Source organism: Chenopodium quinoa, unplaced genomic scaffold, assembly GCF_001683475.1.
Source record: "Chenopodium quinoa cultivar QQ74 unplaced genomic scaffold, ASM168347v1, whole genome shotgun sequence".
Classification (NCBI taxonomy): domain Eukaryota; kingdom Viridiplantae; phylum Streptophyta; class Magnoliopsida; order Caryophyllales; family Amaranthaceae; genus Chenopodium; species Chenopodium quinoa.
Genome location: NW_018743920.1, coordinates 1337532 through 1459427, shown reverse-complemented (window position 1 = coordinate 1459427; position 121896 = coordinate 1337532). Strand labels below are relative to the sequence as shown.

The window sequence follows — 121896 nt, the reverse complement described above, 5'->3', positions numbered from 1 at the left end:
TGAAAAAACACAAGTAATTAGAGGTATTGTTGTGCTATATCTCTCTCCTCTTTCTTCCTTCCTCTCTCCAAAACCTAGCCTCTATTGTTGAATTTTGAAGGGGCTTCCATCGGTTTTAACCGGTGGAAAGCCCAAATCTTTGTTTCCTTAAAGTTTTTTAGGTTTATAATAATGCTTCCTCCTTTTGGGAGGAATTTTTCTCCCTCGAAAGAAAGGGTTTCCGATCTCCTTCGAAAGACAAGGGTTTCTCGACCTCCTTCGAAAGACAAGGTTTATCTCCTCTTTTTGGGAGAGGAATTTCTTAGTTTTGGATCCATGATATTAGATCTAATGGATTGTCGTGAAATTATTTCGTTGATGAAAAAGTTATCAAGTTTTCGAATACAGACATATGAATCAGAGGGAAAACATCCTCACGGCTACATAGGATCGTTAGATTGTCTCTCCAACAAGGCTGTATTTTCTAGCGATATAAGCGGGAGATGTTCCGCAATGCAAGATCTACTCGACGATCGTAGTTTTTATGAGGGAAAATTTTATTTTAATTCAATATCTTATGTATTTGTTAACGTCGAATCTCTATTGTAGATGTCGTATGACTTTTAATTAATGAAATATTTTTGCTATTCAAAAAAAAAAAAGGTATTGTTGTAGGAAACAAGGTGTTTACAAATAAAATAAGGTAGTTTTGCATGAGAGATGAAGGAATTATTACCCTCGTAATGAGGGTCTCCCTATTACTCCAAACCAAAATAAGGGTATAAGGTTTTTTTTTTTTTTTTTTTTTTTTTTTTTTTTTTTTTTAATTTTATCTCATCCCAGGTTATAACTATATAATTCTTCTTATAATTACACCATCACTGCTCCTTTTCTCATAGATAATTTCATCCTTCTGAAACCCAAAATTGTCAAATTTCACCCTTCCGAAAGTTCGGATTAGCTTCTCAGTTCACTCATTAATCTTCAGGTAAACTTTCTCTCTCTTAATTGTAATTTCCATATTTTGCTTTATTTCGTTTACACTTGACTATAATTTTTAGGATTTTAATTATACTTCAATCAGAAATTACTGATATATTGTTAAATTTACATCCAATTGCATCAAGAATCTTGAATTTAACTTCCAATTTCATCAGTAATGCCTTTAAAGAACCCTAGTTTTTCAAGTTTCATCAGAAATTTTCAGGATGCTTGCTTTTGCTTTCAATTCAACTTCAATTTTTAGAGTTTATATAACTTTGTTGCAACTTATGCAAAAATTGAGATTAATTATGGAGAAAATGCCTAGGATTGACAATTCGACTGATCAATTAGGGTTTTATTCGATTGTTTGTTTAATTAAGAAAGTGATTTTGTTGAGAAATTTATAGACCAACTTGTTCTGTAGTGACATTGTTCCTGCTGTTTAATGTGAGCAGGATGTTTAATCAGAAATGCTGCGGTGCTATTTTTGTTGAGCCCTGCTCTAATATTAGGGGGTTTTCTGGCCCAATATTCGTCGTACCCGAAAGCTGGGATGAGGGTCCTTTGTGTTGGTTATATCTTGATGCTGCTGGTGACTCTTTGGAAATTCATTTTGCTGGTCACTGGTGCTGATTGTGGTCCGAAGTTCAAGAAACGAAGCCTTTATGAGCTCGGTATTTCTGTAGTTTAGGCTTTTGGCTCACTTCTTTCCCTGTTAGGCGTCTTCTCAGTTTCAACCATGGTATATATAGTACTCTTATTCCGGTTTGCCGTAGTGTGTCATTGCATTGCTTAAAATTTTTGTTCGTAAATAGGAAAAAAATTAGATGCTGGTTTACAATATGTAGGTTAAAAATACAATGTTTGTTAGGTTTAAGTTGTGATCTTCGTGCAGGAAACCAGTGCATATGTGTGGATTGGAGTTGTTGGGAGCTTGCTGATGTTCATTGGAGGTTTGGCAAATCTATGCAAGCAGTTATGGATTGAGCAGTTGGGAAGAGAATGGCTCCTTCAAGCCGAGCAGGAGTCACAGTAATTTTTTGGTTGGTTAGTTGGTTTAATCTGCCCTCTAGAGTATTGCACATCTTGATTTTCATGTGCCACTTTTGGTACTCCTCACCTTACCTTGCAAAATCATTTGGTGTAGTTCAATCAACCGTCTTCTAGGATGACTTTGGGATATATTGCAGATAAACAGCGTAGTTTTTTCTCCTTTAGTAGTTAATGATGTTTACTAATCTTCTAGTCAAGGTGTTTAAAAACTGCAATTAGCAACTCAAATTGTTGCGTTTGTTATCGTAATTATATAGGTGCTAGTAACGTTGTTTTTAGGAATGGTTGAAGATGTTATGCATCTACTAACTGAACTTTTTGTTACGGGTACATTGGTTTGTATAAAAATGATGGGTTATGTGCTGTGTCTATATAGCAAATTAGAGATGTTGAGGTCTTGTTGAATTTTTACTGATAAACACTCGTGACTAAAGCAAAAGTAACATGAAAGTATTAAGCGTTGTCAATAATTTTTTTGAGAAAAAGCGTTGTCAATAATTAGTTCTAAGCAAAAATTGAATTAAATGGTCCCAACTATTGTTGTTCCGCTACAAACAGTCCCACCTAATGTTTATCTTAGATTGGGCCAAACTTTGAGATTCTTTGATGATGTTGGACATAATGACTTGTTTACCTACTATAATAAGTAAAAGAAATCACATACGAGTACTTGGCATGAGACTTTTAATCTTTTATTTTATTTTAAGCAAAGGGTCATTATTACCCTTACTAAACCTAACCTATGTTTTCTCTCTCTTTTTTTTTTTTTTTTCCTCTCTCTCATCAAACACCCCAACCACCAACCTTTTTCAACACAACTACCACAAAACAAAGTAGTGGCTACCGGCTGCAGTTGGCGGCGACGGGTGGAACCATGCGGCGACAGCGTAGAACCAGAGAGGCGGTGGTCCGACTCGTTTTTTTTAATAAAATCGATGGTTGGTATCCGGAGGTGAAAACCGGTTGCCCATCACCGGTAGTCGGCGGTCAAAACCGATTGGCCGTCATAGCCAACCGGATTTGGTCGCCGGTTACACCGGTAACTGGTTTTCACCTCCAGTTACCAGCCACCAGTTTTTTTTTTTTTTTTGGTTGTAAATAATAAAAAAAAAATCGTTTTTATTAAAAAAAATAAAACCAGTGGCTGGTAACCGGGGGTGAAAATCGGTTTCTCGTCACCGGTAACCGATGTTCAAAACCGATTGACCGTCATGGACAACTCGATTTGGTCGCCGGTTACCGGTGATGGTCAATCGGTTTTCACCTCCGGTTACCAGCCACCAGTTTTTTTTATTTTTATTTTTTTGAAATCATTAAAAAAAAATCGTTTGTTTTTTTTTATAAAATCGATGGCTGGTAAGTGGAGGTGAAAATCGGTTTCTCGTCACAAGTAACCGACGGTCAGTCCATCACGGCTAACCGGATTTGTCGGTTACCGATGATGGTCAACCGGTTTTAACCTCCGGTTACTAGCCACCAGTTTTTTTTTTTTGGAATAGTTAAAAAAAATTAATTTTTTTTGGAAACCATTAAAAAAATTATTATTATTATTATTATTATTATGCTTTTATTTGAATTAGATAATAATTATAATTATTTGATATTGTTATTACGGAGTATTAGTAATCTTAAGATTGTTGTTTTTTTTTTGTTTTTTCTGAGGAAACATTAAAAAAAAAAAAATTATTATTGTGGTGATCGAAGTGGCGCGTGTCGTAATTGGTGGTGGTTGACTTGATTGTGGTGGATGGACTAATGTTAGAGAAAGAAAATAGAAAAATTGTTTTAGTAAGTCTCTTTGCTTGAAATGATGGTGATTTGATTGTACTTATGACGGTATTTAGCATTTTACTTTAACAAATAGTACATTGAGCAACCAGAGGTAAAATGTCAGTTTAGTTTTTTGCTTCTGCTTCAATTGAAGAAGGGGTAAAATGTCAGTTTAGTTTTTTGCTTCCACACCCCTAAATTTACCTACTTTTATGTGGGTGCATATATAGGTGTCAATTCGGATAACTAGATGGAGTTTGGGTTGATCTATGACGAGTCGGGTCTACTCGGGTCGTATATATTCGGTTCAAAATTACCCTTTTAACCCGCCTCAGGTCGGATCGGGTCACTTTCGGATCGGGTTAAATTCGGGTTTAGGTCGGGTCAACTTCAAATCGGTTTATATTCGGTTTGGATAAATTCGAATCGAGTTCAAAATGAGTTTAATCAGGTTAATTTTGGGTCTGATGATTTTGGATCGAGTTGGTTTTGGTTCGGTTGATTTCGGTGTTGTTAAGTTCGGTTTGATTTATTAAGGTTGATCCCGAAGTCTGAACTATTTGTTACCGAACAAGCTATTTTGGGAAAGCCATTGTAAGAAAAGAGGAAAAGAGAATGCAAACTCCTGACTTCCCCCTTTGTACAAACCGCGAAAACCCAAAACCAAAACCAAAGAAATACTAAAACCCTCTTTACTTTGATCCTTCCCTTCCTTTCTCTACTCTTCTTTGTTAAAGAAGCTTGTACACTTCTACATTCCTTTTCTTCTTCTACTAATTCTCCTTCCTAACATAAAACCCTTCAATTAAATGATTAATTAACTCCTAATTAACCAATTCCTTCATCAACAACTTTCCCAAGCAAAGCATTTTTTCAATCTCATTAAAAACCCTTCATTTCTTTCATCATAAAATCAAACATTTCAATCCAACTAATCATCAACACCCATATACTCTGTTTTCCCACAATAATGTCACCTAAAGAAGAAGCACCCGCCGCGGCGGCAACCGAAGCACCAAAAATGGCACCCCAACAACAACAAGAAGCAGCCCCTGTTAAAACCCACATTCCAACATCCAAGTATTCTAAGAGGGTAGTGTTGAAAACCTTGTTTAGCCGGGAAGATCGCGGTATCGGATTGTCTGGAGAAAGAATTGTGATTGGAGGTTGGGTTAAGTCTTCTAAAGAGGTGAGGAAACAACCACCTTTACCTCAACCTGATACTGCTCAACCTCAACCGGGGGCGAAAGCCGGGCAGAAGGATGTGACTTGTACTGAAATTTTGCAGAACCGGATGCCGATTTTTCGTACATTCTTGAAGCTCTTTGGGGTTGGTACTCATGCCGAGAAAGATTCAGCCGGAGGCTTAACATACAGAGCACAACATCCTGTTATGTCCACTGTGTTTTTGCAAATCAGTGATGGTTCTTGCATTGACAGTCTTCAGGTATGTAATGTTTTACTGCTTTTGGTAATTAATTTTTATTTATATTGATTATATTGTAAAATTCAATTTTAAGATTTCGAGAAATTAGTGATACATGGAATATAAAGGTAACTTTTGAGTATTTAAAAAAATTATTAATCAACAAAAAATTCAGGTTGTGGTGGACTCAACTCTGGCTCCTCCTGGACAAATATTGCTAAGTGGTACTTGTATTCTAGTGGAAGGTGTTATACAGCGGCCTTCGACAGGCGGAAAGCATAGCATCGAGGTTAAAGCCGAAAAGGTGTTACATCTTGGTGTAGTAGAAGATCATGAAAAGTATCCCTTATCCAAGAAAAGGCTCCCTTTGCACACTTTAAGGGATTGGGCTCACTTTCGTCCTAGGACAACTACAGTAAAATTCCTTCCTTAAAGAATTGATTCCAATTTTGCATCATCTTATGCTACTATATGTTCTTACTTAAAGAATTGATTCCAATTTACATCATCTTATGCTACTATATGTTCTTACTTAAAGTATTGATTCCAATTTACATCATCTTATGCTACTATATGTTCTTACTTCTTATCATGTTACTCAATTTCTTTGTTTCTAGGTTGCTTCCATTACAAGAATTCGACATTCCCTTACCCACGCAACACACAACTTCTTTCAGAACAATGGCTTCCTTTACGTGCAAGTGCCGGTAATCACAACCACGGATTCTGAGGGTTTGAGTAACAAATTCAATGTTACAACACTTCTTGGTAAGACAATAACTGAAGAACCATCCAATAAGCCAACAAGTGTAACCAAACAAGTTAGTGGTGTTAGCCTTGAATCCATTAAGGCTTCTCTTAAGGAGAAGAGTAACCAAGTGGAAGAGCTAAAGAGGACAGATAGTAATAGGGAAGCATTACTTGCCGCGATTCAGGATCTTAAGAAAACAAACGAGCTTGCCTCGCAGTTGGAAGCCAAGGAGAAAAAAGAGAAAGAAAAGGCTACTGCTTTGGTTAAGCCTGATAAACTCGACTTCACAGACGATTTCTTTTCCTGCCAAGCCTTCCTAACAGTTTCAGGGCGGCTTCATCTCGAAAGTTATGCTTGTGCCCTTGGTAATGTGTACTCCTTTGGTCCAAGATTTAAGGCTCAAACATCTCATTCCACTAGGCATGTTTCCGAGATGTGGATGGTCGAGGCTGAAATGGCTTTTGCTGAACTAGAGGTATCCCAATTCATTGACAATCTTCTAAATTGTTCCAATTTTCAATATTTCATTGAACAAGGAGTAATAGTTAATGCATTTACATTCTTTGTGCAGGAAGCCATGGGCTGTGCTACTGATCTTTTGAAGCACTTGTGCAAATGGGTGCTAGAAAAGTGTAATGAAGATATGAAGTTTGTCCTAAAACGGGTGGATCAAAGCATTGTTGGCCGTCTACAATCCGTGGTATCGACAAACTTTGAGAAACTTCCTTACTGTAAGGCCATTGATATTCTAAAACAGGCTAAAGAGCAGAAGTTCGACATGAATGTCGAATGGGGTGTTCCTCTTACTGAAGAACATGAAAGGTAATGTACTTATAATTCTAGCTGTCTTTAATTTGTTTCCTGTTATTATAGCAATTGAGCTAGAAATCTGACCATCTTTATCTTTTGATCTGACTCAATGAAGCTATCTGGCCGATGAAATCTTCAAAAAGCCAGTAATCATTTATGATTATCCTAAGGAAGTTAAGCCTTTCTATGTTCGATTAAACGATGATGGAAAGACAGTTGCCGCATTTGATGTTATTGTACCTAAGGTAGGAGCAGTGATTAGAGGGAGTCAGAATGAAGAACGTGTTAAAGGGCTAAGTACAAGGTAATGGTTGTTCAATTTCACTCTACATTATACATACAACTTTGAGCAAACGAAGAATTTCTAAGAGTTGTTTTTTCTTGATGAAATGTAACAGAATCAAGGAACTAGGCCTGTCAAGTGAACAATATGAATGGTACTTGGATCTTCGTCGAAATGGGACAGCCAAACATGCTGGATTTAGTCTCACTTTTGATCTAATTGTCCTTTTGGCGACTGGAATCTCGGATATTCGTGATGTTGTCCCATTTCCAAGGAGCTATGGAAAAATTAGCAACTAAATTCTGCAACTCTATTTTCTGAAGCTTAATGTAATACTTCAACAGGGTCTGAAACAGAACAAAGACCAGGAATATGTGCATGATTAGTTTATAATTATGTAATATTTACTACAATGATTTTAAAAATATAATCACTTATGTATGTAAATATCATTACAAAAGTATAGTGATGTAAATGAAATGATGCTGTATATTTGTGCTGTTATTACTTATGTACTGTAATTATGTTATACAAGTATCTATCGATTTTCACATTTAACTCTAAAGAACAGAACAAGCTTAGTTAAAGTACAACTTTTTGTTCTGTCAAATATTTAATATGAAGTAAACTTGGTCAAAGGTCGAGTTTCTAGCCAGAAAATAAACAACTTCATAAGGGTGTAATATGTACGTTATAGAATATTCAATCATATACAATTTTTTATTTTTTTAAATTTTTTTTGGTGTTTAGAGAGCTACAAGGGCGGGTGATGAGAATCGATCCCAATATCTCTTGAAATCGGGAGGGGAGCCTAACCACTTGAAGTATCCCTCACTTTCTTCAATCATATATAATCATTCTTTTAGAAAAGGTGACGAATTTTTCCATACCAACTCATGATAATAGTGAATACTAGAACCAGGGTTGCTTTCCTCTTGAGACATTACAGCAGCATATTTTGACATAAAAGAAACACTACATAGTACATGCTAGCTTTAGTCCTTAAAGTCAACTTTGGTCCACCATGAAACTTATAATCTTATACAATGGTATCTTTTCATGCTAAGTTAGTTATATCTTCGAAAGGCATATGCATTACTTTTGTAACTGATTATGACTCGAATGTTTCTAATCAAAACAATATGATTATTACAAAAACTAAGTGCAACACTTTATTAAGGTACCAACGTAGCAACCATATAATCCATGCATGTACATCAGTACATATTGCAATATACTGTACTGCGTTTTTTTTTTTCAATACATTTGTATTTTATTGCGAAATACAATTACGACACTTAATAATTACGGAGTAACTTTAGGTTTCATTGTGAGAGCACGGTTTTTAATACTCTACTTTGTAAACAACGCAGATTTTTTATTTTTTTTTTCCACTTTAATTGTACACTAGCATTGTGAGACTATATAATTTTGTTTTTTGGAATTACCTTACAATTTTATTTGCATGGTGGAAGACTGGAAGTCAACTTTGAGTTGTGGGGTTACTCATAATCAGCAGCATTCTTTGAATCTTTGACCTGAAAAGAAATGTGGCCATATATTGCACAGGCCAAATTTTATTTTTATTTTTATTTTAATTATTTTTATGTTTGGAGGGGTATGATATGGTCGTGTAGACAGTGGTGTGTAAGTGTGTTTGTGGAGGGCCTAGGGTTTGAATAGAAAGTTCTTCTAAGTCAACCATGATTTTGTCCACCAATATTATACTCACATAAGTAGCCAAGTGGGATTTTTTTTACTGATGATTTGATTTGAGAGGTCTATTTGAGTTTTAACACTTCCTCGTTAAATAAAGTTTTTGCACTATTCAACCTGCATTCCTTCGTTTTTCTTGAGTTTTACTCACTACTTGTACTTTACAATAGAGAATATCTTTAAATTTGTTGTTAGTAAACAATGCAATTATGTGTACATATCGTTTATATGTTGCTTGCCACACCGTGTGGTAGGGGATACTTGTAAGTGGTTACTCGTTTGGTCAGGGGTTACTCGTTTGGTCAGGAGTAAATTCGTAATTTTAATTAAAAATTATTTTTTAATTATTTTATATATATTTTTTTTAATTTCCAAAATTTCGAATATATTAAAAAATAATTTCTGGAAGATAAAAATATATTTAAAATAATTTTAAAAATAATTTTAAATTAAAATTACTAATTAAAAATAAATCAAAAAACAAATAATCTCAACCATTCATTTTAAAAAATTATGATAGTCAAAAGTCATAAGACTACATTAGAATCATCTCTTATTCAGAGGTTACTTATTCAAGAGTTACTCGGTCGGTCAGAGGTTACTCTCACACAGAAAACATGGTTGAGTAAGTAACCCTTAGCTTACAAGTAACCCCTACAAATAACCCTTGAATAAATAGCCCCTACAAGGATACAATTAACCTCTAAGTAAGTAACCCATATAAATAACCCCTAAATAACAGAATAAGTAACCACTATAAGTAACACATGCCATACGGTGTGACCAGTCACACAGAAAAGTTGTTGTTATGTGTATATTATCTATCAATTTAAAACAATGTATTTAGCCCAATCAAAAGTGAGATTTCTTTTTCTCAATAACTATTTTACTCGATAAGTAAGGCATAAAATTGAATCTTACCATTTGTACTTTTGCATCATTGTTCCAGCTGACAAATGTAAAGTGTACTTGTATCAAACTTTAATTTAATTAGAAAGGAGCAAGCACAATAATAGCACATGCATAATCCATGCACATATTACAACAGTTACAACTTTTGCTATAACATAGCACATCTTATGTATACCCTTAATTAAATACTTTCAAATAACTTGGCAAACTTTTTTATGCCTTATTAGGCTTTTAGGGCACCTTAATGATGTATAATCACAGATTTTTTTAGAGAATGACCCTTGTTATTTGGAAACTGACCTTCTAAAGGAAAGAAAAAGGGGTAAAGTTCATATCTAACATAGCAACTGCTATACAAAACTCTGCATCCCTTACTATTACTGCAGTAACCTTCGAAATTCCGAATGGCTTGAGCCAAACATTGAGCACAAGACATAGGAGACAAGTCCCTTGTGCACTGAACCAAGGCGTATAGGGTCTCGAAATCAGTCACTTTTTTCTGATCTTTCCCAAGCCCTCCACTCGAAGGTTTAACCGCCTTTGAATCGATCCTATCGAACATATTTCCCAACTCTTGGTTGAAAACATCAGGATTTGTGACATTAGCTATGTTTTTATATAATATGCCATATGATAAGTCTACATTACCAAAAAAATTATTTTGGCTATGCCTTAAGAAGCAATAGTCATACCATATTCGGGCATCAGATTGGTTAGGGCAGAGTTTTCGGACTTGTTTGGCTGCATTTTGGATGCACTCCATACAGTCCTTTGAGTCTACGTCACCTCGGCATTGAGCCAGGCCGTAGACTGTGTCCTTGCCATTGCCATACGAGGCCTTGACAAAGGTGGCACCCTGCAGGGATTTGGTGACTATATCAGCTAACAAATGGTCTATGTTTGCTGATACTTGGCTGCTACTGCTTATGATGGTTTTTTTGTTGCAGTATTCTCCTAGTTGAGAATTTTCAGCTGAGGAATATGTGAGGGACAATAATAGTAACACAACTATATGGAAAAGTGAAGCCATATATATGATACAATTTTCTAATTATTTGTATGAAGTAACTAATTTGGTTAATTTCTTGAAACCATTGGTGGGTTTATATAGTAAAAGTTAGTAAGATATTGGTGTTGGATGTGGGGTATATGGTAGCAGACATTCTTGACATACAAGTTATTAGCTACAATTCCTAACACGTATCATGGATGTTTTTACGGCGGTCGTTTGAAATATGAGTACTATATTAATTTAATGATAAACAATACGATCAGTTCCTTTTTTTCATATTATAAAATGGACACAATTAGTCTTCTAAAAGCTACCGTGCAAAGATAATTTTTCAAAAATTTAATCCAACATAAAATAATTATTTTTCGAAAAACTATAAAATAAGAATAAAAATTACATAAATGATACTAAAAATTTGATAAACTAAAAAAATGTTGATAATACTATTTTAACCAAAAATTAAGGAATATAATTAATTACTTGAAAAAAATATGTCAATTATAAACTACATAATCATTAAAACAATGGTACTCATATTTCAAACGACTAATATAAAATTTAATTTTCATATTCGTATATAATATACACATATATATCTTTGTATAAAGTTATACATATTTGTTTCATTATATACAATCGACTTTATCAGTCTAAATCAAGATTAACCCTTCTACTTTTGATTGATCAAGTCATAGTATAAAAAAATTGCGGCCATTTTATTCCTGATTTTCACTAGATCTATCAATTAACCAAACATTGTTCGAATACAAATATTGATAGGAATGTCTAGCAGCTAAGTACTAGAAGATGATGTAATTACTAATTAGAAGAGAAAAGGATAAAAATATAACTGATGCAGTCCACATTGGATGCGATCAATATGGGTAATTGGCCTAATTGCCCACTTATTAACGGCGCCTACATAACAAATAATGCTGGTATAATATAAAAACATGGAGTAGGCCAATTGAAATTTTACCAAATTTAAGATGTTCACGAATGATTTTGCATCATTATATTGTATTATAACATTTAGAAACATAAACCATGAAATTAGCAGCCAACTAATTAAAAGAGCTACGTAATTAGCCACTTCAAATTGTACGCAAATGTTGATTTATTTTAATGTGAATTTTTGTGATTGGAAGAAGATTCACTTTTTGTTGAAAATGGAGGTTATACATTACAATATAGTAACAGGCTAACAATCAATAGTTTGGACTTTGGAATATTATAAAAGTGTTTGTTAAGTCTAGAGGTTGACCACACCGATTAAGATATGACATCTCCCTTTCAATGTCCAAGGGTTATCAATTATTATAATCAATTGGTCTAGAAGGTAGACACCAATAATAAGTGATTGAATGATAATCGAAAACTCGACTCAAATTCAAATTAGCTAGAGTTAAATATGTTTTTAATTATTGTACTCCTAATAAGTGGATGGGTTTAATTGACCTCATGTGCTTCACATGTGGCTACGCACTGCATGTGACCTAGCACCAAATTTTGGCAAGGCCGTGAATATTATGAAAAAATATTTTAAATTTGAATAGACATATTATTCTCTCGAAGATCCACTAATTCAAATAGATTGTCATCCCAAATTTTGAATGAATTGCTAACACACATCCTCCCTCCATCGTATCCTTTCATTTAATGTTTATACTATATGATAAAATTCAACTCTTAGTTTTTTGTAGACTTGTATTGAATTGATAAGTAGTTTTTTCGTTATTTTACTCTTCTAGTATGTGAGGAAGGAAATAAATTACGTAGATCGAGAAATATTACATAAATTAACCAGGTATAAATACAAAGGAAATGAGACAACTTCAATAGAACAAATTAAGTTAAATCAAAAGCGAAATTTTGCATCTACATGCATGGTGCAATGGAGAGGGGAGAGATCGATAGAGCGAGAGGAAAAATTGTTACTTTACATTGGTTGGATAGGTATATATTGCAACGTTTAATCCGTTCTATTGATATTGTATGCTACGTTAATCTTTTAATAAATTAAAGTTTCACTTATATTGCAATAAATAATACATCCATTTAAGAAAACATAAACTATCCGGCCAATATATGCTAATTGATTTTCTTTGAGGATGAATTACATTTGTTTGTGGTCCTTGATCTCCCCATCTAATACCTATTTTCTTAAAATAAGTGTACACTACTCTCCTCGTGTTGTAATATTATGGAATGGATGAAGTATATTACAAAATTGAAAATACACAATAACACAAATATAAGAAGATTCCACGTGATAATGTTTGATGAAAGCAAATCTTCTATCATTATTCAATACACAAAAATTCAACAGTTGGAAGATTTATTATTCAATACATTATACATAACACATCTTGTAGCCTGAAAGGCCCTTAATTACTTTCAATTCAATTAACAACTTAACAAAACTTTTATTTGCCTGCTAATTTCCTTCTGTAATTCCACAGTACTATAACCTTTAGGGGCATCTTAATGATGATTAGGGACTAATTTCCTTGTATAATGACCCTTATTTTTTGAATTTTGACCTTCTAAAGGAAAGAAAAAGGGGTAGAGTTCATATCTAACATAACAACTACTATACAAAACTCTGCAACCAATACTATTACTGCAGAATCCCTCAAAATTCTGAATTGCTTGAGCCAAGCATTGACCACAAGACAGAGGAGATAAGTCCCTTGTGCACTGAACCAAAGCATATAAGGTCTCAAAATTTGTCAATTTCTTCTGATCTTTCCCTAGCCCTCCACTTGAAGGCTTGACCGCCTTTGAATCGATCTTATCGAATATGTTTCCCAACTCTTTGTTGAACATAACAGGATTTGTGACATTTTCTGTGTTTTTATATAATATGCCAGGAAGCAATAGTCATACCAAATTCGGGCATCAGATTGTGTAGGACAGAGTTTTCGGACCTGTTTGGCCGCGTCTTGGATGCAGTCCAGACAGTCCTTTGAGCCTAAGTCACCCCTGCATTGAGCTAGGCCGTAGACCGTGTCCTTGTTGTTGCCATACGAGGCCTCGACAAAGGTGGCACCTTGCAGGAATTTGGTGACTATATCAGCTAACAAGTGGTCTATGTTAGCTGATATTTGGCTACTACTGCTTATGACAGTGTTCTGATTGCAGTATTATGTGGGATTATCAGCTGAAGAATATGTGACTGATAATAAAAGTAACACAACTATATGGAAAAATGAAGCCATGTTTTAAAAATGTTTAGTAATTTGGTTAGTTTGTAATCTGGATAGTTTCTTGCAAAATTGGTGTGTTTATATAGTAGAGGGTAGCTAGCTTATTGGTGATGTATGTGGGGTGATGTATGTGGGGTGTATTGCAGCAGACATTCTTGACATTAAACTAAAAATATCCTTTAGTGTTAGGGAATCCCCCCAACTTTAAGGCAACTGGATTGTGGATTCAATAATCTGTAGCTTACACTAAAGTCGCTAGAAAAATTTAGCAATATTACGACGTTTTAATTTATTTGTGGTTTGACTCTTAATTGGTTATATTCCTTAAAGACAAATCATAATGTAGTATGGTAACATGTAAATACTAACCACTTTGCAGTCTTATGTGACATTGTAAATTTTTATACATCTGTACAAACTCGTATTTTAATTCCTTTAACAAACTTAACCTTATAGATGAAATCTCATATTAACTATTCAAACCTATTATACATGATTGTTATATTTCATATTTCAGCAAAGATGAATGTTGTCTAACGTCAAAACACACACCTTCCTAATACAATAATGTATTAAAAATGTAAGTAATGCAGTCCACATTGGATGCAATTCTGGTAATACATATTGCCCACTTATTAATGGTGCCTACATAATCAAATGCTAGTACTATACTTGTATAAATTATAAAGCAGGTAGCTGACCAATTAAATTTTTTAACCAAATCAATAGGTTGACTAATAATGTTATTGGTAGTTGTTGCTTCAATGTATTATAAAACAATAGCCGTGAAACCAATTTGATTTATTTAATCAGAAAGGCATTACACATAGAGTAAATGACCGAAATGAGGAAGAGTAAATTCGAACTTGTGACCACTAAGTATCAATATACACGATCCTCAGTCTTTATTATTAGTCCATTAGACCTATACTTCATTGCTAAACCAATTTAATCGCAGATAAATTTAGAACCATATACATTTCGAATTTAATACATGCATTAATTGATTGCAGCCTAACTAGATAGTAAGAAGGGTTACGTAATTAGTCACATCAATTCATACGCAAATTTTGATTTATTTTATTGTGATTGAAAGAATATTCCAAATTTGTGGAAAATGGGAGCTAAATTAACATTACAATACTGTTTTTTTTGTTTGTTTTTTTTTTTTAATAAAACATTGTAATACATAACAAGCTAACAATCAACATGTTAGGATATCGTTAAAAAGTGTTGGCTGTTGACCCTATATATAAATTGACTGCACCGACTAAGACATGACAAATATCTTCATTTTGAAATTTTAAGTTCTCAATTATTATTCAATATATAGTCTAGAAGATTAATTAAGGTAGCAAAATCTAGATTGTTTAGAAATGGTCAAAAGGATATGTATAAGGGTTTGGACGTAGATGAAAATCATGTTATACAGATACATCTAAAAATGAAGTCAAAATAATCATTATTTAAAAAAACAAAAAAGTATAAATATTATATCTATATATATTGCAGAAAGTTATACTAAGTTTTTTGGTTTTTTTTTTTTTATCAGAAACTAACCAATAAAAATGTCGTAAGAAATTGCCTAAAAAGGTAAAAAAAATAATAATAAATAAAATTAAAATTAAAATAAAAAAAACCAAAACTTATCTAATAAAATACTACCTAATAAAAGGTAAATGTTGTAAAATGTTGTAATAAACTACCTAGTAAAAGGTAAATGTTGTAAAATACTACGTACCTCTGTTGGATTTCCACTGTTGACCCACCTCAAACATTCTCGAAACCACCGTTTTCATCCCCAAAACCAACAAAGCCTGCTTGAAATTGCATCCACCATGCCGAAACAACCCTCCAACCTGAAAACCACCACCTCTAACCCGAAAACCACCATCCCGAAGCACAAAAATACGCTCACCAACCTCCAACCACCCCGAAAAAAACCTTATGACTTTGAAAACCAACCCCGCGGTGATTTTGGGGGTGTTTTTAGGTGGGTCAACATCGTAAAATTAGATCAACGATATAAATTACGCCAAAGGTACGTAGTATCTTACATTTTACTTATTATTGGGTATTTTCTTATAACATTTTTTTTTTATTATGTAGTTTCTCACAAAAATTATGTTTTATGAGGCAGTTTTTTGGACAAAAATTCCTATTTTTTTTTTGTTTGTTTTTTTTTTTTTTCATTTTTTTATTTTTTATTTTTTTCCTCTCATTAATCAATACAGTAGTACATGGGGTGAAGTTAGAAAGAGTTCGCGTAGGTTCAAAAGATGGATAATATTGTTAAATTGTTAATACAAGTATATGATATTGTTTAATATGAATCTTTGGTCTCAAGTTTTAGGTAAAATAAAAGTGATCTTTGTTAAAAAAAAAAATGAAAATAAATATCTCACTTTTTGTTGGTCTTCCCAAAACAATTCCACCTATCGATTTTCCCAAAACAATCCCACCTTTACCCTCTCTTCATCTAACGATCCATGACCTGTTGGTGACCGGTTTTCTTAGGTTATATGCCATGTGTCGACTTTTAATAGGTTTAATTTATTTTTTTTAAATAATAAAAAAAACAAAAATAATTTTATTAAAAAAAAAACAATGAAACCACTAATGACCGCGACCACCCTACGCCACCCTCGGCTAGAACAACCGCCCTCTTCCCCTCCCCATCCCTGCCCCTGCCTTCTCCGACAACCCCACCCCCGTCCTCGTCTTCCCTTTTCCGATTTTTAATTGAAACAGAGCCGCAGTCAATATTGATGTCTGATGGTGATGAGAGCAGCGGAAAAACGAAAAGGGGAGTGAGGGGGGCTCTGATGGGTTGGGGTTGGTGTTTTTGGGGTGTGAGTGGATGTGTCGGGGCTGGCTAGGGGGTTTTCGTGGTGGGGTGGAGGTGCGAGGAGAGAGATTATAAGAAAGAAAGAAAAACAAAATAAATTAACTTGTATAACAAGTTGCAGGTCATATGGATTGTTAGATGAAGATTGGGGGTAAAGGTGGGATTGTTTTGGGAAAATCGATAGGTGGGATTGTTTTGAAAACACCGGGCAAAGGTGAAATTATTTATTTCCATTTTCCAAAAAAAAAAAAAAAAAAATTAAAAAAAAAAAAAAAAATAATCAACACAATCACTCGAAAACCTCTTGAACAAATATAAATAGAGTGTCATTCCAAATTTAATGTTTTTTTTTTTACTTTCTATCACTGTTTTTGGTTAGAGATTTAAACACAATAAGGGTGTTATTTGTTTTGGCTTTTCCACCATCTACTTGAGAAATAAAAAAAGCTTATACAAACAAACCTACTTCATTATTAAAGAAAATATATGTTGGTTCTAAATATAATTGAAATCATGCCTAGGGGTTTGATATTTATTATTTTTAATATTCTCTATATATTTTTATACTGCAATTAAGATATTAAGTATCATATTTTTATCTTGTTATTTTTTGTTAGATGTTTAAAAGAAAAAATAAATAGCATTTAAAAAAAATGATGTAAGAGATGGGTAGTCTTTTTTGAAAACTAAAATTTTAAAATAATTGAATTTTGTAGTGATATGTATGACAAACTTTGTGTATTTTTCAATATACTTGAATATTTATGGGCCTTGATGTTTTTGTTCAAACTTAATGACAAATCTCACATGTGATAATCAATGAAAGATTGTTGTTTTGTTTTTATTCCCCTCTCTCCCTATAAATATTGGCATATGGAAAACAAACCTCGAAGTAGCACCTATAAAAATAGTATTCCTCCCATTTACATATTACTTCATCTGTCTCTAATTTTTTTTTTTTTGATACATTTGACTTTTTATGGTCTCTATAATACGTATTAAAACGATTATATCACTATTTTTGTATGCGTAAAAATTATAAAAAGTTGATATTAATAAACCATACATTGAGGCGAATCAAATAAAATATCACATGACTATATTACCTATTGTATACTAACAGAAATTTATGGTCAAAATGCTTATATTTTAACGGCAATGGGGTAAAAAAAAATTAAGGACAAAGAATGTCTAAATCCATAATGGCACATGTCCAAAATGGACACAAATGACTTTTTTTGTATATTGATGAATGTGCTTTTGCCTTTTTGGTACCAATAAGTACCATCAAAGAAATTTAGTTGTAAGTTTTACAAATGCCAAAACCCAATTGCATTATTGAATAAATAATTATCAATTTTTTTATATGTGAAAATAGGAGAGTACAATAACCCATGAAGGGGTGAATAGTACAAGAAAACTCTCACTATAGAAGCTCACAAATGAGTAGTACAAAAATAGGAATAGTAGATTCGTAGCTAGAGAGAAGGTGAATTGTATACAAGGAGGGTAGTAAGGTAGAAAGGCTTTGTGTATAGGTATGGTTGTATGGCTTATTGCGTGTGTGTATATATATGTTGATAAAATGCCCATAACATATATTTATAGTTGAAGATGGAGCTTGGAAGAAATGACCAGAAGATTCCTGAACATCCTTCATTACTCTTGTATCTATATTATTTTAGAACATTCACGAACCATGTATTCTAGTTGCTTCCAATGTCAAGAATTCTCTAAATCATTTTAGTGGCTTGCATGATACAAGCTAGTAGAAAAATCTAGAGAATTGAGGAGTAATACCAGCCATGCTACATGTATCTGGAAGCTTCTAAAACATGGACAAATACTCCATAATGGCCTAAAAATTTGGGCCATACCCAACAATTATAGTTTCACATGGCATTGGCATCAATTTTCATAGAGATGTTGGATTTTTAATTAATAAAATTAAAAGCTCAAGTTTTTATTAAATGAAATAAATAACTAGTCTTTTCATAATTATTTTCATTTTCAGAAGAAAAGATTGGCCAAAATTAATTCGCTCTCAATACATCCAAATTAATATCAAACTATTCCTCTTTGCTAATTTTTCTAGGCTATATAATTTTATTTTATTTTATTTTTTTTGTGATTACTTAAACATATATTAATTTATGTGTATATAAATGACATGAATTAATATTGAATTGGCTAAGATGGTAAGAACGTAATCTCAAATCCATGATTTTAAATGTTCAAAACTTGTGGGATGCTTTTTATTTTTTTCTCATTAAAAGTGACACGGAATAGTTGTTGAATGCTAGTGTGATGTGGCATAATGCTAGTTAAATGATGACATGGCGCAATGCTAGTGCAGATCTACATGGCACATAAACATAGGCGGAATATCTAAATCCCTAGATTTAGATACGTTATTTTAATATATAACTAGCTTTTACATCCGCTCTACGCACGGGCTGTGTACAAGTTATTATTTATATACTAAAAACATTCGAATAAATTTTTTTAATTGCATTATAGTTAAATAATACGTAGTACTTTGTATTAAATAATTTGACTTGTCATAATTCTACATATGCACATCAATATATGAAATCACCAACCTTCTCTTCACAAAGATACTTCTCTTGCACACTTAATATTTTGAAAACAATTTTCTATGACATGCAAGCAATTTCGTAAATGAAATTAATTTATAAGTTCTTACATAAAACACTTCATTTTTCTCGTCATTCATGTCTTCCTTATTTGCCGCTTCAATTTCTCTAATTTTCAATCATCATATTCATCGTTGTAGCAATTTTAAAGATATTTATCTATCTATTTGGCTTTTTTTTTTTTTTTTTTAGAGTTTAGGTGATAGGAGAAGAAGAAAAGGGGTGAATGAATAAATGACCAATTCAATTAAATTGTAATCGAAAGATGGAGAGAAAGGAAGAGGAAGAGGAAAGAGGATAACATTATTAAGAGAGTTCAATTTGGTGAGTTGAAGTGAAGGTTATAGAAATTGAAGAGTTAAGAAAAGAATAGGATTGTAAAGAAAGTTAGGAGAGGTGGACACATGTGGCGAATTGATTTGTGTTTTTATATACTTGTACTTAGTATAGATATAGATTCCTTTTCTTTCGCTACTTCTCCGATCCACGTACTAAGATAGTGGTATCCCTTGAGGGCTATGTTGGGTTGTTTGTTCGTGTTGGGTTTGCATGTCTTTGACTTGGCTAAGCTTGTAACATGGTGCATGATTGAGCTCACTGATTACATACGAGCCAAAATCTTCACAAGGGTTGTTCAAGCTCCACATACCATTTGTGAAATGACATGATATATAGTGTCGTGTCATGTCATGCTTGCTTTATCTAAGTCAATTTTAACTTATTTTAGCATGTTTTATCATGCAAAATGTTATGTTGTGCTTACGCCGTGAGTCCGTGACACACCATACTTTTTTCACGATTGTTCATATTGTAGTACACATTGGCCCGACCTAATAACATTTTTAGTTATAATTTAATCAACCATATTAGTCAACCATATAACAAACGGTGCATTCGATTATAACTCAATCATAATAGCCACCCCCACGTCTCGATGTCCTCCTTTGCTCCCTAGTCTAATGCAAGAATTAGGACACAAAGTTGTGGTCATTTGACCATACCTATCCCCTTTGATTATACTCTTAACATTCACTACTTCCACCCGCTAATCGCGCAGTCTTCTCTGCCACCACTTTGCCTCACTCCAAAGCTAAAACCCTCCTCCCTTTTCCCCCAATTTCTTCTCCTTCAATTCTCTCAAATCCCAACACACCCTTTTCTCCAATCTCTCTTTATCAATCAAATGGCGGAAGAAGAAGGAACAGGGGAAGAATACCTATTCAAAATAGTAGTAATTGGGGATTCAGCAGTTGGAAAATCTAATTTACTATCAAGATTTGCAAGAAATGAATTTGATCATAACACAAAAGCAACAATTGGGGTTGAATTTCAGACAGTTTGTGTTGAAATTAATGGGAAAGAAGTGAAAGCTCAGATCTGGGATACTGCTGGTCAAGAAAGATTTAGAGCTGTTACTTCTGCTTATTATAGAGGTGCTGTTGGTGCTCTTGTTGTCTATGATATCAGCCGCAAAACTACTTTTGAGAGTGTTAGTCGTTGGCTTGATGAACTCAATAGTATGCCCCACTTATCTTGTTTCCTTTATTTTTAAAGCTATTTACTTGTTTTGCTTATTTTTGTCAATTGGGTTTTGTTTAATGTTTGTCTTTCAAATTGTTTTGTTTGGATTTATTTAATTGTTCGTATTACCAATTGGTTTAAGGACGGACCTTGTGTGTGGTGCTTGTATGTGGTCCGACTCTCCTACATTGATGGGTGTAGCCTAGAGCCCCAGACCCATTTGATGAATTAGGCATTGAGTCTTAGGTTTGTTGATTTTTTGTTCTTTTCATGCTTTCGTTAATAATTGAATTTTGGAGTGATGGAATTATGCTTTTCCTTTTCTGAATTGGATGTTAAAAGTTGCTAAAAATGGAAATTTGGATCTTTTTGGTTTTCTTTGATTCAATGTTGTTAGTGTAATTTGTGCATGTATAATGCTGTAAGATGCTGTGGTTATTGTACCAGATTTTGTATCCTTGGAAATTAAGAATTGGATTCTTAGTAAAAGCTTATCTGATTCTATGTAGCATAGTGTGCCACATTGGAGTTATTCTGAATTTAGGTGTTTGAGTGTCCTATGTGATTTCTAGCTAAGTTTGTTATAACCTCTATACCAACACTGTTCAAAAATATGAAGTATTAGGTGTCTTAAGATAGCAAAAACGGTGTCTTGGTCGGGAATTGGTATTACTGTCTTTTGGGGAGATCTTGCTTATGAAATTACCGTTATTAGTACGTTCTAGGGAGAATAATTGTAGATTTTTTTTTCTTGACTAATACATTATGCCAAATTGTCAAGTATCAGTACAGGCCTCACTAACCCTTACAACAGTGAAATCATTTTCAACTCTGAGTCTCCAACCCCCTGAATTAGTCTACCATGACGTTGACTTACAATTTCTATTGTACAAATGCCGTGCTACATAGCTATTCTCTTCCCTCTATTTTAGAGACGAGTGGATTGTATTATGACATATTGACGATGAGGTGCTAAGCAACAGAAGAGCAATTGACATTAACAAATCTAACCCCTTTGCTATAAAAAGGATATGTCTCTAGAATTAAATCAAGAAGTTGCAATTTGTACCTCTGAAATTCTACTAGTTGTAGTTAGAATTTTAGAAACTCGGTATCTTGTTTGGAAGTCCTCACATATAGATGTGTATTTCACTCTCTGCGTACCTATACTATATATTTTGAAGGTTGGGATAGTTTTTTTTTTTTTTTTTTTTTTTTTTAAGGCTTTTGAAAGGAATTTAAGCATGCATAGAAAATGGATTTTGTCATGTAATCTACTTCACTTGGCTTGTTGAAACAATAGAACCAAGAAATTTCACTTCCTTTGCCTATTGCTTATGCTAACCCTCTTAAAATTCTTGTGTTTATGCCTTGTTTCTTTGTATGAGATAGTTACCTTGTGACTTAGTTTTCTTTGAGTTGACATATGCTTAGCTTCTTGTAAAACTGATTTGGTGGTGCCCCTTTCCTTTGCGTTGGATTGTGGGATTCACAAGTGTTTTATAGTGCATGCCTTGAGTTTTAGAAGATTTGATTGAGATATAGTATGGAACCAACTATCCAATGATGAGACATCAAGCATTTTCTGTAGTAAGAGGAAATGGATCTTATGCTTTTACGTGATATTTAACTGAATTATTATTGGTTTATTTTTCTTGCAGCTCATTGTGATACTGCAGTGGCAAGATTATTGGTTGGTAACAAGTGTGATTTAGAAAATATTCGAGAGGTGAGTGTGGATGAAGCCAAAAGTGTTGCTGAGTCTGAAGGATTATTTTTTATAGAGACGTCAGCTCTGGATTCAACTAATGTCAGAACGGCATTTGAGATAGCAATCAAAGAGATCTACAACAATATCAGCAGGAAACTATTAAATTCAGATTCATACAAGGCTGAGTTGTCTGTCAATCGAGTAAGCCTAACCAAAGATGGTGCAGATTCAAATCGAAGTCGTCTGGGCTCTTGCTGTTCTAGTTGAGATTCGCCAAATTTTGTTGTGTTCAATAAATTTTTAATTGTCTGGTTGGATTTTCAAGTTGTGTCAAAGGGCAGTCAACAAAGATCCTATTGACTATCTAAGAATTATGAGATTTAATACAATTGCACAGAAACCCTCTGCTTAGAGCTATTTAAATTTATCAAAATCTGTCACCTTTAGGTTATGAACTTTCAGCTGTGCATTAAACATAAATCTATTCACCATTATTGTTTGCTGACATTATTTGGTATAATTATGACGTGCAAAATTCTTTTACCTGCTAGATAAGTACTAGTATTACCATTACTCTTAACATAAAAAAAGAGACCTAATATTTTCAAATTAGACATCTCTGCGCAACTCTGGTGCCAGCAGACTGAATAATAGAACCCTGTGCATCTTTGGGAACTGACCGACTGAGTAGAATCCAAATGAACAAGGGAACAAGATCAAACCAGACCCCCTACTCAACTAGACCATGGAAGAAAAAGATTTAGAATGCAAGGACCAGAATGGTAGTTCCACTAGTTCGCACCTGACAGGTTTTACAATTCAAACTATGTGCATTGGTGTTAAAAAGACCTCAAATGCGAGATACTACATAGACTTGATGGATATGACAGATAGTTCAGACTGCATTTGGCTTGGGTGAGTCAATATTAGGATGAATGGATGATGAATAATTTGATTTGGTTTTGGGCTAGTCAACCTGTTTTGAGTAAGCTCGTTTGGGGCTTTCATTTTATAATAAAACAGAGTTATAATCATGATTTCGAGCTGAGGCCAGGACGTGTTGGTCTCCAAACATTAGACGTGAGAGGCACCAAGCTCTGCTCTTTAGCTTCATGATACTCACACAAATTACGAAGTGGTGCCTACAAAGGAGCTGGTGAGTTTTTGCGGTAGATTATGTAAGACCTATCTGATTTAAGGCATTAAACATTAAAACCAATGAATAAATGGGATGCAATGTACATACCGAACCACACTAATACAGACTTACTAATTTAGCAATAAATCAACTATGTACAATAATGTTACATACGTATATCAATATTTATTAGGCTGGGTATTGCTCAGAAAGATGTCATGGTTTTCTCAAAGCAGATGCAGCGCCCATCACAACAGCCATTACGACCCCAAGACCAGCACCCAGAGATGCACCAACGGTTGCTGCAGACATTGAGTTGGCCTTGTCCTGCATATCTTTCTTCCCAGCAATCCCCTTAGCATGATCTTGTGAGAGCTCTAGTAAGAGTTTATCCTTTGCAAATTCCTTCAACCATAAAGGCATAAATTATAGGATTAGACCTCAATAACATAGTTCATATGACAGATAAGAAAATCTGACATTTACAAGCTGATATTTATAATTTCAGTCACGTCTGCTACGACAAATATAAATTATTGTGCCCCCAACAGAAGGCAGATTTCACAGGAGAAAGATTTCCAAGGGCAGAATGAACTTTTATTTCATTTTGTTTTGTTTGTTAATCAATGTTTGAATCTATACTAAAACAAAACATTATGAAATATATAAGTTCCAACTCTTATATATTTATTGAGTTTTTAGAAGATGGATGATCACAAAATGACTTTTAAATTCATACCTCAAAGGATAATTCCTCTTTTCTTCGGAGCTCACGATGAACAAGCTGACAAAAGGAATCCAAACCCTCCACAGGAAGAATAGTGGCTTTCCGCTGGAAAGGTTTCCGCACAAAATTTAATGGGCCAAGAACAAGACCTTGTGGAACCATCCCTCTATTAGTGTCTTCTCTAGCAACAACACTGGACAAAGAGGCATAAGAACTGCCTGCTGTGTGAATAACATAGGGGCAAGAGTTTAATATCTCTGTATTGCCAGGAGATGCTTGATATGCCTTCAACACAGCATCAATTGCCTCTCTTTGCTGGTGTGCACTCACGGAAAATTTATTAGTTATTGCAAGAACCCAAGGTATACCAAGGGCTTTAGCCTCATCCAGTAAAAAACAGAGGGCAGGTCGTCGTTGCAACACATTGGAATCACTGTATCTAGGTATTTGATGAGCAAGGTTATGAACAAGCACAAGCAAATCAATCTTCCTGCTAAGATCTCGAATACCTGTCCATAATTCATCTCTAAAACGAGAAGCCTCGGTACTCAGCTCCTAAAGAAGGAAAGAAAAAATTGATTATAAAGCAGCTCCTACTGGGAAACATAGGCTAGAATAAAAAAAATTGAGAGAGAGAGGTAAGCAGATAAAAGTGAAGGTAGAAATATTGAAGAGATTGAAAACAGAAAACAGCCAGAATACGAACATATATATATATAAGAACATCTACTGTAGTATATTCAAACAATATACTTCGTATTAATAGTAACCAACAACAAAGTTACAAATTATTAAAAAAAAATTCAAAAACTTCTAAAAAGCAAGCTAATAAGTCCCTAGGTAAACACTTAAAAGTCTCAAACAAACTAATTTCAGAAATTTGCATTACGAGATTGTGAAACCGACTTCCTAGAGAAGCGCACCTGTAAATTTATTCCGGCTGAGTCCATGTAATACAAACCGCCAGCAATTCCTTCTTGAATATCTGCTTCGGGCTGCATACTCTCACCATCAGTTGAAGTTGATTGTCTACCTTTATTCAAAATAGCCTTGAAAAGAGCTGTTTTACCAGCACCCTGACATCACAAATCATGCTACATGTAAGGAAACAACCTAATTTCAAAATATCAAGCTATGTAAATTAAGGAATATTTCACCAAGTACCTCAAGACCAACTAATCGCACTCTGCGAGTCCTAACATCAACCTCTTTGGAAACAGTGGTGAAGTCGGTAGTACAATATATATAAAGATTATTTAACCCAGGAGGATGGGAAAATTTACTTTTAGACAATGCTCCTAACATTTGTTGTGCCTTTAGATTAATGGATTCAGAATCAATGGAAGGGAAAACTGTGAACGCATCAGGAACAATCTGATGCTTTGGAGGACTTTTTAATGGAGCTCCAATAAGCACTCTCATCTTATCCAATTCAGGCTGTGTTTCATCTGAGTAAGTTGGTGAAGGAGGATGAGTATCAACTGTTGTAAAACACCTAGAAAATGAAACAGAAATATAAAAACCAGCACAAACATGATACACAGCAACTGTTGTATTAAGGTACCAGCAGCACCATTTGTACACTTTCCAGCATACATCAAAATTTTTAATATGATAAATCTCAATTCCTGAGATAAAATGTACACCAACTTATGCAGTTGATAAATATTTTCAAGAATTAGCGACAAAAGGATCCATCTTGTGATGATTAAAAAGCCTCCAAATAGCGGTAAATCAAACACTAATCAGAAGGCAAGCAAAGCAAAGAAGAGAATATACCAGTTACCATTTATTTGTGCCTGAACTTTACACAAATGGAGCCCAGAACCTGCGATGTCAACTTTTAAGGGGTCTGAATTTTTATCTCCAGGAGTGCCAGTCCATCCAAGTGGAACAATTGAAGTAGCAGTACAAATTGATGGAGACTCAACAATATGCCCAAGCTCAACTGTTCCAGCAATTGATAGCCCAAGCCATTGGTGTAGATGAGGAAACTGCTGAAGCTGCTCAATTCCCAGAAAAGATGCAGGACCGTCACTCATGCACAAATCATAGATCCTGTAAGGGGAGATACAGATTACTGAGACTCCATGATGAACATGTCATAGTTTAGCAGCTTCCTAGTTCAGAAGCATCATAAATAGTTTGGTAGAGCCAATGGTTTGCAATCATTGACTCATCATCCTGCCACTGCCAGAGACAAGTGGTCCATTCTTATTTCACAGAAATAACACAGAAAATGGAGATATAAAGATTGCAACAGCACTAAAAAGATGTTTGATTCATATTTAGTTCATGTATACGATTTAGAATAACTGATACCAAGAAACCCAATCTCAAAAAATAAAACCCATAAACTCCTCTGTTTTCTATCCCATTCCCCTGTTTTCCTTTTCTCCTAAAATCCTCTCTCTGACCTCATCCACCCTCCCTCCCAGCCTCCCTTATACAAGCCCTGCCACTTTCTGAGCTCCACCTCCCTCCCTCACTCTTCCACTCCCTCATACATTTTGCACGTCAGGAGCGACAACCTTTGGTGGAAGTTTTGACAATAAAATTTAAGATCTAAAATTTTAATGACCAAAATTATGCACTACTGCCAGAGATCAAAGACAGTTGATAATATCAAAGTTTACATATTTGTTTTTTCTTATGCAATAGGAGTGGTTATAGCATAATGTGGAATATAGTTTCAGTTTCACTCATATTAAAGATGATGGGTGAGGTGTAGCAGAGGAGGAAAAAAAGAACACAGAAGAATCGTCAAAAAAAAGAAAAGGCAGTGACAGCCAAAGAGGAATGATGGTGATATGGGCAGTGAGGAAGGGAAGGCAGTAGGGAAAGGAAAATGATGGTGAGGATGAAGGGTGCCCAAACACCTTAAATAAATGCAAGATTTCAGAAAAGAGAATCCAATTTGACTTTAGAACAAGTAGCAATGATGTCAATTAAAAAAAATTGTCATTACATGAAAGCTGAGTGATAAGTAAGCAAAAGCTTAGAAAATACTTCCTCCATTTCTGTTTAGTTGACACGTTTCCTTAGTCACGTTAATGCACAAACAACCATTATTATCTTTAAATACCGATAAGCAATAATTATAAAAAAAAATTGATATTTTGAAAATTTATATCGTAACGAATCTAACAAAACCCCGCATGACTATATTTTTCATTACATATAAATCACGAAACACAGTCAAAGGAAAGTGTGTGAATAGTGTTAAAGTCAAAAAGTATCAACTAAAAAAAAACAGAGGTAGTAGTAATTAAGCATAGAAATAGTAAGAAAACAAGTATAAAAAATATGTAATCAAGCAAAAGCTTAGAAATAGTAATAAATAAATAAATAAAAGGAGTAAGCAAATGCTTCAGCACCTTCTTTAAAATAAAAATTAAAAAAAAAATGCTTCAGCACTTACCTCAACATATTTCCCATTCAAACAATTCACCGAGCACTTTCTTCTAAATTAAGATTTCCAATAGTTCATTAAAAACTATGAAATAGTATTTATTTAAAATACCACCACAAAAGAATTTATCTAGCAATTCGCACAAGGACCAGCAATTTGAAATTTGCCTTGAATAGTACAAGCTTTGAGCCCTTTGCATTTTGCAATCATTAAACTTGACACTTCTATTTCTAACAACAGTCCAATGATGGCAGTGGGCCTAAAATTTCACATGAGACACTTATGTGGCAAGGATCTTTCCTAAAATAATAGCTTTCAAAAACATGTAAACTGTCAACAGATTAGATTAGCAAACTAAATGGATAGATTCCATCACACTCCCAAGAGTCCCTACAACTTCTCCACTTTCCAACATAAATGCCGCCTCAGTCTCCTCAAGCCCTTCCTACTTGATATTCAACCCCTTACCAGATGAATAAGAGTAACTAGGCAAGCTAGGAAAACTGCAAGCCCATATATTGCCAGCCTAAAAAAAAGAGAGAAGTGCATGACAGGAAAAGGTTCAACATAGCTTGAAATGAGAAAACAATGTGATTAAATTTAGAGCTCATAATAAGAGACGATAACTTATCAGATCCCAATTTTGAAGAAGATTTCAAATGAAGAACATGAAATGAATAAGGGAGTTTAACTGTTTAAGAGAAAACAGTACTTGTATTACAGTAGAAGAGTGGTTACATGAGTGGTAAGTTTCCTTTTGGGTTTCCAAACTGATGTAATATACCATGTATTTAATGTCATTAATCATTAGTTTATGAAATAATTTTTCCAAGTAAGCATCTTCAATGAGATCTCAAGTCATTGAAAGGCATCAAGTTTGTATCAAGAATGTAAGAAACTGTCCATCATCACTTTTAAAAACTTTATCAAGTGACAACCATTAATACAAGTCATGGAAAATAAAATGCATATCCATCTGCACTGGTTGAAACAAAGCAGGGAAAGAGAAGTATGAAACAAATGAACCCTTGGCAAAGGGTTACACCTTTGCAAGGCTAAAAGTTAATTGAAAAGTGTATGGAAGAAAGAGATTCCCCCCCCCCCTTTCTCTCTCCCACTTTCACTCAAAATAGAGAGGGGGAAACAAAGAGCACTAGAGAAAGGGAACACAAGGTTAGTACAATAAAATACAGAGCACGGAAGACGGATGAGACCAAAAATGAGCCTATAGCAAAGCTATGATAGCAGTACAAGGCACCAACAAAGAATGCACAACATACCTCTGAAATCTTGATCTATAAGATCTCATTGAATGCGATTGTAAAAGATCCTTCAATTCAGCAATCATAGATTTGACCTGAAAATGTCTTTGCCAGAAAAAAGCAAGAAACTGAGAAGTTCTGAAATACAGACGAAAGTGCCATTATATATAATGATCAACACCTTCCACAAAATAAAAAAAGTTTAATTTTTAAAAAAATCACATTATTGCCCCATGAAACGAAACACATCATCACGCCATTGCCATATCATAGCATATGCCCGTATAGTAATTTTGTGCATAGAAAATGATGACAAAAGATTTACAAATCTAGCCCATAGACCACGTAATTAGCGTATGGAACCAGGTTAGCTTATACTCACACCTTACGGCGAGGGGTGAGCAAACCGGGTATCCGGTCAAAATTTTAGGAACCGGACCCGGAATTGGTTGGGACCAAATCCTAAAATTCGAAACCAGAATTGGAACTAGTTGAACCGGTTCCTAGGATTTAGGAATTGGAACCGCCATGCGCAATTCCGATTCTGGTTCTGAGTACCCAGTTATGTATACAATTGTTGAAATACAATACAAATAAATATTATTCCGGTCTATTTTCAGTTTTAGCAATTAATACTTATACTTTTATATGCATTAGGCTTATTAGAACTTGGTGCAACCGGTTCGTTAATTGATTACCCGGAATTGGAACCACCAGATTCCATTCTGGTTTCGATTCCAATTCTGGGTACCCGGAATTTTCGCTCACCCTACTTACGCATACAATCATACTTAAAGATATACTACGTACTATACAGAGACAATCATCTCGAAGCGCAGAATCGTAGCACAAAGTGGACAATTTAATATAACTTTTAGAACTTTGAAACAAATTTTTCAATAAATTTTACAGATGATATCATATATTTAAAATAATAAAACTAAACCATACCGATGTCAACTTTGAGTACTCAGCATCTGATAGAGATTCCGCTGATGATGCCCCCAACAAGTACAGCTGTTTCCAAAAAAGACATGTTGAACACTTTCTTCTCGGATTCAAATGAAGAATAAACCAGATAAACTTAAGCAGTTACCTCGCCGAAAGGCACATATGACGGTAAAGAAGGCATTCTGCCCCATGCTCTTCCATCTCCTTCATTGTTGCCACTTTTCTCAGGTACCTTTCTGACAACATCTGAAGCTGACACTTTCAAATCATTTTCAGATATTGGCTTAAGAGAAACACTATCACAACCTTCTTCAATCTCTAACGATTGTGGTGCAGCTACATTATCAGATGTAGGATCAGAATTAGCCACAGTGGGTGCTTTATCAGAAGCTTCTGCACCTTTTTTTCCAGTTAAATGTCTTCTAATACCCTCTAAAGGAACAAGACGAGACAATCTCCAAAATGGGGTCTGAACAGGACCAAGACCAAGAACCAACTGCTCTCCTTCATTCTCTTTCTGTTTTTCGCCTTGCTTCTCTCTCAGCTTTCCAAATTCTAATATCACCCCACCATTCCCTTGATCACCAGTTGACGATGAAGCAGCATCACCACCATCAACTGATGGAGTCTGCGCATTATTATAATGATCAAAATACGCTGGGGATAAAAAACGAGGTATCAAGTCTTCTGGAATACAATAAGTCTTAAAATAATGATGCCATCCTTTTCGATCAACAAAACTGGATAATGAACCAAAAAAAGAAAAGCATATTGTCATGTAAAATCGTGTCATAGAAAATCCATTTTAATATGTAAATAATGATGAGTAATCAACTAAATAACAAAACTAACTCTCTGAGAGCTGCATTCCCAACAGGGGGCTGGGAGAATGTAATACATCTGACTTGAAACTTTTCATTGTCTTTCAATGGAGAAGACACAGCGATAGCTCTCAAAATGGCTAGTGTGGCCAGTGCTGCAACCTATGATCAAAGCAAGACAGCATAATTCATAATTGCTATGATTTGCACTCAGCAAGGAAAACAAACAAGATGAAGCAAAATTTCTGAGTACACTCACAGCTCCACCAAGAGAATGCCCACACAAGACAAGTTTGCGCTTCTTCTTCTGAGCGAGCCTGTACAACTCCAAGGCCGGTATCCCTTTAGCCCGAGACATGAAACCCTGTAATTAAATAATTTCAAAAGATAATTGATAATGAAAGCATAAAATACAATTTCACATGCGCTATAACAAGATATAGGCATTCAAGACTATGAACTCTAATCAATTAACAAAGCTATTCACTGTCGTCATACTCTATGAGCGGCAGGTCTCAGCTTGTGTTTCAATTGCTTAGGTTTAGTTTCCGTCTTTGCAAGAGAATCTACATTTCCTTTTCGTCCATTGGACATATCTGACTCAGATATATCAGTTTCCTCCATAACCTCCATGTCATTCTCGTGAAATAAAGCTCCTTGAAATATATTAGCATCGGCCATCACATCTCTATTGTTCAAGGGCATCATGTGAATCAGAAAATTGTGGAAGAAGCATGCAAAATAAATTTAAATAAAGAGTCTACATGACATACTTGTACTCCCTTGTCCCAACGAAAGAAGCAAATAAAGTGTCACCTGCTTCTGCCAACAGGTATCTGTATTTATTATTTTAAAAAAACAAAAAAAAAATTAAAAAAAAAAAAAAACACATGAGAAAACAAATAGCTCACTGGATTACACATATCCTAAAACAAGTCCTATTCTACAGTATTAGGAAAATAACGGTCCCCATTATTTAAGAACATGATGAATAATTTGCGTGTACCAAGGACAGGTGACACACACACACACACACAACACACACACACACACACATATGAAAAAATGCATAATTAAAGATGAAGACAATGTTCCTTTGACTAATCTTAACATGTAAAAGATGAAAACTTTCATGCCCATTGAACATGAAATTAAAACAAAGCCATTATGATGTCACAATAGTAACCGTAACCGCAACCACAACCTCAATTCATTTCTATACAATCAAATACATCGGGACTTGATCAGAATTTTCATGATGAACAGAGTGTAGGTGAGATAGGCCAAAATGCAAATTTTACTTCATTGAAACTATTGAAAATCGCTAGAGATAAAAAGTATCAAAAGACATTAATACTTCGTACTTTACAACATTTTCCAAGTCATAATTTGATTAAAAAAAAAAATTACTATATGCTTTTCCAACATAACAAAACTAAACAGGGAAGATAGCCGCTATGTAGAAATTCAAGTCCAGAACAGTGAATTTGAACTAATAAGGATCCATAATAGACACTTATAAGATAAGACAGTGAATTTGAACTCCTAAATTTAAGATATGATCATTCCCAATTCTAGCCAGCACGCAGATGAGTCCAGCAGATAGGACTTCAAGGACATCCTATCCAGGAAATTTAGAAAATTTAGAGCTGAGCAGATAAGAATAGCTTAACCCAGTTGTGATCAATGTATAAAACAGCTCAAGGCGCTGATGCGATGAAGGTCCTGCTGCGCCTAGGTGCGCTTTGGTGCGCCTCTTTGAAGTGAGGTGCACAATATAAAACCTTGCTTATGTGCTCCTCAAGCGCCTTAGGTGCGCCTCATCGAATGCGCCTTGCCTAGAGCGAAAAAGGCACTCTACCCTAATCGCCTAGTGCCTAGGCATGCCTTATACACTGGATGTGATGACTGATGATCTTAGCTAGCCTAACTTTCTGCCGTATAACTTCACAATGTGATGCCAAGGAAACAAATTTGATATGCTACAATGGTCAATCAAGAAGTGAAATATTATGTACAATGACATACCATACATCTTCGTAGGCAAATTAGAATGATTGCTTCTCCACAAAATCAAATGACAAAAAATAGGTACTAAAAAACCAGACTTACAGATTGCAGAGAAGCCTTGACATAATAATCCCTTCGCCTTTTTAAGTGACACACTTTTCTTAAACTCCATTTCTTTAAGTAGCACACTTTCCCTTTTTGGAAATACTACTATTTTTAATTATTACTCTCTTTTGGTCCCCATATTACATACTTCCTTTGTTTTTTAATACTTACAACACTTCTTTTTTTATCACGCTTACCAATGCTCTATTTCAATCGTTAATATCTTAAATTATCAATGTGTAAAAATTATAAAAATTTAATATTATGAAAGTATAAATCAGGACGAGTCTAACAATATCCTACATGACAATATTTTTTCTAACCTATAAATCACCAAAGCGAGTCAAAGTGAAATATGTGAATAGTGTACAGTCTTGCAAGTAAAAAGCACGGAGCAAGTTTTAATTAATTTTTCTTTCCTCATGGTCCCACTATTACATTATTATTTCACTTATCCCACATTCTAACATTTAATTCTCCAACAAACCACACTACTTGTACACCCTATATATTTCTCCTCAAACTCAGCGCGGAAGCGAATGAGTCGGTCAGAAAAATAGAGGGAGTAATTGTTAACTTTAAAAGAAGCAAATGAATGCAAAACCAATTCAGAGGTCAATGGTGGGATGTCAAGGCATATAAAGCATGACAAGTCATCTACGTTCATCAAGTAGAATCACATTTATTTTTGAAGATCTCTATCGTTAGTCCAGAAACCAGAGGTTAATTAAGACAAAGAGAACTAACTGATACCAAATGGTGACATGGCTACAACGCCTACAAGCTGCTATTGCCTGAAGCTTAAATATTTTAGGAAAAAGTAATGCAAAAATCAAAAGTACAATAAGCAAGTTTTGCATTCATGTAACAATAAAGTCCATATTTGAATAACGAATACACGTTAAAAACTTCAGCCATACAAAAGATACCTATGAGGAACATGGTCAAGAGATGGCTGAACACGCTCCAAACAAATGACTTCCCCTCCAAAGTCAGCTTTGAACTTGTTTACTGCTCGAATTAGCTCGGTTGCAGGCCTCTATGATCAAAAATAGCAACAAGCAATAAAAATCTGAACTAAATGCAAAAATTAAGCACATAATCTACTGATACACACTATTAGATTGTACTAGCTAACTGTACTTAAAAGCCTAAATCTCTCATTTCAACTCAGCACGAATTATAGCGAAACCACACCGAAATCCCCTGGTTCGAAATACATAATATACACGACCACATTCTTAAAACACGACATAAAAGCTCTAATTGCCATCCATACCTCTCCACAATCATCATATTATACATAACTCATCGCATTATTAACAAAATTCAGCTCACAGTATCAACAACCTCATTCACATTACACAGCATTCGATTGTTATAAGAAAATCATCCTTTTTGATAATAATTACACTAATTAGTTCAATTATCAGAAAACAAACAAAATTCCAGCAATTTTCCAAATTCAAACTCAGAACAATCAATCAAACAAAAAACAATCAAAAACTTCAAAATTCAGAAATAACCTTGTAAACACACTCAGAAAGAACCATGCAACAAAGAATATCCTGCAAATCGGAAACAGATTCAGCCTTAACAGCGCGACAAAGATCTTGAAGTTGCTTCTTCCTTCTCTCATACTCTTCTTGAAGCTTCCTACGTTGTTCTCGATCAGTCGACCATGGCGGCCACTTCACTCCTACCCAACCTCGAAACTGCGGCAATGGCGGAAGTTGAAGTTTCGGGAACTTAGAAGTTTGATCTTTGATCCAACCCTCTAATTTGCGTTGTAATCCTTCTACATTCATCGCTGATCATTGAAAATTTTCGATTGTTTGGTAGAAAACCCTAACCCTAATTTTCAATTTGAAATTGAATTGGTAATTTGAAGAAGATATACTAGTAATTTGTTGTGAGAAAATTTTGTGGATTAGATATGAAAAGGGGAGAATGAGAAAAAGTATATACTGAGGAATCGAACTCCCGCGATTTAGGAATGCAGTTGAAACCGATAATTGTAGAATTTTTGGAGTTTTTTTGTTGCGAATTTTGTCTTTTTTAAAATGAAAGATAAGTATTGAAAGAGATGTGTGGCCCATTAATTTGTTTTGGATTGGCCCATTAAGTTGCTAAAATTGGATTGAAAGTTTGAAACTCTATGGTGTCCACAACATAATCTATTCATTTTTAATGATATGGTAGATGATACAAACAATAAAATTATTAATAAAATTTTCATTAAAACCACTAAATCTTTCTAAGTAGGTCATTGAAGTATTGGTAGTAAGCTTCATTTTGAATTTACCAATGCTTATCGCGAGTTTGACCTGCGATTATACATTGTTATTAACCTTATTACAATACATCATATCCTTAAACGACAATGTAGTGTGTCACATAGAAAAAAATTGTGAATGAATTATAAGTTATGTCTCATAAGTTTGACATTACTCGATTGCAAACATTATTATAAAATCGAAGGTTATCCATTATCTCTTACTTAGTATAAGTAGGAGTATATAAATTATCGTATATCATTCTAATTCAATTTACATTTTTGCTTTTAACGCTTAGTGATCCATTTGTTTGACACAAAATTACATAACTACAAAATATTTAAATAATTTGGAAGTAATAAATTGATAAATTTAACTTTCTTTAATAAGAGTTGTAATTTCTAATAACCCTATTTTTTTGTATAAGTAGTGCTTCTCAGGAGAATATGCACCTCATATAACGAAACAAACATATATCTATGGATCTCAAGAAAAGTAACATCAATCGCGAAAATTGAAATTTTTGTAAGATGTGATTTTTAGGTCGACCTACCGAGACTCTGATCCTTCGAACATCAATCAATTGAAAGTCCCAACATGTGTGGATGAAGCTACAATCTATGAAAGCAATGCAAATCTAAAACTCTTAGCTTTAAAGGTTTAGGAATATTGACAATACACCAAATAATTGTTGAGCTAATAAAAAGGAGGTCATTAAAGGAGTTCCACATGATGGAATCCTAAACCCACCATTGTCCTTGATTTCAAAAAGCTTGTTTCACACATTGTGTATGTGCAAGTGCAACTTCCTCTCCCCTTCCTAAATCCTAACACCTAACCCTCAAACCTTTTTAGTCTTTATTTAATTCTTTACACATTCTAAAGTCAAATCTCACTTTATAACTTGTTACACAACATAACGAATACTTCCCTAAATAGCAAACTTACTACAACTTACAACTCCTACAAGTATATGGTAAAGACTAAAGAGTAATTGTAAATTACTCATATCTTCCTTTCTCCAATACACTTGTATAGCATATAGCATTTGCAGAGGGCTTGCTTGGATAAGAAATATTTGGCCAGAGACTCAGAGTAAATACTTTGTAGTACGTGGTAGTTAAGTAGCTAAACAAACTACAAGTACATAGATTAAAGTTGCCTAGTAACGGAATCATGCATTTTTATCATTTTATGCCGCAACTAGTTTAGTCAATATGTAACTTGACTAAGGGTGTCTTTATCGCAAGTTTGAAGCGGAATCTCATGTAAGACTTTGACAATAATGTCATAAAAGACTATCATGAGTCTTGCATGTAGTTTGGCAGATGAAAACTCATCTTAAAACTATGCATGTGGGGGCAATAAGCTGACAAACTTTGCATGGCCAATAATATATTGTCAACTCAACACAAGTTGTTGAATAAATAATGTTAGTATTTAGGAGGGTAAGTGAGTCTGGAGTGAGTCTTGGGATAATGTGTGAAAATGGAAAGAGTCTTGTGTAAGTCTGAATAATAAAAAAGTAATTAAAAGTTAGTGGAAAGCTGATGTGGCAGAGTCTGGAGTCTGAGTCTGGATCTGGGGATAAACTCACCTTAAGATGTTCTTGGAGGTATTCGTTTAGATGATGGAAATTAGTTTATATTATATTCACCTTAATTTCACTCAATTTAGGAAATAAAAAAATTTAACTAAGTTATACTGTGGATCATAAGTTTGATATAAGCTCAAATTTAGTGTTAATAAGGGTTACTTACCCCAATTCAACTTTATAAATAAGCTTTGAAAGAGAATCTTGTTAAATTTGTCAAAATATATATTTAAAAATAAGCTAAAAAGAATAAAGCTCTAGAGGGCATGGTTAGGCCGCTAGCTGTGAAAAATAAAAAAATCATTTTGTTCGTTATATGTTTTGTACCATCAAAGTAAATGAACTCACTCACTCACTCCGACCCTATAATTTTTTCCCATTTGATTTTTAATGGTCTCCAAGATGCATCTCGATTTTCATACGCGTGTAAAAATTATAAAAACTTGATATTAATAAAATATACTTTCTCCGTTTTTTTAGTTGAATTACTTTGTAATTGCGGACTTCTATACAATTTTTGGAAATGAGAGAGGTAGAGAGAATAAAAAAAATAAAAAAAAATGGATCCATGTGATAAAAGAGAGATAGAGAGAGTTTATTAACTGAAAAGGAAAGTGATGCAACTAATTAAAAATTTCCGTTTTAAAAAAGTGATGCAATTAAAAAGAAACAGAGAAAGTAATTCAACAAGGTCTCACACGACTGTATAATCTCTTAATATTCACCAAGAATTTATTATCAAAATTTTCAAAGTTTAACCCAAATATTAGACAATTAGCTTTAGGGCAAAAAATTAGAGACGGAGAACAGCAATTAAAACAAACACACTCCAAACATTTTTAATTTTCACTCATTACACAAAAATTCGCGTGACAAATCCCATACTTCTCCTCTGTCTTTAATTTCAAAATGTCACCCTCTTCACCTCCAGTCCTCTACTAACTAATTTTCTCTCTCCTATTTAAACCCCTTTCCCTTCCTCATTCCTCTCTACTTTCCCAACCTCACTTTCATCTTCATCTTCATCAATGGAGTTTCTTCAAACCTCCATTACTTTCTCTCTCCTCTTCCTTCTAACCTCTCTTCCACTTTCTCTCTCCTCAACCTGCACCTCTCCTAAGCTCACTTCCTCCTACAAATCATGTAACGAACTCCCTTCTCTAAGCTCATCGCTTCACTATTCTTACGACCACTCAAATAAATCACTTTCTGTCGCTTTTACGGCAACCCCGCCTTCGGCTTCTGGCTGGGTTGCCTGGGGAATTAACCCTACTGGTACCGGTATGGCCGGTACTCAAGCTATCGTCGCTTTCAAAAATACCAACGGTTCAATGTCCGTCAAAACCTTCAATCTTTCATCGTATTCCGACATTATTGAAGGGAAGTTGTCGTTTCCGGTTTACGATAAACGGGCGGTTTTTAACGCCGGTGATGGGTCGATTACTATCTTTGCAAGCGTCGGAAATTCTGGTACTGGAAAGATTAACCATGTTTGGCAAGTTGGTCCCGGAGTTTCGAAAGGTTTTCCCGAGAAGCATGAGTTTAAACCGGAGAATCTGCAGTCGAAAGGTACTCTGGATTTGAACGGAGGAACAAGCAGTAGTGGCAGTAAAGCGTCGGAAAGTGCGAGCGATGCTGCAACTAAGAAGAGAAATGTGGGTTTATTGTTACTTCTCTCGAGTTTGGTTCTTGGTTTGTTTTCTGTTTTTGGGTGTTCTTAGATTCTGGGAATTTTGGCCTTTTGGGGTTTTATTATGGATCAATTTTGATTCTTTCCACTTAATTAAATATATAATTGTGTAGTGTTATATCTATAATCGATATAAAAACAATTGTAGTATTAGTGAAATTGGAAGTTGTGGTTAGATCATAGTAGTAGATTGTATGCTCTGTTTGATGATCAGAAAGTGTTTGAATAAATTTCTTTAGAACAGCTTTTAGTATTAATACAGGCCTTTCTGTTACATTATGCTCAAATTATATTTTTTTGGGTGTCGGGATTCGATCTCAGATACTACTACGAGTCTTTAATCAACTAAGCTAGCTGACATCTACTTCGACTACTTGTTAATTGTAAACTTGGTGTTGATCAACAACCAGTCAACCATAGTTCTTACAAAGAGGAACTACTGGTCAAACACACAAGAAATGTTTTTGATTTCATGTTTACTTTCTGGGATCTCAGTGTTATGCTTTTAAGCTACTTCTTGTTGTAGTTGAGATTCTGAAATTGACTTTTTGGGTTAATTTTTATTCATTAATAGAAATTCCTGAAACAATGTTCTTAAATTTTTAGCTGTCATTGTTTTCCTGAATTGAATGTCAGAATTATGATTGCCAACCACCCCATTTTAAAGTTCTGTTAAAATGTTCATGTTAATTTGCTGATATCATATTGACAATTTTGGTACTGTGGTTTGTTGAATTTTCAGACTCATGGAATTCTGAATGCTATTAGTTGGGGATTATTGTTTCCACTTGGAGCTATCATTGCAAGATACATGAGAACATTTGAATCTGCAGATCCTGCATGGTTTTATGTTCATGTTTCTTGTCAAATATCTGGATATGCTATCGGTGTTGCCGGCTGGTCCACCGGACTTCAGCTCGGAAGCGAGTCTGTAGGGATCGTTTATTCGAGTCATCGCTACATTGGCATTGCCCTCTTCGCCCTTGCTACTCTACAGGTAACTCTTTCTTGCTGTTTTTATAAACACTCATTTAAGCCTACTTGTACTTTGAAGATCTGAATGCAGCTTTAAATTGTGAAATTTGAAGGTTTAATAGGGTTCAGAACATCAGATATTTCCCCAAATTAATGCAACTCTTAACAGTTATGATAAGGTGTTCTGATTTTTTGAGTAACTCAACTAAATGTTAGTATGGTACCAAATGGTCCCTTAAGTTTTGGGACTTTTGTGATTGTTGTTTGCCCCATTCACTGAGGGGCTATTCTCATTTTGGATTGCTCTGATCTTGCAGATTTTCGCGCTGTTTCTAAGACCAAAGAAAGAGCACAAGTTGAGATTTTACTGGAACATATATCATCACGGCATTGGATATGCCATCATTATCCTCGGAATCATCAACGTATTCAAAGGCTTAAACATACTCGAACCTGAAAAGAAATGGAAATCAACATACGTAACCATTCTCATCGTGTTGGGTGGCATTACTGCAGTATTAGAAGCTTTTACCTGGATCGTTGTCCTACGAAGAAAATCTAGTAGATCCACCAAACCCTGCGCTTGATCAGCTGATCGAAAGTTCTCAAACATGACGACTCCATTCATTGGACCATCAAAGCTTGTAAGATGATTGATACGCCTTTATACTTAACTTATTCGACAGGGGATATCGATCCCTCTTGTTGTCTGTCTTTAGTGTATATTGGTTTGAGATAGTTGTGGTATAGATAAGCTCTCATTTTCCGATTATTTCAAGGATTGCATGTATCTTAGATAGTTGCATATAGGCCAACATTCAGAAATATGTGAGCCCATCTTCATTTGTTTGTGTAAGGGTGCTAAATTCTTTTACTTGTTAAGTTGTTTTAGCAGAAATTCACATTTCAGATTTTAGCCTAGGACAGGATTTTGTACTGCTTACTCTGCTGACATTGGTGATTTTCTTTTATAATGTGTGCTGCACTTGTAGACCTTTTGTTGCTTAATCAAAACTTACAAGTTTTTTTTTAATAACGAGGCACTCCCAATGGCCTTCTCCGTATACATTTGGTATATATAATCGTAAATTTAAAAAGTAAAACACAGTAGCACTAAGCGGTCAAATAATACTATTAGATATTGTATACTTCCTTCGTTTTTTTTTATCACATCACTTACTACTTTAGTAAGTTTACTTATTATTACATCATTTCCTTTTTAGGATAAAAAATATCTATGTTCACAGTGCAAATACCTAATATACCCTTACTTTTTCACACTTACTTTTTATTTTATCTTACATTACATGGACAATTTTGTATTTTTACGTTTCTCTCTTTTACTTTTTCCAACTACCAAATTTTGCCTCCAAAACCCCTATGATGCAATAAAAAAAAAACGGAGGAAGTATTTGTAGTACTCTGTAATATACTACTCCGTATTATGTACTCGTAATGTTTAATTATAATGATAATGAATGATGATACTCCAGATTATTAAATTGATATTGATGATTTGTGATCCCGACCAGCTTTTTCTTTCTTCCCATATGAATAAATGAGACATTCAAACTTCTTTGCTGAATACAGTAGCTAAGAGTAATGGTACCAAATAGTTGGTCACTGACTCACCGATTCTTACTGACATGAATTAGGATTGTCTGCATTCAAGAAGGCCGCCAAACCTATACTCTGTACAATCTTGTCAAACGAGATTGAAGTACAATTACTATTGCAAAAGAATACTGCTTTTTTATTTGACCTGTTTCTTTTATCATGTTTGTCAATGTAAAACTTTAACGATCAATAACTTTAATTTTCCATAAGAAAAATTATAAAAGTTATATATTATAATATTACTTATTGAGACGAATTTAAAAAGATCCCACATGAATATGTTTTTTCTTACATATTATTCCAAAAAGACGGTCAAAGGAGGATGGTTGAATAGTGTAAAAGTCAAAGCGGGTCAAGTAAAAAAAGAACGGAGGAAGTATTAATTAACAATATGGTATGCTAATTTTTTTATTTATTATTATTTTTTTTCAATCTAAATTTTACTAACTTTGCTTGCTACTCCGTATTCCATACTATGAGTAAATGCCCATAAAATCATATATCCGTATTATTTCCTCTAATTTAAAGTACTCCGTAGTTGCATTGTATACGAACTAGTACGAGTACTACACTTTTTCTTATGAACTAGTTTGACCATTTGTTTTTTAAATGAGTTAGACCATAATTTTTGGTTGTGCACCGGTAAATTATACGGAGTATAACATGTTTTTAATTCAAAAAGTTATGTTAAGACATTGCTAGTAAGATTTCACTTTATTACATATATTTTCTTTCCTTTGTATGGTTTAGAGAAAAACTAAGTTAGTTTCCATATCATGCATGGTAATTTTTAATAATTATTATTAAACTATCATTATAATTAGTTTTTTATAAATAAATTTTTTTATAAATATAGTTGACAAATTTTGATTAAGATTACGAAAGATATGTTAGATATAAAATGATGTAGAAAATGATCAAAAATATGTTAAGAATTTTTTTTAAAGCTATATAAATATTTGTGTTAAAAATATGCCAAATCTTTTTTATTTTAATAAGTAATTATATTGTACGAAGTATAAGATTAGGAAATTATTTTTGTATAATATTTATTTCTTTAATTGAATTTTATCCAGCAAAAAAAAAAAAAAACAACAACAATTAAGGACACACCAGAAGATGACACGTGTCATTGCTAGTGTGTCTTTTAGTATATTGTTATTGTTATGGATTAAATGTCATAGTTTCTAATGTTTTATTGTTAAAAAAAGATCAGAAGTTGTGCAATTATTATTATAAAACATTAAAGAACAAAAACGTTGACCAGATTATTCACCAATGTATTAGATAATAAACTTATGTGTTCATTTCTTAATTTCCTGTTTATTTTTAGTGTATCAAAACTTAAATAATTTTTATCATACATAATCAACGATATTATTGTTCTTAAAAGGAAATGCCTAAATCAAACAAAAATAGAGTAATCATAATTTTTTATATTTTTCATGTATTTTTTCATGAAAAGTTTATACAGAGTAATTATTCTGTATGTATAATGTAATGATTAAGATCAAGCTATAATTGAATAAAGAATTCATAAAGGATAGACAAAGTTCAATAAATTATATATATAACTTTCTTTTGGAAGGTGTAATAATTGTGCCCTATTTTTACAAGATTATATAATTTATATTATTTATATCCTGTAAGCATGCAAGAATGCATTATTAAATAAACCCTTTTAGAGAAATATACACTACTCCGTATTATAATTTAATTTGTAGTTGTATTAATATCTCATGAAACATCCTTCAAAAAAAAAAAAAAAAATCTCATGAAACAAGAACAACCGAGAATTTGACCTGTACAAAATAAGACCGATCTATGTATCTGTGAGAAGTGATGATACAGTAGCTCAATAGGTTCTTTTACTGGCCATATATCTGAGGATTCAAAGTTATAAAAGTAACAGGGTTCAAAGGTTTAACTACCCCTTTAATTATATCATCTGATCTCCTAAATTTAAGCAACTTTTTAATCAATGTCATGTCGATTATCAAGTATCAACCAAGGTCAAACCCACTGTACGTATTTTAAGAAGCAAATGGAGATCAGATGATACAACTATACAAGTATGCATGGATATCATAGAGAGCTTTTAGGCAAAGGGGACCAGCGGGACCTTCCACTGGGTCATTTGGGGCCAGCCCCCATAAATTATTATGATTAATTAGTTAATGAACTTAAATAACCTATATTTACTTATAAAATATTGGGGCATAGTAAATAATTTTGAGCGAGAGGTAAAAAATTTAAATCCCGACCAATTCCTCTAATATTATCGGTCAAGATCTATCACTACTAGTCTTAGGTGGTTGATTAGGTTTATTCCACAGGTTAGGTTTATATATTATATATTAATCTATCACTTTTATAATTGAGTGTACATAGAACCCCTCAAACCCCATTTATACATAATAATATTGATGGTTAAATCTACACATTAGAGACCATATAATATATAAGAGAACCAATAGAGTATTAAAGCACATCCAATTTAGCATAAAATAAATATATACTCCGTTCTATAATAATGAATCATGTGATACCAATATAAAAATTTTAAGCTAAATAAAAATTTGCATCAATAGAAAAGATCATTCCATAAGGAATTCTTTTTAAAGATTGTAATTTCAAAGTGATTTGAGTGTGATATTATTTAGCTTTGTCAAAAGGGCTCTTAAAAATGGGGTCCCTATGTTTGAATAGCAAAATGGTGCAATTCTAACGTGTCTTCACTTTCATCATTTAACTGTCTTTTGTTTCTTTACAAAGGCAACACACCTCTCTTCCACGCCACCCCACCCCAAATATCCAGTCCCTCTCTTTATCTTGTCATCATCTTTTAGTTTCAAAAATTAGATTCCTCCTCTATTTGTGATTAGTTAAGTTGTCATGGTTTATTGTTGGGTTATGTGGGAAAATAAAAACATCTTTTTAAAGCGTTGCTTTAATAATAGCCATTATAACTAAGTTAATTAGCTAATAATTTAAATTAAAGGGGCTAAATAATAGAGCATTGGAATTTTTTTTAAGAGTTTCGACACAGGTGAGTTGGACAAATTAAATGTGAATGAAAGCTTTATTACATATGGTTAAACTCGAGTGTATTTATTGTTAAGTGCATAGTAAATTATCTATTTTTCTCATTTGTTCATTCGATGGTTCTATAATAGTCTAGTCATACTTAAAACAACTATCATTATACTAATTTTTTATTGGCTGATTTTGATTTATTTTTAAAAGTCAAAACTAATTAAAATAATTTATTTATTAATTTTGAAATAATTTTTGAATATTTTTTTTTATAATTTTCCACATTAATTATCAAAATTCACTTTTTATTATCACTAAAAATAATTTATAAATTGATTACAAAAATATGAAAAAAATATATTTATAATTGATTTTAACATAAAAAATAAATTAAAAAAAAACCCAGCCAATTAAAAATTAGTGTAATGGTAGTCATTTTAAGAATGACTACCATAGAATTTGCATGCTCGTTTGGAGTCTTGGAGAACTTAGAAAGTTTTTTACCCTCGGGTGTACCAAGAGCTTTAATTTATATATGTCAATTATGATGAGTCTTTTTTTTAAAACAAATCAATTCATTAATCAAAAGTCATACGACATTCACAAATGAAATCTAAATCAACAAATACATAAAATTGAATCAAATTAGGATTTCCTTCATCAAAACTACGATTGTTGAATAGATCTTGCAATGTGGTACATCTCTCGTACACATCGCTGGAATATATAGCCTTTTCGAGATACGGTCTAACGATTTGTTGTAGCCGTAAGGATGATTTTCATTTGATTCACTTGAACGCATCTGAAGATTTGACAACCGTTGCGATACCGGACAACTCTTTACCAACGAACTGATAATAGGGCAAAAGATGATTACCTTTTTGATGAATCCTAACACACAAAAAAGCCTAAAACAAAAACAAACAACTAAACTAACAAAAACTAACGACTCCACCATAGGAGACGAACGATCTACACTACTCGTGTAGATTTATTGAAATCGAAATTGCAAAACTATAGAAAAATTAGGGGAAAAGGGTCGAATATAGTCTAATTTCCGGTCTAAACGGCCAAAATATTAGAAAACCCTAGAAGAGAGGAAAAGAGGAGAAGAGAGTAGAAAAATTCTATTCACTTATGATGAGTCTTGAACAAAAGTAGAGTTGATGTTTATTAATAGGACTTATAATAATTCTTCAAAAAAAAAAAAAAAGACTTATAATAGTTATACTACTTCCGTTTCATATTTTTTGCAAATTGGGAATATTTTATATCTCACAAATAATACCCCAAAGTTACAAAAAATATGAAACGGAGGTAGTAATATAATTGAGTTTAGCAACTTTTTGGTGCAGTAGGCCACGCTGTGTGGCAGGGGTTACCCGAGTTATTTTGTTAGGGGTTGCCTGTGTTATTCACTCGAGTTACTCGGTTAGGGGTTACTCGAGGGGTTCGGACAGGGGTTACTCGAGGGGTTCACTCAGTCAAGGGTTACTTGAGGGGTTACTCGGTCAAGGGTTACTCGAGTTACTCGGTCAGGGGTTACTCAAGTTACTCGGTCAAGGGTTACTCGAGTTACTCGTTTAGAGGTTACTCCCGGGGTTACTCGAGTTAGTCGGTCAGGGGTTAATTGAGGGTTCAGTCAGGGGTTACTTGAGGGGTTACGCGGTCAGGGGTTACTCGAGGGGTTCGGTCATGGATTACTCGAGGGGTTACTCGGTCAGGGGTTACTTAAGGGGTTACTCGATCAGGAGTAACTCAAGTAACCCTTGGCCGAGTAACTCGAGTAACCCCGGCAACTTGAGTAACCCCTGCCGCACGGTGCAGCAGGCCGCATACAAAAAATTGTGAATTGAGTTATTAAGAGAAGTACTTTCTTCTTTCATAGTTTTTGTGCACGGGTTTCTCTCAACTGATCCATCTATATTGACTTTTTTTTTATTTCTTTTTTCCAATTTTTCTTTTTTTTTTTTATTTTTTTTAATAACTTAGGACTTAAAAACTTTTGTTATGATCTGTTTACTTGCGAGTTGCGACTTGATCTTGTGCCTCCCATGAGTCTCATCTAGGGGTGGGACTTCGGTCTGGCGGTTCGGTTTGACCTCGGTTTGAGTCGGTTTCGGTTTGGAGCGGTTCGGATTGAAACGGTTTAGTTTAGCTGGCGGGTCGGTTTGGTTCGGTTTGGGTTAATCACGGCTCGGTTTGGTTTCGGTTTATTTCTTTGCGGTTTAAATTCGGTATGGGTCATAAGCGGGTCGGTTTATAAACGATTCGGATTATGTCGGTTCAGTTTGATACGGGTCGGTTTAGGGGGCGGGTTTACCCGGGTAAATGTCAGTTCGGTTTACAAACGGTTTGGATCAAGCCGGTTTGGTTTGAAATGGGTCGGTTTAGGGGCGGGTTTACCCGGGTCAATATCGGTTCGGTTTATAAACGGTGCGAATCATGTCGGTTCAGTTTGAAATGGGGCGGTTTAGTGGAGGGTTTACACAGTTCAATTGGTTCGGTTTATGAACGGTTTGGATCATGTCGGTTCGGTTTATAAGCGGTTTGGGTCATGAATTCATGATTGTTTTAAAGATCGCGTCATGACCATGATTTAATGAGTTGATACTTATAATACGATAAATCGATAATTAAGAATGTACAAGTATTCAATTAGATTGATCAACAAGTGTTTTAAACTTTTAAGTTTTAATAATCAGATATGTAAATATGTTTATCGATTATAGTACATACCAATAATTCAATGAGGCAATGATACTTATGATAGTATGATAATGATACCAACCGTACATTCGTACGATATGATATACATAATAATTAATCTATAATTACATATACATTAACAATATCGTATTGAATCAATTGCCATTTCCAAACATTGCATTTCTTATAAATTATAACTTACACGAGATTAAATGGATTCGTTATTTAGTTTGTTACTTTATTTAGATTACTAACTCAAACAACTTAATAAGTTAAATGGACGAAATCACGAAATCATGACCATGATTTAATGAGTTGATACTTATAATACGATAAATCGATAATTAAGAATGTACAAGTATTCAATTAGATTGATCAACAAGTGTTTTAAACTTTTAAGTTTTAATAATCAGATATGTAAATATGTTTATCGATTATAGTACATACCAATAATTCAATGAGGCAATGATACTTATGATAGTATGATAATGATACCAACCGTACATTCGTACGATATGATATACATAATAATTAATCTATAATTACATATACATTAACAATATCGTATTGAATCAATTTCCATTTCCAAACATTGCATTTCTTATAAATTATAACTTACACGAGATTAAATGGATTCGTTATTTAGTTTGTTACTTTATTTAGATTACTAACTCAAACAACTTAATAAGTTAAATGGACGAAATCACGAAATCATGACCATGATTTAATGAGTTGATACTTATAATACGATAAATCGATAATTAAGAATGTACAAGTATTCAATTAGATTGATCAACAAGTGTTTTAAACTTTTAAGTTTTAATAATCAGATATGTAAATATGTTTATCGATTATAGTACATACCAATAATTCAATGAGGCAATGATACTTATGATAGTATGATAATGATACCAACCGTACATTCGTACGATATGATATACATAATAATTAATCTATAATTACATATACATTAACAATATCGTATTGAATCAATTTCCATTTCCAAACATTGCATTTCTTATAAATTATAACTTACACGAGATTAAATGGATTCGTTATTTAGTTTGTTACTTTATTTAGATTACTAACTCAAACAACTTAATAAGTTAAATGGACGAAATCACGAAATCATGACCATGATTTAATGAGTTGATACTTATAATACGATAAATCGATAATTAAGAATGTACAAGTATTCAATTAGATTGATCAACAAGTGTTTTAAACTTTTAAGTTTTAATAATCAGATATGTAAATATGTTTATCGATTATAGTACATACCAATAATTCAATGAGGCAATGATACTTATGATAGTATGATAATGATACCAACCGTACATTCGTACGATATGATATACATAATAATTAATCTATAATTACATATACATTAACAATATCGTATTGAATCAATTTCCATTTTCAAACATTGCATTTCTTATAAATTATAACTTACACGAGATTAAATGGATTCGTTATTTAGTTTGTTACTTTATTTAGAATACTAACTCAAACAACTTAATAAATTAAATGGACGAAATCACGAAATCACTAATTAAAGTGGTGATGAAATCATTATGCAATACTAATGTACGAATAGTCAAATATACAACGGTTAGATTGAATGCCCATGAAAAACAATGGTTAGATTTTCATTACTTTATTAGTTATTAGTATTATTACTTATTAAATTCTTATTAGTTTATTATATATACTGATATACAGTCACAGACTCACAGATATAGATAATATACATATAGAGATGTCAAATATTGATGTGCATTAACTCATTAAGTCATTAACTATGTCGTATTGAATCAATTTCAATTTTGAAACATTTGCGTTTCTTACAATTTATAACTTATAAGTAATAAACTAATAATAATAATAATAATAGTAATAATAATAATAATAATAATAATAATAATAATAATAATAATAAATAATAATAATAATAATAATGATAGTAATAATAATAATAATTATTATAATAATATTATAATAATAGTAGTAGTAGTAAACTAGTAATAATAATAATATTAACAAATAATTATACTAACAATAATAATAATAATAATAATAATAATAATAATAATAATAATAATAATAATCCCTCAAAATAATAATAATAATAAATAATTAAAAAAAACGGTCAAAAAGACCTAGAAAAGCACAAAGAAAAATCTAGACCGTTAGATCTAGATGAATATTCTGGAATCTACAAAAAAAAAATGAACGGTTAGATGTTGAGATTGAATATGGACGGTTAGATCAACTGAACAAGTAAAACCTAAACCTAGAAAAAAAACCCACTCTATCAGCCATTCAGCCGTTTTACACTTTTACTCACTCAGTCACTCTTCTATTCTCAATCTATCATAGTTTCTCTCTCTAACTTCTCAGTTTCTCACTCTTTCGTTCTGAAATTCTCAAGAATCTCAACTTCTCAACTTTTAAAAATCCTAATTAGGGTTTTTGTTTTCGTTTCATTTGTGTTTTGGATCTACAGTTCTGATTTCTCGCTTTACATTCTCGTTTTTTTGTTTTTTCAAATCTTCCTCTCCTTCAATTTGAAGGCTTCAAGCCGTCAAAATTTCAAAACTCAAGGTAATTTTTTGTTAATTTTTGTTGTTTTCGTTTTGATTTTTTTCGTTTTTGTTTCGGTTTGTTTATTTAGGGTTTTTGTTTTCGTTTCATTTTTGTTTTGGATCTAAGTTCTGATTTCTGACTTTTCCATTCTCGTTTTTTTTTTCAAATCTTCCTCTCCTTCAAGCCGTCAAACCTCAAGGTATTTTTTTGTTAATTTTTGTTGTTTTCCTTTTGATTTTTTTCGTTTTCGTTTCGATTTTTTACTTTTTTTATTTAGGGTTTTTGTTTTCATTTCATTTTTTGTTTTGGATCTAAAGTTCTGATTTCTGACTTTTCCATTCTCGTTTTTTTTTTTCAAATCTTCCTCTCCTTCAAGCCGTCAAACCTCAAGGTAATTTTTTCGATTTTTTTCGTTTTCGTTTCGGTTTTTTTTTATTTCAAGTTCTGATAATCTACATTCTTGATTTTTTCTTTTGGTCTCCAGTTCAGGCAGTTCTCCATCTTCAAATCTCCTTCAAGCCGTCAAAGGTAATTACTTTTTCCTTTTCGTTTTTTTTTTAATACAGTTTTTCTGTTTTTGTATTTGATTATTGTTGTTGTTCTTGCTTGAATATAGTCGAAATATGCCTAAAATCTGTTGTTGATTGTATTTTTGTTTTTTACGGGAAAATGGTAGATTTGTGCTGTTTGTTGTTTATTATGCTCGATTTAAAAGTAATGATGATGGGTTGTTCAGATTATGTGATTATTATTGTTGGAATACATGCATTGTTTATTTATTGGAATACTTGTGCAGTTGTGCTTCATGCTTTGGTCCATACTCCATAAAAAATGATGGTTGACCATACTGTCAATTGCATACTTGTAATAATTGGCATATTTTGTACTCAAGAATGAATTTATCCATTGAAATTCAATTGTGGGTCCTTATGCCTTACTGAAAAAAATGACTTACCAGGGAAATCATGCATGCTTAAAATGTATACTTGTATGATTGGCTTAAAGTTGGCTTAAAGTTAGTACTTAGAATGTACACATATGTCAGTCACATGAGACAATGCATGCTTAATTGCTCACTATTAGTAGAATCTGTCACTTAATTTGGTACTTATAAATGCTGTTTTTTTTTTTTGTTTCAGTCATGTCTCGTGAGTATGATGAATTTGACTATAAGAGGCAATCAAATTTTGATACTGTTAGCTCTCAAGCTGCCTCTGTCCCGGATGATGATGCTAGTAATACCGGCATTATCAATCCTTCTGTTAATAAACGTCAAAGAACCGCAGGTATATGGAAGCATTACACTTTTTTTGTAAAGACGATAGGTAATGAAAAGGTAGATTATGCTCGTTGTAATTTGTGTGGCAAAGAATATCCCACTTCTAATTTGTATTTTGTTAGTGTTTTAAAAATTGAGTACGCTATTACTCAAGCCTTTAAAGACCCTAAACTTGCACCCATGGCAGCAGTTATGCTTGAGAAGTTTGAGAGTTATTGGGAGGATTATAGTTTGATACTTTCAGTTGCTATTGCTCTTGATCCTCGTTATAAGTTGTTTCGAGTGGGACATATGTTGAACTCGTTGTATAATGATGAGGCATGCGACGAAAAGATTATGATGATTAAGGAAGCTTTTTATGACCTTTATAAATTTTATTCTACTGCATCTAATACAAGCTGCAGAAATCCTGCCTCTTCAAACACAGCTCAATCTGAAAATTCTAATCGCACGTTGAGATCTCAAAATATTTTCACGGTATTTATGTTATACAATATACTCAATATTAATGGTAGTCTTCTATTTTTATTTGTAATGTCATAATTTAACTTTTAATAAAAAAATCTGTTTCAGTTGCATGAGGTTGATGACGAATGTGATGATTCAACTAGATGCCCTCTGGCTGATCTTGAGGCATATTTGAATGGACCTCGTTCGCGATTAATTCAAGGGGAACATTTTGACGTTCTCAAGTACTGGGAATCTCAAGCTTCTTCTCTTCCTATTTTAGCTAATATGGCAAGGGATGTTTTGGCCATTCCTATTACATCGGTGGCCTCTGAATCTTCTTTTAGTTTGGGTGGTCGTATTTTGAACAAATATAGGGGTAAACTTTTGCCAAAGAATGTTGAGGCATTGGTTACCACCCAAAATTGGAGTCGTGGTTATCAAGCGGATGTTGAGGAAGACGTCCTCCTTATTGGTAAAGAGATTGAAGCCGAAAGTGCTTCATCTGCATAACTGGTATTTGTGTCTCATTGTGGTTTATTTTATCTTGAAAAATCGTTGCCCTTGTCATTTATTTTCAGACTTGCTGGCAGCATTTTTCAAGACTTTTAAAATCGTTGCCCTTGTCATTTATGTTGAGACTTAAATAGTTAAATGTATTTTGGTACTTGCTGGCAGCATTTCTCAAGTTTTTGTTAAAACAACCATTGCTCAGTGATGTAAATCTGAGAGCAATTTTAAAAAACAAAAGCTATAATTTTGAAGTTGCTTGAACTTGTTATGAGCTGCTGCCTGCTGGTAGTGCTTTTGCCTTTTGGTTGTTGTCTCTGAGTTGTTATTGCCTATATTGTTGCCTGCATGAGCTGGTTCCTGCCTCATGCCAGCTTGAGGTGCTGTGTTGCTGCCTTTTGTGTTATGAATTTATGATAAGTTTTGTTGTTGCTGTTTCTTATGCTTTCTGTTTTAATTTTTCTTGAATCATCGTTGCCCTTGTCATTTATGTTGAGACTTCAATGTATATGTACTTGCTGGCAGCATTTTTCAAGTTTTAAGTTAAAACAGTCATTGCTCAGTGATGATACGATAAACGTAAATCTGAGAGCAATTTCGAAAAACAAAAATAAGTTCCTGCTGAGTCCCTTCTGCTTATATTATTCCTTGCTTCTGATAAGTTGCTGATTTGTTATTGCGTGTGCTGGTTCCTGCTTGTTGATGCTATTTCCTCTGCTCTTGGGTGCTGTGCTGCTGCTTCAAGATTCTGCTCCCAAATCACTCACATTCTCACTCCTCCCTTCATCTTATCATGTATCATTTTTTGCAACCCTAAACTTGATGATGTTTCAGTTGATAAATCTGAAATCTAATCTGGGTAGTAGTGATAGTAGTTTCATTATGTATTGGTATATGTATTGTGAATTTAATTAATGAAAATGGTGACTTTTTTTAATTTCTTGTTGATATTACTCTAATTTTAATGCTATTTATCTGCTGGATTTGTGGTAATGTTATGAAATAATTGTGGCTACAGATTTGGGATGCCTCCGTATTTATTAAAATTCTTTTACTTAATATCTGGTTTAATTTAAGAAAAGCTAAAAAAATGTGTTTTATAAACATTTTAGTCCTCCCCTTTACAAAATACTTGTATAAGAAAGTTTTATAAAGTGATAATGTGAATGATTGTACGCCTTATTGACTAGTACATTAATATTCTAATGCTTATGCCACTTGTGTAACGCAATCTCATACATCTCCAATCTTATGTTACCTTTGAGGCTTTGAGTGTTATTGGATGATCATGAATATCTTTATGAAGGAACAATGAAGATAATTTGGGTGGACTAGCATTATTACTGGAATGAAAATGATACAAATGATATATCTTGTAATTAAAATAAATAAGTAATCTGAAACGATATTAATAATGCCGTTGGCCTAGATCTAGGTGATATAAACCTTTGTATAAACCTACGCCGTTTGATTAGATCTACATTTATTAACATTAATTGTATTTACTATTTAGCCATTTAGGTTGTAAATAATTCAATTTGAATTAAGCAGTTTGTAATCGGATCAGTTTAAACAGGTTGCGATTCGAAAATAGTTCGATTTTAACGGTTTAACGGGTTATGGCAGTTCAGTTTAGACGGTTAGCGGATTATAACGGTTCGTTTTATACGTGCGGTTTAAACGGTTTCGGTTCATAAACGGGTCGGTTTAAACGGTTAGCGGGTTACAAATGGTTCGGTTTAAACGGTTTTTTTTTTCGGTTTAAACGGTTTCGGTTTATAAACGGTTCGGGTCATTAACGGGTTTATAAACCATTCGGTTCGGTTTTGTTTCGGTTCGGATTTGCGCAGTTTGGTTTGTTATCGGTTTACGGTCCGTAACGGGTTGACATTTAGCGGTTCAATTCGGTTTCGGTTTGATATTGAACGGTTCAGTTCGGATTTCGGTTTATATTTATCGGTTTATAAACGGATCGGTCCGTGATGGTTCGGTTCGGTAACGGGCGGTTTCACGGTTCGGTTTGAAAAGTCCCACCCCTAATCTCATCTCCTAAACAAAGCAATGCATGGCACCAATGACATCATGACATACATTGATACCATGATACGTTCCTTACGGCAATTAATTAGCATCGTGCTTAAATGTGTAGATTGATAGCAAAATCTATTAAAGTGCAGTGTACACTTTAATAGAGTAAAATCCCTTCATTATTGAGGAATGTTTATAAGCAATAATTGATTAGTTAGTAGTTTTTTTTAAAATAAATTATTACTCCGTATATCAGATTATACTACGTATTGATTATATTACTAATTACTAAGTACTAGTATAACTTCTAAAATGACACATATCACAAATTCACAATACATTTAATACTAATGTAAATGTCAGCTATCGTATCAGTTTATATTGGGGATGATAACCAAAACTTGTGGTCATAATTTGTTTAGACCATTATCATCTGTACACCAAAAACAGTATAATACTACTCCCTCTGTATTTTAATAAGTGTTACAGTTTGATCGGCACATAGTTTTAAGCAATTTAATTGACTTAAATAAAATAAGAGGTAAGTGGGATAGTTAAAATATTAAAAAAATTGTAAAAGAAAGATAGTGGGGTTAATAGTTTTGAAAAGTAATGAATGTGAGAAGAAGTATATAATAAAAAAAGTAATAGTGGGTTTGGGTGGGGACCATGAGAGGAAAAAGATAATAATATTTAAAGGTAGCTTTTTGCCAAAAAATGAAGTGTAACACTTATTAAAACACGGCCGAATTTGGTAAGCGTAACACTTATTAATACACGGAGGAATTACTATGTTTAACAAAACACTAACTCTAATAAGTAGGTGGAACTTATTAAAGCATTTAGCTAATATAATTTTATAATAACTAAGCTAATAATTTGAGTTAATTAGAGGAGCTAACTAGTAGTGTACTGGGATATTTTTTAATGTACAGACACAAGGGGATCCCTATAATAGTTGTAGGGAACAAACGTATAAGTTCTACTCCGTTTTACTGTGTATATACCCGACCAACTTGCATTGGATGCATGTAATCAGAGACAAGTATATGAAGTAGTATTAACATATTTCTTCTCAATTGCTCATTTGGCGATTGAGGTTATTCAGGAGAAATTTAGTTTTGGGTTTACCTAGATCGAGCTTTAATTTGTACAACAATTGAACTCTCACAAGTTTCGAACAAGGGTAGTGTTGATGATTCTTAATTAAAGGACTAATTATTGAAAACATCACTTTCTTGTATCATAAATATTGTGCATGATTTCCTCTTTTAACTGTCTCTATTGACTTTTATAAAAACTTAATCGATACATCTGCCTATTTAGTTGTAAACTTTTTATATGCATGACTTGTTACTTATGACTTGCATGCATGCATGGCACCAATTACATCATTACATACGTAACCCTAGCTTACGGCAATTATTAGCAATATGATAAAATATATTTATGTTTAGAATGATAGCAGATCAATTATAGTGTAATAAAGCAGTTGATTTGTTTCAAACATGTTCTGTCTTTATTTTTAAGCAATAATAATAAGTAGAAACAGAGAATCGACACCAATATAAAACTACATTATATTATTAACATGAGTATGAATTTCAAATGAAGTAGTGTTATTAATACACTGATAGTATAAAGCAATAATTTAATACGAGGATATCAATTAGTAATTAAAATAGTATATTTGATTGGTTACGTTATAGTATTGAGAGTAATATTATATCCAAGACTGCTTAACATTAAATTTAAATAATTTTTCTTTATGGTTCTCTTTTCAATTTTTCATCAAGAAAAAAACATAATGCATTCGCATACTACTTCATACTTCTTTTGTCTCATATATATAGTGCTCATTAACATTTTAATGAACAAATTTTATAAACTTTGACAAAAAGTTTTCATTAATGAGATAATACGGAGTACTTGCTAAAACCACAATCATAAAATGTTATATATTGTTAAATTTGTCTTGATATATAATTTTGTAATAACAAATACATACTCCGTAATTTATATTCATGATCAAGCATTTCATGTGCAATTGATGACTAAGTCATATATAACACTTGCTCTAGGTAGGTGGAAATGTGGAACTTTCAAGGGTGGTCTCCGGTTTTTCTATGAAAGTGATGCTTGTCAATTTTGTAAGGCATTTTCTTCTCGTTTGCCTCTAGCCTTTTGCTGTAAGCACACATGCGGCATGAACATAAAAGAGGGAATTCAGATAAGGCAAATGTAATAGTGTCTAGAATATGAGAGCATCAACACAAATAAATTTTCAGTTCATTACATTATCAGAGTATGATTTTTAATTTCTTTATGACACTAATTATACTTTGATGGGGTTAATTTGAGTTATTTGAAGCATCACTAACCCACTAACCCTTTCTTGGGTCACGGGTCATAATGACTATAGGTCTATGTTAAAGATAAGGTTAACCCTAAAATGTTGCATACTTTATTATCTTATGTAGTGTGTCCCCTTGACTTGACAATATTACTAAATTTCATACAGTCATGTATATATGTCAAAAAGCCAATTTAACTAATAGATTTAGCTGTTTGTTGAATCTCATGATTATTATATATACTCTATCATACTTCTTGACTTGAGAGCCTGTTGGATTCGAAGTGTTGATGTAGCTTAGGCCTCCTCATACTCAATGCGAATTATTCCATTTGAAAGTGAGGGGTGGATAAAATTTGAACCCATGACAATTGTATGTATCACGCGTTGGCTCTAATAATATGCTAACAAAAAGTTTAAGTTCATGGTTGAAACCTATGATTTGTTTATATACTCGCTATGGTTGTAACACTATATATGAAATCTAATTTAAGATGATCAATAGTCCTACTCCTTTACATGTTATTTGCAACGATTAGATATTTTTTACTCACACTTTGAATCAAATTGTTATAAATAATAAGAAATAGAGGTAGTATTATACATTTCTAATTCACTCTATAATATACTTTCTTGAATATCAAAGATGATGCTATATAAGCCTGCATATAAGCTAATTACATATACATTTGAAATTTTTGAACGTGACAATTAGCCAAATTGAATAAAAAAATCTGCTACCTTCGTTTTATATTATTTGCAACAATTTAACATAAAGTGTGGATAAAAAGTGTCTAATCGTTAGTTGCTAGTAATATACTAAATATGAAACAGAGGTAATATATTCCTTAGAGATGTAATTCACCGAATAACATAACTTTATGGCCAAACAATTACTCGTACAGTACAAATTAAAGTACAGGTTAATGCAAAAAAGATGTACATTTTTTTTTTTTTTTGGCAACAAATTCTTAAAACTCTTTTTAGGAAGCATGAGGTCATCGTGAAATAATCGTTACATCATGAGTAAAATAAAAGTGCTTCTTCCTTATTTTGTTCTTTGTGCGTTGTCTAGAAACTCCAGAGTACATAACTACATATGACTAGTAAAGAAAGTCAGCCTGTCAAGTCAGTCGTACATAATAACTTTTGAAGTTCCTCTTCATTAAAAGTACTCCGTAGCTTATTATTCCTAAGCTACAATTAATTAGTGAGATTATGACTATGGTTGCAAATTTTGCAATAGGTTACTTTGTCTATTCATTACTACACTTGCAAAGTTGCAATTAACATGTTTTCTTAGTCAAGAGAAGAGAGGTAGCAAGTGGGATTATCGACTCATATGATTATACACAAAGTAAACATAATTTTAAGAAAGACATATGTAAGGTGATCAGAGTGAATGTTTAGATCACTAAATCAAATTTTATTAAACTAATTGAGTTAAGTGGGTTGAAACCATCCCAAATTAGCACAAGAAAAATGTTGTCATTTTAGTAAATGAATGTTAATAAACTAGTCTAGGATGCTATATGCATAAATTGTCATCATTTCGGTTAAAACAATGTAGTAAAGAAAGTCTTAAGTCAAATGGGTTGAAGACGAGCTCGGTCCAAAAGTCAATTGGCAGAGGTTTTCCTGCACAAAAAAGCACGTTAACTGATCTAGGGGGTTTGTTGAAAAACGTCTCTTCGATGCATAAGTCAGTACTTTTAATACAAGAAAGATTATTAATTGTTATACTTCTGCGTTTTTTATTAGATGTATCATTTTCAATACATGAAAGTTTTAATTTAGATGCACTACTTTCTCTTTTAGTCAATAAATTATCCCTATCTTTCTCATATCACATGAACTCTCTTAAGATTTTCTCTCTATCTCTTTCTACTCCAAAAATTGTCTAGAAATTTGCAATTTTAAAAGTGATACATCTAATATAAAACGGAAGAATTACAAGAAAATTAGTGGTTAAGGCTTATAAAATGGTGAAATTTTTTATACCCATAGGGCCATGGGTAGTAAACAACGTGGGCCCCATCGGACATGTGACACGCAAATTTTTAGCTGGTCTTGCGCTATAAAAATGAACATTTACTAGAAAAAAAATGAACATATAGTAATTGAACATTGTAATATATAAAAATGAACATTTATAATATAAGAATAAAATAAAGAGACTATGAAACTGAAAAAAAAGATTGCACATCTAATGTTATATAATTGAAAATTTCAGTTGTAAATAAAAATGAACATATCATTTTGTTGCTTATTCATCAACATTTTTTAAGTTTCAAGTGAAATACCTTGATTTGTTCAATTCTCTTGAAATATCTTGTAATTTGCTGAACGGTAAGATTTAATATCAATTAAATAAATCAACAATATGATTTTTTAATAATGAACAAAATGCTTATGTCTAACATTATTAATGCTAATGTTAATTGAACATTCTTTACTATAAAAACGAACATTTTATACAACTGAACAAACAAAAAATTTGTATTAATTAAAAAAGAAAATGAACATTTATTTTATAAGAATGAACATCATACGACATGAAAATGGACATTTATTTTATAAGAATGAACATCATACTCCATGAAAATGAATATTTAATTATTGAGAGTTACAAAATCATTGTAAAATATATTTTGTTAGAAAATATTCAATTTTGTTATGGTAAATGTTCATTTCTGAACGAGTGACCAGCCAACTCTGGCTGATCTCGAGACCAGCTAACAACAACTGCATGTGACAAGCTATGAGCACATGGGCCTTCAGAGAGACTACCATTCCTTTGGGCTTTACCTTGCATTGGCTTGAAGCCCCAAACAACATTTCTTTGGCTTATTGTACATGAGAACCCTGGGCCCAATTAAAATAAAGGCCATATTGGCACCCAAACAGTTACAATACCTCAAAAATAAATGTTTATCTGAGCTTTTGTGATGTTGAACAAGTTAAAAAAATATAAAAACATTAAGAATTTTTTTTTTTTTAAAAAAAATTTATTTTAAGGGTAAGAAAAAAGAAAACATTAGAAACCCTTTTCAACATTCTGCATCACATAAAAAAAATAAAAAATAAAAAAAAATTAAGATACTTGTACATTTTTAAAAAGTAAAAAAAGTACTCCGTAGTTTACATAGTTAAAATAACAAATATATTTTGAGATGGAACTCATAAAAGGATTAACACATGTCTGCATGTGATTAATCATCACTAATTAAAATTGTGGGACGCATAATGCACAAATTAAATTATCTTTAATAATTTGTCTCTTACGTAGTTCTCTAAATGCATCACAACAAACCCTGTTAATTTAGGGAAGGAAAAAGAAAAAGTATAGTTTAACTGTAACCCAACAAACCTGCATAAATGAGCCGTTAATTCAGCTGGAACTTATTTGGATTAGATTATCATCAAAGGTTGATAAAAGATTAAATTGTCTTTAATTGCATTTACTTTAAATAAGAACTAAATGCTTGCTCATATTCTTATCAGGTGATCTACGAATCACGAATATGAAGCACATGACCCTTTCTTTTTGGTAGTATGGAAGCAAACATAAGCATGACATAGTTGTGACATGAACTTGGTTGTTCTTTCTGTTTTGATCGTGCACGTCTAACATTAAGGCTCTGTTTACTTTACCTTAAAAAAAAATATTTAGTAAAAATAATTTCAGTTTAGCAAAAATAAGTTCAGTTCAGTAAAAATAAGTTCATTTCAGTAAAATTCAGTAACTTTAAAGAAGAAATATAACAGAAAATCAGTAAAAATAATTTCAGTTCTGCAAAAATAATTTCAGGTTAGTTCAATTCAGTAAAAATAATTTAAGTTCAGCAAAAATAATGTTAGTTCAGTAAAAATAATTTCAGTTCAGCAAAAATAAGGTGAAGTGAACGGGGTCTAAATATGTTTGACCACTACTATATTAAATTAGGTATTAATAAAAGAGAGAATTTTTTATTTTATTTTATTTTATTTTTATAGCGTTCAATTCATTAATATGAGAGTTAAGTTCAACATTGGGATCTCACTTTTTATATATTTTACGAGACCTGACTTTTTTTTTCCACCTTTTGGGACATGTTAAGAATTTGGCCACCTAATTCACATAACCTTTAAGAAAAAAGAAAACTAATTCACATAACCCACTAGAGCAATTCTTAAAATCATTGCAATTAATAACGTAATTGTCAATTTCCAAATATAAATTAAGGAATTTATACTCCCTCCGTCCCAATATATAGTTCCTGTTTGTGTTTTTTCATGGTATTTAAAAAATGGGAGGAGAAAGTGGATGAAGTACATTAAAAGTGTAAAAAAACTAGACAAAAGTACAAGGTAAGTGGATAATTTAAGGGGAAAAAAGTGAAAAGTACAATTATAGATAAAAGTTAGATAGAGAAAGTGGAAAAAAGTACAAGGCAAGTGGATAATTTAAGGGTAAATTAGGAATTCAATGAATAAAGTTAAATAAAATGAGGGTATAATAGTCTTTACATACTATTTGAGTCTGAGGGGGACTACTCCCCATCACAAGTTAAAAAACAAGAACAACATTTTGAGTCTCCAAAATAGGAAAACAGGAAGTATAATATGGAATGGAGAGAGTAGTACAAATCAGTTAATAGTTGTTGAAAGCTTCATCTTCATCTGCAACCCTTATTAGCAGCTTTAACCAAGAAGTACCTTAGGAGGCATTTACTAAGGTAGTAGTACCTCCAAGATTTTTTTTTTTTTTTTTTTTTTTTTGACATTGAGAACTAAGAAATTAAATAACAAACACAACTTAAAAAGACCAAAAAAGAAGCTTCCGAGTACGAGCCTTCCCAGCCAACCAATGCAGCGGAGATACCCAATGCCTAGGAACCTTCCAAATCCTACAAGTCTCAACAGTAGTAGCCGGAAGAGCTCGAATATCTCAAATTAACCAGCAAAGCGAAATATCGTCACGTCAGACAAAGAGCCTCACAATCAGAGAAAACAAGGATCCGACGGAAACCCTTTGAATAGGCATGACATAACCCCCAATAAAAAGCCTGTAACTCAGAATGGAAAGCAGAAGATGAGAAAGACGCACGTGCTCCTCCTCCTCGCACAGTAGGTGAATCACAGTCGCAGAAAATCCAACCCGCACTAAACATGTTATCTGAGGGGGACTACTCCCCATCACAAACCAGACAAATATCAAACCCTGGAGACAACTCACCACTAAGAGTGGCAGCAAAACCCGAAGCAGGTGACTGCGGTCGAAGATTCCCAGAGAACAGGCAACTACGAAAATCCTGAGCTTGTTGGCCCCACTCAGTCCACTGGGAAGCAAGAAGGAAAATGTCATCTGGAGAGACTATCTGATGCCGAAATCGGATATTATTACGAGAAAGCCAGATAACCCATAACAGAGCAAAGAACCGAACCAAATTCTCCCAATCCTTAGCAACCCTCAGTAAAGAGACCATGAGGAAAACCATGGTAGAAAAGGAAGGCGATGAAGACCTGGACGAGTAAACCGAAAAGAACTTCGGACCCATAAAGAGACAACAAAGTCGCAATGTCTAAACAAATGGTCCACCGTCTCCTGTATCCTGTGGCAAAAATAGCAAACAGAATCAATAGACAGGCCAGGTGAGCAGCTAGGACAGCAGCCACCGAAAGGCCAAACTGAATAACTTTCCATCCGAAGATCTTCCATTTAGGAAGAAGAGGGAGACCCCAAAATTTCCCCCACCAGGAGGAGGGAAGTGGTCCCCTAGAGAGGCTACCGGAATTCTGCATAAGCAAGAGAGCATAAGCAAACTTCGTAGAAAAAGAACCATCCTTAGTGAATTTCCAATACACAAAATCGTCCATGAGCTTCATAGGACGATCAAGACTGAGAATCCGAGTAGCCGTCGGACTGTCTAAAAACCGATGGACCCTCGAGGGATCCCACGCGTTAGAACGCGGATCAAGAATCTCAAACACATGAGTCGGAAGATGCGACTGAGATAAACCAGCTTTAAACGAAACCGGACCACCAGGGGCCCAGTCGTCCTCGGTAAAGCGAACACTCGTACCACTACCTACCTTCCACCGAACATTAGGAGCTATTGGTGACATTTTCATCTTTAGACCCTTACAGCCCCAAGAAGGCCTAGGAATCCGAATGCCCGGAGCAGTAGCAAGAGAGGGATACTTAGTAAACATGATCCTAGAGATCAAAAACTGAGGATTGTGGATCATCCTTGTAATACTTTGGAAATTTCCTTCTTTTAAAAATACTCATTTTACTCTAAATAAAACCCTTTTTAGGAATAACTAAAATATTACTGCCACAATGATAACGGCTTAGGCTAATTTTCAAAGTCACATAACGGAAGTCTAAAAACAAAAACCAACTTTTTAAAATAAAACTGAGTTCACAACCTGAAAACAAAAGTAGAATAAAACATTCACAAGTTGGAACAAATTCAAACATGGCCCTTCTCAAAAACCAATTAAAAATAAACACAATATCGTTAGTCCATAAACAAACCAATAATTCAAAAATATTAGACTAAGAAACATAACAAGTAACTCTTTGCACTCTTTTCCATCATGCTCTTCATGCTTCAAGAACCTTTTACTTCCTCTTTATTTCAGCCCTCTACTCACCATATAAATAGGTCATAGTAGGGCCAATCCAAAGGAAAGCCAAAGACACACACAAAAGTACGAATTAGCAAAAGCTGAGTACATATGCACCACACTAACATGAATATCCTAGCATCAAAATAGAATTATTAAACATGCTCGCCATACAATCACAAGTCAACTTACCTTTGACTCATAATTAGCAATATTAATTATTAATAATAATTTTGGATTACGCATTGAACGAGTTTCCTTCCTTGAAATAGCCCATTTAAATATTGAGCTTCCAATCAGGGAGCTACCCCAATTGGCACCTACTATGTCACACTTGTGACGGAATTCCAACGCATAAATAATAAAAGAAAGTACAGCGTCCTGTACCCCTGTAGAAGCTATGGTTAAATAAAACCCCATAACTCCCCCCATATGTTCATACTCCAAGTGTATACGTTCCAAGAGTGATGCGTATCCTCTTACACTTTACGTGATTTACCAATTTAACTTGTGATGACTCCAACCAATCAATCAAGAACAAACATAACAACATTCAACACAAACTTCCAATTCATTCTTGAATTAATTAGTGAGCACATACTATTTATTTTAATTAAGGTTCCTTGCCTAGTTTTGTGCATAAAATTGCACGATTACTACCTTGGTGCATAAAATGCACTACTAAACTTCCTTGACTCGAACTCAACTTACATGAGCGAGTAAATAAATAAATTAACTTCTTGACTCAACAGCAATAGTAAATGGGTGAGAAATAAATTCATGAATCATGCTCAATAATTCTAACTTTAGCTCTTTTAATTCATATATAAGCCTTGCTTATTAAATACATGCCTTCTTGATACTTGAAAATAAAACATACTTCCATGATTCATACATATTCAACTTGTATCATGCCTCAAATAACATATTCACATGCTTGCATAACAATTCATGCTCAACCAACATCAATTCCAAGCAAATAATCAACCAAACATGCTACTAATTCATCACTTAAATCATACTTTACAATCCTAGCATGATACTACGCATACACATATATTCTTGTGCACATATGTACCTTGAAAAATGCCTAAACTCAGCCACACTCGCTAGAAATCACATACCTCGAAGCTTCCTACAAATAAGAATACATAACTATAATTAATCCACTATTCTCACAAATTTCCAGCAACTATAATACACTTTTAACCTTACTAATCAACCCAATTTAATGACATAAAAGCCATAAAACCTATTCTTTAAGTGGGTACTTCAAATCCTTTCAAAAAGACTTAGTTTTTATGACTTAAATAAAATTCCAGCATACTTATTTAATATAAAACTTCACTAATAGACTAGGAAATCATATTTAAATCATTAAAACCCTTTTTTTTTTTATGAGTAATCAAACTCTAACTCAATAATTAAAAAGTAGTGTGCATAAATAAATTCCAGCATTAATTTGAGGGCTTTAAACTCATTTAAAACATGTTTAAACCATTAATTAAACAATAACAACAACCTAGGATCAAACCCTAACCATTAACAATAAATTCCCAAATTCTAGGGTTTGTAAATTAGGGTTTTTGATTTGATTAAAATCTGAAAATTATATGAATAATTTAACAACATCAAATACCCAAAATTAATACCAAAACACAATCAAAATCATGCTTTAAAAATAACAAAACAATAGAATTAAATTAGGAAGAGAAAAAGAGTTTTTTTTTTTTTTTTTTTTTTTTTGTAAATTTTTATTGTACCAAACCGAAAAGGAGGAGAGAGAACCGGTGGTCGGTGGTGGCGCCGGTGGGAGAGAAAAGAAGAGAGAGAGAGGTGTGGAAAGAGAAAGAAAAAGAGAGGAAAAAGAAAGAGAAAAAGGAGAGAGAAAATAAAGAGAAAACTTTTGGGATTTTTGTGAAATCTGACAATTATGATTTAGAATGAAAAACCTTGAGGTTTTAAAATATTTATACTCTCCTTTTAAAACAAAAACTCATAATTACAAGACTGTCATTACTAAATCCTATTCCCCCTTAACTTCTTCCTTTGGGGCCAACTTGTTGGACTTTTAAGTGTCCTCAAATTCCCAACAAGTTGATCCAACTATTTAAATAAAGATGACTCAATTCAAAACACTTTTATTGCCTCAATTAATGACTCATATTATTTTATACACACTTACATAATTTTTAAATAATTAATTTCTTTTAAAATGAAATGAATCATTTTGATTTATAAAAATAAATAAAATAAATAATTTATATATATAAAAATATTATAAAAATACGGAGTATTACAATCCTCCACCCAATACTAGCTAGAAGGGCAGAGTTAAAACAGGCAACACTATGTAATCCTAGCACCCCCCCCCCCCCCCGACCCTTTGGCAAATGCAGGAGAGAAGCAGAACGCAAGGCCAAGCTCTTCGTAGAACCAGAAGATCTCCACCAGAAACTGGCTAATAAACTATCAAGTTGGGAAGCCACCGAAGACGGAATTTTGGAAACAGCCAAAATGTGATTAAAGGATGCCACCAACGCCGAATTTATAATAACCAATTTTGCGGCTGCTGACAGACGCAAAGAAGCAAAGGCGGATAAGCGGTGAGCAACCTTATCAATTAAAAACTTGAACTCTGAAACCTTACTTCGTCCCAGGTCGACAAGCATACTCAAATAAGTCCTAAGTGAATCCTTCGACTGAAGCCGAAGACTGCGTGACAGAAAATCCCGGTAGTTAGGGGGAGTATTCGAACTAAACTTAACAAAGGACTTTTGAAGATTGATCATCTAGCCGGAAGCAAAACAGGACGCAGCAAGGATGACCAGAACATTATCATAAGCCTGCGGCGAAACCTGGAAAAATAACAACGAGTCATCTGCAAAAAAGAGGTGGGAAAGCGAAGGACTACCCCTAGAAACTCGAAGGCCAGAAAATAAAGACTGATGTTCCGCCCGACGGAGAGAAGTTGACAAAAATTCCATACACAGCACAAACAAATATGGTAAAACTCCTCCAAGATGTTGTTGTGCTTGAATGATTGTTGGATTGTGACTAAGATGGATTGGGTTCCTACAATTTCAAACAATTTATGTTAAATAATACTTATATGCTAAGTATTTTATTTACCACCAAGTATAAATGTATTCTCACCATTTCTTGTCTTATGTACTCATTTGGATATGAATAGACTCCTATACTATAGTCCTATATCCTTGTGATACATTGTCATATTCACTTGAATTTGTAGTGTTGGAATTTCAACCCAAGTCCCACATCGGAGGATTGGCAAAATACTTATTCCTAGTTTATAAGTGCTCACATTTTTAATTAGTATGAGGTTTTTTTAAGAAGATGTCCAAAAACAAATTTGTGTGGGCGAGGCTTAAAGCGCACAGAACTTGTACGTGCCTATAGGAAATCAAATTGCATATAATAAAAATTGACGTTGAATGCCCGACAGTCCGGCATCACATGAGTTATCGATCTTGAATCATGTTTTTTCGTTGAATTGGTTTGACATTCTTAAATTATGGAATAAGGCTTTTCCAAATAATTAGGCATGTGATGATTTTCATTGGATTTATAGTTTTGTAGGTTTTATGTTTCCAAGTATTTTATGATCAATTACTCTTTTTTTTTTTCCTAATTTATGTTCTTATTAGGCCTTAATCTCTTCATTTGATTTTTGTTAAATTGAAAATATTTCTATTAAATTTAATAACATATTAATTGAATAAGGTGATTGGTGTTCTCTATCCTATAAATATGTTCTAATTAAATGTATATTTTTTTGTAGTTTATGCTGACTTTTCACAACTAGATCAAACTCATTACAAATTAATAAATGATACAACATATACACAAGTATTAAACACGGTAGTTTATCAAAGTGGATGTCAACAAAGTTATTTTGATTAAAGTTTTAAGGGTGATACTGTACTCCTTACCTAAGATCAAATCTCGCTTACACAAAAAAGTTTTTTAAAAAATATTTCGAAAATATTAAAGAATAAAATATCACAATAAGATACAACAAATCAGATTATTAGGAACATTTATTGAATTAATTAAAAGATTAAAACGCTTTTGTATTTTATATACTCGTACCATAATTATATCTTTTAAATTATATTGGTTAGAAACATATTCAACAGTTCGTCAATAAATATCCCTATATAATTTGATTGGTTGGGTTTAGTTTATATAGACACTAAAACATTACAATGGTTACATTGGATTTTTTCCCTCTATATAGTGGACCAACATGTATGTATAATTCCCCATATAAACTTAATTGACTGCATACTTATGAATTCTTTAATTAAGAAGTAATTAGTGCTAGCTAAGCTAATTATGTTTAATACTTCATGCAAACATGTGCTTATAACTATAATTGTCTAACTGCTTATGAATATTTAACTTAATTGTTGGAATAAAGAAAGGGAATTCAAAAAGTCAGATATGGGCGCCCAATCGGGCGCAAGAAGAGTCGCAAATTCTGGAGTTTTGCCGCCTGATCGGGCGCGAGAGCAACCCGGTTTATTATGATTTTATTCCCTCATTGACGAAAATATTCTCTTTTGATCTTCTATCTTCCTCCATCCATCATTATAAATTGAAGGATGATTTTTCTGATGATTATATACATTTGAAAGATACATCAAACACAATCTAAACACATATTCTATATTGGGCATAAGTTACTTGACTCCAACCTTCCACCCAAAAGTGTCTTTGAGTGGAAGTGATGTGTTAACCTTAGGGAAAGTGTCGACGAATACAATTGAGCACCCTGGTTGCGTCAAAATTTCGTTTTCAAGTCAGTGAATTTGCTTCACGACACACCGTACTCATTCCTTTTGTGAGATCAATTTTTCGGTCTTCCTTAATATTTTATACTATTTGTACTAGACTACTTCTGTAATACCCCGTATTTTTATACGTATTTTAATTCAAATCATCATTTTATAAAGCATTTAAATAATTTGAAATGAATTATTTATGCTATTTTATTAATTTAAATAGAATTATTTTAATTAAAGGTCCATTTTTATTTATTTAATTATTTTGGAAATATTTTATTTTATTATTTAGAAACCTTGGGGCATATTATTTTATTAAAGGAAATTTAAAGTCAATGGTATTTAAAGAAAGTCAAAGGACTAGTTTGAATAGGAGAAGGGATCATTAAGGGTAGAAAGGGAATTTAAGCTTAGGAGGGTTTTAGAGAGGGAGTATAAATACCCATCTTATAAGCAAGTTAGATCTTGTCCAAGGTGGTGAACACCCAAAGGTAAACTCTCTCTCTCTTCTCTTATTTTCTATCTCCTTTAATTTTCCCCCTCCCCTTTTAATTTACACACATCACCACACACTAGACCTGGCAATCCTGACCCAGACCCGATGACCCGACCCATGACCCGAAAACATTGACCCGAAATCCGAAATTGACCCGACCCGAAAATGGAGTTGACCCGAACCTGACCCGGCACCCAAACTGACCCGACCAGAAATTGACCCGAAGTGTTTGACCCGAACAGACCCAATACCCAAAATTGACCCGAATAGACCCAATACCCGACATGTCCCGAACTAAAATTACCTTATAATTGAACTTAAAATGTCTTGTACCAAAAGTAACTCAAATTGTTCATCTTCAACCGTAGCTAAGCTCATAAACTGAATTGATAGTTTTTATTATAACAATAAAAAAATATATAATTCGTATAAAATTACAAATAAAACAACCCGAACATGACCCGACCAGATTTTGACCTGACCTGAATATGACCCGAACATACTTGACCCGACCCGAACTTGACCCGATACCTGACCCGAAGTTGACCTGAAACCCGAATCGACCAGACCCGACCCATACCTGACCCGAATGTTAGCCGACCCGAAATTGACCCGACCCGAAAGTGACCCGACCCGAATGACCCATTTGCCAGGTCTACCACACACACACACCACCACCATAGCTGGCCCCGCCAGCACAGGGCCGGTAGCAGCAGCAGCCGCGATGAGGTGGTACCGACCACTCCTCTCCCCCTTGTTGTGCGTGTGTTTTCGAAAAAAAAAAAAAACTCTTTTTTTGTTTTAATCCTAATCTAGCCTTGATTTAATTATCGTTTTTGGGTTGTGTGATGATTTTTACGATGTTTGATTATAATTATTATGTATATAATTTTCAGATTTAGTTTTTGAATTAAAAAACCCCAAATTGAAAACCCTAGGTTTTTAAATTAATGTATATTGATGGAAATTGATTGAAGGTGATTGAAACTATTAAATTAGATGTTTTTAAACATAATTACAACAATTTTACATGTTTTTATAAAGCTGAAATTTTTATATAAAGGTTATAATTATGTTTTCTGAAGGGATTTTTAATTACCCAATATTTGGGAATAAAAGTAGGGGTTTTAAATTAAATTTTCAGCTTGTTTTAGAGGGTTTATGAGTGATTTAAAGAGTGCATATATTGCTGGAAATTTATACTGTATAACTATTAATGTCTCTCTGTAATTTTGGGTTGTAGGAGATTTCCAAGTGAATGATTTTGTGTAGTCGTGACGATTTTGAGAACATATTCAAGGTACGTTTGCGTATTCGGTAATTATTTAAGTATATAGAAGCATGCTAAGCTTTGTATAATTAATTCTATGGTAATATCATGTTAGGTGTGAATTGGAATTGGTGATTGGATTGATATTGGTGATTGATTTATAATGTATGAATTATTTATGATGGATTAATGATTGGAATTAATCATATTGGTGTGTTGAATATGAACTAAACTTTTATTATTGGCATGATTGAGAGCATGTTTAATTAAACTAAATGTTTAGTTTGGTTTGGAATATAAAAAGGAAATTTTATTGTAGTAGTTCATATAATTTTTGTTGATGCTTTAAGCATGGGAATTGAGCTATTAAGTGTCTTAGTACACAGGGATAAATTATGTTGCTGTGCCTACGTGCACTTAAGGTGTTCTAAACACCGAGGGATAGGATTTGCGGTGCTTTATGCACTTAAGGTGTTATTTAACACCGAGGTAGTTTAAAAAGGATTCAACATTAAATTAGTGGTCACTAATTATTCAAGAATTAAATTGGTATGTTTGATTGCTTGAATGATTTATTATGATTGATTGTGTTATGGTTTAAGAGTTGTCACCAAGTCTAAAAATATGTAAACAATGTAAAGTGAAAGAGATTACGCACCAAAACTGTTGGAACGTATATACCTTGAGTATGAACATATGGGGTGGGGGAGTTATGGGGTTTTATATTTAACCATGACTTCTACTGGAAGTACAGGACGCTGTATTTTCCTTTTATTTATTTTATGCGCAGGACGTCCAGTCACTTCATGTGGCATTTGCCTACCCGGTTAGCTCCCGGTGTAGTTTACCTCAATTTATTTGGGGCAGGGATTTGGTGGGAAACCCGTTTGATGCGTAATCAAATTAAAATAAGCAATTTATTTATCCATTTCTTTATTGGTTGTGTTGTGTGCTTGAAACAGGTACAGCAAGGTAAGTTGTGTGCTGATAGGATTAAGCATATTAGTGTGTACTGTTTACGCTTATGTACTCAGCATTGCTGATTGTGTGTTGTATGTTTGTTTGGCCTTGTCTTTATCTTGGCCCTACGACGACCTATTTCTAATGGCGAATAGTGGGGACAAAGTAAAGAGAAGCTTTTCAGGTGATGAAGCATATTTATGATGGGCATGAGTGAAGAACGAGTCATATTTAGTTTCCATAAGAATATGATGTGGTTTGTTGCTTTAATTATTATATATTTTGCTTGTGAGACTAACGCAAAGGTTTTCAAATGTTTATCTCGGTTTTATTAAGGGCCTACAATGGTTCCAAGTTATAGTTGACTTTGTTTGACTTTGGTTTGACTTTACTTTCATTTGGTTTGACTCTTTAAGTTGACTTGTTTGAATGGTTTTTAAAATTAGTCTTCCGATGTGTGTCTTTGATAATTGCCTTAGCCGTTTTCACGGTGGCAGTAATGTCTTAGAATTTCCTATTTCGTATTTTAAAAGAGGAAAACAGGTATTTTAAAGGAAAAGAATTTCTAGGGTGTTGCAACTTCTTTATTAACAACAATTTGAAAACGAAATTATGTCTATTACTAATAGTATTGTGAAGTCTCTTCCCGACCTCTCTAAGTTGGAACCTTTAGATGGTAACAACTATAAGAGATGGTCACAAAAGTTACTAATCTTTTTTGAACAATTGGAAATAGATTATGTTTTGAATGAAGATGTTATTGAAACACTCAAGAAGGCATAAGAAGATGCTAAAACTGCTACTGCCGCAATTCTGACGGCCACGATGGAAGCCTTGAAGAAGAAGGAGAAGGACAGAAAGCTTGTTCGTGGCCATCTCCTCAACCACATGAACAACACTTTGTTCTTTTTGTTTGTCAATTTCAGGTCAAGCAAGGTCATATGGGATTCTTTGGAGAAGAAATATGGAGCGGATGATGCCGGGAAAAAGAAGTACATGGTGGGCAAGTGGATCAACTTCAAAATGGATGATGAGAACCTTATCATGACTCAAATCCATGACTATGAGAACATGGTGACTGAGCTTCTTGGTGAAGGCATGAAGATGTGTGAGACTCTTCAAGCCAATGTCCTCTTGGAGAAATTCCCTCCTTCTTGGAATGACAAGATGAAGGACATGACCCTTCAAGAACTTATTAGTCACATGAGAACCGAAGAGGCTAATCGCCTTAAGGATAAGTTTAAAAATTTATCTCTTAATTCTTCTAAAGATAATCTTGTTGAGTCTCCTTTGAATGTGTCTAAAAACAGGAAAAACTCTAAGATGAAGGAAAACAACAAGTCCAAAAGCAACTTCACTCCAAACAACAAAATCCTAAAGCAAAAAGGTGCTTGCTATGTGTGTGGGATTGTTGGACACAAAGCATACCAATGCAGCCGAAGGTATGGAACCAAGAAAGATGGCCAACCCCTCCCAAGCCAATTTGTTGAAAAGGAATAAATCATTGCGGCGGTGGTGGTGGAAGCCAACTTGATTGAGAAGAAAGTGAGTGGATTTTGGACACCAGAGCATCAAGGCACTTTTATGCCAATAAGGCCTTGATGACCGGGTTTGAAGATGTTACCGACGGTGATCATGTCTACATGGGCAAAAGTAGTACCGTCGACTTCCTTGGTAAAGAAAAGGTCCATCTCAAACTTAACTCCGGAAAAACTTTATTTTTAAATAATATGTTGTATGTACCTTCTCTTAGGAGAAATCTTGTTTCGGGAGCCCTTCTCAACAAAGCCGGCCTAAAACTTGTCTTTGAGGCCGACAAGATTTTAATGCCTAAGAATGGAGACTTTGTTGGGAAAGGTTATCTTAATAATGGCTTGTTTGTTTTTAATGTTATGAATGAGAATGAAAGTACTTCTTTTGCTTATATTGTTGAGTCTTTGGATGTTTGGCACAACCGTTTGGGTCGCTTAAATTCTTCTTATTTAAAAAAGTTTAAGGACATGAATTTTATTAACTTTTCAATGGATGACAAACTTTACAAATGCCAAATTTGTGTTGAGGCTAAACATACTAGGAAACCATTTAAGCAAGTGGTCTCAAGGAGTACCAAATTACTTGAATTGATTCATTCGGATTTAGCGGACTTTAAAAAATGCACTAGTAGGGGTGGAAAAAATTATTATATTACTTTTGTTGATGGCTTTTCTCGTTATACCAAAGTTTATTTGCTTAAAACAAAAGATGAAGCCAAAAGTGCATTTATAAAGTACAAAACCGAAATTGAAAATCAATTGGACTTATAGATCAAAAGAGTTAGAACCAATAGAGGTGGTGAATATGGTAAAGATTTTTTACAAGATTTTGGTGAGGACAATGGCATCATACATGAAACAAGTTCACATTACACACCCCAATCAAATGGTGTTGCCGAAAGGAAAAATAAATCTTTGAAAGAGATTATGAATGCCATGCTTCTTAGTTCCGGTTTACCCGATAACTAGTGGGGAGAGGCGGTTCTTTCCGCTTGTTATGTACTCAATAGAGTGCCCTATAAGAGGTTGTATAAAACCCCCTATGAACTTTGGAAGGGATATAGTCCAAATTTTAAAATTTTGAAAGTGTGGGGATGTTTGGCTAAGGTGGCTTTTCCAGATTTTAAAAAATCCACTATCGGGTCTAAAACTTTTGATTGTGTGTTCATTGGATATGCTCATAATAGTGCAGCCTATAGGTTCATGTTATTAAGTGATAGATCAATTTGTGAAGCTAGAGATGCGGTATTTTTTTAGCATATTTTTCCTATGAACAAATCCTTGTCTTCTAATGTTGATGTGCATGCTAGTAAGTCACGTATGAATGTGCCTCTTGTTGAATCTATGCCTAGTTCTAGTCTTACCAAAGTGGTAGAAGTTGAACCTAGGAGAAGTAAGAGACCTAGAATAGAGTCTTCCTTTGGACCGGATTTCTTGACTTCTTTTGTAGTAGAAGACTTTGATGTAGATTCTTTGAGTGAGCATGTTGTTTCTTTGTTTCTTTAAGAAGAAGACCCTAAGACTTATGATGAGGCAATGAGATCCATATATGCTAGTTTTTGGAAAGATTCCATTAAGAATGAACTTGATTCTATTATATCCAATCACACTTGGGATCTTTGTGACTTGCCTAAGGGTTCTAAACCTATAAGTTGTAAGTGGATTTTCAAGAATAAACTTAGACCGGATGGGACCATAGATAAATTCAAAGCTAGACTTCTCATTAGAGGTTTCATTCAAAAGGAAGGTATAGATTTCTTTGACACCTATTCTCCCGTGACTAAGATTGTCAACATTAGAACCTTGGTAGCTCTTGCGGCAATTCATGACTTAGTGGTTCACCGAATGGATGTTAAAACAACTTTTCTTAATGGAGACCTTGATGAAGAAATCTATATGACTCAACCGGAAGGGTTTGTGGTGAAAGGACAAGAACATAAAGTATGTAGGCTTAGAAAATCTCTTTATGGTCTTAAGCAAGCTCCTAAGCAATGGTTTGAAAATTTTGATAACACTCTTAGGAGTTGTGGTTATGTGGCTAATTCTTCAGATTCTTGTTTATACTCTAAGGAGTTTGAATCATCTTGTGTTATAATATGTTTATATGTTAATGATATGTTTATTGTTGGTACTAACCTTGATGTGGTGAAAAATGCTAAGGCTATGCTTTCTACCAAGTTTGAAATGAAGGACATTGGAGAAGCCGATGTAATCCTTGGAATTTGTCTAAGGAAAACAAGAGATGGTTTTGCCATGAGCCAATCTCACTATGTGGAAAAATTCTCAAGAAATTTGATTCTTTTGATGTAGTGCCCTTGCAATACCCCATATGATCCCAACATGAAACTTGAGAAAAACAAGGGTCCTAGTGTATCTCAAGAGCTCTATGCAAAGGTAATTGATAGTGTGATGTTTCTAATGAATTGCACACGACCCGACATTGCCTATGCGGTAAGTAGACTTATTAGATATACTCACAATCCAAGTCAAAGTCATTGGGTTGCACTTCGTCGGTTAGTAAGGTACCTTAAAGGTACTATGAATGAAGGCTTGCATTTTTATCGCTTATCTAATGTTTTAGAAGGATATTGTGATGCAAATTGGGTAACCGATAATGATGAAATTTCCTCAACTAGTGGCTATGTTTTTATTCTGGGTGGAGGAGCTATTTCATGGAAGTCCTCAAAACAACCATGTTTAGCTCGCTCCACCATGGAATCTGAACTTATTGCTCTTGAGTTGGCAGGTCATGAAGCGGAATGGCTTAGGAACCTCCTAGCCGACATACCATTGTGGGGGAAGAGTTCATCACCAGTGTCCATTCATTATGACTCTCAAGCGGCAATTAGAGTGGCCAATAATAGCAACTATAATGGCAAAAAGAGACATATTCGTATGAGACCCAAAGTGTTGAGGCAATTTCTCAAGAATGGAGTGATTGCATTGGACTACGTGAGGTCTGAAAAGAACTTGGAGGATCCTTTGACAAAAGGATTGGTAAGAAAACAAGTTGGTGAATCATCGAGGGGAATAGGATTCAAGCCATATGATACATTACATTTGTCCTAGTTCCTATGGTGATAATGTTTGTAATGTTTGTGTTTTGTTGGTGAGGTTGAGTTGTTTAACTCTTAATGGGTCTTTATGCTATTGAGACACACGTTAAAGGACTCACCTATGTGGTTGTGAAGACTAGACATCTTTTATGAAAACTTTGGCCAGTTTTCTAGAGCCTCCACTAGACCTAAGATGAATGTGCTAGGCTAAGTAAGTACATCTCTTCGCGGAGTTCAAGTATATTTTGGAGTGATGTTTGTGATGTGGGGGTCTTGGATTACATCTTAGTGTTTCAAGGTCCGTCCACTCTTTGATCAAGGGTCTAAGGGTTTCAAGGTTTGTAATTCATTGCCTCATCTCAGTAAACACTAGATTTCAAGTTACTTATGTAATATCTAAGTGTTATGTATTGATCTCCTCTTATGCCCAATATGTTGCTTATCCTCATCTTTTGTTGACTTTTTTTCCCTTCCTTTAGTGGGGAATTGTTGGAATAGAGAAAGGGAATTCAAAAAGTCAGATATGGGCGCCCGACCGGGCGCAAGAAGAGTCGCAAATTCTAGAGTTCCACAGCCCGAATGGGCGCGAGAGCAACCCAGTTTTTAACTGGTTGCTCGCCCAACCAGGCGAGCTCCGCCCAACCAGGCGAGCTCCGCCCAACCGGGCACGAGAAGACGTCTGGAAAAAGCTGAGGGTTCGCCCAAACGGGTGCGAGAGCAACCCAGTTTTTGACTGGTTGCTCGCCCGGTCGGGCGAGCTCCACCCAACCAGGCGCGAGGTTACCCGTTAGACTTTAACGGCTCTCTCTTAGATTCCCCTTCTTGATTTCTAGTTTGATTCTTTGTAAACCCCCCTCCCCCATTTAAGAGGTTGATTATGGTGATTAAATCACTATGTTTATTCTGATTTTATTCCCTCATTGATGAAAATATTCTTTTTTGATCTTCTATCTTCCTTCATCCATCATTATAAATTGAAGGATGATTTTTCTGATTATATACACTTGAAAAATACATCAAACACAAGCTAAACACATATTCTATATTATTGGGCATAAGTTACTTGACTCCAAGCTTACACCCAAAAGTGCCTTTGAGTGGAAGTGGTGCGTTAACCTTAGGGAACGTTCTGACGAATACAATTGAGCACCCCGGTTGCGTCGGAATTTCATTTTCAAGTCATTAAATTTGCTTCACGACACACCGTACTCATTCCTTTTGTGAGATCAATTTGTCGGTCTTGCTTAATATTTTATACTATTTGTACTAGACTACTTCTTTATTAACAACATTATTAACCTTCACAACAAATACAGTAATTAATTCACGTTAATACGTTGACTCTAATAAGTTGTCTTTCACAAGTCTTTAGCTACCTTTATTAATGCTCAAATGAAGAAGATTAGGCCAGGTGAGTTACTTAAAAAATATACTACATTTGTATCAAATTATGTTCAACAAAAAGACTTAACACGGATTCCTAGAAAAAATTTGTTTATGAGTGCTAAATGGAGAGCAAAATATAGAGATGCATGCAATGAGGAGAGTTTTTATTTTTTTTTTTTTTTTTTTTTTTTTTTGACAACAGAGAAAACATACATGAAACAAGACTATTTCTCATCTCTAGCAATACTTGCTAGATTTTGAGTAGCCTTACACAAGAAACAACTACTGCTACAACACTTAAATTAAAAATACAAATAAATAAACTAAAATTACGCTTCTTCTTTGGATGGTCGGAGAAATTCGCTAATGTACCACCTTTCCTCTTCATACCTGCATGAAAATTTGATTTTATGATAGGATAGGCAGAGTTAGAATGCAAGCTCTTGTTTTGTTTTCGAGCCCTTTCTCTTATTCTCCTCCTAGATGCACTGACTATGGCTTCAAAAGAGTTTTTATTCCTCCTTGCCTTGTTCTTGAACTCAAGGGAAAGTTGAGAGGAGTCATTCCTAGGAACTGGCAGACTAGTATCCTTCTCTTTGGGAACTTGTACTTGATACTCACCCTTGATGTAGGTAGAATCGTGCGGTGAGTAGACTTGATCAAATTCGGCATCAACATAGGCGTTTTCCTTTTCGTTCACGAATGATAACTTTTTTTTATTAGTGTCATCATCCTCAACAACACTCGAAGATGGCGTCGAGTGAGATACCACTGCTTCCCTCAAACTAAGTTTGTGGAGGGTCTCCATCATGATATAATATTTTGAGGTGAAGGTACGCACCTTCATCAAAGACATAGAATGTGGTTGATAGAGCCACAACTCTTTCCCTTGCCTCAATTTATGTAAGTCTGCATAGGAAATTTTCAAACAAGAAGATGGCTTTTTTCGATTAACAAATGCCACCTTAGCTTATGGAGAGCTCGAACAACACCTAGAATTCAAGCCTTTCAAGTTATCAACATCCATAGGGACTCCATCATCCTTCTTATAAGACACCTGGCTACTACTTAGCAAATCATTGGAATCTTCTAGCTTAGCAACAGCAGACTCCAACATATTCTTCTCCACCTTGAACCCATCAAGCCTAGAGCCACAGTCTATTACCTTTTCATTGACCTAGCTTCTTTGATCTTCACCCATTTGAAGATGCATACTCTCCTCAATCTTTGCCTCATTACCAATAGCATCAGGTTCCCTGAACATAACATCTTATCATTTCTATCCCAATTTCCTTGTTATTAGGTTCAATCTCATTTGCTAATTTAAAATCATCATATGCCTTATCCAAAGACCCCAACTTCTCCAATGCTACTCCTCTTCTAAACAAAGCCTTCACATTTCTCTTATTAGACTCCAAAATCAAAGAGCAAGAAGTAATTGCATCATTAAACTTGTTGAGCTTAATTGCGCTAGCCGCAATAGTCAAATGCAGACTAAAAGCTAATTCCTTCAACTCGAGGCTAACCTCACACTTCTAAGTATCATCACTAATGGCACATATTATAACACACAAGCATTTGATACTCTTATTGTACAACACAAAGGCAGTATTAAAATCTCTCAATCTGAACAGGGCATTCGCTTCTTCCTTAAGAGCAGTCACATACGAGATAGCCCCTTCCGGACTACTGGTTTTCTTAAACATTTCCTCAACATCAAAATCATCTTCCCCAAATGGTCCAAATGGTGCAGCATGAAAGGTCCTAAACTAAAAGAATTTCCCCCCATCCCTTAAAAATCACCCAAACAGTAAGATCCAAAAAACTACTAAACATAAACCAAACAGCACACTAGCAACAACCCAAGAAACTTGAAGATGCAGACCAAAGACAAGAAGAGCTAGAACTTATTAACTGAAAGAGACTTACAGCTTGAGCCAAAACGCCTCCGAAAGGAACCCACGAATCTTCCAATTTACACAAATTAAATGAGTTAGCAGCCAAACGACGCGTTTTGGGAAGCTCGCCAGCGACCATAGGGTGGAAATGGCCGCCGATGAGCTTGGTGGCGTTAGGAAGACAGTGAGTTAGAGGAAAGAAAAGTTGCGGAGTTTATAAAGTTAAGAATAATTAAGTGTTGCAAAAGTTTTGCAATGAGGAGAGTTGTTATAGATAATATGAAACATAGGTAATATATTACTTCGTAGTTAGTAGGGGTTGCTACTTACTACTCCCTCCATTTCTATTTGTACAGTCTTAGAGATGTATATGTGACCGTCAATACCTTTAATTACGTATTAAGACTAATAAATATCATAAAAATAATATTATAAAACTACAAATTAAAATAAATCTACAACAATAATGCCCATGACCATTTTTTTCTATACATAACAATGAGAATTATTGGTTAGAATTGTCAAAGGTTAACCATTAAAAAAATGGGAAAAAAATTTGGGACAAAGGGACTAGTATTGATAATTTTATTTGATACTCCATACAACACATCAAAAAAATGGTTGTGAAATGTATTATTAAAATTGGTAATAATCCTTGTCCAATAAAATAACATAAAATTGTACATACTTATCTGAAAATGTAAGACAAAATCATATGTTGAGAGATTAAATTATGAGTAATATTTTGTTCGACTTATCGAATTTATTGTATCATAAATTCATGAAATCACCATAACTTATTTGAATTCATTTTATTTGAAATGAATATATATTTATGTATGAAGTAGTCTAAAAATTACTTATCAAAATATTAGTTCAATGAATGTGAACTTAATTATAGGGACAAGGTGTTTGCTATGAAAAACAAACTTTGCTCTATGTTTTAGCCTTCTAAGCGATTGGAACCTAAATACCTAATCATTATTTGGACCTCTCATATGGAACAATCTCATCTACTAGCATATCATATGAGGTTGTCTGAATCAATATATAATTACTCTTTTCATGAATCACAATAACAAATGTTAGTCGGTATTTTTAAAATTCATGTACATAAAGTCTAAAAATATCTATCAACAAGACTCGCAGTGCTTTTAGATATCGATCTTGTTGTTACAATTCTTAAACCAACATGAGGTTTAATCCGTTTAAAAGTATCACTGAACACTTATTTTTGTAATTCAAGATTAGGATAATTATTGGCGTAGACTTCTTCAATACCACATGGCATTTGACTACAATTCATTGAACAACACTAATGAGGTTTGAAAGTATTCTTTTTTTAAAAAAAATTATTTTAATTTGTTGAAAGTTGTACTATTATCATTATTTTAATATCATGCTACTAACTTATACTCCTAACAATCTTTCATCCCATTTTAATTGTATCAAACTCACTTTTCTTTAATATCGTGAAGAAGTGTGTAATGCAAGTATTAAAAAATGAAAGAAGTATACGAATTAGACATTAAAGTAGCAGGGACGATTAGTAAGTATAATAATCAAGTTGAAATGTGTTAGAGATATGAGATATTGGAAAACATATGTGTGATATATTTTCCGTAGATATCATTAAGAGAAAAAATATATTTAGGTTTATTTTATGTTAAGATATTACTTAAATATATTATTCTCTTAATGATATCTACGGAAAATATATATCACACATATATTTTCTGATATCTCATATCTCTAACAAAATGTATAAAAAAAGTGTTAATTATCAAGTATATATATATCCAAATAGTACTTGTCAATTTTAAATTGAATTTTCCTGGTCACAAATTCACAATATAATTTTTTTTCAAAGCTATTCAAAATATAATGGTCCAATTAGAATCTATTCAAAAAAAAAAATGATCCTATTAGAATTGGTCGAATTAAAGTCTTTGGAAAATTTTCATCAGTATTAATACTATTTTTTGACAAACGGTCTATTGCAAACAACAAAAATGGCATTAATTTTGGCAATAATTGGCGGAATTTTTTATCTATTTACTTTTTTTTTTTTTTAAATTTTAAGGTCTTAAAGAAAATTACTTGCTCAAACAATTCAAGCACAATAACTCACTAGAACTCTGTAGTGTTGAAGACTTGAAGGTATTGTCATTAGTCAACATTGTCGTCTGTGACTACCGATATACACTGAAATACATTGCAGAAATTCACATTATGACGTACCAGCTACGGAGTATGTATAAGATTTTTCATTGAATTAATAAATTGTTGATCACAATTCTCATCATGCAAAAATAAATAGGGCAAAGTATCTAAGTTAAATATGAATTTATATTTTTTAATAAAATGTTATTGTATTTTTTTTTATTTTTTATTTTTGAAAAATGTTATTGTATTTTATATACTCGTATCAATGTGTCATTAAGATAGCTTTAAAATTATATTGTTCGTCATTAAAAATGGCCTATAAAAATTTGATTAATTGAATTTGATTTAGCCTCTAAAACATTACTCCCTCTGTCCCTATATTTTTGCCCCATTTAACTTTACGCGTTGTCCAAGATATGTGTTAAAACGTTTATATCTCAATTTTCATATGCGTAAAAATTATAAAAATATAATGAGACGAACCAAACAAGATCTCGACTATATTTCCTTTGGTAGAACAACGGGAATTTATGGTCAAAGTTATCAAAATTGACCCACATTTTAACAATGGGGCAAACAAATAGAGACGGAAGGAGTACAATAGTTGCATTGGATATTTAATTTTTGCATCATGGGAGACAAACATGTAGAATTTTACAACCCTTAATATAATTCCCCGTATAAACTTAATTGACTACTGACTTATGAAATCTTTAATTAAGTAGTAACTGGTAATACCGTAATAGCTAAGCTAATTAATTATGTTCAACTTCATCATGCAAACATGTGCTTATAACTGTATTTGTCTAACTGCTGATCAATATCTAACTTATCAACCTTCACACCAACTAATTAATTCACGTTAATACGTTGACTTTTATAAGTTTACTTTTGCATGTCTTAGGCTCTTAGCTACCTTGACAGCTTGACTAATGCATCAAATGAAGAAGATTAAGTGAATTTACTAGAAAAATATATATAAGGCAGTAGGGGTTGTAAAATGCATTCTTAATTTAATATTGATACTTATTTGGAAATGCTAGTCAAAATTATGTGAATTACAAGTAGTTGGTGATTTTTTTTTTTTTTTTGACTTATCTCGTATGAATTTATTTTATTATAACTTTATGAAATTGCCGGAACTTATTTAAATTTATTTACTGTAATTAGTAAAATATTGTATTTATTTATGAAGTAGTCTTAAAATTTGTACTCCCCCTGTCCTTTTTTCTTTTTTTTTTTTTTTTTTTTTTTTTTATATATGACTTATAAAGCTCTCATAAACAAGTGTGCCATGGAGCAAATAAAAAGGAAATGAGAAAGTATGTTATTTAAATTGTATGAAATAATTCATAATATAAGGTGAATACAATATGAACTTAATTATGTATGGAATTTATAACTTATTTCAGATGAAGAAGGTGCTCTATGTTTGCTATGAAAAACAAACATGTTCTATGTTTTAGCTTACTAAGAGATTGGAACATTCATCAGCATTATGTGGACCTCTCATGTGGAACAATCTCATCTACTAGAATTTTTTTTTGAATAATCTCATCTACTAGAATTCATAGAACTTGTTCTAATAATTTATGCCGAAGCTCATTAGTGTACGTACATGCATCAAGCGCCTAAATATCATTATTTCAGATCTAATCACATACTCAAAATTAAGTACATACAAAGGCAATATAATTACATTATTTTATCATAAGAATGGAATATCGAGCTCATTGTATTCTTACGTGGTAGTAATTGCAAATATTCAATTATTTTCCCTTACTTCATTCAAGATTTAAAAAGACTAAAATCCAACATCACAATTCACCCTATATATTTGCACCAAAAGCAATTCACCCTATATATTCATCATTCATTGTATTATGAAGAAAAAAAATATATATATTTTCTCATCCACAATATCTTTTCCTTTTTCTTCTCTAGAAATTGGGGCATTAAAAATCCTTCTTTTTAGTAAACTCACTTGTTTTGCAACTAATATGAGAAGAAATGTCCTAAAAAGAACCTTTAAACAACAAGGATCTTGCTAACGAATGTCCCGATTAATGTTAGTTTTATTATAATATTTCCATTTTTAGTTCTCTTATCTAACGCTCGTTAGCTTTTGCCAAACCATAAATATAGTTATACTTGGTAATGACACGATAGATACATTGTTTCTTGATAGATGGATGAAATAATTAGCCCGACTCTTTTCCTGTCTTGATTTATCGGTAAAATATCAAATATGGCACAAAAAGATCAAAGTTTGTAGAGAAGATAATATACTTAAGAAAGATGATACATTCTAATTTGTATTGTATACCCAAATTTAAATTGTGAAAAGAAAAATGAGGAAATAGACAACAAAGTTTATTAAACAACCATGGAAACTACAATAGCCCCCAAGGCCAAAACTCCTGAAACCAGTCTCTCCCCAGCACCCGTCCCCGGTGGTGGAGCCGAACCATCGGTACTTGAACCCGATGGCGAACCGGCAGGAGATCCTCCAGGAGCTCCAGCACCAGTCAAGCTAAGCTTCAACATGGCATTACGATTCGCCGGCTCCATTGCATGCTTTGCTATGTCACCTTTCATCATAGGGCCCACCTGCCACACCGAGTTGACCGTTGACTCGCCCTTGGGTATGACCCACGTGCCGAAGACGGTTATCTTACCGGAGGTTTCCTCGGCGGAGAGGGAGCTAACGTTGTAAGAAATAGGTCCCTTCTTGATGTCATGATAATCACGTAGGTCATATGTGTCTACGGTTACTGAATCCTTTCCCTTGTGAGCTACGAGTACTTGGGCACCTTTCATGCCCGGGGCCGTAGGGTTCAAGCCCCATCCAACCCATCCATCGGGTTGCGGGGGCGAGGCTGTGAAGGCCACGGAGAGGGAGGACTTGGAGGGGTTGTAAGTCCAATGTAGGATTGCATCTAGGGTGGGGAGATCATTGCAATTTTCAAAGGTAACGTTGGAGGAAAGTTTAAGGGATTTGCATGTGGTTTGAGAGAATGTAGGGTGGATGAAGAGAGAGAAAAGAGAAAGTGAGAAAATAATGTAAATTGAGGAAGACATTTTGTGATAGAAATGCAAGGAAAAATTAGGATAGTTTTTGGGGTTTATATAGAAGAAAAGAATGTTAGGTACAATTGATTTCATATGATTTATTACTATACAAGAAGATTGACTTAAAATAAAATAAGGAAATCATGGAATTTTGCTTAATTTAGAGATTTTGTGAATTATTACAAGGATGGTCGGTTAATTTTGGGCTAAATTAACAAACAAAATAGTAATAAAAATGATTTTTATTACCTTGAATGTTATTGGACAACTAAATATACATTGGTGTCAAACGCGTAAATCTTTTGTTTCAATGGCTATAGTTGATTTGTAGAATTGTAGCTAAAGAAAGCAAAATGATTCATTCAAAAACTTTATTCTCTTTATAGTATTTTATGTATAACAATATATTACATTACATTAATTGAAATTGTTGAAAAGTTAATTGAAATACATTATTGCCTTAAAGACGTTACATTTAGTACCCTACATGTGCTAACTGCCAAGGCTTCCTTCCATTATTCTCTGTTCCTTCCTAGAATCCTAGTTGAAAATAAAATATGTCTCAATGTCCAAAAAAAAGGCTACATTTTGCTTGTTTTAATCTCGAAAGATACTCCATCCATCATATAACATTAAGGCAGAGAGAACCATAGAGGCCAAATATTGTAGACTACATTTATCTAGAATACCGCCCAATGACATAAAATTTGCTACATAATAGTTATAATTCACAATATATAACTTTGTAATAGTTTATTAACTGATCATCGCCTTCGAAAAAAATCAACCAAATTCAAACCACCGTATATAATTAACTATGCTTAAGTTTCTCTTTCCACTCTTGCTATGAAGGCAACCTTATTAAGCAAATCCTTCACAATACTGGTAATCAGAAACGGATATTACACTTTACTGCTAAATTACGGTTGACCCTTTACATATGCTACCAGTACAGCTGGTTTAATATGAAGCATGTATTTACAGAATTGCCATATCAATACCAAAACCCAAGACATTGTTGCTTAGTCCAAAACCAAAATCCTCTACACAGATTCGTCAATAGAGGTACCATTAACAAAAATATACCAACGAAAAAAAGAGTATATTATAATTCATTAAACAGTGCATTCAGTCATTCTTGATATATTTCTGATATGTTGCAATTGATCAATATCTTGAAGATTTATTCTCATCCAACATTACAAGCATTCATTCTTAATACATTGATACTGGTCAATATCCTGATGATTACAATTCAGTTATTCCTGATGTGTTTTGATTGATCTACATCTCAAAGATTATACGAGTAATAAATCATTCCCAATAGACAGCCACATCAAAACACATTCAGCCACAAAAGGCTTCTATCTTCCCAACTAATAGCGAAAATAAACCACTTACTGGACAACTGTATCAGACTCGATAATATGCTGTGTTCAGGATTGGAAAAAACACTAAACAATGTACTACGACGAGTAAATTAAGTCAAGATTCATGAATGTGGAAGTATGAAAGCGCCAACCCTTGCAGTAACCATGTCACTTTAACAAAAACATCAGAAAATTCACTCTTCAGTCTTCACTAATAAGGTACATGGCTACTGTTAACAATTCTTAGAAGTTGCAGTTAGCCAAATATTTATACTCGTACTTTTCTTCAGGCACTACTAAATCTTGGACTAGTAATTACACAGAGCTGATAGGGCAAAGGGGCTCGAATTATAAATTTTGGGTGGGAAAAACCAAGCTGTGACTCACATGAACATGTTCCGCAGGCAAAAATTGAAAAATAAAAGTGCCTCATCTTGCCAAGCATACCTGCTGGTACTTTCAAGCTGGGAGAAATGATTCCAAGATCAACTTTGTTTGAGAAGGGTGGAGTATGTCAACAATCATATACATGTATTTCCACTGATTGTCTTCCTTGTCTTTGAACATCTCACAATAGACTTTTCCATTCCCACTAGGACCACGAATATAAAAATTCACCTGTATCAAGCACATAGCAATAAAGTTGATCAAATTAGTGTTTCTTCCAATTCAAAAAAGCCCGCATTAAATTTTATTTTGTTACTTTGTTATTCTTTGAGGGAGGGAAAAAAGTAAGACAGAGTGGTGGAATGAGTTACAAGAAGTAACTAACGTGTATCATGCATGACCATCAGAAAATCACAAAACAAATAACTAGCATCCCTCCCGCTGGAAGTATCTACTCTCCTTCAAAAACATGCATGCAAAGATGATGCATAAGTGAAGTAAACATGGTCAAAAGACACAACATGCACTTGTTAATTCAAAGATCCTTTTATACAATACACAATCATGTTGAAACATACACATAAAAAGCATGATATTGCAATCTACGCACAGTGCATGTGAAATGTAATAATTGTAACCCCAACCATACAAAAATTTTAAAAATTCCCAAGTGTAACCATGAGGTTGAATAAAATTATTACATCTAAATGCTACAATGCTATTCCGTTACAAAGTAGAATTTTGAATGAAGAAAAATTATCAATCCTACAATATATACTGTATTATTCATGAAACTTCAAAACAATTTGAGCTTCCTTGTATAATAACTGAAACTCGCTAAATCTCTATACAAGCATCAGAGGTTCCCTCAAAATTTCATTACTCCAACATATTGAGAAAGAATTCACATAGAAATAATCAAGATGGAACATTATATATATATTTACTTTCTTGAAAAGTGGGATGAATAAAGAAATAATCTTTTTTAATTTTTTTTTTTTAATTTTTACTTTCCTGAAAAGTGGGATGAAAACTGTTCTTTAACTTTAAAAATGATACTCCCACCGTCGCAAATTAGTAGCAACGCTTTGACCGACACACGATTTTAGGCACTTTAATTGACTATATATTTTATTGCGTGGTAGCTGACACTGTAAGGCTTTTATTTTTTTTAAGTGTAGTTAGCGAGAAAATGATTCATTAGTTCTTGAGGGTGTGAGTGAGGGGTTTCTTTTTTTAGCGCTATTATAGAAAAAAAAAAATTAAGCGGTCTCAAAGTAAGACAAAAATGATAAGAAATACAGAGTACATGCCTTAAATAGAAGTATTGCAAGTAATTTGGGACGGTTTTACAAAGAGAGTGATGCAAGTAATTCAGGATGGAAGGGGTATTTAGAACAGGTGAGAATAAGCATAGTCTTCTTGTCTTTCACATTAGACTCAAACACACTATAGAGTAACATAAGTAAATAGAAGCGTCAGATTGGGGGTAGGGGGGGGGGGGGGTTCAAATTTCATAAAGGTGGCTTCTGCTGCAAACTCTTAGGAAGGCAAAAACTAGGACACTAATCCAGAAATCATTAGAAAGATAAGCTTATTCTCACCAATACCAGCAAATCCAAACCAAATATTACAAGTTGAACTGCATCTATCGATGCCTCTTCTGTCAACAGTATAAATTAATCTTATAACAAAGACAGCATAACTGGTGAAATAACAATTTAATTGGCATTTACGCAGCTCCGAATTGCTGACCATCAGGTCAATTCTTCACATAACCTCTTTGACTTGCAAGAGAGAATTAGTGCCCCACCCCCAAATAATGAAATACGAGAAGATGGTTAAGAATATACTTGCGCCAACATGAATAGAAGTCACACGATAGAAAAAAGGAAGTAATGTTATTGTTATAAATTATAAAATTACCTCAATATGTTCCACCCCATGTTCATCAGTCCATACTCTATGTGGAATCCTTTGGCGAGCAGCGCGATTCCTGCTCTCCTGGCCATATCCTTTAACAGGTGATCCAATCCTCACTCTAACCTGAAACAGGCAAATTTTACTTATTTTAGCATGTCTCAGAAAGTATAAGCATATTTTAGAGATTGAAATTAAAGTTTTGAGCTAAAAAGTCTTTATAATCATTGTGAGGCAAGTAACTGTAAAACAAAAGGAAAGATTATGACACAATTATTCTATTAGTGCATATTCATACATGTTAAATAAGACGGACCATGTAGAATCTAGAGATCAACCGAAATGCTCGGGCATTGCTTTGGTCATGGTTGGGTTGTGATACCCACACTAAACCTACCAAAAAGAAGGAAAATTCTAACCTTGGTTTTTGCTAATGCTAAATGACACAAAAATTATCAGGAAAGCAAAGCTCGTAATATTCAAATTAGAGCCTTGAAAAGAGTAAAATAAACTGATTAGCAAATACGTCAAGATACTAAGGCATCTCTTGGAGTGCTTGTATCAGCTATCAAGTCTCTAAGGCAATCATATGGTCGTGCTACAAGAATATTACACCTTACTCAAAAAATGTTTCTAGAACAGTAATTTACTGGCTGTGGATGAGGGAGAGGCACTGAACATCCCTTTCTCCAAATTCCATTTACCTCTGAATTAGTTAAGCGTTTTAAAGACTGAAACAGCAAGCAACAGGTAAGCAACTTCATTCTTTCATCTATATTGCAACAATTGAAATTTTAAATTAGTTGACACACTTCCTTTGATCATCAACTCTGATATTTACCACAGGAAAAAACAAGTCATGTAGAATATTGTAAGATTTATCTTGATGTGTACTTCCCAAATTCTAGCCTTTTATTTTTTTGCATATAAACAGTTGAAGATATTGATGCCTTGATGGTTAAAGTTGTATGTTGGGGAGCATAAAGCTCCAAATGTTGCATATTGCAATAATAAAGGAACAGAGGAAGTATCTTGCAAGATAGGTACATGCATACCAGAACAAAATTTGTAAAATAGAAATTAATCTCTAACCTGACTATCATTCTGAATCCTATCCAACGCCTTGTTAAATACTTTGTACCTATAACAGATCATAAGCTCATAAACAAAATGACAGAAAATATATTTACTAATTCAAAATTAGTAGGAAGTGCAAGAGTTTATACTCTTTTGGTTCAAATATTAATTCTTTAAAGACACCATATGCGGCAACAGCAGCTATTCCAAGGCCTGCTAGAATCACGATGCTGTAGGATGCACCCTCCGTAAATGTGACAGGTTTTTCTGGGATATGATATGTAGGGGAATCAAAAGGATCTTCTACTGTGGATATATCTTTCTTTCCCTGTTGATGATAATATACAAAACGCGAGAATTAAAATCCAAAACTACTCTCTCAGCTGAACAGATGTATCAGGCAGAGTAGGATTTCTAGGTGATATACATCAAGAGTAAAATCTTAATACCAAAAAGTCAAATAAGCTGATTGATATTTCCATGCACATAAATATACAACACCTGATAATAACAGATATAAAACCGGCAACCAATTCAATTTGCATAAAGGATTAATATATTTTTCCCTCATTCTTTAATAATCACAACAATTAGACTTATGCACTATTTATATAGTTCATCTGACATTTTTTTAATTGATATACAGAAAGAAAATGTTAACACGTGAAATGTTATTGGATTAAACTCAACGTATAACTTTTACTACAAAAGTAATTTTTATAAATAGGTCAAAGTAGTGTGTTCGCCACGTGAAAGTCAAATTGTTGCGATGAAAGTCAAATTGCTGCGAATATTAACAAATGGAAGAAGTTACAAGTCTCAAGGAATAATCAAGCACAGCTCTTTTTCAGAGTCTACATTACAATTTTGCAACAGACATGTTTATATTAATGTTTTTAAGAGCACTAGAAATCTTACATGCCTTCCCCATACCTGCATCTGAATGATCTAGAATACAAAAGCAAACAAATAGGTTCTCAACAACAGCAAAATACCACATCTTTTCCAAACCCCCCACTTTCTGACCTTGATTCCCAGAAAATTTCTGTAGTTTATAGCATAATCTCAACCACAATAGTGATAAGTGTCCTCAAAGCGCAGCAGTTCACATCAGTGTAGCTAGAATTTGGCATTGTACCTTGACTCCTTGAAGTACTATGATGACACACAAATGATGAGACCCAACCCGATAACATACAGTATAGGCTGGCCATCAAAAGGGACACAAGTTAGACTCGCCTTCTCCCCTTTTTTTCTACAAACCCTAAAAACCTTTGGCCATCCATCAAACTCCAGCTGACCAAAACAATCCAGTCCCTTCAGATCTAGGGTTTTAGTAGACCTAAAAAATTGCACCCATCAATTAACCAGAGCTAAGAAAAAGATTTAAGGTTTACAGTCCTCGAAGAGGGATGAGGCAAGTTGAAGATTTAAGGTTTACCAATCTAATTGCCTAATTGGTTTCTAAGAAAGATGCTGCACATCAAACTTTCATAGAGAATCAAGAACACATTGGCAGCATAGTAAAGGGTAAGACAAAAAAGAAAAGAAAATGGGAGGCAGGTCAATATCAAAACACCAGAAATTTTTATTACTTTTATACGTTTATATAGGAAGGAATCCATGAAGATTCTTTACAAATATAAAACCTCTACACTTTCACAATCCTCCAGAATATTTTACATGTTTATATTACTACTATTAAGCCTATTACTAACAAAAAGTATCTGAAGGATTCTGGACATGTGGAAGCGCCCTTTTCTTACACTACGAGATTGAGCGATGTCCAAATCCTTTGTATCAAGCTCTCAATCCATTTTCCTATTCTCTTATTCCGTTACGTTTTCCAAGTCAGAATGTCGGATTTAGGGACTATTTAATTTTGTCCACATAGTAAGGTAACCATCGTTAGTCTTTTTGACATAAAAGAAATCTTTGTCGAAAAAACATTTAGGGTTGTTTGGTAGAGAAGGTTTGGATAGAAAATAACGGAAGACAATGGAAATAAGTGGATTTCCCATGTTACATTTCAAATTGTATATATGGTATTAGGAAATGGAAGAAAAAAAAAGCTTCAAATTTTCCAATATCATAACCTCCTAGAATAGAGGAAAGAGAAATTAAAAAATGTCAACCTCATATTCCCTTCCCTTCCGCTTCATTTTTTTTTACTTACAAACTAACAAACATCAGAATCCTTTCAATTCCTTCTATTAAGACCAAACATAAGTAACTACAGGAACTTTGGCTTGCATGATTGCTAATGCATTACTTCAGTAATTAACATCTTTGATAATCAATAAGTGAATATTATTTTTTTAAATTAATATTTTGAAAATAAAAGGATACCATATGACTATGTGCATTAGTATAAATCACCATAGATAGAGAAAGTAGAAAATGTGAATAGTGCAAAAGTCAAATATTGCATTTAAAAATAAACGTAGGAAGTACCAAACAAGCTGTTACAAAATAAATAAATAACATGTCCAAGGCCGGTGTTTTTACCCTCAAAGTTAACACTTCTAACAATGTCAGAAAATCTTCGATTTTAGAATATTCCAGGTCAGGTGCAATAACATTACCTGAGTTGCCAAGTATAGGTATAAGAGTATGGATTTTAACAGTGATAAGTCAAATCATTAATTAATACTTATATCAATAGGCAGAGTGATTTGATAATGTTTGCATATAATGGATGCCATAGAATTTGAGAAAATCTTGCTTGCACTAAAAATAGAATTATATAGACACAGGCATACAAAATAATCAAGTAAGAGACATTCAACTGTTCACCCCCAAGATTAAGGGTAACTACACAATAATACACACCTCTGTTTGTTTCTGTCGAGATGACTCTGAAGCAGATGCAAAGGATCTGTAGATGAACGAAGTCGCTTGAAACATTCTGCGGTTTTCACACAGCTGGTTGGTAAATCCAGTGTTCAATGAAGCCAACGAGTATGCCTGACCTAACATGACATTTCAACGTAGATTATCAGAGACTCAGAGTAATCAGACAAAGTGTATATGAATAACAATGAAAATTCTCGATCCCACATATCATGATCAGATTCACTATAAACTCAAAGGCAGTAATCATGTAATAAACAATATTCTACTCACTTCATGAATCATAATTTATATTAGAACTCTCTTTACAGCAATCACTCAGTTTTTCATCACATTGAGACAGCAGGATGTGAAAGAAATCATCATGCGCTTTAACACAAATGGTTGTATCATGAAAAGATTTCATTCTGAAGCTATAAGAATTGGAACTAATAGCTCATATAAAATTCATATTGAGTATTCAAATATACTCAGAATGGTGGAAGGTATAACATAGCGAGGAAAGAACACTTCTGAAGTCCTTATCTCCTACTATGATCTTGGTTCTTCATTACAAACAAAGAGCTAAACTCTACCCCCAGACTAGCAGCAAAAAAATGACTGCGAAGAAATTGAACTAATAGACAGAAAAATCTCCATCCGCTATAATGTGAATGTGAATGTAAAAACATATAAAGCATGAGCTCTACCTAAGATACTCATACTGACAACTCCGAGAAAAATATAAGGAAAAGCTCTTTGCTGACAACCCCACCCCAAATCACAGCAAAACAATAAAATGAAAAGGAAAATAGACAATTAGAAAATTCCATATAACAGAGAGAAAGAGGAATATTTACCTCGTCAACCCTGCAATTTAAAAAATAAATAAATAAATAAATAAAACCTCACATTGAAATCCTAGGGTTCAGAGAATTTGTAGAGCTTGCCCTTTTAATTTAAATTTTAAACCAATGAGGCTACAATTACCCAAAGGTTGACTCAAGAAAAATCTTGATTAATAATGCCACTTTGCGAAAAATAAGTAGAAAATCTAGACATATTAATTAAACCAAAATAATAGTGGAAAAAGAAATAAAACAAGATTAATATAACAATTTTAAAGCCAATATGGACAAATTTCATATTTTGTTACAAAGGTCATATAATGAGGAAATAGAAATGAGTTTGTACTTTCACAAGGAAATATAATGTCCATAGTAATAAACATACACTCCAACAAAACTGTGTTTTTTTTTTTTTATATATATTTACTGTAAAATAACTAGTGTTACTTAAAGTTAAGATCCAGTATTCTTTTTCTCCCAGACCCATGACAAAATCATTTATGAATCCATAGCCAACTCTTGACCTTGCAATTAGTCAATTTAAGCCAATGTACACCACCAATAAAGAGGGAAGAACAGGTAAAAGGATTTAAAATAAATAAATAAATAAATAAAGATGATAGGCATCAATGGTTAAAAAATGACATCTTCAAGTTAAATAGCCATAATTATCAAATAAACAAACATTCAAACAACATCATATATTCATATTCAACTTTCTACCCAACCACCCCCCCCCCCCCAAAAAAAAAAAAAAAAAAAAAAGGGGAAAAAAAAAAAGATATTTAGATTATATTCCATATTGTCACAAACCTTTCATGTTAGCTGCAGTTTCTTCATTAATTGCAGAATTGGACCCAAAATACCTATTACAAGAGACACACATCGTTAGATGTCTTCAGGCTATCCCACAATGTAGCATCAACTAGAAAGTGGAAACATATGATAGCTTATGACAATGGTTCTGAAATTTATATGATTCAACTCCACAACATATATTCTATTGCAAGCTTCAATGAGCACTCGAATTGGTTTTACTCGTTCTAAGAAGATGACCAATAAGCCTTCATTACAGAGTTCAAAATCATACAAAAAGGTTCTTACAGAAAGATAAATCCAAAGGAAAAGCATTAACATATTCATTTCCCAAACTAGATCATGACTCGTAATTCTATGAACTAAAACACGAAATATGCGACTTCTGGGAAAGGTTACATATCAAGTGAATAGAGTTCTGGGAGGGCTGGTGAGAATTTGGTTGAAGATTTAAAAGCTCAAAGACTTGCAGAAAATCAAGTAAATCCCAAAGCATGAAAGATTAGATGAGTGGCTGAATGTTTGGCCAGCTAGTATTTGACACACAAAACACGAAAGAATCCCAAAAGTCGCGACTAACTGATCAGTAATGTTCTCCTCTTCATTGCTCATTGACAGACTAATGCTGACAATATATAGCCCATTAGCATGCTAGGCTGCTAGCTACCGAGTACTCGTAATTGCTAACAAGACCAATGAGCTTAACCAGTCCATTTAGGGGCACTACACTGGTTTCAAATTTAGCTACCTAAATTCGAAGTTTCATATCATAATGCAATCAAGAAATCAAACACAAGAATTTTCTCTTATCATCAATTGAAGGAAAAATTAGAGCAGAAAGTAAATAAACTGGATTGAAGATCACGCCATTTGTAATGATCAAACTTGAGCCTAAAACCCTAGCAATTTCAAAACACAAATTAATTCCCAACTCTTATTAAATCCATTGACACCTAAAATCCCATAAATATACAAAAAAAAAAAAAAAAAAAAAAAAATCCACAAATTCCGCCATTAATAAGTAATTTGTCAAAAGAAGAAAGAAGAACACACCTAAGGGGTTGAGTTGCGCGCGAGAAGGTTGGAAGAAGCGGAGTGCGGCGAATTGGTGATGATGATGAAGAAGAGAAGAGGCGCTTGAGGGAGGAGAGAGAATCGGAGTGTAGTCGAAGTGAAGAAAGAGACTTTGTTAACCTTGACGCCATTGTTATGGCTTTGATTGTTAAAGAGAGAGAGAAAGAGAGGAGAAAGTTGGAGGTTGAAGATGAATGAGGGTTTTTGTTGGGGGGTTTACTTGTGAAATTTTGATGACACAGAAAGAGAGAGAACCTGGGTTTGGTTTCGTTTAGGTCCGTTTCAGACGTCCGGCCCATGCCGAACTTGACCCGAACTCAGCCCGATACCTGACTCAAAACATATCCGCAATCCGAACTCGATCCAAATGTTAGTTGACCTGAAATTAATCTGACCCGTTTGTAATACTCCTCCATCCTTTTTGCCTCATTTCATATATATGGGTCAAATTTTATAAAACTTTGACCATGAATTCTCGTTAAATTTTTTATTTTAATATAACTCTTTTGATTTATTAAATAAATTACGAAGTGTTTTTATTGAAAATTAGCAATTTATGATATAGTATTCAAAGTTGTGCATTCGAAATAAGTATTTAATTCTCTTGGTTTAATTTACTTTAATTATTTTTGTTGCTATGATTAATAGTATCATGTTAGGATTATTTTGATTATTGTTAGTATCATGCAAGTTTGCTTCCAACATTTATTTGTTATTAGATGTTCTTCATGATACATATGATTTTTATTGCTTTACTTGTTTAATCACATATTGTTTATTAATCAATAGTCAAGACCGGTATTTGAAAATCACGCCTAATAAGATAATTATGGACAGTACAATCTATTAGGATCCCATTAAATATATTGTTTAATCAAATGGTCACAGTATTAACAATTACATGTATATTAATAATTTAATCGACTTAGCATAATCAAGTTTGGAGCAAATCAAATAATTGTTTGTATCTCTTTTCACTTGCAAATGATACATGTTAGTATGTCACTATAAGAACTGGGTAAAGGTCAATACGGGCGTAACTGACTTCCGAACTCAATTTTGCACAATCAACCACGAATATCCAGTTATGGTTCAGGACCATGCACTATGAAGTTAGTAATCTCATGAATTATGAATGAGGTGTAACCTTCGTGAATATTATACTGTAATTGAGCAAGGAGATGAGAGTATTTTTTAGTAACTTTCTACAATGTGCAAAATCATGATAGACAAGTAAAAACTAACTCCGTTAAAGGCATCTGGTCAACACCATGGCAAATTGATCATATTGTTAAGATATTTGTTCTCTTCTTGGCAAATTCGATAAGTGGAGCATTCGTCATATCTTTCGGGAGGCAAATCAAGCAACGGACTAGATAGCATATGTTGGTTATTTAGTTAGTTATAGTATGGATATTGTCCCTTAGTTCTTCTTTATTTCCCATCTTTTCTTCCGACGCATTAGGAATTCCCCTCGTGAGGAGGGCTTTCTAATGTTTTCTTTTTTCTTATCATTGTTAACAAAATAAAAAAAAATTAAGGATTAACTTTGTACATTGTGAAAAAATGTTAGATGAAAAATGGAGATGGATTAGGAATCTTCTATAACTATACTAAAACAGAAGGCACTCAAGTAGAAGCTCCACATGTCACCTTGATATTAAAAAATTTCCCACTCTTATTACTATCCTATATAAAACAATTATTCACTAAATTGTTAAGACCTTCTATTTCCCATAAGTATTATGCATAATGTAGTTTTTATATGCTATAATAGTATTAATTGATCTTATATAATATCTTTTGCCAAAAAAAATGCTTCGTATAAATTTTATAACTTAATAGTGCATATAAGCATATAGCAGCAGCATTTGAATCTGACCGTGCACTTTTTATTAATATTATCAACCTAAAATAGTTGAAATGAATATCAAGCATTACTACCAAATTTTACACATAAATTCAAAATTAAAGCAATGCAACTTGAATTAGAATTCCAATTTTTATTTTATTTTTTTTTTATTTTATTTTTTTCTGAATAGGAATTAGCATTCCAAAATTAAACTCCCTCTGTCCCTTTATTTTTGCCCCATTTGACTGTGCGCGGTTTCCAAGACACGTGTTAAAACGTTTATATCTCCATTTTCATAAGCGTAAAAATTATAAAAAGTTGATATTAATTAAATTTACAGTGAGACGAACCAAACAAGATCCCACATGACTATATTTCATTTAGTAGAACAACGGAAATTTATAGTAACAGTTTTCTAAATTTGACCCATATTGTAGCAATGGAGCAAAAAAATAGGGACGAAGGGAGTATTATACATCTATTCATTTTTTTTCAGCAAATTTCAATGAACAAAAACCATAAAAAAGCAAATAATAAAAAAAAACAAAATCAATTTTAAAAAAATGTCCAAATCGATCAACTCCATCAAATTTTTTTTAAAAAAAAAATTACTGAAAGTCAAAGGAAAGAGAGAGAAAGTAACCTAAAGCTATCCTAAATAAAGCAATTATTCACTAAATTTTTAAGACTTTCTATTTCCTATAAATATTACACATAATTTAAGAAAAATATCAAAGTTTGTATATACTAGAATAGTATTAATTGATCTAATGTAATATTTTTTGCCAAAAAAATATAAATTTTATTGATCCTACGTAGAAATTTTTTACATTATTTTTCTTAAAGTAGAAAATTTTACAAAATATTTCCACTATCATATAATTGACGGATTGTTTAGTAGAATATAGAATTTATTTAGTAAAAAGTTACTTGTTACCATAATTGTGATGATCTTTTTAGTAAATCTCTAAATTCCAATATCATATATAGTTGACGTATGTTTTATATACATGATGAATTGTTAGTAGAATATATAGTATATATGACGGATTGTTACCAATCTTACCATACTTACGATGAACTTTTTAGTAAAATCTTTATATTGCGTTCTTTTTATTTACGCATATAATAATTATTACTACAATTTTTATCACGTGGATCAAAGATGCAAGCTGTATAAATCAAACAATTATTCAGCGATTTGAAAAACTTGTGAATGAATGCTCAACTTGCACCATTCCTAACTTTGGAGTAGGGGATTTTTTTTTTAAAAGTATAGGGCGATTGGTCATACTTACAAAATCAATTTTTTTTTTATAAGACTTCAATCAAAGATTGCGAATAGTTTGGACACTCCTTACGCGGATTGGATTTAGTCCACACTAGTAGAAAAAATGAAATAGGCACCCCCCCTTTAGCACCGGTTCTTGAAAACCGGTGCCAAAAAAAATGGGCGGGATTTAAAAATTCGGTGTTGGCACCGGTTCCAACCAAAACCGGTGCCAATCATTTAATTAGCACCGGTTCAAACCGGTGCCAACTTAAAAAAAATAAATAAATAAAAAATAAGTATGGCATAGAGTCGGCACCGGTTCGCCTTAAACCGGTGCCAACTATGTTAATTAGCACCGGTTTAAACCGGTGCCATTTTTGCCATTTTTGGAAAAAAAAACCGGGTCTTCTTCGTTTTCGTTTCATTTTCCATACTCTTTCTTTCTCTTGCTTTCATTTCCTCGATCTTTCCTCTTCTCATCTAATCTGCCTCTCTCTCTCCTCCATTGAAGCGTACTCGAATTTCTCCATTGAAGGGGCTTCTGAGCTTTCTCTCAGCACTTTCCTAACACTCCTTCTCTCTCCTTCGATCTCCTTCTCCATAACCGCCACTATCCCTTTCCTTTCTTCTCTCTTTCGATCTCCTTCTCCTTCTCTCTTTCTACAATATTGGAGGTTAGGGTCTCTGGGTGCGTCTATTTTGAATCAATCATGTGCGTGCGTCTTCTACAACAACAATTTCGAATCAATTTCGAACCAAAAATTAGAAATTCGAGGTTAGGGTTTCTGGGTTATTTAGCTTTGCGTTATATTGTAGCAGTTATGAGCTTTCTCCTCTATTGAAACAACTTCTGAGGTAATGTTTTTTAATCAATGAATATCAATTTCGCTAATTATTTGTGTTAGTTGTAATTTCCTTAATTGGGTTGTTTTGCTGGAAATGTTACTTCATTAATTTGTTATAGCGTAATTGATTTTTGTAGATGTATTTGATATTTATTTGAGTGATTAAGTCTTGTTTGTTTGCAGGATTAACTTTTCTTTATTTCTACGTATCATTTCTCTGTCAATTTCGATTATTTGAGAAAGAAATCTAATTTACAACTTGGTGTATTGATGATTTTGCGAACTCGAACTCAAGTCGATTATGTTAAAAAATAACTCATTGTGCTGCTGGCTGATGTGCTTCCAATTAATTTTGATGTTGTTTGTTGACAAGTATGTATTGGTTGATTTTGAATTAAATAAATGATGATTAATGTTGTGATAAAACTTAGTCAAAAATAAGTCATTGATTGGTTTTTGGTGAATTGATCAGCTTAATTGGTAAAAAGGAGAAATGAGCTTTAGTTTGTGGTGTTCGTCATCTTTGGAGGCGAAAAATCCTCATCCTGAGGGTTTTTGTTCTAACAGAACAAAGGTTCCTTTGCCTAAGGCATCTGTCACTAGGCGAAAAAACGAATTCCCCACCGGTTCAAACCCCCCCTTTCCACCGGTTTTGAACCGAGTTGGATTTGGGGGGTGCTAAAACCCCATAGATTTCGCACCGGTTCAAAACCGGTGGGTAAAAGGACTTTTCGCACCGGTTCTGGGTGAGGACCGGTGCCAAAAGTCCCAAAAAAATTTATATAAAAAAACTTTTAGCACCAATTGTGTTCCAAAACCGGTGCCAAAAGTGCCCTAAAAAAATAAAAATTTTTTTGCATTTTTTCACTTAAATTGATATATAAACAATAACATATATATAAAGTTACATATTTTCATTATAAAAGGCTGTAATATTACAATTTTCGTCAAAAAAATAAATAACATACAATGTTACATAAGCACAAACAACATGGACATGCAAAAGGCTCTCAGGCAGACTAAATTAAGCTGGGACTCCACATTACATGCCTCTGCTATCACACGATTCAAAGTTTTTGAAGAAATATCCATATCATTTAGAAGATACCTAAAGGACACAGATGTTTCTATGATGCTCGTGCCTAGAATGATTAGTGCTCGGTTGTTCTCCTCAGAAAATGAAGCATGGGTCATTGCACGTCGAAGAAGATCAATGCGATGAAAAGTATAGCTGAAATAAAAGAATCCAACCACTATAACTGTTCCATGAACAATATGGAACTAATCTTATAGAAAGAAAACTCAAATGACAACAGAGTACACGTTTTTGAGCTAGCATACAGTTATTGATGATTGAGGGTTCATCCCATCAGTTTCTTATCAATCATCACATATTCTCTTCTCAATTCAAAAAACCTTACACTGACAAGCTCAGATTGTTTCTAGAAAAAACAAGACTACTTTAATTAAAACATACGACTATATCACAAGAAAGGTTTCGAGTACCTTCAATGCTTTTAAGAACTTGGAAGTGCCACTCTGTGCAATAGTTCCCAAACAATCAACAAGCTCCTCTTTTGTCATTCCAATTACCAGTATCCTTAAAGATTGAGATACATACAAACTCAGAATTCGATAATTAATGAAATTGCAACAGATCGACGGAATGAATGCATACCTAATCGTGATGGTCCCATTATCTGGATCAGGTTTGATGCGTATTTCAAGCTCCCCTGCTTCCCCGAGTAGAGAGGGATCGGTCACACTTGAAAATCTTATCATTTCCTAGCTTCCATAATTGCTGAGGTCTGCATATTTGGAGTAGTTTCACCTAGAGGAAAAAAATCAGGAAAAAAAAAAACAAAACAATTGTATCAGGCAATTACGTAGACATTGCTGTCAATATCAAGATCAAAATCTTGCAAAGCAATTTACCAAAAGTTCCATTGTTGTCCACTACACGAGACCTGACAAGTTTTATCAATTCATTTGCTTCTTTCCTGGTAAGAGAAAACATCAACTGACATGAACATACAACTCCAAATTGAACTATAGCATATTAGATGGTATAACTATCATCACAGAATTAAACGTTGAGTAAACTGATAAAAAGATATGAAGTCAACCATATCTGCTGTAAATGCCAGACAACAAAATGGGGAATAAGTTGATTCAGTTAATTGTTGCCTGAAGTTAATTGTTGATTCCAAATTTTCTGCCTCTTTCTCCTTTCTCCCCTCACTCTATTTATACTAATGCTAAAGACTATTAACCTGATGATACATTGGAATCAGTCATTTATACCCTTATGGCTAGCTAAATTAGCTCATAGGATGGAGCTGGCAACTATTCAATTTTCTGGGAAGCTATTTGAAAGACGAGCAAGAAGAGCAATGAATTGAAGAGAATGGTGAACTGATATATAAAGAGGTGTGACTATTCATAATCATGAGTTTCCAAGCAATTAAATTTACTTTCTAATGCAAGCAGAAGTATCATCATATTTTCAAACTATTTGTTCATTTAAGATTTTTAAAAGTAATTGAAATTTTGATCATTTGTCATTACTGCAGGCTACAATACCTTGCCAAACCGGATAATGAGAGAAGCTATCCCAGGATGCATATGCTCGTATATTTATCACTGCAAAAGATCATGTAATAGATTAGCTCAAATGATTATATTTTTATATTGTATACGAAGTACTCTGTATAAAGTAAGGAAAAATAAAAGTCAGAGGGACCTTCTAGCCAGGGATTAACCAAACTTAAAGCTGAGCATGACTTTGTGTAACATTTAAAGCTTGTATAGATGTATGATATAGGGTATACTATTGCTTACGAAGGATGAATTACCATAAAAACGAGATATTGAAGGAAGAAATACCATGAAGGAAATCTAATCCATACAAGAATCAAGTACTAATTTATCTAAAGCTTTTCCTGATTAGAGATGGCAATAGCCATAGAGGGTATATTACTACTTACCGAGTTAGCAAAGATACTTTTAGAAGATATTAAAACGATACACTAGTCTTTAGTATATGCATTTCGGCTGTCAAAATTTGTTCAGAATAACTATATGCATGAAAAAATTTAGTAATCATGCAAATGCAGAAGGGGATTCTTCTTTTTCAGAAAAAAGGTCTAACTACCAAGAGCATTATTCACATGAATATTGTTTTAACTTTTTAGCTCCAAATCAATTTTGAGAGAAGAAAAAACAGAGCACATTGAAGTTTATGAAACCATATTAATGGTAATCTGGGCTTCAAGCCTTCAACACAGTGAGCTCATGTGCAATTTACCTTTGGAAAGCCTAACTATGGTTAATCTTTGTACTGCTGCACAGGTAGCATTGAGTGTGGCAGTAGTCACTTCTTCCTCTAAACCCTTACCATCACAAATGCTTTAACTTTGCTTTTGAAGACTATCTTTCTCACATAATTCTTCTAAGTTCAGTAAACTCTTAAATATCTTGATCTAATACGAAACAATCTTGTTACAACTCTTACAAGCAACTTTGAAATTAGTTTAATAAGAACAAACTTTCTACCTAACATAAATTCTTGAAATTAGTTACACCACAACAGCTTTGCACAATTGCATCTCATTTCTTGCAATTTTATCCAATATTATACGAGTAATGACCAACATAAATCAAGCAGCTCATTACACCACAACAGCTTACATAATTGCAATTTTATCCAATATTACACCACAACAGCTTTGCACAATTTCATCTCATTTCTTGCAATTTTACCAAGATCAGCACATTCTCATTTAGATGCCATATAAGATTGAGAAACTACATAAATCGGAGTACTAATCAGTTTTTGTATTTCGCACTTAATTAGTTCAAAAGACCTTGATCTGTTTGATTAATACTGTAATTCTATCATAATATGAGTATCATATATAGAAGTATTCAATTTCGCAAAATTTGATTACAACAAATCAAATAACGTCCAAAGTTTTAGCACAAACTACAAGTAAAAGGACCTCAATGCAATAGGGACAACAACAGCAATATTTGAAGCTAATATCTTCAGTTTCCTATCTTTGAAATATCCCTGCCAAAAGCTAGAGTGGTTTCCCAGTTTACAGCAACATAGAATCTGTTTCTCCAGCTAAGTACACGCGTTAGATATGCTGAGCGCCAAATCAGAAAGCTGAGGAACCCAGCAATGGAGAACCATCAAGTTCATAAACAAATGCCCAAACGAGAACCATCAAGTTCATAAACAACAGCAACAATCAAAACCCTAAAACAATTTACTATTGTTGAATGCACAACTCGAAATTAAAGTCACAACAGCAAACCACAAAGAACAGAAAACCCTAAATCAACGACTAACCCTAGATTGCGAAGGAATTCAATAGATTAGGAAGACCACGAAATAAATCTTACCTCGAAGCTGCTACAATGGAGTTGGAAAGCTCAGAATGCGCTTCAATGGAGGTGAGAAAGCTCAGCAGAATGCGCTTCAATGGAGGAGATCTATGGAGAGAAAGAGACGAGTTGCGGCAATGGAGGTGAGAAAGCCCAGAATGCGCTTCGATGGAGGACGTACAGCTATGGGGAAGGTAGGCGACAACGAGGGGGGTGCGAATTGAATGTGGAAAAGCTAGAAGGGGAATGAAAACTGAATTGAAGGAAGAAGAAGATCGAATTTCACGATTAAGTGGTTTTTTTGTTTAATTTACAGCACCGGTTCGAACCGGTTGTAAATGAATTTTCCAACCGTTTTGGGATGAACCGGTGCGAAATCCCTCTTTCCCTCTTTTTTTTTTTTTTTTTAATAAAAACATTTAGCACCGGTTTATAAGGAACTGGTGCGAAAAGTAATTATCCAAATCCCGCCCAATTTTTGCCTTTTTCATTTTTTCTACTAGTGTGTGTTGCCGGTTAAAAAGGACAAGTTTCATAATTGTAGTTATGATGCTCAGAGAGCTGTTGTAGCCTCGTCGAGCCATTTGGCTGCTAAAAAATTGCAAGAGGTGTCCAAGAGTAAGAAGAAGTGGGAAGAGACGAATGCGAATCAAAATTTGGAGTGTGTTAGGACTTTGTTGATTGCTAATTATGATAGCTACACATTCAACATTTATCAAGAGTTGTATGTCATCAATAAGGGTATGTAATCATCATTGCCCTTTTCTCTATGACTACATTGCATTTGATTTATTGTAGGTATATTGATCTTTGAGCTTGTGTTATGTCTAACATGTTAAGAAGATTTAAATATTTTCATGGTAAACTGTCTTGTTGATTCTCTTGTAGGTCGATATTTTAAAATCATGTGCTTTGTCATGAATGTAGTGTATACTTTGTAGGAAAGATGTATTTCAGGACATCTATTACTGTGTGAGAACATGAATTTCCCCTTGGATGTACAACTTCCAAATTATAATCTCGTGGGATGGAGGAGCTCATTTATGGTGGCTTTGGGGCATTGAAGTGGGTAAATCTTCGAGTTCTTAGAATGTGTGGTTTTATGTTTAGGCTGTTTGACAATCAATTATTACTTCACATGAGATACTATTGACTTCATCCTTCAAGAAAATGCTAGATTTCCTCAATTGTTTTAATTGCTTAGTAACTTTTGTTAATGTATACATTGAAGATAGTTTTATCATTGTCTGCCTCTTGTTCGCTCTTTGGTTGATATGATGATTTAATATTCTTTTGAGTATCGATCATGCGTTTATTGGTATCTAATAAAAAGGACTATAATGGACGGACTTGAATTTTCTTTACCTAAACTCCTTAAACTTGGTTGAAATGCTCTCTCCCCCCTGTAATTAGCAATTTAGCATTCCTTTTTGAGCAGCCTAAATGGCAATTAGCATGATTTGTATCTGCTAAATTTTATCTATGTTTTCCTAGCTTGTGACACCCTTCAAATGAAATTAAATAATTAAATATTTAAAAAAATTAATGAAGAAGCTAGAATTGGTACAACACTACAAACATACCATGGTAAGAACAGGATCAGGTCTTCCATACTCGAAAAGGATCCCTACAACAGACCGGCTGCCATCAGCAGCTACATATACCTGATGTAGCTCTGCTGAAGTGTTTAGCAGAAGCTATGTTACTCCGACACCCTGATGTACGTTGAGTGTCGGATCCTCTTGACACTTCGAAACGATATGACACCCAAATATATAATGCCCTTATACAAGATTTTATAAAATCTGTAGTGTCGAAGGATCCAACTACGTGTCCGACTGACCCCAAATCTGAGTGTGCAACATAGAGCAGAAGTTTTTGTTTGAGTTTGACCATGGTTTATTTTTTCTAATCTGTCTTATCTGTGTTCTTTTGCTCATTTGCTTAACTTCATGAATTCTATTCCTACTTATTTTTTGTAATTTGTTTTGAGTATGTCAGGAACGTTCAAATTGACACTTCAGTTTACTAAGGACTACCCAAATAAGCCTCCTACAGTGCGCTTTGTCTCTCGGATGTTTCATCCAAATAGTAAGTGCTAATTATTAAATTTTTGTATTCAAGAAGAATGCTTGTCTTCTTGCAGTGTATTACGTTCTGCTTGTTACTGTTAAATCCCAGTTCCGGTGCTGAGCGTTTTATCTAGAGGCTTTTTGATGCATAATTGTATTGTTGTCATTTGTGTTTTAAACTGCCATTTGATCAATCGAATCTATATATTACAATTTATCTTTGGCTACATCAGTACTTCAGTGGAAGGATAATATTTTGGAATGATTAAGAAGACGCATAGATCTTAAAAATTAAATTGTGAACAATATCATTCCAAACAGGGATTTTAGCCTTGTATCATTAATCATGAAAGACTTGATACCACAGTGTAGTTTCATTGTACTTTGGCTAGCTTGTTTTATAATGGCTAACTTAAGATGATCTTGCATGGAGCAAGTAATAATTAATTTCTTTTTTTATCCTTAGTTGCGAATTTGCAAAGCAGCACTGGCAAGTCAATGTAATACAATCTTAAAAGGGAGTATATAATTTTGGTTTGCTGGGTGTGGCTCAGCTTACTCAAAGATTAATCTTAAAAAAAAAAAAAAAAAAAAGGAAGAAGCTTACTAAGAGATTATGCACTCAAAGTTTTATGCTGCAATTTGCTTATTGTTCTTATCCAATTAGATACCATGCCTAATGTTTGTCTGCTCACTGTTTTCTTTTAGTAGAATCATGCCATAAAAGATGATTTCTTCTTCAACAGATTTTGACTATTTTCTACATGTATCTATTTGTCTGCAACTGCAATTTTTATATATGCTAATAAACTTGTTTTTTTATGTTCTAACCTTGCAATGTGTATGTTTGCCTTTTTTTTTTTTTTTTTTGGGGGTGGGATTTTATTAGTTTATGCAGATGGAAGCATCTGTCTTGATATACTACAAAACCAGTGGAGTCCTATATATGATGTTGCTGCGATCCTAACCTCAATTCAGGTAATGAGTTACCCTGAACATTTGTAACTAGTTTATGTTTCCTTATTCTTTTTTTTTTTTTTTTTAATTTCATTTTTTGATAGTGGTGATCATTTTCTTCTTGCTAATGCTTGTGATCTACAGTAAAAAGTTTATACCATTTTGGGAGGCAATACAACCTCTTCTTTCAAAACATTGTTGTTGTAGAATTTCATTATTTTGATGCCACAATACCATGTGTGCTGAAATATTTTGATGCCAAATTATTTTCAGCTGTGCTTTATATGTATTTTGTGTAGTTGCATTTTGTTTTGATTCCTTGCTCTCGGGGATGTCATACTACCTGATATATGCCCATTCTAGTTTCTTTTTAGGTAGGAAGTTTGATAATTCAAGTCTCATATGAGCTCGGTTTGTAGTATTGGCCTCAATTATGATTTATGAGAGCCTCTCTAGGTTCATGTAACAAGATTGTTGGGTCAAAGATTAGAATCATACATGTTTTGAATCCTCATTTTATTTAGTGTTTTGAAGAGTTCTGTTATTGAGAAGGGTGTTTGCTTATTTCTTAAAAAAATGAGAAAGAAGTATGCTTATTATACTTTTATGTATATATTTTTTTTAAGAAAAATGGTAAGTAGCATAAACACCTTGGTAGTACTGCAGTACATTTCTGATTCCAGCAAATATCTAAGAATCTCATCATCCAATTTCCCGTGATCAGCTTCCCTCATGTCACTCGTCTAAGTGGTTTTGTTTTCCTTATGACATGTTTAGATATTCTGGATTCAATGGGCTGAAGCTGCGTGCTAGAGGTGGCATGCCAATTGCATTTGCGCGGATTATGAGGTATTACAAGCATATTTATATTTATATCTATGCAGCCAATGTTAATACTTCGCATTAGTTAGTCAGAGCCAATAGCATTACTAAACATTTAAAACATATGGCGAAGATGAATAATTCTCTTATTCAATCAGATTGGATTATACTCGTTTATTACTACAAGATTGTTTCAGCGGCCTTTCAAATTCTATAATTTTTGTATTTCATTTTGTTAGTCATTTTCTTATTCTTTCTTTCTCCCATTCTGTTGTACATTTCATTACTGGTGTGGTTGAATACTTGTATTAATGACACTCACTGACCACAAGGTTTGCTAAATGTCATGCTTATGTCCTTCTCTATTCAGGAAGTAGAACAAGCTACTCATGCAATGCAAACACTTCAGGACAGCATGTTGCCGTCTTCAGACAGGGGTGGCAAATATGTAACTTTATATATATGCAATGCAAACATTTTTTTTGGACGAAAATTGTAATATTACAGCCTTTTTTAATAAAAATATGTAACTTTATATATATGTTAATGTTTCTATATCAATTTAAGTGAAAAAAAAGCAAAAAAAAAAAAAAAAAAAGTTATTTTTTTGGGGTATTTTTGGCACCGGTTTGGACCAGAACCGGTGCCAATAGTTTTTAAAATTTTTTTACACTTTTGGCACCGGTTCAAAGCAAAAACCGGTGCCTAAAGTTGGGTTTTTCGCACCGGTTCTTGATTTGAACCGGTGCCTATAGTATTGAAAATAAAAAAAATTGCGCCTTTCAAGTTGGCACCGATTAACTGGTGCCAATGCAAATTTTTGGGGATTTGGCATCCCTCAAATCCCCAACGGTTCAAAACCGGTGCCTTAGGGGGGGTTTGAACCGGTGCCAAATTACCTTTTTCGTCTAGTGCCATTTTCACAAAATACTTGAAAAAACAGTTAAATGACATTTATTTAGTCTGTAAATTTCAGAGTTACAACCTGAAATTTCATAGTTACATTCATACATGATTAAAATATTTGATGAAATATTGACATTGGAGACCTCATCACAAACGTAAGTGAATATAACAAAAAATACAAAGGTAAGATAAAACAAATACTAAAATTTTTACCCAATTATTGGTTCATAATTTTAAGTAGCTAGGGATGATCGTTGGGCGGTGCGGGTGCGGATGCCCTCACCCCCATATCCGCATTTGCCAAAAAAATTTATACTTGTGACCTTCCCGCCACCTGCAATGGATAAAATTTTAACACCCACTTCCGCCTAAGCGGGATACCCATATACACCCAATCCACCAATCGTCCGTCTTTTATCTACTAACCTAACAATATTTGTTTGCTAAATTTCATATAGAACATGTCATTATGCTATCTCTGAATTTTTGTAAATACATAATTTTATTATATATTATACAAGTAAATAGTCAATTTGTATACAAATACAAAAAAAAAATTACATAAAAATTAGTGGTAGTAATAAGTTGGCGGGTAACTGGGTGGGTAGGCGGGGTAACTAGCGAGTAGGCGGGTATGACATCAAATCCACTGTTTATTCGCTACCCACGGTGGGTATGACTTTGTACCCATACCCAATTACTTATCTGCCAAAGTTAGACCCATACTCGCTTCAACTAGGGCGGGTACGGTGCGTCGGTGCGTGACTCGCATTTTTATACCCATCTGTCATCCCTAATTTTAAGTATATATAAATAATTTAATAGGTAAAATAATAGTAGAATAATTATGTAAATACCAGCGTTAAATCATGCTATGATATTTCTAGGAGCTATATATGTTAGAGCGTGATTTTTGATTTCCACTTTATCATTATTATTAAAAAATTTGCTTTGATAAGTAAATAATACATATAAACTTATTATATCGTGCAATTGCACGGGTACTATACTAGCGTAAAAATGAAAGAAAGAATTGGCAAGGGGCTTTAAAGAAGAAGAACGTGATGAAAATCATTTTAGATGACCAATTTTAGATTGCAACCAAAGAAGAGATAAAAAAAAACTTTTCGAAAAAGATTTAAAATTGGAAAATCTATATAAGGCATTGTTTAGTTCAACTTATTTTTACTTATTTTAGAAAAAATAAGTTCAGATCATATTATCGTTTTATATGCAGTTTTTTATCGCTAAATATCTTTAATTTCGTTATGAAAAAAATTATGAAAATTACATATTAATAAAATACACATTATTACGAATCTAAAAAGACCTCACTTGATACAGTTTTTCCTTATAGATTATCGTACACTTAAGGTTAAAGTTTGGTCAAATCAAACAATCAGATCGGATAAGTTCAGATAAGCAAATATAAGGTGAACTAAACAGGGCCTAAGTCGAGTGTTAATATACTATAAAAAGAAGATGGAAAGGGAGATGAGAGCAAATAGGGAGTAGGAGGCAAGTAATGATGAACTTTGTAAATCTTGCAAACATGGCATAATGTTAGTAAAATAATTTTTTAATTTTTTTTATAGTAGTAATTTATAAATTTTTTAATTTTTTTTTAAATGACATTAATACGTGGTAGTAGTAATTGTCAAATTTTTCTTTTTTAAAAGTTAAATTTGGATTAGAGACAAGGTGTTTACAAATAGTTGTGCCAGGAGAAAAAGAGAGATGGAGGAATTATTATTGTCATAATGGGAGTAATAGTTACCCACCCTCACCCAGTATAACTATTACACCCAAAATGAGGATATTAGTTCTTCTTTTTTCACCTCATACTGCACCATCACAACAATTTCTTTACAATCACACCATCACTATCTCATCCTTCCCTATTTTCACTTTCATTTTGCTTAGTTTGACTGCATCTCTCTCGATCTAATCATGCCCTAGATAGTTTTGTTTTACTCCCTCTTACCCCTCATTTCTCGGCTTTCCCTAAGTTCCTCAATTCCTCCCAAAAATCAAATTCCAGCAGCCTTTTCTCCATTTTTCTCTCTCCTCATCTGCTCAACAATGGCTCCGACCTTCATCTTCCCCCCATATATCCACCCCGTTGACGAAGAAAACGAATAATTAATCCACAATTCAGCTTCTTCTCTTTCATTGAAGCAGCTTTTGGGTAAGATATTTTTTCAATCATCGACTATCAATTTCATAATCTAGGGTTTGTCGTTAATTTATTTTTCAGTTTAGCCATTTTAGGGTTCTTCTAAAGTGGAAGCGAATTGTGAATAAAAGCAGTGGCCACGCGTATTTGTATTAAAAAAATTCTGCATTTTAATGGTTTGACGGTTAATTTTACGTAATTGTGCTGATTAATCAAAATGAACAATATAATTTTAGCTTCTACATGTTTGTGATACTCTGACTATTAAGGATGATCAAATCTAGCAGGATAGTATAGTTAATTTACACTGCTAGAGATTGTTCAGGAAGGACAATTTGTTTTATCTATGCTAGACGAATTACTTCTTTTGAGAACACTCTCTTTAATCTCCTTGAGAAGAAAAGGATTTTAATTGTTGAATATTGCAACAATTAACTAAGTCTGATACTTGGATTGTTGCAATTATTCTCAGTGATCCCGCTATTTTAAGAACCATTAATCATGGTGGTATATTTTATATCTAACTCTAAGATTGCCCAAATTTCTGCTTAGCTTCATTTGTTCAAGTAGAGTTCCTGAATTCAGACATTTGTATCTTGTTATCAAACTCTGCACGTCAATTATCACACCATATATCTAAGTATCTAATGCCTATCAAAAATGAATTGTAGGTTTATGTGTTTGTAGCCAAGAAATTTAAGTCGAAGGTATCATTTCATTTTATCTGTCATCCTTAATCTCTTAAGTTTAAAGATTTTAGTTAATTTGTTGGGCTTCGTTGGTGCAGATAATGTTCATATATGCGGACATAATTGAGGAGAACCTAGCAATACCTTTCCTGACTGTGCTTGGACTAGAAGATTCTCAGAAAACTATTGTAAGTTTCATGTTGTTTTGTTCGTTGTAATTTATTCTCAAGTTAGATTCGTATTGCCTTGCCTATTGTTTACCTGATTATGTAAATCTTACTTGAGCATATTTGGCCTTTGTTACTGATAGGTTGCTGTATTTGTTTGTCACATGGAGTTTTTCATAATTTTGATGTTTTCTGTAGCACAAACTAACATGTTTACAAACTAAGAGTTGTACAGTACAATTCTATAGATTTTTTTTCTAGTTTTCCTTTGGCACTTGCATCTTCTTCTCACCGTTTATCCTCCAATTTTGATTTTTTTTTAAAAAAAAAAAATATATTCATCATGCACTTTCCAGTTTCAATATTACTTAAAATAGGTTGATTTCTCTCCCCTTCTTTGTTTTAAAAATCTTTTGAATAATATAACAAATCTGTTCATAATAATCCTTAAAAGCCACAAGTTGAAAAAAAGGAATTCCCCTTATGAACAGTGTTCTTCCTTTTTACCCTCAAAAAAGTTCATTTACATCTTTGCTCTTGCTTAGCAGCTCATGCAATGTGTGACTTCGATCTCCTCAACTGCCCTTCCTTTCCAACTTTTCCTATCACATCCATACATTTTCCAGGCTTTTGTCTGCAATTACTCTCTCTCTATCCTCTCACAGAGATGTATCTCCCTCCATTTTCAGAGAGAAATGCTGCTGTTGGCGCTGCTTTTTTCTCTCATCTTGCTTTCCCTCTCTAGAAATGGCAGACATTCTTAATGCAAGTTGAGAGTAATACGAATGATAATGCTGATTCCTCAGCAGCTCAACATTTTAGCATGGAGTTGCTTTTATAGAAATCGTTGGTCTTCTGATCAATAATGGGCATGCATGTGTTCATTGTGGAATGGTATTATTCAGTCATTCATGTAAAATATTTATTGGTTTTATCTTGCACATAAATATTTACTGACCTGTCTCTTCTTATTCTCTTTTAAAATTTTGTGTGAGCACTGCTGAGACGGCTTCCAAGCAATTGAAGACGACTCATGAGTCTATAAATGAGAAGTGCAGTAATCAAGCTTCAACGATGATTACTTTAGTGAGGTCAGTATGCAGTTACATATGTTGTCAAGTTTTTTGGATTTGTGTTATGCATAAAAATCTCCAGATGCTGCTGCATATTGCATGCTATGCCAGTCATGATTTTGCCTAGCATTTTTTAATTAAGAGAATCACTATTGAGCTAACCAGTTTACTTTGTCTGATACTATATAATATTATTTATGTGCAGGAACATGTTAGAAAGCCATTGTTAGAAAGCCATGAGCAGCATGATTCAGAAGTTGATTCTGTAAGGGTTGTAGACTTGTAGCTGGGCAAAATGCAGTGAAGATATTGTGCATGATCTAGACAGTAAGTTTTCTGTTATGGTTGTGATCTTACTGAGAGTTTTGTTAATACTATATTGAACATTGTAGTTGTTTTCTACTGTGTTCAAAGATTTTATACTGTAATGATGGATGAAGCTATTTAGACACTTATATTTTAAGTTTGATACAGTAAGTTGGATCTTTATCGTGGCTTACTCTATGACTTATTTCTTACCAGTTATTATATGTGTGGAAAATAAAATAATATTTAAAGAATATTAAGGGAATAACAGACAAATTTAGTAAGGGAAACAATGTTATTTTGACAACGGTCTAGGAAAACAAATGTTGTTAAATCTGTTCTAGATAGAATAATTACATATAAAAAAAAAATAGAATATATCAAAAGGTGATAAGGGTATACACATGAAAAAGTGAACTAAGTATAATTTCTAGAATTTGTTGTGTGCAATACACTAAAATTAACAAACTTAGGTTTTTGTATATTTGTGGAAGCTGAAATTGAACTGTAAACCTCATTTGAAACTACAGTACAGTTGTAGGAGAAGGATAAATGATGTAGGAGAAGCTGGAAATTGTGGATTGAAGATGAAAAATGTTATTTGTTTTTGCTATTCATCTTAATAGACTGGAAGGTATCTTCCCAAAAAAAAAAAAAAAAAAAAAAAAAAAAGAAGCAAGAACTTAGAAATAAGAGAGAGAAATGTATTTTTCTCTACCAAATATATAGGAGCAGAAGCATGCACTTAAAAATATAGGATTTGAGAAAAGTGGGGGATAAATTATTTTTGTGGGAATGCCTTAATTCACTTCTCTTGGGTTTTGGATTGATTTTAGAGAAAACTGCTCCTTTATCATCATGGAGGATTTAAAATAATTTCCTGCTTGCTGTATGTTTCTAATCTTATTGATGTACTAGATAATGGAAGTGAAATCAGTCACTAAAGGAATTCAGCTTAAGTCTTCTATAATGAAATAATGAAAGTGCCATATGGTTGATAGATTGATGCTACTATAAGAATTACTGCTCAATTCCTATGGTTGGTTTGGTTGAAGTTAGCTTATGGGTGATCTGATTAAAGGTTTGGAAGTAAAATTGTGACTTTTATCCTCACAGAAACACTTGAAATTGTCTATATTCTGGCTATATCACATATTCTTTGTTATAATCTGGTGCTTTGGTATTTCATTTTTCCTTGTGGATTTTGGTAGTCTATTTGTTTTCTCTGTCACCTTGTGTGCTTAAAACATTGTGGGATAATATCTGGGTTCAGTTCGCAAATTGTTTCTTGATTCTGGGCAGGTTGTACGTATTGAAAATGAGACACAAACTACTTTCCAGCAGAGATATATGGTGAGGATATAGCTTATAGCCATGCTCTAAAAAATGTCAGGCTAAACAACCCGCTGTGTTGAATCCGGATTAAAAATCTAATAAAACCATATAATGTACCTAGGAAGAGTTGTTTATTAGTTGTAGAACTGAAAGTTGTTGGTAAGAGCAATTTTGAATATCATCCATCAGTAGGCATAGTGAAGTTGATAATAAATGCTCTTAGAATTTCAGATTACTGGCATAGTAACTATTTTAATAATAAAAAAATTCTTGTCCTTTAAAAAAGAGTACGGATTATTGTTCATTTGATTATTTGTTTATTTATTCCAATTTCAAAATTCCTAGAAACGTGATTAACTTTTAATTGTGTTTTTAGAGCAATTTTTAAAGGAATTGTTGGGATAAGTTTTGTAAAGAAAGAGGCTGAATTTCTGAAGGTGAAGTGAACAAGGTCTAATACATGTATGTACTTATGTGAGCTTAAACTGGAAAGCTAATGGTCCTTCTTTAGATTGGTATGCCTCGTTTAACAGTTTAGAAGTTTCTTGCATTCCTTTTTTTTGAAAAATAAGGAGGCAATGCTGATGCATTATCTCTAAGGCCCTATTTTTCTTCACCTTAAAACAAAAATATTTACTAAAAATAATTTCAGTTTAGTAAAAATAAGTTCAATTCAGTAAAGATCGGTAACTTTAAGAAAGAAAAAATCAGTAAAAATAATTTCATCCAGCAAAGATGAAGTGAACAGGGCCTAACACTTTAGTTTAATTCTTATGTTGTATTATGCTTTTGGTGGATTTTGATGTCTATTAATCGTGCCTTAGAATTTTTATCCTATCATATACGTGTGATCTCGTGTATGTGAAGCCTACTATTTTATTGTCTCATAACAAGGCTACTTGGTGTTGATTGGTGTTTGTCCGTGAGGTTTGTATTTTGGGACAATTAGTGCGGCAAGTGTGAGAGTATGTTGTGTGTGGACCAGGTAGATGTTGCTTTTTTGGGTGGGTTTTTATGTAGTCATGAGCCATATTTAACTTCATTCTCATTAGTTGATCCTATGACTTGATGCTTTGTCTTCACCTTAGCATTAGGTAATTTTTACTTTTAAATTGCTATGATTGGGCGTTGTATTGTGCTACTTACTCCGTTTTTTATTAGATGCTTCGTTTTTGAAATTGTGGACTTGTAGGCAATTTTTGGAGTTTAGAGAGATAAATAAAGAGGGCTTATGAAATATAAGAGAGATAGAGATAATTTATTGACTGAAACGGAAAGTGATGCTTCTAAATTGAAACTTCTATATATAGAAAGTGATGCATCTAATAAATAACAGAGGAAGTATACTTTATGTTGAGTCCGTTAAAGTTTTTGAAAAGCCTATTAGCTCAATTGGTAGAGCAATGTGTCATTACACATGTATGTAGGTTCGAGTCCTACATAGGTTGGAACTATATATTACCTTCCTTAATAATTATTTGCAACAAAGAGGTTAAGAAATGGAGGTAGTATACAGCGATAAAAATTCCAAAAGGAGAAAAACTAAATACTTTACGCATTCCCTGTAATTAAGACGCAACTCAATATGTCAAGGTAGTATATAGTGATAATAGTTCCAAAAGTTTATGCATTCCCTGTAATTAAGACGCAATATGGAGGTAGTATATAGTGATAAATACTAACTCAATATGGAGGTAGTATATAGTGATAAATACTAACTCAATATGGAGGTAGTATATAGTGATAAAAGTTCCAAAAGGAGAAAAAATAAATACTTTACGCATTTCCTGTAATTAAGACGCAGCTCAATATGTGAAGGTAGATATTTTTTTAAGCTACATCAGGTCGCCTGTAATTTAGAGAGGGAATTTTTTTAATTCCGTCTCTAATTTAGAAACGGATTTTTTAATTCCGTTTCTAAATTAATTTAGAGACGGATTTTTTAATTCCGTCTTTAATTTAGGAATGGATTGAATTCCGTCGCTAGAATTCCGTTTCTATATGGACATTTTTTTGTAGTGAAATTAAATAAAGTTAATATAAGGTTCATTACTGCTAATAACTAAGGGATATGATTAATTACTAGAGAAAAGATAAAGAGATGTTAAATAAGGGTTGCAACCAAGAGAGAAATAGTTTATTTCACAAGTCCAAAGAATTTTCATCCCAAAACCATATGGTAATAGGAGGAGTAACCCCTTAGCCTCATATAGTGTTTAATTCTCTCTCCTTTTCTCAACGTGGGACACTTACATGTATTGTTTGGAAAGTTTATACTTCAACACTCTCCCTCACATAGAAGGTCCCTTAAATTTTGTTTCATGTGATATTTCATGGGCTAGAGCGCATTTTTTCACTCCCCCTCACATGGACCCACTCAATTTGGCATAATATACTCATTACTCAAGCCATTAGAGGTCCCCTACCGTGGGCCTGACTCTGATACCACATTAAATTAATCTCAAGGTCCCAATAATATTCACTATAATTCTCATTGATAACCAACGACCACATTATAATATTTATAGGGATATAGGAATATAAGACCTAATATCCTAATATATCACAATATACAATATTTATCATATCACAAAATATATCCCAAGTAAAAATTATAACTATTGAAGCGGAATTTATGATTTGGAGACCATGGAGAGCTTTGTTTCCCGAGATGTAAAATTTTTTGAGCAAAAATTCCCAGATATTACCCCTACTATTGGTGATATTCAAGTGTCTAGGCATGTGCAAACGACGGAGGATGGGGTAAGTGATAATGAATGGAGTGTTGTGGATGATGGAGGTGATGTGAGAATTAAAGGAGATCGTGTAGGAAATGATGAAGAGGAGATGGAAGTAGGGACCACAGCAAGGCTACGATGTGAAGGTGAAGACCGCAGCCAAGCCGCGGAGCTCTTTGGCAACACGAGCAGCCCTACTACTCAGCTCGCTGGTTCTTTAGCGAGCGCTGAGGAGGGGGCAAGGAGCAATTTGCAACACACTCTCGAGTAGGGGGTGCACATCGATCTTGTGAGCATCAAAAGAGTAATGTTGAAGAGCTTGAGAAGGGAGAGAACAACATGTGACATGGGGAAAGAAAAGTGGGCAAAATTTCCATCAGATTTCGTGACACACACCATATGGAATAAAAGTCCATCTACAACTCAGAGTTCACTCGTGACAACTTCCTTAGGTATTGTTTATCCTATAACACTCTGTTGATTCTCACCGTTTTTCAATAAACCATAAAAAATATATTGCAGCAATTACAAGAGGCAATGAACTGAGAAATTTTAAAGAAGCACTAGTAGAAAAAAGTAATTGGGCTGCCCTAAATGGGAAGCGGTTATTGAATTCCGCTTCCAAAACCCCACTAAATAAAAAAAAAATCCTGAAACAAGCAAATGGGGAGCGGTTTTGGGTGAATCGCTTCCAAAATTGTAAAGGGAAGTTTGAACATTGAACTGCTCCCCATTCTTAAAAAAAAAAGAAGCCCTAACTATACTAATACCCATCATGGCATCCATTTCTCACGCATGCCTCTTTCTCCTCTCTCCATTTCTCACTCCTCTCCTCTCTCAAGCCTCCCTTTCTTTTCTCTCTCCTCCCCTCTCTCAAGCCACAGCAAATCCGAGCCAAATCCCAGGAAATTCTCCAGTCACAACAACACCTAAATTCTCCAACAATTCGAGCCAAATCCCCCCATTTTTGAGCAAAAAATCAAACAAAAAACCCCAGGAAATTTAAACCCAACACCCCCCAGAAAAATTGAGGAAATTTGAGCCAAAATCGAGCAAATTTGAGGCAGGAAAATCGAGCTAATCCAAGCAGTAAAATCGAGCTATTTGAGGAAGTTCGCAACTCAAAACCCTAGAAAATCTGAGCAAATTGTAGCAAACTTAATTGAAGTTCATCACGCACCTTCAATTACTTGTATTTTAATTTAGGTAACTACTTGTAAGAATTTTTTTTTTCTTTCAAATTTTAGATCTAATTACTTATTTATTTGTATTTAAATTACGGAAGTGGGCTAGAAAGGTGAATTGGGTAGGGGAGCAGCGGCCAGCGGGTTTGCGCAGGTGGTTTAATTGGTGGTGCGTGTGGGTGTTGAGGTTTGGTGGTGCGCGTGGGTGTTGGTATTTCGTAGTGCGTGTGGGTTTGCGCGGGTGGTTTAATTGGTGGTGCATGCGGCAGTTTGGTGGCGAGAGCAGCAACAAGATTGTAGTATTAAATTTTTTTATTTTTTTGATTTTTTGATTTTTTTTATTAAAATGTAATATTATCACAATTTATTAATGAAAATAAATATTTTTATACATATACATTTTTGTGTATTAATCTATGTAGTAGAGGGAGAAAATTTTAATTTTTCCTCATTATTCTGCCTAGTTTAGGGGCGAAACTTCTTTTAAGGGGGTAGACTGTAATACCCCGTATTTTTTAAAGGTATTTTAGTCTCGTATTTTGACGTATTTTTCTAAATTAATTATTTTCTAAAGAGTATTTTAGTTTTGGAGCCAAAATGATATTTAAATTTTGGCGCCTAAATCATTATTGTACAAAACTAATTAAATTGGATAATCCAATAAATGAAACTATTTTATACTTATGTTATAAATAGTATTTTTGATTTCTCAAAATTTAAATAGCTAAACCGAAGTTATATTAATTTGGTAGATTAATTAAAATGTATTTTCGGTTTTCATAGAATAAAAATCTAAATTGTTTTAATATTTTTCTAAATTAATTATTTTCATGAAATATATTAATTTTCGGATTTTATACAATAAAAATATGATTTAATTAATTATTATATGTCAATATTTTCGGCCACCCTAATTATTTAATAAAAATCTGATTTTTATTCTTCAATTATTAATTTTCACAAATAAATTTTATGGGATTATTAATTTTAGGTAAATAAATTATTTTACATAATCCTTAAATTAACATAGAAGGACCGAAAATATTGAGCAATATTAAGCTCAATATTTTCGGCCACTCATGAATTTTCTAAATGGTTTTAATTTATTTTATTAAAAATAAAAATCCTTTAAAATTCCTTATTTCTATTCTTAAATCTAAAATCTCTTGATCTTATTCTATACTTGCACTCCAAGCTCAAAATCTACTAAATAATATTTCATGACCAAATAAAATCTAATATCCTTCCATACATTTAAATCCCTAATTTCTATTCTTTAAAATTTCCATAAATTATACAACCCTAAATTTCTATAAACTCATCACCTAAACACCTATAAATACCCCCTCATAACTCTCATATTCTTCACACCAAAAACTCAATTCCCTTATTTTCTTTTACTCTTCTTTTCCCTCAAACTTTTCCTATTTTTCTTTTCCTCTTTTCTAAAAGAAAATCTGCCCGTATATCTTTGGAGCTAACTTTCGGGCACTTCTGTTCAGTTTTTGGATTTTTCTATTTCACAGAAAATTATTCCTCTAGAAAAACCCTTGAGGTTAGGATCAAGAATCACCCAATTCGAAGTTATATGAAAGGTGTTATGACCTCTGCAAGTTCTGCCTATCCTTTCCAACGCAAATTCAATTTCCTTTAATTCTATTCCTTTATTTTTCTTCATGGTTAGTTTTCTAAAATATAATTACCTATTTCACAGTTATAATTTTATATTAAAGTATTATTTTTAAAAGAGTTTTATAGTCCATGCGCATTAGATTTGGGTTTATGTCTAAAGATGTTGTGATAACCGTATGGTTATGTTAATTGCAAGGTGTATTCGTGATTGAACTTTGAAAGTGCGAAGTGTTGATTGATATTCGGAATTAAGGTACGTTATGTGGTTTGATACCTTCGAAAGTTGACTATGAAATTATGTTTTAATATAGTTCTTATGAAATTATGTGCCATATGAAATTATGTTTTACTATATGAAATTGTGTTTTATGATAGCTTGAAATTAATGATTTTGGTTAATCAAAGAGGTTTTGAATTGCGATTAAAATTATTAAAAGGATTGGATTAAAATTGATTTACAAGTTTATTGATATCCAAGTATAACGGATTTTTTTTTAAAAGGTGCTTTTAAGCAATCAATCGATATGGTTATGAATCCCACTTAGGGAATGGATTAGAGAAGGCTATGGGCTTTGCATGACCTAGCCTTTCCTCAAGATTGTCCTTTGTTCATAAAGTAAACCACTTGGGGGGGGTGTGCACACTTAGTGAGGAATTGGTTTTGGAACGTAATCGATTGAGTTTTTAAATTTGTCTTGAAAGAATTGAATTGGAAAAACTCTTACTTGAGTATGGCATTGGAATTCTTATGAATTAAATCTAAATGATTTAAATTATGTTTTACTTATCTTACACATAATCTACTTAGCATAATTTGCTAATACGTGCTTTTATTTTGGCTTTGCCCTGTTTACCATTTATGGTAAGCAGGTGAATGTTTCAAGTGGAAGTTGATTGATGTATACGGGAGTCCACGGGAATTTCACCTATCTTAGGAAAAGTTGGAGTCGTTTTTGTGTCACAAATTATGAACAAGTTTTATTTAAAGTTTTATTAATAAGAATAAAGAATTTGCGCTGCAAAAGTATTTTAAAGTATAAGCCTTGCGTTATCACGCGGCGGTAATACGTCCCAGTCTATCTCTACGGTATTTATACGTATTTTCTACATATTCTGTAGAGGGAGATTTGGGGGTGTTACAAAGTGGTAATAAAAAAAAATCTATGTGAAAAAAGCAAATTTTTTTTATTTTTTAAAATTTTTTTAAAAGACTACTAAAAATGACACTTTTAACAACAATTAAACAACGACGTAACTAAATTAATTGTCGTTAAAAGAGTTGAAAATAAGTCTATACTAATATTTTAAAACAGAAAGTTGAAAGGACACGTGTCCACTTCCTATTTTTCTATTTCCAAACAACGCTATTTCCTTTTCAGTTTCTCCACTCAATATTTATAAATAATTTGATTTCCAGTTCTTCATTTGTATTTAATCAATCCTTTATCTCCCTCCCCCAAACGATATCTCTGATTTTGAAGGTTAGATGTAATTGTAATCCTCTTCCCCTTAATTTCCCATAATTTTTATGTTCTTTTTTAAAATTCGTTTTTGAAGTTTTATTTTTATTATTTTGAATTTAATTATCTTATAAAGCAAATTGTTTTGTTGGAATTTCATTTATTTTCTTTTTCAATGTTTAAAGTCAGTTTTGTATTTTAACTAGATGAAACCCGTGCAATACATAGTTTGTTTGTATTTTTTAAAACAAATATTTTTTGTATGTATGTGATAAAATTTGTTATTGTATTCGTTGTATGTAAAATTTTATTTTAAAATAAATTGTGAATTTTCACTCATTTGTTATATATTTAAATTAAATTCCTAATCTCAAAAGATAATATTTTATATTTAATTAATTTAAACTTTAAAATCTCATTCGCTAATTTTGCTTATGTGGTATTTAAGTTATCCAATTCTAAAAGAAATTATAAATCTCTTTTTAAATTGGCTATAACTAAAAATTTTAATCCTACATGGCGCGTTAAGAAATTTTAATCCTACGTGGCTCTCTAAAAACTCTGGAAAAAACTCCATTTTATATATGTACTAGTTTTGTGCCCGGGCAATGCCCGGATGGTTGATAAAATTTTACGATAAACTTTTAGCGTGCATGTTACATACGATTATATAATCCTTTTTGAATATTTATATAACAGTGTACTTTTTGTAGTTTTGTTTGCAAACAGAGATATCTATATTATTATTTACTTGAAATTTTTTTTATTGAACTTAAATTTTTTTTACTGACCTAAAAGTATTTTTACTAAACTAAACTATTTTTACTGATTAAAATATATATTTAATGGTTTTCTATTGTTTTTTAAAATTTATTATAAATGGATCTTATTTTAAAGGACTTTTTAAAATGAATTTTATTTATTAAAAGTTATGATTAATTTTGTATATATGAAATATTAGAAGTATATCTATAATAAAACTCTATACTACTGAGTATATTTTTATCTTACAAAATCTATCCAAAATTCTTATTTAGCATCATATGTATTACAATAATACCTATTTGTCGCCTATGTGGCTCAACACTTGGCGAAAAACTGGAATGTCAATTGTCGTTGTCTCGTGGTCTGGCTCCAAGATCGGCTTTATTTATTAGTGATATAATATGATCTATAAGATTAGATTTTAATGTAGTGTTTCGTTTTATTTTTCATTATCATTTTTAAACAATTCTTTTTTATTTTAAATTTGATCTGGTTTTTTTACGGTATTTTTTTACAAATTTATTTCTAAAAGTTCGTTTAGAAATAAAGAGCAGAAGGGTGTGGGTACAACTTTGTTATTAAGAATAATGCATTAAATTTTAAGTAGTATTTCTACAATGCAATTTAGTTTTACATATAATTTGATTCAAATTAAACGTAAAGCAATCCAAATATACAATTTGCTAGCTTTGTGAGGTTGAAGATTCAATTGCTATTTGCTCGCTATTGCTTTACATTACGTAAGCCATGTTCTCTAAGTTGTAGCCTTCCAGAGGATTCGATTTGTTTGGATCTTCAGAAGGATGGCGAATACTCGGTGTGATCAGTTTATAGAGCTATTTTTGGGGAGCATAATGGTGGGAATGAGGCCTCTTCTTTGGGTGGGACGAATCTGTGGAACAAAATTTGGCATGCTAATACTCTACCGCGTGTTAAATTGTTTGTGTGGAGAGCTTGTAAAGGAGTGTTGCCCACGTTAGTTGGGTTGAGTAGGAGGCTGCCAGGGAGGAATGCTATTTGCTCGCTTTGTGAGCTTGAAGATGAAACCGTGCTTCATTGTTTGAGGGACTGCATTATTGATCGTATGATATGGGATGTAATCGGGTTAGGTGGTGATGTACAGGGTGTTTTCTGCAATTTTGGGGATATGGTTGCAGCGTGCTTAACTCGCTTACAGAGAGCAGAACATGGCTTGTTCATGACGGTGTGTTGGGCAATATGGACTGCACAAAATAAGTGGATTGTCGACGGGGAAGAGTGTGATCCGAATAGTTTAATGGAATATGTTTAAAAACGCATGTGTGAGCTGAAGAGCGAAGAGGTCAGCAAAGAGGGGGGGGGGGGGTGCTAGGTGTGTAAAGCAGTGCTGGAAGGCCCCAAGATCAGGTCAATGTTGATGGAGGGGTTTGCGAGGGGTGGGGGTGTTGTGCAGGTGTTGTAATTCGGAATGAAAGGGGGGAAGCCCTCACTGCTGCTGCTTGGATAATGGAGGATCGATGGT

The 121896-nt window shown here is 33.3% G+C and overlaps 7 protein-coding genes, 1 long non-coding RNA gene and 1 pseudogene across 10 annotated transcripts; 3 read left to right on the top strand and 6 right to left on the bottom strand.

Moving 5' to 3' along the window:
• The first annotated feature begins 812 nt into the window (after window positions 1-812).
• Window positions 813-7548, top strand: LOC110687824 (asparagine--tRNA ligase, cytoplasmic 2-like). 2 transcript variants are annotated; one of them, XM_021864468.1, is made up of 10 exons: window positions 813-967; window positions 1419-1705; window positions 1859-2010; window positions 4017-4975; window positions 5075-5233; window positions 5388-5627; window positions 5830-6438; window positions 6535-6785; window positions 6889-7077; window positions 7172-7548. In XM_021864468.1, exons 4-10 carry the CDS (start codon window positions 4757-4759, stop codon window positions 7353-7355), a joined length of 1851 nt encoding a protein of 616 aa, XP_021720160.1. In that variant the 5' UTR covers window positions 813-967; window positions 1419-1705; window positions 1859-2010; window positions 4017-4756; the 3' UTR covers window positions 7356-7548. The 2 variants fall into 2 exon arrangements, with proteins under 2 accessions (XP_021720160.1, XP_021720159.1); XM_021864467.1 differs by having other exon boundaries at window positions 4017-5233.
• A 2188-nt stretch (window positions 7549-9736) lies between these two features.
• LOC110687586 (cysteine-rich repeat secretory protein 55-like) lies at window positions 9737-10757 on the bottom strand. Its single transcript, XM_021864230.1, has one exon. The coding sequence runs from the start codon at window positions 10712-10714 to the stop codon at window positions 9926-9928; it is 789 nt and encodes a 262-aa protein (XP_021719922.1). The 5' UTR covers window positions 10715-10757; the 3' UTR covers window positions 9737-9925.
• A 2260-nt stretch (window positions 10758-13017) lies between these two features.
• On the bottom strand, window positions 13018-13951 carry LOC110687585 (annotated as a pseudogene).
• A 6379-nt stretch (window positions 13952-20330) lies between these two features.
• On the top strand, window positions 20331-23133 carry LOC110687823 (ras-related protein RABA5b-like). Its single transcript, XM_021864466.1, has 2 exons — window positions 20331-20927; window positions 22593-23133. Exons 1-2 carry the CDS (start codon window positions 20594-20596, stop codon window positions 22907-22909), a joined length of 651 nt encoding a protein of 216 aa, XP_021720158.1. The 5' UTR covers window positions 20331-20593; the 3' UTR covers window positions 22910-23133.
• Window positions 23134-23816: 683 nt separating this feature from the next.
• On the bottom strand, window positions 23817-35191 carry LOC110687822. The gene is made up of 14 exons (XM_021864465.1): window positions 34595-35191; window positions 33998-34107; window positions 31727-31789; window positions 31452-31641; window positions 31213-31317; window positions 30985-31115; window positions 30278-30872; window positions 30133-30198; window positions 29200-29276; window positions 26287-26565; window positions 25672-26002; window positions 25431-25583; window positions 24520-25062; window positions 23817-24185 (listed from the first exon to the last, which is right to left on the bottom strand). Exons 1-14 carry the CDS (start codon window positions 34874-34876, stop codon window positions 23997-23999), a joined length of 3114 nt encoding a protein of 1037 aa, XP_021720157.1. The 5' UTR covers window positions 34877-35191; the 3' UTR covers window positions 23817-23996.
• Window positions 35192-37757: 2566 nt separating this feature from the next.
• On the top strand, window positions 37758-40620 carry LOC110687821 (cytochrome b561 and DOMON domain-containing protein At4g12980-like). The gene is made up of 3 exons (XM_021864463.1): window positions 37758-38593; window positions 39371-39625; window positions 39921-40620. Exons 1-3 carry the CDS (start codon window positions 37967-37969, stop codon window positions 40188-40190), a joined length of 1152 nt encoding a protein of 383 aa, XP_021720155.1. The 5' UTR covers window positions 37758-37966; the 3' UTR covers window positions 40191-40620.
• A 41891-nt stretch (window positions 40621-82511) lies between these two features.
• Window positions 82512-83593, bottom strand: LOC110687583 (auxin-induced in root cultures protein 12-like). Its single transcript, XM_021864229.1, has one exon. The coding sequence runs from the start codon at window positions 83518-83520 to the stop codon at window positions 82732-82734; it is 789 nt and encodes a 262-aa protein (XP_021719921.1). The 5' UTR covers window positions 83521-83593; the 3' UTR covers window positions 82512-82731.
• Window positions 83594-84571: 978 nt separating this feature from the next.
• LOC110687820 (probable mitochondrial import inner membrane translocase subunit TIM21) lies at window positions 84572-94097 on the bottom strand. Its single transcript, XM_021864462.1, has 7 exons — window positions 93731-94097; window positions 92675-92727; window positions 91014-91153; window positions 88331-88509; window positions 88197-88245; window positions 87111-87230; window positions 84572-85415 (listed from the first exon to the last, which is right to left on the bottom strand). The coding sequence occupies exons 1-7, from the start codon at window positions 94048-94050 to the stop codon at window positions 85257-85259; spliced, it is 1020 nt and encodes a 339-aa protein (XP_021720154.1). The 5' UTR covers window positions 94051-94097; the 3' UTR covers window positions 84572-85256.
• A 4764-nt stretch (window positions 94098-98861) lies between these two features.
• Window positions 98862-102347, bottom strand: LOC110687819. Of its 2 annotated transcripts, XR_002504469.1 has the most exons (6): window positions 102132-102347; window positions 100305-100364; window positions 99657-99721; window positions 99400-99552; window positions 99228-99321; window positions 98862-98952 (listed from the first exon to the last, which is right to left on the bottom strand). It is a non-coding gene; the product is annotated as an uncharacterized LOC110687819 (long non-coding RNA). The 2 variants fall into 2 exon arrangements; XR_002504468.1 differs by lacking the exon at window positions 98862-98952 and having other exon boundaries at window positions 98964-99321.
• Between the last annotated feature and the right edge of the window lie 19549 nt (window positions 102348-121896).

Coding starts and splice junctions, on each gene's coding strand:
- LOC110687824 (XM_021864467.1), top strand. CDS start 4,757: ATGTCACCTAAAGAAGAAGCACCCGCCGCGGCGGCAACCGAAGCACCA. Junction 5,234..5,387: donor CTTGCATTGACAGTCTTCAG/GTATGTAATGTT, acceptor CAAAAAATTCAG/GTTGTGGTGGACTCAACTCT. Junction 5,628..5,829: donor TTCGTCCTAGGACAACTACA/GTAAAATTCCTT, acceptor CTTTGTTTCTAG/GTTGCTTCCATTACAAGAAT.
- LOC110687586 (XM_021864230.1), bottom strand. CDS start 10,714: ATGGCTTCACTTTTCCATATAGTTGTGTTACTATTATTGTCCCTCACA.
- LOC110687823 (XM_021864466.1), top strand. CDS start 20,594: ATGGCGGAAGAAGAAGGAACAGGGGAAGAATACCTATTCAAAATAGTA. Junction 20,928..22,592: donor TTGGCTTGATGAACTCAATA/GTATGCCCCACT, acceptor TTTTTCTTGCAG/CTCATTGTGATACTGCAGTG.
- LOC110687822 (XM_021864465.1), bottom strand. CDS start 34,876: ATGAATGTAGAAGGATTACAACGCAAATTAGAGGGTTGGATCAAAGAT. Junction 30,873..30,984: donor GGGAATGCAGCTCTCAGAGA/GTTAGTTTTGTT, acceptor TTCATTATCCAG/TTTTGTTGATCGAAAAGGAT. Junction 25,063..25,430: donor CAGCCGGAATAAATTTACAG/GTGCGCTTCTCT, acceptor TTCCTTCTTTAG/GAGCTGAGTACCGAGGCTTC.
- LOC110687821 (XM_021864463.1), top strand. CDS start 37,967: ATGGAGTTTCTTCAAACCTCCATTACTTTCTCTCTCCTCTTCCTTCTA. Junction 38,594..39,370: donor CTGCAACTAAGAAGAGAAAT/GTGGGTTTATTG, acceptor TTGAATTTTCAG/ACTCATGGAATTCTGAATGC. Junction 39,626..39,920: donor TCGCCCTTGCTACTCTACAG/GTAACTCTTTCT, acceptor CTGATCTTGCAG/ATTTTCGCGCTGTTTCTAAG.
- LOC110687583 (XM_021864229.1), bottom strand. CDS start 83,520: ATGAAATCAATTGTACCTAACATTCTTTTCTTCTATATAAACCCCAAA.
- LOC110687820 (XM_021864462.1), bottom strand. CDS start 94,050: ATGGGCCGGACGTCTGAAACGGACCTAAACGAAACCAAACCCAGGTTC. Junction 92,728..93,730: donor CGCGCAACTCAACCCCTTAG/GTGTGTTCTTCT, acceptor CTCTTGTAATAG/GTATTTTGGGTCCAATTCTG. Junction 87,231..88,196: donor GGATTCAGAATGATAGTCAG/GTTAGAGATTAA, acceptor TGCCTGTTTCAG/GTTAGAGTGAGGATTGGATC.